Raw genomic sequence first — 144179 nt, 5'->3', positions numbered from 1 at the left:
AATGTTCATAATAACACTATTATACTATGCGGTATGGGCTTTGCTCATTGTTGAAAGCCGTATGGTGACCTATATTTGTTAATTTCTGTGTCATTTGGTCTCTTGTAAGAAGTTGTCTTATTGGTAATCATACCATATCTTCTTTTTCCTATACTAATTATACAAAAAAGTACAATTAAAGCAAAATCGAACGCCTGAAAATAATATATTCACAAGTTTATCAGCTAACAGTTAAGCCAAAGTTTTATAATCGTCTTAAGGTCCATCTTGTCATATGAATTCACATGGATTAGTTGTTGAACATGTTGGAATATGAAAATAAGAAGATCTGGTGATTCCAAATGATATATCAAAAATAACGTGCAAGGTCAGCAACATTTCGAGCATGCATATCAACAATGTTCGTTTCGTTTGCAGTCAAAAAGCTTCTCCTGTCATATATATTTTTCATTTGTATGTATACACTATGAAGTCGTCACATCATCAAATACTTACTCAGTTATTGAACACCAAAAAAACGTTCATCTTGTTCATAAATTAAATATCATAAAAAGGAACAGAAACTGAGACGAAACACAAAAATAAAAAGATTAAATGAAATTAGTCTCTGTGTAAACTTATACAGAAAGCAAAATTGAATAATTATCCATTAATAACCAGAATGTTGATTAAGGACAAAATGTCTGATCATATGTTCGCCTAATTCCCAGAGATTGTCCCACAACGATCTGTATATATTGTGGTATGATACATTGAATGTGAAATGTCTAATACAAGTAGTTTTTGCGACATTTGCTGTTGTAGAATAGATATTGTTCAAGCATTGTGCATTTACTGGTGACGTATGTATTTTTAATTACCCAATACAAGTTACTGATTAGCATCTTATTGTGCGTGTTACAAAATTAGCATGTTACATCTTTGAATTAAACCATCAAGATTTAGACAAATGGACAAGTGTAATATTAATGCAACTGTAAAAAAAAATTGCAACTTTATTATTTTTTCATTTGATGCCTTGAAAGCTTTTATCAAATGTTTTAATTGACGTAAAGTTACGTATTCAATAAGTTAAGTTGTTTATTTTTAATATTTACTCTTTCAACTTGATACCTATAATTCATTGAAATCCGCACAGCTTGAATGATTATTTTTGCAATTTTCTTTATAGCTCTTATAACTATATTAAGGCGGGGTAATATGAATTTAAAAGTACAAGTATATACATTCAGAATAATGGGATCGTACAATGAAATGATCAGACTGAAGAAAAATACTAAGTGACTTTTCACATTAGAAAAAAAAAAAGCCGATAAGAAGCCATATTCGATATACATTGTATAAAAGGGATACATTTAGGTAAACACATATTTAGTATTTATTATTTGTCAACAAACTATATTACATCAGGACAGTGTAATTTATGACATTACTAAACAGTTTGTAATATGCATGAAAATAATAATAAAAGGATGTTGATGAAGAAGTCATTGACACAAAACCTCTCTACACAAGAGATGCAAATATATATTTACCATAGAAAAAAACCCCAGCACAGGTAACACCTTCTAGTAAATGTTTTATGTACGACTAATAAAAAAAACCTAATATCGTAAAAAAACACAATATTATTTTATTCAGTATGTTCATGGCATTGCACTAGTGTCATCCTGTACTATTAGTTCAGACACCTATATTGCATTATAAATCGTAAAAACTTACCATCAGCAGGTTTTAAACTATGATCTTGATTTTGATAACTTCGATCTTTTTGTTACTTATATTTTTGCTTAAACTTATTTTAGACTTGCAGGTGTCTTTCATGTACCGATTTCATTGTCTGTTCTGTTCTAAACATTTTGTTACTCCACTTGGTTGTCTTTTCATTTCTAAACATTTTGTATGAGTACAGAATTTATTGCTGATGACAGATGAGTCAAATGTTCAAAATTGGGTTCAACGATATAGGAATTGCTTAAATGCTTTAGGAATATATATATATATATATATTGAGAAAAAAAACCAGCTCTGGCACAGTAATATTTAAGAAAAAACTACAATATTTGAGATAACCATATTATTGTGGAGAGTTGTCTCATTGGCAGTCATACCGCATCTTCTTGTTTATATCATCAGGAAAAAATGTTTTTTCTAACCCAAACAAAAGCAGAAAGCAATAGAAAACCATAAGTCGAGGAAGAATAAACAACACTAATATTTCTCGAAAAAGAAGCACAACAAGTTAGCGTATACCGACCGTGAACATATATATTCGATTTTCCCCACCGTGAAATGAAATTAAAGTGTTTCCTTCTTTATCAAAGATTCAACAAATATGGAAGAAAAAATATATATCTATAATTGAAGAACGTCTGAATTGTCTGGTAAAGGCGTTTTTGATGCGCATGGATTCTAAACTTAATATATATTCTTCTTACAGGATAGTACTGCATGCGGGTACTCCTAGATCGGCACTTTTATCATTTTGTCTTTATGTTTTTATGGGTTTTGTGTGTGGGTGGTTCGTTTCGATCTGATGAGTCCAACCATTTCAAACTGGTTTTCTTTACAACTTGTGATTGTTGTGTTGTGCTATAACACGACTGTTCTATGTTATGGGGAGGGTTTATTAAAAATTTGAATTTTAAGCAGTATATCAGTGTCAGGTATAACTATTGCTACATGTTCAACATTTCCAGAACCAGTCTTGTTGTTTCAACCAACATAATTTGCAAAAGGGAGGATGAGCATTCAGAAATTGTATACCATGACTATAATAGTTCTGTATCGGAAGGGAGGGATTGATTGTCAAATTCTTTTGGTTGTAATGAGAACACAAATTGTTTGAAACCTTAAAACTATATAACACTGTTCTGTTCCTAAACCGCTTGAATGGACAGATACTACATGTCAGTAGGCTTCTACATACAAATATTTAAACATGCTTTCTATGTCAGTGTAATGCATATTACCAAAATTATATATTTGGCCTTTTTAATGTTTTTGATTCGAGAGACACTGATGAGTCTTTTGTAGACAAAACGTCGTTATAGGCGTACACAATTTTAAGCCTGGCATATATGGTGAGTTTGTAAAACGGTCAACTAGACATCACCAACTAACAACGGACTCTTCTACGACAAAAAAAAATAGACGGAGAAAACAAACAAAAATTAACAACACATCGTCCAAATAGATTAGAACAAGCACTAAATGAATTGGGTAAAGCTAAACAAGTTTTAATTGCGTTTAATCTTTTTGCCTATATAGACCAGATATCGGAAATTTAAATGCACATTAAAACAACATGCATATATAGCAAGATATCCCAGTTGTTACAAACAGCATGGTCAATAACTTGCATGTATTGAGCACTGCTGTTACACATCATAATGCACTAAAACAGATTTATGGAAAGTTTGGTCACATTCTAAGCTAGGAGCACCATGATAAGTAAAAGTTTAATAGGTTAGCTTTGCTCGCTCAGGGACTCTTCTTAACCATTCAAAATTTACATACTATACTCTCTGACTATAGGAGTTCAGTATAAGTGGATCTAGGATTTACAACACTGAGAATGTCCAAAAAGGAGCAAAGGGGATAAGACGACCTAAACTTTTACTTATAATTCCGTTTTATGAAACTGAGAACCTGATTTTTAAAAAGGTGGGGACTGTAAAATATCTTTAAAAGTAAACCACTGCGTTTTGTCTAATATAGAAACTATACGAGTTCTCAAGTTGGAGTATATAGATGCGTTAATAAATTCTTAAAAGTTTTTACCATAAATACAGAAAGAAAATATTGATAAACGCAGAGACCTGTTCAAAAAGTTCGTATAAATGGAAAAAAGGAAAAACCACAAAAATACTGAACTCCTAATCAAATGGCAAAATCAAATTTTAAAACACATCAAACGAATGGAAAACAACTGTCATACTAGTATTCCTGACTTGGTACAGACACATTTTCAAATGTAGAGCCCTTGCACGTTGCATGTATATATATGGTGTTTCTTTTGAAAATCTATTAAATTTCAACCATAAAAACGGGTTCCGCTTTATGAATTGTTTCACAGTGTATGTTTTACTTGTTAATTTGGGAATAGTAGTATACCTTGCGGTTTTTAGTAACTAGGAAGATTAAAACTGGCAAAAAACGTGCAATAATGAATGTCTTTGGTAATTGCAGACATTTGACCATAACTGAAATGGCTCGAAATAGATGAATGATAATTTATATGTAGAAACATTTTTTTTTATCTCGACAATTAGAAATAAAATAATTTAATTATTACTTATCAAAACAATACATGTAAGTTCGTTTGTCTTTTATCCATGCACCTGTGTGCATTGGTCAGTGTTAATCAAGAATATTGTGCGATAGGCGGCGGATGCAAGTTCGATAAATGTCCCATAGAACTGAAGGCAGAATGTTCGTTTTCGTTTCTCAAATTAGCAAGTCCGTGATTTGATCCTTGGTAAACGTACCAATCATTGATATTCGTTTGATGGGACTGTCCTAAACTTACATTGTCATTTCGATGAATGTCGACAGACGAAGCATTTGATAATGGTGAAGTCGTAGTCTCCTGACTTCCTGTCACTTGTTCAATCTTCACTTCCTTCGAGGAGGGCGGTGAGCTTGCTGTAATGTCACCTTCAGACGGACTTGTTTCTTCATCTGAATCTTTCAATTCGGTACTAGGTGAAATGTTCCCATGTATTTTCATATGTTTCCTGAGTGAACTTGGGTGAGTATACGTCTTGTCGCAACCTCTAATTTTACATACATAGGGCTTATCACTGGTATGAACATGTGAATGTTTCTTTCTGTCAGAACTATTTGCAAATCGCCTGTCACATCCCTCGAATTCACAACGGAACGGCTTTTCTCCTGTAAAAAATAATAAACGATATGTTAAATCATTTCCTTTGCATAAAATCTCTAATCGGAAACAAAAAAAACGAAAAATGCAACACTATATCAATACATCATTTAAAAAATGTATTTCCCAAGACAATATATGTAACCCTAAAAGGGGAAAAGCATTCTATTTTTTCAAATATTTTTTGTTTGGTCTAAAAATGTATTTGTTGTTTGAACCACAGCTCTGTTCCATCTGAATGTTATGCAATTTTATTCTATAGGGTTTAATCCAGTAAAAGCTAGCCTTCTGTTGTCGAACATGGAGTGAAGTCAGCTTGAATAACAAACAATTTGAAAGATATTAGAAGTGATGAAAAATAACAGTCGGTAAATGCTAAGAAATCTCATATATATTTTTTTTATGGTTTTTTTTACCAACTTTTTCATTTTCTTAAAGTAATCAAAACAGAGATCATATTGTTTTTGTAAAATTAATTTCCATTTACATAAACAGAGACATATTAATATTGATGTAATAATTATCAACCCTGAATAAATGTCGTGGCATTAATGTGATTATTTTTCAAAATTACAAATATGAAAATCCCCAGTATTAAATGGCACCATTCTTTCATGATGTTTTAATAGAATCCGACTATGGTTAGTGACGACATCTCACGAGAGTTAAAGAAACAATGAGATATGCTTGCAGCTCGTAGTCATTATCCTGAAGTGGCAGACAGGCAAATACAATAGGAGTGCTGTATCTGACAGCTTACTGATAAATGTTTAATCCACTATAATGACCAAAACCTGATAATATAGATTTGTCTTGAAATAATAATAATTAATTATGCTTCGTCTTTCATTTCGCTCGTTTGTTATTTTTGCAGCTATCAGGAGAGCTGTATTATATATATTGAAACATATGCCAAATTAATTTATGAACTGTTAAATTATCCCATCGTCAGGGTTGCCATATTGCACAAAATTTGGGGCATTAGTGTTTGCCATTAACATGATGATAAATAATGGAATTTATTTCTTGATTTGATTTTTGTTTTGTTTTTGTTCGTGTACCTGATACTTGTCGTTGGATCTATGTATTTGAAAGCTTGTATTATTCAATTTACTTCGTTTCTAATATATCTGCTCCTGTAAATCTCCCGACTGGTTTGTATAAGTTGGAGAGTTTAACTTTGTGTCAATAATAATACCCCCCCCCCCCCAAAAAAAAAAAAAAAACGATCTGAAAACTCCAGATTTTACATAATCTTTTGCAAATAAAGAGGGTTATTTAAAATTTATATATAAAGTCTTGTATTGCAGAGGACAAAAACGGTTTGCTTTCCGACTTTAAAAGGATCCATAATCAAACTATGTATTTTTACATAAGCATACAGTTTGCATTGTAATTTATTTTTACAGTCGCATGCATATATTGAGGTCAATGTAAAGCAACATAGATTGGGGCTTTTATTTGTTTACTTTTCTTTATTTTTAAAAGACAAAGTGTTAACAGTTTTAAAATAAATCTATTTATTGTTAATAAAAGTTTCCTATCTTTCAAATTGTGTATTTGTTATGCGGCGGAATCATTCGATTTTATAATAGATCTTAAAATTGTAGTGGTTACACAAAATAAACGATTATTTATACTTGAAATTACAATTTATAAATACTAACTTAGTTTAGTACATGACAATTGTTTATTCCTAGATATAACAATTGTTGTTAATGTCTAGAATGCATATTTTTTAAAGTAAAAATTCTACAAACAAGAAAATACATATTTCTCCAATTATTATAAGTTTATCTTTGAAAATTATAAGAGAGTAACAATAAGTGATTATTATTTTTAATGTAGAAATTGTCCATGCAGAGCATGTTGTTAGCTGCACAGATGTCGATATTTCCTATTGTCATGCATCTGTCACGTGAAGGGCATTATTATTTGATATATTTTAAGACTTCTTTGTATATTTTAAAACCTTATTTTGTAAAAAATGTCCAAAAATACATCGGAAGTTAAAATTATTCATAATAACATATTTAACTGCATATACATTCAATGATATATCTTATTTTGCAAATGAAATAAACCAAATTACCCTTGTTAAGTCGGAGTTATATGACAACTTATTCACAAAGCTTCACGATTATGCGCTTTTGGTAACTAAATAAGTTTTAAAAAAACCAAATATATTGACTTTAATTATTCCAAATACGGAGGAACAAGTGACAATCTTATTTTATAAAAATAATATCCAGAGCATAGTATCTAAAATTTCCAAATGTTTGACAATGAGAGTCATGTCCTAAAATTGATCTTGATATTAATTGCTTTTTTACTGTATTGTATGCCCGAAACACTGTTACAGTATACATATTGTAACAATGTATTTATATTATAAATTATATAATGTGACAATGTATTTATTTTGTACAGTAAATATTGTAACAATGTATTTATGTTTGTTCAGTAGATATTGTAATTTTTTTTAACAATGTATTTATAGTGTTCAGTAGATTACTAGATATCTAAACATTTGTATTTATATTGTACAATAGATATTGTAACATTGTATTTATATTGCACAGTATATAATATTACTATGTATTCATATTGTACAGTGGATATTATGACAATATTCGTGTGTCCCTTGTGGGTCTTTACTTGATAATAAAGTGTTATTGTTGTTCTTCTTTATAAGTTCGTATATTAATAACTTAAATTAATAGATGATATTAAGTGAAAAATAAAAGTCCGGAAGTTGAAAAGCATGTCGGTAGTGGAACTCTCTCCATATCTGTTAATCTTGTTTTCTTTTTATTGATGAAGATATGGCATTTGACAGACTGTCAAACTCAAATCGATCAATGTTTGTGTATTTACTTCAGGATTAATTCTACTTGTAATCCAATACTCTACAAGTGTTTATTGTATGTTGCTTCCAGTAAAACAAAATTACTATTTGTATTAATTATTTGTAGAGGAATGAAGGATGCTTCAAAGCTTTCAATTTGTTCATCAGTTGTTAATATTATTTCATTGAATTCAAAATGATGAAAATAACTTTTTTTAGTAAAAAAAGATGATTGATTATATATAAGTTTCTTCAGGAAATAAAAGTATATTTGAAAATTCTATTGAAAGAAAAAATGACATAATATTTGTAAGAAAGAATTATTATATACATATATAACACTCATTGTACTGTAATTTCGAAGTTTACTTGCAAGCTGTCTCTCAAAATACGACAACATAAAACTAAATTCGCAACAGGTTGTCATAAAATAGTGTACGTATGTGTGTTTACAACTTTACAAACTGCTATTTCAACTTTTATATATTCTAATAAATATTGAAAATATTATGATAATAAATAAGATTTCCAGCTGTTCTGAATTACTACTACTAGCAGGAAGCAATCTTAAGAAAAATGCACTTTCACCAATCTACTACAGAAGTGTAATTTGACATTCTAAATGATGGTTGTTTTCAATAGTCGGATAACTTGTCTGTCAAGAGCACAAATTAAGCATAAGAACTTATGAATGGTACCGAGTAAAAACAAACAAAAGTGGTGAGAAAATCTTCTGTTAGGGATCAAATAGGTTACTTTTCAAAACCTACAACGTCGACAAAATGTTTGTATCCTTGGATACGCATATTTTATCACCGTGCAGATAGAAATTTTGTAATTTTTATTTTAGTAAACACACGTGAAATATTTGAAGGCAATTCGAGATATTTCATTTTCGTTTAAAAACTATTAAATTAAGACCGATTTCAAACCTCGGACTAAAACATTTTACAGTAAGAGAGTTTATTTTTTTAAGTGTCCGCGGTATACATATTTCAATTCAGTTTTAAAATACTTTAAATAGGTTCTGACCTGCTGAAGATCATATTTAAAATGCGTTACTTAAATTTAAACAGTGGTATTTGAATTTTTAACATGTCAAATAAAAGAGGGAAAATGTTTTGTTTATCATTTCTTCTACACGACAGGAGGGACTTTAGACTCCTACATAGTCGGTACGGTACATTGGAGAGTTTGATTCAAGATTTATCTACATTTTTGTACAATGAAAAACATGTCTAATTTTCCTTCTCCCCAACCCTGCTGTAAAACGAATTAGCCTGGATATATAAAACTTGATATGTATATTACAAAATTCCTGTAATAAATGAAAATTATAACACCCTGTTGATTCATCATACGGTAATAAAAATAAGATTTTGGTGAAAATAAGTATGGTTTACTTATCAAAACAAGTAAGGGGCGTGAAGACATAATACTCAAAGAGCGTTCTCAAAGACATCTGGAAAGAAATTTAGTTCCGACTTGTCCCCCATAACTAAAGTTTATGACCATAATTACTGTCAGACTGAAATATTAAGACGCAATGTAAAAACAAGATGTGCTCTCCTCTCTTTCTGAAGCATATGACAAAACCACATTGTTCCGTCATGATTTATATCAAGATGGGTTCGATTAATTGGCCTATTAATTAGTCGTTAGTGTAGCTGTTAACTTGCCACATGGAAACAGTGGGTGCAAATTTGTAGTTATGTAAAAGTTGTAAATTGGACCTCGTTCTGTCCGCCATTCCACGTGACCGAATTATCAGAACTTTTATTTTTAATTTTTTAATAATAAATAATGATAAACTTTGTTATAATGTTTCACAAAAAAATCTTTTGAAGATATCATGAAGATAATAGTGCAGAACATACATCATAGTCGCCAAAATATGACGATGACTAACTCTTTATAAATTCTTCATATGTTCGCACCCACATTAATTATTTTCTTTCATTTCAAAGACCTAATGAAATTACAGTACATTTTCCCAATGAAACAGGAACAAAATGCCCAGAAAAAGTAGAATTATAATTAAATATTGTAACACTTATCGTATTATGACATCTTTACATTTGAATTTAAAGGATAATATTTTAATACATGTGAAAAATCATGACAAAAGCATTGCATTCCAAAATCAATTCCGACCACTTTTTGTCAGTTTAGGTGATAAGACAATCGAAAACCAATAATCCTAGCTGATTATCAGTTTTGAAATGACACCTTTTCAAGTCCTATTAGCCACAAGTGGACAATCCGATAATATTTCTGTAAAAATTCGATTTCTCTCCCATAGAATTATCATGGAATTGATTTTAAGTATTGAATTTTGCGCCAAAATTGACAACTGCCTCGTAGCTTCAGTTGTTGAAATAATCACCAAAACTGTTATTTACAAATAAATGTTACAAATTAACTTTAGAAACTCTCAATTATCCCCTTAAAGTCTTCAGGCTAAATTGAATAAAAATTGGTTTTTATTTTTATTGTTGCACTTGTTATATTTGACAGTTTCTTTATAGTATTCTAAAATAGAGATTGAAATTTTAAAGAATTCTTTTTTTAAAGTTCAAAGACCTGTTAATAAGTGTACATGTTTTTGCGACCCAAAGGCTATTCGTAAATAAGTTACAAATTTTTTGTGTTTAAAATCAATTTAGTTTCATGGGTTATTCAATAGTTTATAACCCAGCAAAAAGTTTATTGATTCTACAAATACTCTACTCAAAACGAAACTTATTTAGTTTAATTGTAAATAAAAAAAACTCTTTCACTATAACTTAAATATGAATTTAAATATTTTAAGGGGCGTATATGTAAATATGTAATTACATAATGTTTTAATGAACTTTTTGTCAATCAGTCTGTTCTAAATAAATAATATTCTGTATCTTTTATTTGTTCAATTTTCATTTTTAATAAGAAGAGTTAAAAATCATTTAAAAAGTTTTAAGGGGAATCTTGTTTTGAACAGATATTTATACTTTGAATATTCAAAAAATGCGCTTATCTTGGTCAATATCCAAATAAACTGGACATATCATATCAAATTAAATTTAAATCATATGTATTTATGTGTCAAAATATTATCACGAACAAGGAATCAAATTCTGATCGTTTAAATTTAAATTCAACAAAATTATAAGTTTACATGTTATTCCAATAAGATTTGTTCAAACAATTGATAATTCTATGAATCATTGAAGATTAAAATTTATGCGATTTTAAAATTTTCCCACAATGTTAAAAAATGTAAACTAAGAGAGTTTTTTTACTTGCTCTTTTCAATAATTCCTTTAAAAAATAAATAGTAAACAAATGTGTTCGGCGTATTCGTATAATTGCGAAAACTATATCATAATCAATCATTTGTAAATATTTAAAGAAAATACTATTTTCTAAAATATTTACTAAGAATGTGGCGGAAATTCATCATACCTGTATGTGTTCTTTTGTGGATCTTGAGATTTTCAGACCTAGCAAAGACTTTTCCACATCCCGGAAACGGACAAGGAAATGGCTTTTCTCCGGTGTGTACTCTTATGTGATTGACCAGTTTATATTTTGCTTTAAAAGGTCTCTGTTCCCGAGCACATTCCTGCCAAAAACAAGTATGATTTGTTTGTTCTGGACCTCCGACATGATCCACAGTAATATGAGTCACTATTTCGTGCATTGTATTAAAAACTTTATTGCAAGGCTTTTTTGGCTCTGGTTGTTCAATGTCTGTCCATAAACACGTGTGCTCCTGTTTGATCTGTGGTCTCATGTAACGAAAAAATGCTCCTGGTCCATGTGGTCCCATGTTCATATGATTTAAAGAGTTAATAGGACCCATGTTATAATGTTGTGCGTAATGGTCCGCTCGTGGTGGAAACTGTCCAAACTGATCCGTCCTGGGATACACATCCGGTGGTGTTGGAAGTCCAAAACGGACTTGATTGTTCAAATGATGAGATGGTGCTTGGTGTGAAGCATCGTGTATACCTGGGAACAGTAGGTGACTAGAATTTGTCTCCGGGTGATGATGTGAATGGAAACCAGCAGATGTAGCAAACATTCCTCCATGATGTCCGGTTCCGCTTGTTTCATGACTTGGTAGACCAATATCAGGCCTTCTGAACAAAAAGTCTCTTGCAGCATAACTTCCTAAGTGCGAATGTGTGGTTCCATAGCCATTTGCCTGAGAAGGGTACTGTGGTGGACTCGATTGATTGTGTAATCCTTCATTCATGTGATGTGGGGGACTCAACTTCAATGCTCCCGGGGGCAAAGTCGTATGTGGATTGTCCATGTACGGATTAATCATATTGGTGTACTATTTTAGTATATCATCAAGAGTTAATGATGTTATTTTTTTCACGATAACCCAGTTGGTGCACAGTGGCAAACAATCCTGATACGGCACAAGCGATGAGACTAACGTTACAGCAGAAACAGTCAACAGATAGGCCCTGCTGGGACTTGATAAAGTCGGTCCTGATTGTTGGTAGGTTCCCGTCACTCGCACCACAGTAGCTCTCTAATATAAATTCTATCTTGTCGAAAATGAAGGGATGATATGAAGACCACTACAGAGTCAAAGAAAATATTCAGTCCTGTTTAATTTTCCGACAGAAATCAAATTGATACTTTTTCTGTACAATCCTCCTCTCAGTTGGCGTATCACAAATTTTGATTGGCAAATGGTAACACCTTAGTTATTTCTGATTGGCCATTTACTTTAGGGGCGTAAACAACTTCAATAAAGGCGGTGTTAAGAATAACAATATTTAAACAAATATCAATTGATTGGAATTAATTTTAAATACAATAATATTATTATTATCTTTCCCCTCTTCCCTGACATATTAGAGAATTAAATTGAATATCGTCAAGCTTTTTTGTTTATTCTTTATAAAAAATCAAATTACTGTTTTAGTTAAATGAGTTCCGATTTCTCTCTTTTGAAAATTTTAATATTTTTTCAGATCTTAATAAAATAAAAATATTATTAAAAAAAACTTATTCATATTATTATGAATTCTAAACAAGACTTGGTTCTGCTTTCACTATTAGCTGATACTTTCTTCTTTTGTTCGTGCACATTTAAAAAAAAAATATAATCCACTCTTTTATTAAGTTATTTAACCATATATATTGTTGTCTTCGTATTCACTGTACTCTATATTTACTATTGAAATTTATATATTAATTCCAGCTATTTTAAAAAACCACTAAACACAAAACTTTTTAAGATACAATAATTAATCACTTAAAATTAGAAAATGTTTTTATTGATATATGTAATTTATAAACAAAAACAAAAAGGGTCGCCATTAAATATTTATTCATTTGCAAAACACCTGTAGCAAAAATGAGTGCAAAATAAGTTGATGGTTCTAACAGATGTGGGAACATAGTTATGTGACTAGTTATATACTTCAAGTACGCTAGGAGTATATCTTATTATAACTAGAAAAACAAGCATTGCTGATGTGCTCTTCATTAGTATTTACTCCGTGGGAAACCTTATCATTCTGTTTTGTGGGAAAATCTATGACGAAAGGGAATAGTGCTTATTGAAGTATAATGTTTATTATGAAAGAAAATGTAATTATTTTATAACTATTTTATGTGAGGAAAAACAGCATTTCCCCTTTTATATTGTTTTCTCTTAAATATGATTCGTAGATCAAATTTTACACTTAGAATATTAAAAGTTAACTATTTTAAGACAACATACTATTGTTTAAAATGTTCTAGTCAACAAAAGAAACGATACATTGAATGCATTTTCAATATATATGAAATATTTTGTTTAATTAGTTTAATTCTTTTAAGCAACTTTAATAGTTAAATATTGTAGTAGTATTTTTATTATTTAGTTTATGTCATATTTGTTGTTTTTATTTCGTTTTCGGACATCGTTACTTTTATGACTATCATAAGACACCTATTTAATATCCAAACTCAGTTAGGAACAAATTTAGGACTTATCTTATTTTAGGAGACTTTCGTTAACCTGACTTAGGACTAAAACGTGTCCTAAGACCATCCTAAGACATGTCCTAGTCCTAGGACAGCTTCGTTGACACGGCCATCTAGATAAGGGTAAAAAGCTTCAAAATGCTCCTTTGGCGCAATGTCTAATGTTGTTTTCGTATCAAAGACATTGCGTTAAGGCAAAAACGATTATTTTTTTTATTTTTTGTAGCAACTTTAACAAGTGGCCTGTTTACAGTTTTTAATACATTCGTAAATATAATAATATTTAATATTCTTATCTTCCAAATTGAGCATCGATTTCTGTCTTCATTTTCTTTTGGGAAAAATAATGTCCAACAACATAACATTTTCTCACTTATTATAAACCTGCTCAGACTTTTGAATCATTAAAAACATCTTGCATTTGTTATGCAAATTAATATTTTTAATTTAACTTTTTCTAATTTCTTTTTTTATGATAAATTAGAGTTCAAACTTGTGTATTGTATTTTTATTAGTTTTATCAGAGACATAAAATACAAATTATTTTTGATTGTATAGCATTGTCTGACAGAAAACTGTAGTTGGACAAATTACAAACGTACATGTATTCTCACACGTAAAAATTACAAACGTACATGTATTCTCACACGTAAAAATTGAAAACGTTTGATTAAATTAGCACACTTGCTATCCATAGAAGAGTTTGTTAACAAGCTGTAAAAGTTGTAAAAGGAAGAAATTAACACCCATTGTTCAAACTAGGTTACTTATCTATGTTGTCTAAAAATATATTTCTTTGAGGTATTCCTGACCTTTGATTATTAATTTACATAATTCACAGAGGGTCAAACAAAATTGTCTACGTAAGACAAATTGTCGGGCTTATGCGAGAAACTGAAGACAAAAATGTATTTCCCACAGTAAGAAATAACATATCTATATATATCTAAAACATTGGCATTTTCTTAGACAAAATAACATTGACAACTAAAAATAAATAAAAAGTAGACCCCTCAAAGAGAAAGTGAATAGAAACAGCACAACTAACATTTCTACGGAGGCGTATTCCGATATTAAGGACATATAGTAAAAATGAAAATTGCATTGAACCTTTTAGAAAACATCAACATTTTTACTTTGATAAAAAAAAAATGGCATTGAACATTTTAAATAATATAAAAAAATGACTTTGATATAAAAAAAAAGAGTCCAATTTCAATATTATTTTGCGTTCAAAATAAGCTTCCGTAAATTTCCAAAAGTAAAATAGCAAATCAATAATTACATGCACATCTAAGAATTCTAGACTGACCTTTGATATCATAATACTTCATTTACAGACAATAATTAAACGGTCAACAGGAATAATTAGGTACTTTATGAAAATTATTAGATTAAATGAGTTCGTAGGAAACGAGCTGCCACCAATAACTATAATGTTGGCACTTATGAAAATCCCGATTAAGATGTTTAAGTGTCAAATTTTCTTTCAACAAAATCATCTTATACAAGATAAATCCCCAGTAAATTAATTCCAACCATCGATGTATATTTCACAACATGAAATGGATTAATAATTTCGTTGACACAAATTGCATGATGATGCTTAGAATTAAAAAGCTGAGGCATAAAATTGACTCGGCTTTATAGCAAATTGAAATACAGATAAGAACATTTGTTCAAGGACCATTTTTTGTGTGCTGAAACTATACCACCCAAGAAAAAGTTTCAAACTTCTAAAATATTAAAATGTAAATACATTTTATTACGTGTTTAATATTTAATTTGAATAACATTTTTTAAACTGTGACTGTCGCTGCATTTTTCCTTGTATGATTTGTAAATGCTGAAAAGGAGACCTTGTTAAAATTCTGTCATTTCGTTAAATTTAGAGAAGGTTCACAAAGGGTTAAAATTGGCCCTACATTTTTGACGTTTTTTAAATCGGGACAAAAATTACAAATTTTGCATAGAAATACTTGTGATAATACTATTAAGACAAAAAAAAATAAATCTGCACCTTCCTTTAAAATTTATGAAGTTTTGACCTCATTATTTGTATTTAAGGTCAATTTAGGTCAATTTTTTCCATAAGTTTAATTGTTTTTGGCATAATTAAACTTGGCCTCCATCCACGATCCAAAAAGTTTTTGTATTGATGAATTCTATATATCAAAATTGGAATCTTTTGGTTACAAAACATTTTGGAGGTGGCGGCCAAGGTTTTCTTAAAGATTTTAGATAAAAAAATTGCACAAAATCAAGAAATTTTAACAAAATTTTCAAACTGGCCTACTTTGGCTATTATGTACTTTTATGAAAAGAACTGGGTTTTTTTTTCTGGCGTTAAGGCTTTTGAAATATACCCATTTACGAATCAAATCATGACCTCTTTAGTGTTTGATATTTTATGCCATTTTGTGCCATAAGTGAACCTTGTCCTTTGTTTTGAATTACACAAGAAAATATTTATGTCGTTTCTAATTTGAAATTTTATCTTATATTTTGGATTTCTTTTCTAATGCACAAAAAACAACAATAATCAGTTAACTTTCAAAATAATTTCCTATGTAAAGAAAGCTTCTTATCTTGTTTACTTTTCGTCTTTAATCCTAATAAAACATCAATGATTATTTCTTTTGTCCAGTTTAACAAGGACATAATAAATTTCTGGTTCTTAGTGTCTAATCATAATAGATCATTAACACATATATACTTATCGGTTACCTATCATTTCTTCTTTTGAAATATACCCGTTCCCCGCTGTCCTAACTTTTGTCAATGTTGTGTAAAACTTTAAAATTGACCTAGTCATGGCGGGATACAGTAATTAAGCATGCGCTAATCACTTTATCAACTGGGATGTCATCACCTTACAGTATTAGATTTTAAACTAAGTTGAAAATTTCTGAACAAGTCCGAAAATGTTTTGGTGCATTTTCAATAACCTAAATTTAATATTTCGGAACATGTCCAGATTTTTTTCTTGAAAGTTTTGGGTTTAGTGGAATTTTTCGAGAAATATCTTCAGTTAGTAAACTAAATTGTCATACTTTTGAAATATATGCCCAACACATTAGTTTCATAATATTACATTACATTTTATATATATTGTTAACAAACTAAAAAGAGAATATTATAGCTGTAAAATTCTTATGTTAAATCAACCTGAGGGATGCTGATAGTACACAAATGGTTTCCAGCTAGTTAGCTTGCTAGTAAGGTCATCACACACAGCAAATTAATGCTCTAAGTTGAACGGAAATATTTTCTAACCCAACGAAAAGGACATTTCAGTTCATCAGAGATGATAAAAAAAGCAAAATGTTTTCACAATACTAAAGCTGAGTACTTAACTATAAAACTGACCCGAGAAAAATATGAGTATCACGTTAGATAACACGAAAATTATTTCAACTTATAATCTCCATCGTTTATGTTAATATTCATTTTGTTGATGTTGGTTTAAAAGAATAACAAATAAAAAAAGGCAAACGAAAATGAATGATTAATCCTATCTTTTTATTTCTAATAATATTGGAAATTTGATCCTGTATACAGAATTCCATTACATTATAATTGGCTTTTATAGATAAAATAAATCACAACACGAATTAATATTAACCATATAAAGTGACTTGCAGTACCGCGCACGATGGACCCCGCAGTGAAGCTGGTCTTTATTAACTTTGAATAAGCTCCACATTCAAATCATCTTGTTTTTATAATAACATTCTGGATGTGAAAATGAGATGTCATACCCAGAAAAGGCGGATAATGTTATCAAAAAGAAGAGTCGGATCATTATTTTTATAAATATAATTCAACCATCCTTGTCTAATCTTTAAATTTGATGTATTAAATATTAACTTGAAAATGAAGATATGTTTCAAACCGCAAAGGAAAACTACTTTGTCATTTGACGCCAAAACTAATTTCAATTTTATTTGAATGTTGGTCGAGAAAATATGTAAAGCGTTTTACTATACATCAATAGATGTTTTCAACATAGATCTAAATATCTCAAGCAGATGATATTAATGTTTTGGATAAACTTAAATGTGTATCAGGTTACACTGCATTCTCTCCAGACCTTTTTAAATGACAAACTTGTCTTTTTCAAAGCGGGGTGCTTTTAGCCTTTATTCATTACGCTGTTCAAGATCTAAAGGCATATGTCAAATTTTACCCTCTTTTTACTACTTTCTGTAGAAAACTTCAAATATTCTTATCAAACCCACAACCTATTAAAACGCCTCAGCCATGGTAAAATAATGCTTCTGTGAATTATGGATAAGTGCTAGAAAATTTCAAGCAAAGTGCAATTGTAATAGCAAATGACAACACTTGTCAGATAATAACTTGTTCAAAATGCTGCACATCGTTTGTACTGCAATAAAATAATTGCTCTGCAGACAATTAAGCAATGAGAACTATGAACTATCTCCTTGAAGCTTGAAAACTTTCTTGCGAAAGTCAAGTACGTCTTTAAGGAGTTTTTGACTTGGGTTTTACTCGGCGTTTAAAAACATAAAAAACACTTCACAATTCAAATAATGATTTAAAAGTTGTAACAAAAGAAAAAAAGTCAATAAGGAGACCTCTGCTCCTCAAAATAATCTGAAATCATGTCTTTGTTTTGTTTTTCATAGAAAAATCTGTCGGTCTAATATTTTACAACAAAAAAGACAAGAGGCCACAAGACACCCAGGCGGTCTTACTTAAAACATTGACAAAAATAAAAATTCATTCACAACTACATGTATCGTAAGGGGAACAACTCTATGTTAAAACATAACCCCAAAAAAAAACCAAACGCAAAACTGTAAATATCAATTCACCAACCGTATCCATAATGATTTTTTAATTTAACTGAAAGAATATAAATGAAGAAAATGACTGATGAAATAGGCCAATTGTTTATTTTATTTTCTCGGGACAATGTTTAAATAAATTAAATATTATTAAAATGATAAATTTAATAAATTTATTTTTTGGAACATATTTTTCTGTATAATATTTAAAAAAAAACATAGGAGAGGGAGTAGACCTCAGTCATAAAAATCTCTCTTTTAAAATACAAAGACTCCATTATTTTCTTGAATCTGATATCAAACTATTCGTGTTTTCACAAAAAATGTAATTTCTAAACCCTGTATATATTAGCGTAACATTATTGCAAAATATACACCGACACTTTTAAGCGGCTATAGCTTTTACGATGATATAAGTTTATTTTCTAGATAATAAAAGGTTTTAGTTTCAAAGTGATGTCAAATGCAAACGAATCTGTAATAATTATATCTCGTGGCGGAGGTGTTAATTTAGAGACAGAAGAAACCTAGAAGGAACCATAACTCATAAATTCACATTATACTCCATTTATTTCAGCATCTGTAGATTACACTAGCATTTCTATAACCCTATTAATTGTCGCTCAACCCAGTCATATTATAATAAACATTACTTGATGAACATCAAGTGACTTATGCCAAAATAGTCCGGCGCCCGTTTTGATAAGCTCCCACAGCTTTTATACCTAGTTCCCGCAGTGAATAAAACCACGACGCAGCGAAAAGCAGTTGAAATGTATGTACTGCCATTAATCATGAAACGGAATATCAACATCTATAATATATTAGTAACTTAAGTTTTTATCAAGAAATATTTGCCTTGGTCGCTTGGCTCTCCAGGGAGTCTGATGATTTTTTATCTAGTTAATGAAATTTTAATAGACAAACCCTCAACATTTAGATATTTTCTTCAAAATGTTATTAAGACATTATAAATAATCGGGATAATATTTAACGAAAAACTATAATATATGAATTTTTGTGTTTCTTGTTATGCTGTTTCAATTTATTTTTTGGGCATATGGCAAATTTCGAAAATAAAATCTGTCCTATGTAGAAATAAAGCTAATTTCTGTGCGTTTTAATTGGATTTTATGTTCTTTAAGAAGGTTCCTTTAGTACTTTGATAACTGCTGATTTCTGTATGACTCAAAAAAGTTATAATTGTGTGAGAAAAGATGAAATGTCATGATTTTTGAAGACAAAAGAAATGATTAAAAATAAATCTCCATCCACATTGAACTAAAAAGAGCGTGGATTATTATGGCTGAATATAAAAATGGTTGAATATAAAAACTAAAATGGTTTATCTTTTATGAAACAGTTTATACGCTTTGCTTACGCAAAGTCTATAGCTACAAAAATATGAACAACAGCAACACAATTTCCTCCGAATTTCTAGCGGAAATATCTCGAACTTCACGTATTTAATTAAAAAAACCAACAATTTCATTGGAACAGTCTCATACAGCATATTTTAATATTATAACAAATTGATACTGTTTATTGTTTGTCGTTTTGTTATTTAACTGACGAAGAGTAAAATAGTAACCCTAACATGTTCATGTCAGGAACCTCTTCAGTGGTTATCTTTTGTAAAAAAATATAATTAGTTGTTAAATAGAGAATTTGGGCTTGATGATAGATCTTTGGCTATCAATTATTTTTATAACTATTAAGACTCAGACGATTTAGAGCGACTTATTGTACAAGCACATGCTACTGTTTAAGACTGGTTTGTCGACCGTTAGACGTGTTTTAATATTTGAGATGTTGGATTGCTACATCTCAATGACGTAGTCACACACTATATTTATTTTAGTAACTTTCAATCTTTTGTTTGAAATTGAGGAAACTTATGTTTATGTGACCTACTGATAAAAAAGATTTTAGAACTCTACCGTAATTCGGGAGTAAAGATCTCTGTCGTTCTGAATATAGATATATAATAGACCATAATACATTGTAATATGAAACAAGGAGGTGTGTTATGATTGCATGCCAGTGAAACAAGTATATTCACCTATAATCAAAGGACAAGGATGCCAACAACTGAACAGAGTTTTACCCTCAACAATGAGGAAAACAAGTTACATGTAGTAAGATATAAAAGGAACATGCACCACAAAATGTAAACAAAACAGTTCAAAGGAGACAATATAGAGTTACTACAGAAATAAGTAAACACTAATAGAGCAAGCAAGCACCATCATACTATAGATCCTTTACATGGGCTAAACATAACAGAGCTAAACATACCAGAAATGTACCGGGGATCAAAAGTTTGTTAGCGCTTATTAACCATCGAATGAGCCAAGAACAACTGACATAAAAAACAAACTATAAAAATACGTTGGGAAGGATTTGACTCATCAGATCGATAATAAATAAATAAAAAGACTAACAAAGATAAAAGACACAAAGTATAACGGTCTTTTAGTACTTGTAGTTACTGAAAGCTTTAATACCTAACCAATTTCCACAAATAACATCATAACATCTCTTTATTTTTAATATTCTCGTTTTCCAAGACTGAAGTTTCAACTACTGCGCCTACAGATACAACACAGTTAGTGTAAACATTTAATAAGATTTTGATTATAAATGAGAAAAGCCTACATTTGTGCCACTTTAAAATGTAAGTGATATATAGGACCATGTATACGTGTCTATCAACTGCAGCTAGCAATAAAAGTTTATTATGTATTAAACTATTTAAAACGAAATCTATGTTAGAACCGATTAAGAAAAATATTTAAAGATAATACTACGATGTTGAATGTTGAAAAAAGTACGTTTATCTAAAGCACAACACTTTTACACATATAGTATCTTCAGCAACATCATCGTAAAAAATAGGTTGTGAAAAAAGATTCGATAGACAGACCAATATTTGTGAACCAAATCTGTCAATTTATAAACATGAAAACCGCATTCAAAGCGTTTTTTTGTAGTGAAGTAACAACCAAAATTGTTTTTAACCTATCTATATTGTTTTAGGAGATGTATCCGTCCGTTTTTGTTGCTATATCAATCCATCAGAGTAAATCTTTTGTCAATGAGAGTTGTTACTTACTTTGGTCGGAAAATGCAAGCACCGTCGAAATTTTGATTGCAATAATACCATTTGTTTGTTCGTAGAGTATTCAACGTTTTTTCTTCTTTCTGCTGCTCACAAATAAAATAAAACAATTAAAAAAAGTTTCCGCGTACTAGTATTTGAATTTTCCAAATGTCCAACTTGAGCTTAGGAGGTTGGAAAATTCAAGTACTAGGTCCTTAGCTCAAATTAAACGATTGGAAAATTCAAGCACTACTACTTGTACTATTTTGATTGTTCTATTTCATTTCTGTGCAACAGAAAGAAGAAAAAACAACGTTGAATACTCTACGAACAAACCTATTGTATATTATTGTATTATTGTATTATTTAAATGTTAACTATCTATGTTCAAAGCATCATAGTTTGGTCATGATGTTCTTGGCTACGTTAATAACTACATGTATCATACGAAATCTTATTATTATTTTTATAATCCGTGACGGATAAATTTTTAACATTCAGTCGAGATCTATTTTTCATAACGAGTGAAAAGTGTATACTTTATATTTAATTATCTTTGTACTCAAATCGCTGTTTATCCGTTCAGCGTTTACGCAGATAAATTGCTTCCTTAAAAATTAGAAGAAAGAAATATACTGTTGTCGTTTGTAAACAAATACAGATGATTTCTGTCTTCTAATGTACACACAATATATTTCTGATTTCGATTACTGAGATGTCTATAAATTTGTCATCAACTGCAGAAACCATCTAGGTACAGGGTTTCAGAGTTGTGTCGTATACAAAAAATGTACACAATGCTATTGTAATATCGTAGCTTCATATACAAGTATTTGCGTGTTGTTTCCTTTTAAGTGATTATGTACAACGCTAATATCTTTCGTGCATACTGCAGCAAACCCAAAAACAAAAAGTAAACTTACTGATCTTTTGTATACAACTGTTATATTGTATTACTACCCTGGCAACAGTGCATGAACACTTTTGGAAAAATTCATTGGAATATATATTTGATTATTTTTTTCAGCGTTGTATTGTTAATTTGAATTTTGATGCAGAAAACCGACCAGCAAATTCGAAAGTGTTGGTATATGAAAAGACAGTTGCTGAGAATTTCTAAATTAAACTGTTATAACGACTACATGTCCTACACTACAAGTATATATTCTAATGAATTGATTAAAGTTTTTTTCTCAATACAATGTTTCGTCGAGTTACGCATTAGTCTGTGATAGGAAAATAAAAAAAAAAAAAGTAAAATCACAAAAATACTGAATTCCGAGGAAAATTCAAATAGAAAAGTCCTTTATCAAATGGCAAAATCAAAAGCGCAAACACATCAAACAAATGGATAACAAATGCCATATTATTAATATTTATTGAAGCTTTAAAGGGAAAATTCTCATGCAAAATACAATTTTTTTGAAACATGAAATTTTCTTTTTTAGCTAAAATATCAACACTTAAGAAACGACATTCAAACGTCTCCCAATTTTTCAAATATCTGACTAAAACGCTGGTAAAAAGCTTTTTAAGTATTTTAAATAAATTCTGTGACAGGAATGCTATTTCCAAATTTTGTTTAAACTTAAAAAAATGGTATACAAACTATACAGTTATAATAACATAACGGTTCTTCTTCTGAAAATCTAATAAACGTCCAATATTGCACACAATATCTGTTATTTATTGCATTCCATCTCAATGGTCAACTGCAAACATATATACCTCTCTGTTGTAAACTGCAAATACAATCTCTGTTGTATTTATTTAATCCAACCTCTGTTCTATATTGCATTCTATCTCTGTTGTAAAAGCCATGCAATATGTTTTGGTGTATATTGTATTCATTCTCTGTTGTTTTTATATTGCATATATCTCTGTTGTGTATTGCATTCATTCTTTGGTGTAAATTGCATTCAACCTCTATTGTATATTGCATTCATTCTCTGTTGTAAACTACAAATTTAATCTCTGTTTTATATTACATTCCATCTCTGTTGTAAAAGCCATTCAATATGTTTTGGTGTATATTGTATTCATTCTCTATTTTTTTTTATTGCATACATCTCTGTTGTGAATTGCATTCATTCTCTGCTGTTTATTACATGCAACCTCTGTTGTATATAGTATTCATTCTCTGCTGTATATTGCATGCAACCTCTGTTGTATATAGTATTCATTCTCTAGTGTTTATATTGCACTCACACTAATTTTTTATTTTGCATTCCATGTCTGTTGTATATTGTATTCAACCTCTGTTGTGCATTGCATTCATTCTTTGCTGTAAATTGCACCCAACCTCCATCGTATATTGCATCCAATCTATGTTGGATATTGTATTTATTCTCTGTTGTTCATGTTGCAGTTAATCTGTGTTGTTTTATATAATGCATTTATTCTCTGTTGTATATATGTTGCATTTATTCTCTATTGTTTTATATTGCATTCAATTTTTGTTGTTTTTATATTGCATTCATTCTCTGTCGTAGATTACATTCATTATCTGTTGTTCATATTGCATTCTATCTTTGTTGTTTTTATATTGCATTCATTCTCTATTGTATAAGGTAAAATCACAAAAATACTGAACTCAGAGGAAAATCAAATTGGAAAGTCCATCATAACATGGCAAAATCAAATGACTAAACACATCAAAAACGAATGGACAACAACTATCATATTCCTGACTTGGTACAGGCATTTTCAAATGATGCGTGAACTTAACAGACATAATAAATAGACAAAATATGGGTACAGCAGCCGTCATCATATTATATTCATTCTCTGTTGTTTAATATTGCATTCATTCTTTGTTGTTTAATATTGCATTCAATCTCTGTTGTTTTATATTGCATTTCATCTGTGTTGTTTTTATTTTGCATTAAATCTTTGTTGTTTATATTGTACCAATCTCTTTTGTTTTAAAGTGCATTCGACCTCTGTTGTTTTATATTGCATTCATTCTCTGCTGTTTATTGCATTTAATCTCTGTTGTTGTTATTGCATTCATTCTTTGCTGTACATTGCATTCATCCTCTATTTTATATTGCATTCATTGCTGTCAATTGCATTCAGCCTCTATTTTATATTGCATCCATTCTTTGCTGTTTTTATATTGCATTCACTCTCTGTTGTTTTATATTGCATTCATTCTCTGCTGTTTATTGCATTCAATCTCTGATGTTTTTATTGCATTCATTCTTTGCCTTAAATTGCATTCAACCTCTATTTTATATTGCATTCATTCTTTGCTGTAAACTGCATTCAACCTCTATTGGATATTACATTCATTCTCTGTTGTAAACTACACATTAAAATAATCTTTATTATATTATATTCAATCTCTATTGAATATTGCATCCACTATAAGCTGTATTGTTTATCAAATGTCTGTTGTTTATAAATGCATTCGATATCTGTGGTTGTTAAATGCATTCAAATTGTGTTGTATATTGCATTCAAGCTCTTTTGTATATTACATTCAAGCTCTGTTGTATATTACATTCAAGCTCTGTTGTATATTACATTCAAGCTCTGTTGTATAGTGCATTCATTCTCTGTTGATCTCATTGCTTTTAATATCTGTTGTTTATATTGAATTCCATCTCTGTGGTTTCTTTTCTCTCTCTGTTGTTTTTCTCCATGTAGTTTTTTGCCTTCCACTAGTTCTTTTCCCGATGGCCATTGTAGTGTTACATAGCTGTTGTTGTCTCTTTCACACCTAATTATGTATCCTATCCATGTCCACCGTCTCCTTCTGATTTCAAAACTGCAGTTTCTGGTGTTAGCAATTTTATTAACTGTGTTGTTTGATGTTTTACTTTGCCATCTTATTTTTAGGATTCTTCTTAGTCATTGGTGTTGTACAGTATTACGTTCAATGTTTGTGAGTTTCCATGTTTCACATCCACACAGTAACATTGGTCTAATTAATGATTTATACAGATGTATGTTTGTTTTTCGGCCAATTCCTTTGGAATACCATATATTTCTTAGACGATGGAATGCCCCTCTTGCTTTCTGTATTCTGGTCTTGATGTCGCTACTTCCTCCTCTCTATTTGCCCCTGGTATGTGATCTTGTCTACATTTTCTACTTTCTTTTTATATATTGTTATCAGCTATTTACTCTTTGTATGCTTGGGTCTCAGAGTTAAACACTTTTTGGGGTTAAGTTTCATTCCTACTCTTTCAACTTCTGTTGTTGATTTCTGCGTTTTCTCATCAAGGTCGCTAAATTCCATTCAACCTCTGTTGTACATATTGCATTCATTCTGTTTTATGTTTCATTCAATCTGTGTTTTATACTAGTAAAATTGAGAATGGAAATGGGGAATGTGTCAAAGAGACAACAACCCGACCAAATAAAAAACATCAGCAGAGGGTCACCAACAGGTCTTCAATGTAGCGAGTAATTCCCGCACCCGGAGGCGTCCTTCAGCTTGCCCCTAAACAAATATATACTAGTCCAGTGATAATGAACGCCATACTAATTTCCAAATTGTACACAAGAAACTAAAATTAAAATAATACAAGACTAACAAAGGCCAGAGGCTCCTGACTTGGGACAGGCGCAAACATGCGGCGGGGTTAAACATGTTTGTGAGATCTCAACCCTCCCCTATACCTCTAACCAATGTAGAAAAGTAAACGCATAACAATACGCACATTAAAATTCAGTTCAAGAGAAGTCCGAGTCTGATGTCAGAAGATGTAACCAAAGAAAATAAACAAAATGACAATAATACATAAATAACAACAAACTACTAGCAGTTAACTGACATGCCAGCTCCAGACTTCAATTAAACTGACTGAAAGATTATGATTTCATCATATGAACATCAGGCACAATCCTTCCCGTTAGGGGTTTAGTATCATACCATCATAACATATATGAGAAGAACATAATCCGTGTCATGCCAACAACTGTTTTTAGAATAAATGTGTTTAGTTCCGATGCAAAGACCTTATTAGTGACTCAATATTAACGCCAAAATATGCAATCTTTAATGACTTGACAACAGTATCGTAATTATATCCCTTCTTAATAAGTCTATTCAAAGGTTTTGTAAGTTTCTGAGGTGAATACTGACACCTTTGTGCTTTTTAAAGAATATTTCCATAAAAAATTGGATGTGAAATACCTGAACGTATTAGAAGTCTGCATGTTGAGCTATATTTACGAATAATGTCTTTATACCGATGATAAAATTTAGTAAATGTTTTGACTAGTTTGTGATATTGAAAACCCTGGTGTAATAATTTTTCAGTTATACATAAATTTCTCTCGTTAAAATCTAAAACATTGTTACATACACGAGCGAATCGTACAAGTTGAGATATATAAACACCGTAAGATGGTGACAAGGGAACGTCACCATCTAAAAACGGATAATTAACGATAGGAAATGAAAAATCATCCCTTTTATCATAAATTTTAGTATTCAGCTTTCCATTAGTGATATAGATATCAAGATTGAGAAAAGGGCAGTGGTCATTGTTAGTATTAGCTTTATTTAAAGTAAGTTCAACAGGATAAATTTCATTAATATACATACTGAAGTCGTCATTATTGAGAGCCAAAATATCATCAAAATATCTAAAAGTATTATTAAATGTGTTTATCAGATGTTGTTTCGATGGGTCTTTGCTTATTTTTGTCATAGAATCATATTCAAAACAGTGTGGTCCTGGCCATTGATTGACGACCTAAATTATCCCATTGACTGGGACAGATTAGGTGAACGTTTGTCGGTAACGACCATTGCTCACTTCTTACTTATTATAGAATTTAAACTGTGGGGTCACCAAAGGTTCTTAACGCCTTTAATAATAAAATAATTCGAAAAATTATTCAGGAATAACCTTTATGTTTTGATTTATATTATTGATATAAATCAACACATCGTATTATTTCGGATTTGTTTTTCGAATTGCTTTATTTAGGTGTTGAGAACCTTTGGTGACCCCACATATTCAGTGTCGTTAACAAGTACATAGTGAGCAGTGATTGTTATCGACAAACGTTCACCTAATCTGTCCCAGTCAATGGGATAATTTAGGTTGTCAATCAATGGCCAGGACCACACTGTTTTGAATATGATTCTAAATTGTAACTCATAACAATACAAAAACAGGTCCGCAATAAGTGGTGCACAGTTAGTCCCTATTGGAATTCCGATAATCTGACAATATACGGAATCCCCAAAGCGAACAAAAATGTTATCTAGTAAAAATTCAAGGGCATATATAGTATCAAAGCATGTCCAATTAACATAGTTTTTTTGTTTATTGCTACTAAAAAATGACCTAAAAGAGTTTGAACATATATATTCACATTCTGATTTTTTGAAAATTAGGTGTGTGAATTTTTTCTTAATGAGAATGTGAGGCAATGTGGTATACAGGGTAGAAAAATCAAAACTTTGAACAGATTCAAAATCACCAATTAGACTATTTTTGTTTTTAATTACGGTGTCTTCATGCAATATTTCAACACAAAAAAGGAAGCTTTATAAGGAATCAAATTTTTGCAGTCATGTCTAAAACAAAAATCTGTGCATTCAGCTGTTTTTATCGTGGTTTTATGAAATTCAAAATCAACATCACTAAAAATTTAAAATTGAGTTTAAAGAAATAAAAAAAAACATATCTCCTGTTCGAACCCTCAACAGAACTAATGTTCTGTGTTATATTCAAACACAAAAATGTTCCCACTCCCTTACTTTAATCAGTAAGAACGATTATACTTTCATAGTTAAACAATGGGTCAAAATAAAGCTGCGTCGGATAGAAATCGACCTTATGCAAGTGCACATATACATAAACATGCAAGTGCACATATACATAACACGCATGTATTAGACTTTGCTTAATTTTGGAATTTTCAAATACGAAATGAAAAATGTATAATGGTCTGTTGGTAAGGTACTTATAACAAGTCAATTTGTAAACAGTTACAGACTCAAAATACATTTGTTTCAACCCAAAATAGGTTAACACATATATGTATTAATATTCATTTGTCAAAGGTGGATTTCTATCCGTCTATCTGACACAGCTCATTAATATCAAGTTTGGGCCTAAAATATTAAACAAGCTATTTCTATTCTAGATTTTGTTTTAAATTTAAGATAGATTCTCTTATAGGCTGTACTATTGGTTTAACGATGTTATGGCTACTTGATGAAAGTATTGCTTTTACATTATATCATAGAATTATTATATCGTCCTAATAATAAATAAAAGTCTCATAATCGTTACATAGAAAATAAATAAACAATAAAAAAAAATATATATCAAGAAACATTTGATTTCTGAAAATAAAAAAAAATATGGTAGCTTTACATTATGGTCAATTAAAGTATATTTAGGATTGGTGAATACATATAAATGTTATTAATAATATTGCAATTAATAATATTGCAATAATATAATAATTATAATAATAAAGCAGACACAAATATATACCCAAGCACAAAGTAAACCGTTTATTAAACAAAATTATTAGTTCTATCAGTGTATTAAATCTGTTATTTTCTGATGAATTACACAACTTTGCTTATTTTATCTTTTATCTTTTGTTTTTGTTTATCTTTTTGTCTTTTTAAAATAAATTATTATTTAGTGTTTTTGCTGTTATTTTTCAATTTGTTTCGAGTTGCCTCTTATCTTTACGATTGCAATGTTTGGGGTACCCAAACCAATAACCAGTTTTAGTTTTACGAAATGAAATCATAGATTTTAGAATATAAGCGCTTAGAGTCGTTTGGTATCAGGTGAACTTATGGTTAATTTTTTTGACGAATACTTTTTGAAATATCACAAAAATCAACCTACTTTGACAATTTTTACTCGTTTTTTAATCTATTGAATAATAATATGATATATGTTTTCTTATTGAAAATTTTCTTTTGGTAAATTTCTTTTAGGCACGATATTTCGATGATACGTTATACTGATATAAAAGCAACGAAGGGATATAAAATTACAAGAGGGTGATATTGATTGATGTTCTATATAAAATTCATTTTTGTCAGTGTTAAAACGACTTAAAATATATTTTTTATTCTGGAAAGGTATAGAAAAAAAAAGTAAAATCACAAAAATACTGAACTCAGAGGAAAATCAAATCGGAAAGTCCCTAATCAGATGGCAAAATCAAATAACAAAACACATCAAAAATGAATGGACAACAACTGTCATATTCATGACTTGGGACAGGCATTTTCAAATGTAGAAAATGGTGGATTAAACCTGGTGATATACTGTTTGTAGTATCGATTCTGGTGATGTAAACCTTACATGAACTCTTATTATTACCTCTTTAATTAACATCTGTTTCAAATGAATACATTGATAAATGATAATATTAAGAAGCTTTTAACAAATCAAATAATAATAAAATAAACATAAGAAAATAGCGACTTAATCCTAATGTAACGTCTAATTTCATGATATGTCATCGAGCGTCAAATCTATTATTGTTTATCATCAGAAAATATTCCCTTCTAGAACACTGCATTTTTGTATTTTATTTTAAGTAAGATATATTATTCTAGTAAAGATGAAACATCATCACTAAAGATATTTTTGAATCAATGATTTAGTTCTTATCCACTTTCGAAAATGATAATCATCATTACTTATGATAACAACATATCAGAAAACGTGAATAATACTAACTTACTGCATGTAGTTCGTTACCCTTCAAGAACCCATCTCCTCTCTTTAACCTTTACTTACAGTGATTAGGAACTTTCCGATTTTATTTTCCTCGGAGTTCAGTATTTTTGTGATTTTACTTTTTGTATACATATTTTATGTTTTTTTCTGCAAATATGATATTTTCCCCTGTTCCGATGTTTACAGCAAAACCTGCTTGTGAAAAGGTATGACAACAAGACCATAAAACAATGACTACCCTTTAAGGAGACAAAAAAGGTCTGCGCACCTGAGCGTTGTAAGGTAGGGAATTGACATCAATTGACAAGACACAGAATTAAAGTTACACACTTATTGCCGAATAGAAAAAATAGTAATAAATTCTTCATATTCTAGCCCAAACTTACCTTGTATGGAGAATGATACATTTTGTTCGTTAATCCAGAAAGGGGAAGAACATGTTTACCCTATAGTTTATTTGAGGAAATATCAAGAAAATCGTTTGGGTTGGAATTTTATTCTAAAATAGAGCTCTCTTTCTCTCTCCTGGCGCGAGATGTTTCAAAACTGACTGCTACCTTGCAGCGTTAACAGCAAGATTTCTATACAAACATTTATTTTTCTTTTTACAGAAAACTTTGAGAGAACACGCCGGGAACCAAGTTGTAAGCAGACGATAGCACTTCAATCTCGGAGATATGTCACTTGCAGGCGAGATCTTAGCGTGAATTCTATCAACTCTGAAATACGCGATTGAGATTATAATTTAGCAGACGTTATTGAAAATGCGTATGGGTTTGACGTTTCATTAATTTTGCATTCAATCTAATGGATACTAAAGCGATTTTCAAGATGGCGAATAAAATACAAATGTAAATTTAAAGATAATCTAAAACGGCTTAAAAGTAAATCAGTTTTATTTAGCAGGTACAAGGGATTGAAATCGTATTTATTTTGTGAACATTATTTATTTTCCATTTTGAATTTTGGACCCCCTGATGTAAAATTGATAACATATAACACATAAAATTTTAATCAGTTTCAGTTGGTTATTCTGGAATAACTTAATGGGCGTCCGTGGTTATATCTTTTTAAAACACCTCAAAATATGTTCATTGAATTTTGAAACACTCAAAAACAGTTACCTTTTCTGTACATGTTAATGCATATAAATGATGCTTTACAAAAAGTATATTGCTTTAAATAGTTTGTCTTTTTGAATTCAAAGTGATACAGCTATTAAAAGGATCGACTAAAGTCTCGACCCTCACAAATTTCACAGAAGTACATTACTAATACACGACTAAAAGAAAAACACAATATTGTAGATGATATATGTTGATTGTTAAAGTTTTATGGATTTTGACGCATAAATAAAAAAAATAAGTAAAAATTAGAATGCATGAAATAATGAGAAGTGGTTGACTAAATGAAAAGTCAATGCATAAATAATCTTGACATTTTTAGTGCATGTAGACGTGCAGATGTTAGGTAAAATGTAATCAAATTAACAGAATTCTGATCAATGCTATACTAGCCCATGAGAGTACTACTTTATTAATATAGAACTTCCATGACTAGACAAACAAGGAAAAAGGAAAATGCTTTTCATTCATGGTAATGTGGATTAATGGTTAATCCACATCGTTGAAAGCAAAATATAGAAACTGAAACTATATGTTGCAAGACAAAAATGTTTCAGCATGAAAGAATATATACATATTTCATGATCAGACTGAAACGTATGAACATTAGTAGATAAATAAAATCAAAAAACGATGTTATTAGGTAATCCATTTTTATATATTTTTTTAAAGTGCATGACAAAGTATGACCTAATTTATTTTTAGAACTCAATCGATACTGTATACAATGGACCATCGGTATTTACGTATTTGTACTTTACATGGGAAAGCATTTTCTTGCGGTTGACGGAAATTGGATTTTTAAAAATTCCTTTTCACAGCAGCCGTATGCATTGCAATTAACTCACACTACGTCTTGCATCATATCTCCAACAGAAGCAGTACCAGTACAAGGATTTCTAAAGGTTTTCTATCAAAGTCAAACTCCAAGTAACTTAGTATTTGCATGGTTCTAAAATGACAGTCAGCTGTAACCTTGTTTGTTTTACTAAACTCTTGAATTTCTCCTATAATCTGATGACTAACTATCAGGATAATTAATAGAAATATTTGTTAAACTTCAGTATCAGACAAGATGAAACGTGATCTTCTCTAATGTAACATCACAATTTTAGGTGTATCGACTTCAAATCTAGCGGCGAGTATAACATATATATAATTAAGACGACTAACTGTTCGTGTAATATAAAGATATCACGCTTTGTACTAGAGTAGATCAGTACTACAAGAAAGGTTTTGACATAGGTTTAAAACAATCGGATTTATTTACAAACATAAGAATTTCTGCACTCAATCTGCCGCATTGCTTGTTACAAAATCAAGCATCCGAATAAAATATATCGAAGACTGAAAAAGTAACAATATTCATTTGTTAAATGTTAATAAAACATGAATTTCATTTGCTTCTGCGATTTGAAAGTAAAAAACATGACAATCGCCAATCCAAACTCACATACTTTCTAGTTGAAACTTACAAACCTGACGAATGTGTTCATACCATGCAAATACTATATATGTTAATGTATTTTATCAAAGGTACCAGGATTATGATTTAATACGCCAGACGCGCGTTTCGTCTACACAAGAATCACGTGTGACGCACAGACCACAATAGTTATGAAGCCAAAAAAGTACAAAGTTGAAGAGCATTGAGGACCCAAAATTCCTATTTTTTTCTCTCGAAAAATTCAAAGTTTTGTCAATATGAAATTTATAAAAATGACCATATAATTGATATTCATGTCAACACCGAAGTGCTGACTACTTGGGTTGTGATATCATTTTCAATTAAAAAAGAAAAGACACCAAGATGGAAAAAAGGGGGGGGGGGGTGAGTCCAATAAAAAAAAGACAACACAGTGTCAAAAAAGAAAAACGACTAACATCACAAAACAGCTGAGGTAATCTACTTTGCTGCGAAAAGGAGATTACTTCATTCTCCACAAATGACACCCGTCATTATGCACATGGAATATTAAACATTTGCCGAAAAATCTCTTTTTGGGAATGTCCTGATCAAGGGTAGAGAACGGGATTATAGTTATCACTGGAACATAGCCATGGGCATCTGTAAAACAGATATTCAATAACGGTCAACCAAATCATTGATGACTCTCGTTAAAGTGTCAAAGTGATGACATCAACGTTCTCTCTTCGAACCCTAGATGCAATAGCTTCCACGTAAGCAGTTATACCTTCGATCAAAGAAATGATGCATGAAAACATTTTCACTGGAATATTGTATAAATATCAACTAGGAGAAACATTTTCTATATGCATGCACTGCTTGAATGTAACAACATAGAAAAAAAAGTAATTGCATAATTGGAAAAGAATTTATTTATTTCATTCGTTGTACAGTTTAGTTCTCAATAGTTATCAAAGGTACCAGGATTATAATTTAGTACGCCAGACGCGCGTTTCGTCTACATAAGACTCGTCAGTGACGCTCATATCAAAATATTTATTAAGCCAAACAAGTAAAAAGTTGAAGAGCATTGAGGATCCAAAATTCCAAAAAGTTGTGCCAAATACGGCTAAGGTAATCTATGCCTGGGATAAGAAAATCCTTAGTTTTCGAAAAATTCAAAGTTTTGTTAACAGGAAATTTATAAAAATGACCACATTATTGATATTCATGTCAACACCGAAGTGTTGACTACTGGGCTGGTGATACCCTCGGGGACGAAACTCCACCAGTAGTGGCATCGACCCAGTGGTGTAAATAGTTATCAAAGGTACCAGGATTATAATTTAGTACGCCAGACGCGCGTTCTGTCTACATAAGACTCATCAGTGACGTTCATATCAAAATATTTATTAAGCCAAACAAGTAAAAAGTTGAAGAGCATTGAGGATCCAAAATTCCAAAAAGTTGTGCCAAATACGGCTAAGGTAATCTATGCCTGGGATAAGAAAATCTTTAGTTTTCGAAAAATTCAAAGTTTTGTTAACAGGAAATTTATAAAAATGACCACATTATTGATATTCATGTCAACACCGAAGTGTTGACTACTGGGCAGGTGATACCCTCGGGGACGAAACTTCCACCAGCAGTGGCATCGACCCAGTGGTGTAAATAGTTATCAAAGGTACCAGGATTATAATTTAGTACGACAGACGCGCGTTTCGTCTACATAAGACTCATAAGCGACGCTCATATCAAAATATTTATTAAGCCAAACAAGTAAAAAGTTGAAGAGCATTGAGGATCCAAAATTCCAAAAAGTTGTGCCAAATACGGCTAAGGTAATCTATGCCTGGGATAAGAAAATCTTTAGTTTTCGAAAAATTCAAAGTTTTGTTAACAGGAAATTTATAAAAATGACCACATTATTGATATTCATGTCAACACCGCAGTGTTTACTACTGGGCAGGTGATACCCTCGGGGACGAAACGTCCACCAACAGTGGCATCGACCCAGTGGTGTAAATAGTTATCAAAGGTACCAGGATTATAATTTAGTACGACAGACGCGCGGTCGTCTACATAAGACTCATCAGTGACGCTCATATCAAAATATTTATTTAGCCAAACAAGTAAAAAGTTGAAGAGCATTGAGGATCCAAAATTCCAAAAAGTTGTGCCAAATACGGCTAAGGTAATCTATGCCTGGGATAAGAAAATCCTTAGTTTTCGAAAAATTAAAAGTTTTGTTAACAGGAAATTTATAAAAATGACCACATTATTGATATTCATGTCAACACCGAAGTGTTGACTACTGGGCTGGTGATACCCTCGGGGACGAAACGTCCACCAGCAGTGGCATCGACCCAGTGGTGTAAATAGTTATCAAAGGTACCAGGATTATAATTTAGTACGCACTGACCAGCATTGTCAATATATGAATAAAAGTCAATATATAAATCAAACTTTGGTGTATCTGTGGTCACTATTATTTCAAGAAATAGATACTCAACATTTATAGTCACCGAACTTTATTCAGTGGAAGGATATTATATATATATAAATTATCTGATCTGTAACCATAACATCTTCAAGCCTTATATATCATGTACTGCAGTACGCCGCTAGATTAAAACTGACGTGGAAAGGTAACACACGGCCAGCGAAAGCTCTATTATTTTGTAGAGCCCAGGTGGTCGTGTGGTCTAGCGGGACGGCTGCAGTGCACGATATCACAGTAGCATGGGTTCGAATCCCGGCGAGGGAAGAACAAAAAAAATGCGAAAGCAAATTTACAGATCTAACATTGTTTATATACAATTCGTCTAAACATCAACCCAACAATGTTAGATCTGTAAACGTGCTTTAAATTAGTCTAAACATCAACCCAACAATGTTAGATCTGTAAACTTGCTTTCGCATTTTTTTTGTTCTTCCCTTGACCATGTACCCCTGCCCAGCTGTCTGTAGCAACTTTCGGATCTTTAAGGCATCTACACCCGGTTTGTCGGTATTATGATTGTTTAAAACACATACGTCCACCCCTGTTTTGTGCGCTTAGTGTATCTCAAACGTTAGTTGTCTGTGTATAGTATTTTAGTTAGTCATTGTTTATCTTTTTGTCGATTTTCACTTATAGTCATATGCTGTTTTTTTTAGGCATAACAATTTTTAAACCCCTTGATACATGTCTCTCCACTTTCCAATTCTAGTATGATGAATAATAACAAAAAATTTCATTACAAAAAACTCTAGTGCTACCAAAGAGTAAAAAAGGGGGACTGAAAGATACCAGAGGGACAGTCAAACTCATAAATCGAAAATAAACTGACAACGCCATGGCTAAAAATGAAAAGGACAAACAGATAAACAATAGAACACATGACACAACATAGAAAAATAAAGAATAAACAACACGAACCCCACCAAAAACTAGGGGTGATCTCAGGTGCTCCGGAAGGGTAAGCAGATCCTGCTCCACATGTGGCACCCGTCGTGTTGTCATAAGATAACAAATCTGGTAAATAGTCTAATTCGGTAGGTCACATTCATGAAAGGGAAGGGGATTGTAGTAAGCTTCATACTTGATCAGCAGCTTTGGTGATTATTCAGAAACTAGTATACACTTCCTGTTTTTCAATACTATATCAGCAAATAAAGGACACCCAAACTTAATTAGAATATGTTTCTCACAAATAGACACCTGTCTATGTAATATGTCCTTTCTTGTAAAAGATACCAAAACCAAGTCATTCAAACCCAAGGCCTAAAATAAAATGACAACTCAGCAGTATACAAAACACAACATAGAAAACTAAAGGCAAAAATAAGAACCCAACCAAAAACCGGGGGTGATATCAAGTGCTCCGGAAGAGTTGTCAGATTCTTATCCAAATTTGACACAATTATATGATATAGATCATCAACGTATCAAAATAGTGGAGAAGAAATCTTTAAAAGTATCTACGAAATTTGTCTGTTCGTAAGTTTAGAACATGCATGCTCCCCATTCTACTTCGAGTATACAGGTCCATCTTTCCTTGATCTGTTTGATTTATGAAAGTTACGAAAGGTTATTGTGAAGCGCAAAAAATGCTACACATGCAGAGGAACAAGTGATCCGTATGCAGTTTCTTATTTGAAAAAAATATTTGTTGAATTTGGAGGTACACTTTTTCATCAAATTGTCCGAGGCGGCATTCCTATGGGAACCAAAATGGGTGCCTCTCATTGCCGACCTCTTCTTGTTATCATATGAGACGGAGTTCCTTCGGCCACTTTCCAAAAACAAGAAGACCAAAGAAGCCAGATAATTTTATTTCACATTCAGATGTATTGGCGATGTTCTATCCATTAACAATCCAAACTTTTCTGATTTGGTTCCATCATTAGTATATCCTCCAGAACTAGAAATGAAGGAAACAACAAACATGGCTTCCTCTGTCTCATACCTCGAATTTGACATAAGCGGCCATCTTAGTACCAGAATCAATGACAAACGAGACGATTTTGATTTGAAATCAATATACCTACTTCTCCTGCATATGGGATATACATGTAGCTACTAATCAGACTTTGTAAAACATCACCATTGTCTGAGCAGAAAGTTAATGAACGAGGGACATGTCAAAGAACGTATCGTACTTTTCTAAAAATGTTCATCGGAAGACCTTGTTCATAAATATTTCGTATCAACTTCACCAATTATAGACGATGGTCTTGAAGTAACGATTCTGGGTAATGACGTTGTTTATAATCTTAATAACGTGTTAATTTATTCTTTTATTTGTCTTTGTCAACTAGTACTTTTACTGTTAAGTCTATTGTTGGTAATATCAACTTGACAATGCTCAGTTCTGACATATCCCGTTATTGTGCTATGGTTTTTGTATTTTTGTCTTTCGTTTTTTGCTAATGTGCTTTGCCTTTTTTTTTTTTACATATTTGTTTGTCTTTATAGTTATTATTAAAGATTATAAAACAAATTTTGACTGCTGTACCCCTATATTTGACAGTTTTACTTATTTTATAAAGAGCAGACAACAGCCGATGGCTACCAATGAGTCATCAACGCAGCGAGAAATTCTCGCACCCAGAGGTGGTTCTCAGCTGGCCCATTAATAAAATTATGTACTAGTTCAGTGAAAATTGACTTCACACTTCAAACTCCAAAGCATACAAATGAATATAAAATACAAGACTAACAAAGGCCAGAGGCTCCTGACTAGGGACAGGCGCAAACATGCGGCGGGGTTCAACATGTTTTGTGATATTTTAACTTTCTCCCTGTACATCTAGCCAATATAGAATAAAGAAACACATAGCAATACGCACAGTAAAACTCAGATTAAGAGAACTGTTTGTTTAGTTCACAAATCGTAGTCAGTGGAGTTTTATGCGACTGTCATAAAAGTAAGAGATTTGGCTAGCTATATCCACCATTTTTTACATAAGAAAAATTCCGTACCAATTCAAAAATATGACGGCTATTATCCATACGTTTGATGAGTTTGTGTGCGATTTTGCCATTTGCTTAAGGACTTAAGATTTTTTTTCTGAGTTTGGTATTTTTGATATTTTACTTGTTCATATATGTAATTTTAAAACATTGTCAATTGCTTGGATCAATGAAATAGTTTCTCCAGATCCCGACCATTTATAAAGTTGTCGTTACGTGCTCTTTGTTCGGTTTAACAGGGTCAGTCCCAAATGCGCAATAACTGTTCGATATCATACGCAAAACCACTATCCACCGCAGGAAAAAAAGGGTGGAAGAAAATATAATAATGATCAGTAGAAAATCTATTGGTCTTTCCACCGAAAAGGGGAAAAATCTAAGAAGATGTCATTTTTATTGAGATAGACCGACACTGCTTAGATAAAAACAATCGAACTCAGTTTATACACACTTGTTACAATGCAGACATCATAGTCAGCAACCTAAGATTGTATGTCATGTAGTGCGTCTTGTTAATGCTGTGAAAATATCGTACTTACACAATCTTACATTAAACTGATTAAAATTTAAACTCAGTTTTAACTTTTAATTCTAAAGGTATACGAATTACTGTATATGTATCCTTAGTCGGCGCCATCCTAGTTTTAGTCCTGTTGTGCCTTACAAGATCATGGAGAGCAGAAGATCTGAAATTATGAAAAACTGGTAGGTAGAAGATAAAGGGCTTTTATCATTCAAAATCTTCATCAAATTATGATAAGTTCACTGTTAAACGGTGTTAACTTATAAACGTTTGTACAATAAAGCAACTAAAACAACACCCCATAAATGAGTTGCCCTCCCGAACTCACCACGAGACGGAACATTTTTGTCCCTTATGAAATAAATTTATACGTTATGGATTGTGGGAAGATTATACATATGCTATCACGAAATTCAATTTTGTTTATCAGATATGATTATTGTTTTAGAACACCATGTGGAGAAAAATGTTGCATGTTATGATTTATTAATCTTGCAGATATAACGAAGAAAATCCAATAAAATAAATTGTATTTAATGGATATTTTCTTGTTTATTTAAGTATTGCTTTTCAAGCAACGTACTCAAAGACATTTAAAAGTCTGTTTTGTCGTGTCGATATTATCTAAAAATAATAAAAATTAGAAGATTTGGTGTAAGTTTCCATACGATATGCAAAGTTTTCAAAACAAATATAAGAAAATGTTGTCAGTATGCCGCTTGGTTCAAAATATATATTCTGTGTGAATAAGTCAATGAAGCAAAAAAAAAAAATCATGAATTTGTTTATGAAAAAAAACTTGGTTAATTCAGAAGTCAATATATTTTCAAAATCAAAAGACCATGAATATAATAAAACAAGAGTTACTGTTTAATTCTTCATAAAACACAAAGTTCTGGTTTCTGTGGCCATTACCGCGAGGCAAGTAAAAGCAACGAAGTTGGCACTTGCTTATATTGCATCGCCTTCGATGAAATCACAAAGTTAATGATTTTCACTTAATGCTCTGCAATTTTACAGACAACAGATATATTTTTCTTACAATTATTTGTTGATAATCTTCGCTGACTGATCATTTGTAAATATTTGTAAAACACGTAAAGGATCATTAATTTGTTTTTGCACTGAGTAATTCGTTAATAATAAAGACGACCATATTAACCTAGACATATGTTTTTGCACTGTAAGTTTTAAGTAGAGGCCTCAAAATAAAACTTCTTGTCTTAAACATCCATTGTTACATAAAGGAATCAATGTAATATAGTGAAAAATTACTATTTTCTTATTTGATTATAGAAATTACAATACCGTGCATGTATGTGTTTGAAAAGAACAACACAATAAAGGAAATGCACGCATCCCTGTAAGAGCCCCACAGCGGTAAGTAAAATATGCATATCTGTGTCATTGCATTTGGTATGCATGTAGACAGAAAACACATCCACGATTCTTAATGTAAAATATAATGAATTCAATTAGCAAAAAATACGCGTCCCTCAGCAGATGGTTCAATTTTTGGAATTTCTTAATTTTGTTTACACAATCATATATCCATTAAAAGAAGGAAGACATTTTGACGGAAAGTAATAAAATCACTGTTATTTTAGAAGGTTATTTAGTTCTTCTCTTAATTTCCAAACCTCTAAATGTTACAAAGAATTCACCGAGTTCTAAATAAAGAGAAAAAAAAACCGATTCACGTATTAATGTTCTTATACAAATATATTATAAAGGCTAAAAATGCCGCAAAATGTTGTAGGAGAAATAGAAGTTTTCATTTAACTTATTTCTTTGTATTAAAATGAAAAATATAAATATCTCTTAAAACGTCTTTATTTCTTATACATATATGCAAGACCCACCAACCAAAAACCTCTTTTAATCCCATCGTATAAGTTTCAAATTCTGCTTGTCGTATTAGGCTTGACAGAATTGCGAATTGACAATTTGTACAAAGTTACTAAGCACCAATATATTTCAATACATATCTTATATTGATAACTCGAAACCGGTTTGGTCTTGATAAAACAACAGTCTATATATATTCTTACAAAACAAAAACGTCATAAAAACAAATTTGCATGCAGATTTAGGAGAACAATGTATTTGGTCTCTTTACGGTGAAATTGAACGAATATTTTTAGAATTGTGTATATAAGTTGCATTTAAGTTAATGATCGGTCGTGTGTTTTTCTGCGACCGGAACTCAAAGATCTTGCAGTTTTGGAGTTATCGAGTTCAAAATTGATTTGAAGCCCATTACTCAACCATTGAAATTTTATTTTATTTACTTCAACTATTACTTTGTGTTCTGAATATTGGCAGAGGTGGATCTTTGTTTTCTCCTCGATTTAACTGAACAACGCATATGATTGTAAAAAATGGGAAGTTGTATGCAATATCTGTGCAAGTAAAGCACTGCAACTATTCTTATATGGGCTGCATGCTTATGTGTTACTTTACCATAAGTGTTTTTGAAATCATATGTATTGTATGTACAATAAAGTTGAGAACAAAGAGGCAAGATTCAAAGCTGGTAATATATCAATATATAGCAAATATAAATTGCACAATACTGACATTTCGTTTGGAAATTTATAGAATAGATTAAGCGAAAAAAGAGGTTTTGGTTTTAAAGTTGCATTGATCTTTCCATTTCCGCTTTGAACAGCGGTATACTACTGTTGCCTTTATTTATAAGACCTGATGACGTTTTAAGAGATTTTTGTTTTTTGTTTTACATTTTGTTTTATAAACACTCCTAAAATCAGTTTGGTGTGAATAGTAGTAGTACATATATTATTTTCTCCGAAAGCAGAATCTGTTACGATATATAGATAAAGTTTCAAAATATTTGATGCGCGTGAGCAAATACCGCACATACAATTTTGAAAAGAAATTAGGTTGTGTAAAAACTGTAGAAATATTATATATTAAGAGTATATTTGCAAATTAACACCGGTTACTTGCAATTATTACGAAAGATGTAAAATTATCTACTATCCCGATTGCAATTCAAATCAATTGTTTTGCTATCGTGTGCAGGTGATTTTGTCTGCCGTTCCGATTGTCATTGCATTGCAATGGATTTGCAATCGTTTAAAGTCAATCAGTTTTGATCTGTATAACCTGTTGCATCTGTTGGACAGATATCCCGTAATGGGGTGTGAAGGTGATATATATATTTGAACGATGCAACTTGACCAGAAACAAAACTATCCTAGTAATGCATAACAATAGCGTCGCCTGCGTTGGAGTAATAAATAAGAAATGATGTTTGCCACAAAAAGAGGGGGCAAAAATCATATAACAACTCCAGGTCTTTCATTGTGATTTGGAATATCATTAAATAGGGTTTGTTTTGTTGCACTTCATTGTTTCTGTTGTTTCCATTTAATGGTTAAGGTGTTCCCCTCGGTTTTAGTTTGTAACCCGGATTTGGTATCTTTCAATCGATTTATGACTTTTGAACAGCGGTCATACTACTGATGCCTTTATTTCAAACCTAAATTAAAAATGGATGAAAATGTAGGAAAATAACTTGGTAAATATTTCATCACCTTTTGTTCCATTGCTCATGTAAATATAAATACAGAAATGTGAATAATAACAAAGCTCATCCATTATTTAAGAAAAAAATATTTGAAAAAGTAATGAATTCAATGTTTTATTGAATGAATGAAGCTCCTGAATGCATATATTTATACATTGCACATTGTATCAATCTGCATTACTCTGATATATACTTGAAATGATGGTTTTTTTAAAAATTTTTTTAAATTTTCTTTCAATTTAAAAAAAAAGAAGATAGGTTAAATTACAATAATGTAAAAAAAAAAGCATAATCACATATCTGAATTGGTAGGATAAAGAAAGCACATGTGTTTGCACAAATGGATAATAATACGTGGATTAAGTGCAAAATGTAATTTCTTTTCGTGATCAATTAGGTTTCCTTATTTGATGGCCGCTTCCATTGAGGTTTGGAATACCATTAAATAACGTCTATTTTGTTGCACTTCAGTGTTTCTGTTGTTCTGTTGTTTTTCTTTTATGGTTAAGGTGTACCCCTCGGTTTTAGTTTGTAACCCGGATTTGTTTTCTCTCAATCGATTTATGACTTTTGAACAGCGGTATACTACTGATGCCTTTATTTCAAACCTGAATTAGATATGATGAAAGTGTAGGAAAATAACTTGGTAAATATTTCATCACCTTTTGTTCCATTGCTCATGTAAATATAAATACAGAAATGTGCAAAGTAACAAAGCTTATCCATTATTCATGAAACAAATTATTGAAAAAGTAATGAATTCAATGTGTTAATGAATGAGTGAAGCTTTTGAATGCATATATTTATATATTACACATTGTGTCTATCTTCATTACACCGTTTGTTATATTATTGAAATATACATTTTTATTTATTTTATTTTTTTGTCAATTAAAATTAAAAAAAAATAGAGGTAAAATTGCAATAATATAAAACAAGCATAATATATCTTTATTGTTAGGATAAAGAAAGTACGTGTGTTTGCACAAATGGATAATCGTACGTTTATTAAAGGGAAACTTCGCAAAAAAATCAAAAATTGATATTATGTCCATTCTGTATAAAAATTCTCAAATTTATAGATATTAAAGTTTTATTCCGCTAGATAAGAGATCACCATCGATTTTAAATTTTGAGTATCAATTCTCTGCGTTCCGCCATTTTGTCATCTTCTACGATCAAAAATCACGATATGTCTATAAACCACAAAGGACCAAAACTACAGTAACCGATGTAGTCGTAATTGCGTGTCGATATCTTGTCAATCGTACGGTTGTTTTATCTGACTAACTAACTTGATACGGAAAATGTTCTTATTTTTTTTTAAATAACCATAGTCTGGTATTTTTAATCTGTTAATATTGGAATTAATTAAAAAGTCAAAGTTCAAATCATAAATAAGTGTTCCGTGAAAATTGTTTTCGAAAATGTAATTCGTTCATAATTCTTTAAAGTAATAAACTATTCAAATAAATTCGGATCTTCCCTCATCTGATCACCAGCATGGCTTAAGGTATTACTCCCAAAGGTATTGTGAGGGGTGTGAGGTGACACGTCCAGGTATTCAAGCGATTTCCTGTCGGGCTTGCAAGTTCATGCATCGTTTCACTTCTGTAGGTATTAATCGGTGTACACGGCCGATAACTTATAACTTTCCATTTTGAACTATCAGGTTTATAATATACATCTCTGTCTTGCGTGTCCGAAAGTGATATAATATACTAGTCATTACTTAACTCATACGCTTGTTTATAAATAACATTTCTGGTGTAAAGAATATTATTTATAAAAATATAAATAATACATAAAAAAAAGATTTGAAGAAATAAAAATCTATTTACATATTTTTTCCAAGGGTTAATTTAGAAAAATGTAATATAAACTCGTTGTCAATAGTAAAGGACACTGAGATTGGAACATACCAGAAATATTGATTTTAAAATGTACGCATTTGCCGACGATTCGTTTATACGCCTGGATAGAAAGTTACGGAACTAAAGCGCAATTTAAATTATATACATGTATACATTGAACATAAGAAAGAAACATACATTTTGTGTAAATTGGGGTATAAGTTTTGTAAATAGACTAGTCCACGTATGCCAACAGTATGTAATCAACGAATTCGATAGACTATTGTATACCAAAAGAAGAAGAAGAAGAACGAACGAACTATACAAATTAGTTGAAAAAAGCTTTAGTTAACTCATCAGATGGATAAAAATACAAATACTATAAATACATTATTGGAAGTTTTCGTTTTTGCAATTTGAGAGTAAATGATGTATCAAACGTTCAAGAATACGCATGTAATATGTGTCACTGGATAAAAAAAATCATCCTCAACACCCACTTCCGTATGGGACTTCCCCTTTCAGTGACCTGCAAATTTAACAGATGATACACTTTCTAAGATTTATATGTCCAACAACGACCACTGCTCTACATGTGTTACTAACAGCCTAAGATAGCAATTCTTTTGTTAGGTCAATTCTCTTTCGTACAATACCAGAAAACATGGAAAATAAGTTCTTTAAATTTTGACTCTGGAATTAATACCATTTTTTCGTGCGACAAACTTTATTTCTGGCGATGAGCAGACATGGGCGGAAAACAATAAAAAGATAGGTTTAATATTTGTTCATTCATTTAACATGTATAATATGAATATCATTCAGTACACTTCGGTCTATACAAATGCAGAATATACCATGATGGTTTGATTTCGTCAAAAGATATAAGAGATCTGACAAATAGGTTATCACTTCGATATTGCAAGACACCCATTTATAACTTTGCACTTTTGAATACCAAACTTTCGCAAAAAGATAAGTCATTTGATTAAATAAGAAGTTGTGGTTTGTTTACTTGGAAGACACTTACCCAGATGAACTGAACTTAAGCAGCTATATAAGTCACGGTATGGCCTTCAACAGTGAACAAAATTAAAAGTATATTGTATAATTCAACTAAATGTGAACATGGCTGTGAGTTAGGACGTCTGGAGCTCTCCCTCTATGGCGCTTGTACCTCGGAAAACTTGTACAGCTTGTTTCAAGAACAACCGGGTTCAGACAAACTGTTCTGAAATCAATATTGTCACTAATGCATTCACCCAATTCAATATTACCATCAAAGAGAGTAAATTCGGGGCAACAAAGACATTCCGTCAATAACGGCATAACTATGCGTTTAGTACACGAACACCAATCCGGCTGTGTTAAACTGGCGAGGGTTGCTAAGGATATCTTGATTTCGGGAACTTTCTGCAGCTTCCATTTTATCAACTCTTCTTCGGTATACTCTAGCTATAGTGCGTACCCAAATTGACCATACTCGTCAAAATCTGCCTCTCTTGACCGGACTGGAACCACTGTTAGTACTATCAACCTCCGAACAAGACATTTTTAGTTACGATTTTATGATTAATTTTGGGACAATATATACACTGTCCTATAGAAACAAGTACGCACAAATCATTAAAGAAATATATGTGAGTAAAAGTTAATTGAATTAGCAAAGTTAATATCCTTTGGTCTCGAATGTATTTTAACTAATTAATGTGTTTTTATAGGCTAGCTCAAATCCTCATCCAAATAATATAATCTATATGTAATAATCCCTTCCTACCACACCAAGATTTAATGCCGAGCGGTAGACATATTTAAGGTACTAATTAAGTATAATTAAATGAACAATAGATAACAATAATTAATCATAAATGTGCAAAGATTTAAAAACATTTTTTTTTCTTTATTCGTACAATTATATTCCGCTTCGGTAGAGTTATCTTCAGATAGTTTCTGATATTAATTAATACATGGGTTTCAAAAGATTAAATGTAAGTGTTCTCGTACATTTTTTTGCCTAATAAAGACAATCAAAATGATTTGGTAAAGCTATTTCTAATTTCTAAGTTCCCCTTTTTTATGAGACTTAAATCAAGGACAAGAGGTGTATATCATTTTATTCTGACACATGAATTAAGTTTCCCGTCTTTAACCGAAAACTGTTTATTTCTTAGTAAATTAATTTATTTGAATTCAAATAAATAATAGCACCAAATATAATTAAATAATTCCACGGCGATCTATTTTTATTTGTCACCTGTATTTTTAATGTGTGTATTAAAAAAATGCTCCCTTGTTTATAATCCACTGATCCGAATAGACAGTCACACCTGGCAAGGTGTGCCCTAGAGGCGTGGTTAAATACCGAAGTGCAAATAACAATTTACCTTTAAACAAGCCATCTACGAGTATTGCCACAGAACCGTGAATACACACGTCGTATAAACCTAGTCATAGCAGAGATAGTAAAAGGTCAATAAGAGTACACCAACATATTGTCTTTACAGATTATTGTACTTTAATTTGTTCACCTTATCAGTCCGAAAATGCATTAATTAAAAATAATTTTATAACTTTTTGTGTTGTCTAAAAAAATAATTCGAATATATATGTTTAACATAGAAAATTTATCTCATGAATGTGTACAATTGCACGTCTGTGCGTTTTATCTTCTTATTATCGGCTGGTTATTAGATAAAGCATAAGTCATCGGCGCGCTTACGATTACGTTAAAATATGATTAAAAACCAAGACTTTTAATGATTGTATTTTAAATCCCGGCATGCAAAAACCAGGAGAAAACGTCACGACCTACAGGAAGTAGTTAATATTTTTTCATTAATTATTGAATTTCTCCTTTATTACTGCACATTTAGCGATAAAACTTTGTGAATATATATATTATGTCATTATGAACATATTTAAACCATAAGAAAAAAATCGCGAATTTTCCCTTTAAGCGCAAAATGTAATCATTTCTTTTCGTATTGTATTGATGAGATCAATTAGGTTTCCTTATTTGATGGCCATTTTCAGATTGTCTTAGAAACCATTTCCCATGTATTACGGTTTTCTATATTAATCATAATTAGTAAGATCCTTTTTGCTGTAAAATTGTCTTCCAGTTATAAATATTTAACTTTACAGTAATGATCTTATTTACAAATTCTATTATCTGGTTAAGGAAAGTCAATGAATCAATGTATTATTTAGAAGTCGGTATTAAACAAGACTGCCGGCAAAGTTATTGTGTTCTCTTCCCAAATTAACCTTAAAAGATATAATTTCCTCCATTGCGACATATTTCATATGGTAATTTTCCTGAGCTGCAGGGGAGGAAATAAGCATGAAGACAGCACGGTGTGATACGATAATCAGCCTCGTTCGCGACTCTATACCTGTGCGATGGCATCTTGTTCGCGAAGTTAAAATGTCGAGTACATATGACACGAGAAATTATTTTACATTTTCTTTATAAATATTCCTAATAACGTCTGCATTTTTATTATAAAAAATATATTAATATTAATGAAACAGAATTACAGAACAGAAATGAGTCATGTGAATAAAAGAGAAGAAAGTAGGTTTTATAAGACATTAGTGTCATGCACTCGTTTGCTATTTTCTAATCGAATAATCACCATGTGTAGTATGTTTTAACATTCAAACATTCAATAAACTTGTCCATGACAGTTTGAAACAATTGATTCCCTAACCATATATAACTAGAAGGTAAGCACAATATTTGTACGGATTACTCTTCTTTAAGGTCATTTCAGTTTCTAATCCATTACAACAATATATTGAACCAGAAGGACACATAGTTGCTGTTTCAAAACAAGCACCACCTTATCATTTTATATAAAGATCTATCTGGATTTAACCTTGGATTATAGGAATTTCTAATCCTGATAAACAAAATTGTGAAATACCACTACCGCCATTGTTGACCATTCATGGCAACCTAGCTGAGTTTTTCCAAATGGACAGCTTTTTTGTTTTCTTTTTTGAAAAATGAATAACCAATGACCATATAATAGATCTGCTTAGGAAAGGGTTATCACAATCAGCTTTTCTCATCACTATCCATCCATCGTCGTCCTTCACCAATAACAAAAATCTTCTCCACTGAAACTAAAACTACTTGGCCTATCGGAATCAAACATAACCAAAATCACCATTAAAGATGTGTACGGTTATACACCTGTGAACCATTATGGCTAAAACTTGAACCCGGGGTGTTCGATGTTGACCAAAATTTTCGAGAAACTCCTTATAAGAGTAATCGACTTCAAATCACGATGTCTACTAATATTTCACTTTTTTGGCTATTATTTTTAAAACTATAAAAGAAAAAGTAAAACTTTAACGACAAAAATGACAAAAAGAACCAAAAGGACAATAAGAGAATATGAGTAATTGTCCTTCAAACATGAATATTCCTTATTTTTTAGTTTTTCATGGTAGCTATAGTGGATAGGGAAACAAGGTAAACAGAAAAAAACCAGCAGGACACGAAGTTACAAAACCAAAGTGACAAGTGTGAGGTTTAGCTAGCCACAACACCAGGTTCAACCCACCATTTTTTTTTAAAATGTCCTGTACAAAGTCAGGAAAATAGCCATTGCTATATTATATTTCGTTTCTGTATGTGTGGGTTGTATTTTAGTGTTGTGTTTCTATGTTGTCGTTGTCCTCCTCTTATATTTCATGCGTTTCCCTCATTTTTAATTTGTAACCCGGATTTATTTTTCTCACTCGACTTATGAATTTCGAATAGCGGTATACTACTGTTGCCTTTAGGCAAGTCAACCCCTTTAACTAAAAAAAAAGATGAAACCGTAGTTCCAATTCTTAGTGAAAATCAGAAAAAAATATGTATTGATCGAAAATTTAAACACAACAACCGTAAACACAACAGCAATATGTCATGCATACAACGACCAATAGTCGTTTAAATCAGCTTCATTTAACTTGGATATTTGTCTCATAGGCAAATATACTGCATCACCTTGTTTTATATCCAGTTTACTACATATACCCTTATACAGATTTAAAGTACGAGTCAGGTCAGGAGGTTTTGAGATGAAATTGAAAGATATGAAGTGTGTGACCAGAAGGACGAAATGTGCTGTCGTTCTTGCTAGATATACAAAAGGGGTTGACAAAAACTTAAATTTTGGAAAGACTGACAACATAATGGCAACAAAAAGAAAATGTTTTAAAACTACTAAAGAGCTACAGAAAGATCAGTAGTTTCTGCTATTATAGTGGCACCGATTGCGTTGTTCATATCAAACAAGTAAACATGTTTTGATAAATTGCATTTAGTTATGATACAAATAGCGAAAGTGTGACAAAGGACATTGTAATTGAAAGATATTTCCAAAAAGCGTCCTTTATTTTCACATTTCACTCCACTCCAGCAGTGCATGCTATTTTGCGCTCAGAGCCGACTCAATTGTACTCATTTGAGAGAAAATCATTCTGTGATTTCTGAACCTTTTTAGTTGGACCATAACTTGATCGTTTTCAGCATTCTTCAATAATTGATCAGTAAGAATCAATACATTCGCAAGCTTTTACCGGATTCTTTAGGTTAAGGATAATAAAATAAAATCGTTTACCGTGATTAAAATCATGTGCTATAACGTCATTTGTGAAAAATAACAGTATTCTAAAATTACACAAGGATGGTAATGAAGACATTCGTAATTACGTTTATAAAATTCTGGTATTATTACTAGGCTTACTTTGAATATACACGTGAGGCCATAGTTTTAACAGTGGAAAACAGAAGAATATCGTTAAAACCTGTGGAGAAGGATTTCAGACACACAGCCATTCTTCATAAATGATGAAACACCACATTCAACATAGCCTGACATGCGCAGCAGGAGTACAGCGCGACTTCCTTTTCTGTCGAGCCTAATGTACACTCTATCATTATATTCGATTAACAAAACTAATAATACACGTCCATTATACCAGATCGTCACAGTGCATTCAATCAGTTTCAATTAGAGTCACGACATTTTATAAGTCAGTGATTATTTTTATACATTTCCCTCATGATATTCTCATTTGACAAAAATATCTGTCTAAGCGAAATGTACCCCAATATCTGGAGAAAAAAAAATCATTTGACAATTTGGATTTTAGAACAGACTGAAATTTCTGATAGCTAGTAGCTACCAAGACCAATGAGTACATTACCAAAAACTCTTAGAACCAAGTTGGTATTTTATTTTGTAGATTTAAGTTGTAAAAAACTATTTCACATAAAGTTGACACTATAGAAATAGTTTCAATTCTAATAAAATTTTATCAAAAACGTAAGCAATTATCATGACTTAACCAACTACTTGTAATAAGTAAATATCGTATGCATATATAAATAATGTTCTCGATAGAAGATTCAGTGCTGATGAAAATGAAACGACAGATGTAAAAGGTTTCCAACAATTGAAATCACTTCAAAAATTCAAATTAGATTTGTTGTGGATTTTGGTCCTTCGTTTAAAGCTTGGTAGTTATAACAATATTTAACTTTGTGTGTTATTAAAGCATAGTATCATATGGAGCATAAGAACACCCAATCGTGTCTGTGTTATTTGCTTTGGAACTGTGTTCAATTTGTTTTGACTGAATTAAGTACTTTTTGTTATCTACGTACTGAAAATATTCAAACATTCTGGAACAGTTATGATTGATTTTTTTTGCTGCCTTATATTAGTAATACTAATCCAATACGTTTATTGAAGTATTTAAAGCGGTATTGTGCTGACCGCAATCTTATGATGCAAAGATATTTGTATACCTGAATTTATATATCAGTTTCAGTCATGCAGAGGGTAAAATTTAGGAAATGATTGAAAGCCACTGGAATTCAAATATTTATGTATAATGTACTTTAAAAGTAATGGAACATTTTACAAATTTCTAGATAGCAATGTTATGTATTTTTTTTATATGTATAAATACATGCGTACAGAAAAAAACCCACTTTTAAATACTTTGTGTTTGGTTTTAAGGTGGTACCTTACACTACAGGGAAATAACTCTGTAAAGTCAGCTAAACGTTTTAATTACTTGTGTTGTAAAGGGAATATTAAGCTTATCAGTGATCAAAGTTGGTGTTTGTGAAACTGCTATATAATCAGTGTAATTTTTCTGATAAAATGGTTGGTTCAAAATTTTTGAAATTTTTATAATTTTGTTAAAGGGTCAAAGTCATACTTTGTCAAAATTTTATGAAAATTAAACAAGCCAAATTAATTTTAGTGAAAGTGTTCGGTACCACCTTAAGCACGTCTTTCCTGTATTTTTAGATGGTAACTAAAATTGTAGTTTTGAATCATCTATAGACATTAAAAATTCGGTAACAAGGTGTTAACAAGCTCGGAGATGCACTAGAAATATTGTTGAAACCTCAAATTTCACATATGAATAAATGATATTGTGAATTTAAGTGAAAACTATCGGACATTTAGATAATGACCCTGGTGTTAAATTCGTTCAAAAGAATTTAGCCCTTCCTCTTTTTCACGAAAAACTCAACACCAAATTCGCCAAATGGAACGACTTTTGCCTTATTTGTATTTCAACTTGTTAATGTTCCACTTAATCATATATTGACCTGCACATTTTTCAGTCATCCGTTCACGAATAACATATCTTGAACCAATGATTTAGAAGTATACATTACCTTGATTGGTCCGGCAAAGTTTTGCTTACTCTGTAGTCGTGATAACTGTATAGAGCAGGGTTTAGAACACCATACTGAAACTGGTAATTTCCGCCCCAAAGATGTATCGTTCAAAAAATAAAACCCTGTTGCATTGGTTTTCCTATTTATATATTTGTTGAAGTCACTTTTTGACTCTACAATGGCTGATTTAGTGCTTGAGGTATGATTTAGACAGGTGTCTGTTGTTTAAGGCAATATGTTTTCTTTTTTTTTAAGTGTTGTTGTATTGTAGAGATGATATCTTATTGATGTATACTCTCTCGTTTCTGTATAGTGAGAAAACCGGTCCTGGAATCGCATACTCAATGGGGTTATACCCTTTATCTTTAGGTAAAGGGCTGTAAATATCGATCGTGGAAGACACATTTTAAGCATGGGACTTTGTGCTTTGTATTTCTTTTCATTCGACTGATAACGTTTGAAAAAAGTTCTTCGTTCTGCTCTCCTCAAACCGTATAAAATAGATAAGTTAAGGTGGATCCCTACAGATATAGCAAATTTTTTTTCACCATTGAATTTTTCTTAAAATTTGCATACATATACTATGCAATGGCCTCTATGAAAATTTGAGTTAAAAATAGTATGTCACCAGACTCGTTTCCATGGTAACGGTCACCAAAGTTGGTACATCACGTGTATGCATAAATACATACCTGATGTAGAAACTCTGGATTTTTTTCAAGCCTTTGAAAGTATTTTGAAGGGTTTGTTCTTCATTTATTACAAAATTATTATTTAAAATGTAAATAAAACACAAATAATGGCAGTTTTATTCATTTTCATTGATTTCGTCTCTAATTTCATCAACACTGCTCCACAAAAAAAAACACAGATTTTGTTAAAAATTTCTATTTTTCTTAAATTTCCAAAAAAATGGTCCAATGAATATTTTTTTAAATTTGACATAAGATGGTCATAACAATGAGCTTTAAAAAGAAATTAAAAAAAATATGGGTCACCAGACTATTTTTTGCACGAAAAATGTTTTTGTGACCCCTAACGAAACAGTGATCAACAGCAGTTTTTTGTATATCTTTCATCATCGGTGATCAAAGCGTGACATATGTTGTCATATCCTTTGTTAAACTAACACAAAATAATACAGTTTCACAAGGCAATCAAATGAGAACAATTTTTTGGTTTCTATGAACAACGGTTACCATGGCAACAGGACATGAAGTTGGAAAATTCAAGTTTTTGCATTGTTCTGATGTGCAAGATTAACAACCTAACAGACAATGGCAGATCAAATACCATGATTTCAGACCAACAACACATGGCTTCTATGTAAATGTAAACAAATATTATGATACATTGTAATGCAGCTTATATTAGCATTACTGTGGTCTTAAATGAGCAAAATAAATTACTCAGAAGTTAGCGAAAATCACCAAATATATTTTTTTTTAAATTATCGATTCATAGGTAACAGTCATGCAAGTAAATGGATTAAAAAAGACTTTGTCACCTTTTCCACAATTAATGATTTAAGTTTGATGAAGCATAATGATAATACATTATATATTTCAGTTGTCATAGTAACATAACCAAAAAATGATGAAATTATAACTTTTTCAAAGGTTTTTCAACTTTCTTTATTTTGAATGCCTCAATAATCAAGCAAACATATAACTGTTATATTTACAAATGTGTAAATAGTTTACTCCTCTGATTCAGTCAAGTACTTATTGATAGTCATATATAGCATTATTAGAGTTCACTGTGTTCTCAGTCAAAATTATCAATCCTTCCATATTGAATAGTACATGTTGCTCCCAGTCAGATATAGCATATTACTATTAGTGGCAATTCTTTTCTTTCAAAATCTTTGTTTTCTGGTTATCTGTTTGCCTCTCTAATTTCTTATTCATACTTTCCCAAATTTTCTACGTAAATTTTCCAGGGGAACATTCTGTTGCTGCATTTACCTGAAAGTTAAATTTATTTATTTGTAATGAAAAGGTGTAATATATGGGCACAGGACGTTTGCGCTTTTTTACCTGTAAAACGATAGGACATTTGCGCTTCAAATACTATGGACATTTGCGTTTTTAATTTTGATTCACCTGTATTAAATTGATCGGACATTTGCGCTTTTTACCTATAGTCGACTACCTGTAATCTTAATGAGAAGTTATCATTACGTAAAAAAATTTAACTTATATTTGTCATTAGTGAGTTCACATTTACACAGTCTTGATCATGGATTTTAAAGTTATGGAGACTTGACCGGGTTATGGTTGTTGTCAGAAATGTATTTCAATCAGCTCTCTTGAAGTGCTGCCGTTTCAATCTGTCCTTAGCCTGGTGGAGAAAAATTCAAGCACTAGGACTCTCTAAAGAATAGAGACAAACGTTCACCTAATCTGTCCCAGTCAATTGGATAATTTAGGTCGTCAATCAATGGCCAGGACCACGCTGTTTTGAATATGATTCTACAAGGAATGTACAACTCAAGTGGGAAGGAGAAACTCGATCATTTATTTGAGATGTGGGCTAAGTACCATTCAGGACAGATAACAAGAGCAAAATTTGTTCACTCATTGGGCTTCAAATATCAAGCTAAAACTGATCTGTAATTGTGATGACAGTACTTGATTTTATTTCTTAAGAATGTTTACTTTTAGCTGTACATAAACTTTTAAACACATATCAACAATGTGCCATGAAATGAATTTTAAACTGTTACAGCCCGGATAAAAGAGGAGGGAAGTCATAGATATATAAAAAAAAAAAAGCGCAAATGTCCTATGTAAAAAGCGCAAATGTCCATTTTTAAAAAGCGCAAATGTCCTATGTTTTGAAGCGCAAGTGTCCACAAAAAAAAGCGCAAATGTCCTATGAAAAAGCGCAAACGTCCCGTGCCGTAATATATACTAATAAACTACTAAATCTATATAATATTTCAGTGAGTGCAAAATTAATCCAATCATGCATTACAACATCAATTTAAAAAGATTATATTATACCTGACTAACAAAGGTACTCATTAAGAGTTTTATAATATGATATATGGCCAGGTTTTTGAAGTGATTGCAATAATTAGGTCAGCTGATGGGTATGCATTTTATATTGCTTTTGCATATGATGGCCATCCTTTTTAGTGGTTTTTGTTTTGTGAACAATGGCAATTTGGAATGCAATAATTGACAATATAAATGATATAGGGAGCATTATAGGGTCCAATGCAAATAAATTCAAGGTATACATGTATATTTAATAGGTGTGACCTTTACCATATATGTGTACCTTAAATCAAAACAGTTGAACTGTTCTTTTTGGTAAAAATTTACATATATACAGCATGTGACCAAGTTTGAAATAAACATAAGTTATCTACATCACATAGTTATCTTCATTGTCAGAATTGTGGCACATAAGAACCAGTGGCAGTCTTGATAATATACTTTGTATTTAAATTATAAAATAAAGTACAAATCAATAGTGTAAAATGTGGATCACTGTGACCTTCTTTTGCCTGGAAGCTGAGTTACTTACTGAGACTCTGAGAGTGTATATATAAGTTTGCATGATCTGACACCTTTTAGTTGCTGAGATATACATTTGTTGTATATGAAATTGGATGTTTAATGTAACCAAAGTCAGTGAAGTGGAAAATGTAGGTCAGTGACATCTGTGTACAAGTTTACATGATCCTACATTTTATAGTTGAGTCTACTAAATATATTGTCCAAAAAGAAATGTTATAAATGCCTGCAAAACACCATTATCAGATTAAAAAGTCTCAAATGGAACCTAAGTTTTTTTTCAAAGGTAACTACATGTAATTATCCTAAAATGTATGTATTTACCATTGACAGTCATTCTTCATTTTTCTACAAAACTGCTGCTAATAACCTGCTGTTAAATGATGACCATGAGACCTACAATTGATAACAAATATAACAAAAATTAAATAAGTAAATTAATATAATCAGATAATATATGATTCATAAAAAGTGAGAGTTTTATATTACTTTTTATCAATGTTGGTTGTTCAATATCAAAATAGTGAAAATAATGATAAAAAAAGCCATATTCCATATAATAACAAGAGCATTGCTAAGTATGGCATCCTCTCACCATAGAAGACTGTTGCTTTCACATGGGTGTTTAGAATCTACAATGTCCACTTTCACCTTGACATTTGGGAATATCTTTTCTATTAATAAAGTTAAAGTATAAATTCTTTAAATTTACCTGTATTACTTTCATAGTTTCAACCAGTACCAAACATTTGCAATTCTGCAACATAACTAGCTTCAACCTAATGAAAAAAAGTGATAACAAATATATATAAATGAAAGTGCATGCAGTGTTCAAATACTATAGCTAAAACATATTACATTTAAAATTAACTGGAAACTCAGGCTGTTAACAATGAAATTTGTAATAATAATATGTATAAAGGCTTTCAAAACCAAATAGGTTTCATTAAATTTGTTGAAATTATACATTAATATAGATTTCATTTAATAAATTATACATATGTAACTAATTCTAGTTCAATATTTTTGTTGAAACAAATTCTGTCATGTTCTATACATGAAAGTCTTCAAGTATATATAACAATGCTTTACCACAAAATTGATTTGAAATATTGACCCTAAACTTGAAATTATTACCAAGATCTGTTAATTCATTTTTATGACTACTTAAGTGCAAATATGAATATAATTATGGTCCTCATTATACTTTATATCTACTTAGAAAAATTTATGAATTATATGACTAAAGGTTTAATTACCTTCCAATTATTCTTTAAATTAACCATGTTTAAAACTGTTTCTTCTTTTGAATTTATTTACAGGATTCTTTTGCAACTGCAAATATTTTCTTTCCAGTTTAATTCTCCTTTTTCTTTAAGTATGGCTGATGAATTCACAGACAGTACATTCAATCCATTAAGGAAATTGTTGAAATGTGTGGCACAAATTCCTGCATGTATCATTCCTGAAAAATATGATATGAAATGTCAGTCTGCACATGTATTGGTTAATTAGATAAACTATAAACTATGTAGACTTGAGTTCATAATTTTATTTGGAATATACAATTGATTTTTTCAATTTATATTTATATAATATGATTGTGAATTCATGTTTACCTTTATTCTTATAGATCACAGACTCACATTTATTTCTAATAATGTGGAATGAGGGTGGGTGCCCCCCTTCTTAATTTTCTTTTTTGCCTTCATGCATTATCCTGCATTCTACACATCATTCTAAATGACTAAATATGTAAGGTTTCCGACGACTTGGTCTCTGATCACATGCAAAAGATGACTTAATATGAAAATTCTGATTATAAAATAAAGAAAACTAATATTTTGAGTTTGTAAAACATTATTTTTGTGAATGAATCATTGTGACTGCAATTGTTTACTTTTTCAATTCTAATTTTATTTATGGTTATATAATTGCTACCAAATAAGTATTTACAAAATAATCCTCTCCTTTTGGATGCAAAACTAAAAAGCCCCTTATGTATAGATGTCTTTGTGTACATTGCAAAAATGATAAATAACTTCCAGGGGCAAAATTCCAGAAAAATTACTAAGTCCAGCTTCATAAAAAATTTGGGCAGCACTTCCCCTCAAAATAAAGCTTTTTACCCTCAAACCACATAAACCCCAGACCATAATAGAGGGGAATTAAAGAAAGAAAAAGAGAGGTGTGGGGCAGGTTCATTTATTCAAGACATGAAACCATACACCTTCTCCAACCAGTAAAATGTGTAAAGTCTAAAGAGAATATATAATAAAGAGAAAATTGAACTCTCTTACCATGTCCAGCTTTTGAATTGATAACAAATCCACCAGTCCCATTTTCCCCTCGTTTCTACACTGTCACACATTATATGCAGGTTACATGCACTGCAGCTACAACGATATGGTATGGACAAAATGCTCCACGGCCTCCACCTCCTGGTCCAAGCCTTGAAGGTCGTATTTCCGTTCACAGACAGTATCCGCAGGGGACAGTTTTGCATCTTAACGAACATATTCTGCGCTAGGTGATCATCAGAGCTAGCCGTCGACCTTCTTTCCAGGTTCCGTCAAACGAAACATCACTGTCTGTGATCGGACGCCGAATTTCTCCAACTCTCAAAAACTTATATCATATGATATTATAAGTTGAGAATCATTTAAGACTGTGTGAACTTTCAGGCTGAAGCTATTCATATTCTTTATTTTTAAAGAACGCATGCATTTATCCTTTATGATAAACCTTCCTTTCTTCTGAGCGATGAGCTGTAACTTGGAAGTTGTTTACACACGTTGACAACAGACGACATCGGAACTGTTACCGTGACCTAGATATACAGGCGATATATCCTAAATTTTTAAACGGGAACCAGTTTTACATCAGTAAAATGTTGTTATCTCCCTTAGTATCGGAAGTCACCTTAAAGTACAAGAATTTTCATTAACACGGATTTAAGTATTTAACATGTATATCATATTTACATGTAAAAACTCCTAAGCTAGCTTCGTTTTCAACGTTTCACTCTAATTATTGTAGTTATAAGAGAAAATATATCAAGATTCAAAACAAGAAACCTTAACATATTTACATGTAAGAACTCCTTAGCTTGCTCTTAAATGTTTCACTGTATAATTATTGTAGTTAATAGAGTAAATTAATAGATGATGGTTTGTCTAGTATTTGAAGAGCTACTCTATAGCAGGTGGTATACATCTGATAGTCACACCTGCTGATGGTAATATTCAATTTATCTTCACCCATCAATTAACGAAGGCTTTGAAACAAGTCGTTCAATTTAATCACAGTCAAAATGTTAAAATAACAAGACTTTCTTTCAGTTTCAAATTTATTTCAGAAGTTTTAATGCATTGAAAATATTTAAAGCTAATTTGATATGAAACCTGAACAAAAATGTAATAATAGACTTATATGTCACTGTTAAATTCCATTAGTCAAAACAAGAAATAACATTATTTAAAAGTCTGATGAAAACACAAGTTTGATAGCAAGACGTGTAGCTTATCTTTTCTTTCATACAGTGTAAAAGCTAGTATTACATATTTAGGACTTAAATAAAGATAGATCAAGAAAAATAATCCATTTCAATTTATATGTTAATGATCATTTAAAACTTGGACAGATTTATTATAAAATGTCAAAATATATGTGCTATCAGAATGTGTTGCAGACACATTTTTGTAAAACGCAACACGTTTAAGTAACAGTGCTCAATAACTGTATACATTAAACGCATATGTACATATCTATCTCTTTATCAAGTCAAAGCTTGGAATCTTCAACGATGACATCCGCATGATGTAGGTTTTTCAAATATTGATTTTTTCTATATAACAGTGGAAAATATTACAGGGCAATTCATCACGATAATTTGAAACAAATTATCAAACATTCATAGGCACATATTTACAGATTGACAATAATTTGTATTTCTTTAACTGACCTAACATTGGCGGAATCATACAAAGAAAAAACAGCTCAAATATTGATTATAACATGACTGAATGATGCAACCATATAATCTATTATGTTACGTGTTCGTTGACCATGCACAAGAAGCAGCAACATATCCGTTAAAAATAAGCTTTTATGAGTTAAAGAAAGAGGGACGAAAGATACCAAAGGGACAGTCAAACTCATAAATCTAAAACAAACTGACAAAGCCATGGCTAAAAAAGAAAAAGACAAACAGAAAAACAAGAGTATACATGACACAACATAGAAAACTAAAGAATAAACAACACGAACCCCACCAAAAACTAGGGGTGATCTCAGGTGCTCCGGAAGGGTAAGCAGATCCTGCTCCACATGTGGCACCCGTCGTGTTGCTTATGTGATTACAAATCCGGTAAATAGTCTAATTCGGTAGGTCACATTCATGAAAGGGAAGGAGATTGTAGTTACGACGTAAGGAACATATCCGATATCATTTGTGAAACGGTTATTCCATAACGGTCAAACAACTCGTGATGGCGTCCGTAAAATTTACGAAGGGATGATTTCAACTTCACCATTTGGAACTCTTGGTTTAATAGCTTCCTTGTAAGCAGCAACCCTCTATCAAGAAAATCATGATAGGAAATGCAAGCACGGGAATATCGTATCCATTGGGAGATATATACCCCGTATGCAGGTGCTGCTGGAATGTTGCTACTTAGAAACGGAAAGTTCACAATTGGAAAGCTGAAATCAGCTCTTTTGTCGTGAAGTTTTGTTTTCAACCGACCCTCATTGTCAATTTCTAGATGTAAGTCAAGATATGAAGCCGACTTAACTGTATCTGTAGTATCCTTTATCTCTAGTTCGATGGGATAGATGTGTTCCACATAGTCACCAAATTTTGAATTGTTTAGTGAAAGAACATCATCTATATAGCGGAAAGTAGAGTTAAAGGATATTGCTAACTTCTTATCTTTCTTCTTAAGAAGTTCCTGCATGACGTCAGCCTCATAATAATAAAGAAACAAGTCGGCAAGTAGAGGGGCACAGTTTGTTCCCATTGGAATGCCGACAGTCTGTTGAAAAACACGTCCTCCGAAATTACAAATATGTTGTCAATCAAGAAATCAAGCATCTTGATAATATCAGTTTCAGAGAATTTTTTGTTTGAATCAGAGTGATTCTTTACAAAGTAGGATTTATCCCTCCCTAAGACAAGATACTTGTATCTACGTTGGCCATTCTTTTTTATGAAGCAAAGTAATACCAACTCTTTCAATTTGTCTTTTAGTTTGGAATGTGGAATACTTGTGTACAGAGTAGAAAAGTCAAATGTTTTAATACTGTTACAAGATGAAAGAGAGTTAGATTGTATATACTCTAAAAGATCTTTGGAATTTTTAAGTATCCACATCTGATTCACGCCACCTCTAGAATAGGCAGTTTCACAATAACTTTGAAGCCCGTCTTTGATTGCTGATAAAATAGATGTTAATAATTTAGAAAGAGGTTTCGTGGAGCACTTGGAAGCCCCAGCAATATACCGTTGTTTGTAAGCACACTTATGTAGTTTAGGTATCCAATACAGTGATGGAAGATCCAGTTCTTCATCTTTGGTTGAAATTCCAAAGGAACATAGAACAGACCTATGATTATCCAGGATTTCATCTTTGGTAATTTTTAAACCCTCTTCGTGGCTGGTGAAGATGAACAAATTTTATAGTTATCTAAATGCGGGAGTAACCACGAGCATCTGATTAAAGGACACTCAGCCACAAAAACAACTTAAAAATGAATATTCAAGCTTTTAACAAAGTTCAAAACTTTATTATCTTTCCCTCCTCGTGGCTGATACACTATGGTAGTAATGCTAAATGTACCAAGGGCAGGTGCTCAAAGGATATTCTAATATGTTATGTAAAAATTTACTGCATATATTTTAGAAAAAATTACTTTGTAAGACCCGCATGGTAGGGAAAATTATTAATTTTCAAACGACAATATTCAGTGAAATAATAGCAACCTGTTACTTAAGTTGATGTAGGCATAGCATAACTAGTCTATGTACTGGACCTTTTTTTTTGAGAATATATCAGCCACGTAAAAATGAGTGGGTCGGTACAGGATGACGAAAAAAAATGAAAAATTGTAATCATGGCAATAATAACATTGAATTTCATACATATACTAGTACTTTATATTTTATACTTATGAATTTACCATTGAACGACGATTTACAATAAACACTAAACCTCTGTTATTGTCGGGGGCATCGGGGACCAAGTGGTCTAAGTAGTTCTACTACTGTAATCACTAGCCAGTCAATCTTTTAAAATTGACTAGGATTGTCAGTTTTCCTATCGAAGGTTTGTTGATTTCTCCGGGCACTCCGGCTTCTTAAAAGGGTAAAAGACTGTATTATAATAATTTACGGGAAATTGACTTTTGGATTTTCTGTGGTGTTTGATCGTTTGGTTGTTGGATACCTTGATAATGATATTGATTATACTGATTTGTGAACGTTTCGCTTGCTTAATATTTTTTTAACGGCATGCAATTATTTTTTTGTGAATTATAATTGTTCAAATATCGCAAATCAACTTCTAGTTCAACTATTTTTAAAGATTGACAGAGTCTTAAATTATATAATACTATATAACTATGCGTAACATGAAAATTAATTCTATAATTATACAGAGAATCTTATTGTCCAAATATTAGCAATAACAACATTCACAAGAGCCAATCAAACGTTGTTTGAAGTACTGACAAGTCTATCAGCATCGTGTTCACTTTTCAGCTTTTTGTTTGGTAAAGTGTTTCATCTGACGTTAGAATAATGGATTTCAAGTAAATTACCCGGTCGTACATTTCCTTTCAAATATCCGGAGTTTGGCTCAAAAGCCATCATTCTCACAGATTAATTGTGTTGTAGCTCGTGTTACTGGTCTATAAAGGACGGTAAATGAAAACAACAAAGTGAATAAAAAAGACTAACGAAAACATAATGATCAATCTGCAAAGCTTTGATAAATTTATACCTTATAAATCAAATTTATTGTTAGTCGTTTGCAAGACATTCAAATCTGCACACAATGAAAACAGTTAATTCACCCATAAAAGTAGCGATATAGTGGTTAACATTAAGGCCAATAGTAATTTGATATATTTAGTTGAAAAGGCAAATATTTCGTCATTGTAAACGTTTTATTGACAATAAATGTTGCTACTGCAAGATGATTGATTTTAGGTCATTTACTTTCAATCTGCCCGATGTCATTAGGACCGGGATAAAGAAATAAACGTATCAGTTCTAATTGGTTGTTGACACCTCATATGTTTTCCAATTTGGGAAATGAAAAATAATTGAAAAAGGCGTATAAAGGTTTTGATCTTAAAGTTCTTCATCTCATAAAATAAACTATGTTTCGAAAATTACATCAAAAGTCACCAAATAATTTTGTTATTTTTTTTGGGGGGGGGGGGGGGGGGGGGGATGAGAAATAAATTGTAATTAATATTTTTAATAATTAGTCGTTACCGACGAAGTAATATCATAACGTTTACAGACAATACTTTTTTTCATATTTAAATAAATCCTGTATATAAGTACAGTGTCGTGTTGGTATATGCCAATAAGATGAGAACCCAACGCTCACAACAATCTTTAGACATTTGGAGTCCTACAACAAATTTATCAATGTTTATCAAATATTTCAATGCTATCTAGTATACAAACATATGTCAACAATCCAAACAGTGACTATAAACGATCGGATTTCAAAAAATAAATTATATAGGGCCACTTACGATGATCCCAACTTGGGACGTTCACAGAATTTTATCAGGAACGCATATAAAGAGCTTCAAGTTTTGGCAAACATCGCATAAACATATGGACAACGGAAATAACAAAAAGACCGTTCGAAAATATCAAATTCATCTAAGGTTAACTTTTCCAACTTTTAACATTCGTTGTCAAACAATCCAGTCGAGGAATCGTTTCATTCTCGAAATAATTTTCTGTGTTTCCTGAATTATAACAATTCTTAACTAAAGACAATTAAAAATCACGATAGAAATTTTTTTTCTGGTTAGGGAAGCAAATAAAAAAAAAAGTCAGGAGCCTCTGGCCTTTGTTAGTCTTGTATTATTTTAATTTTAGTTTCTTGTGTACAATTTGGAAATTAGTATGGCGTTCATTATCACTGGACTAGTATATATTTGTTTAGGGGCAAGCTGAAGGACGCCTACAGGTGCGGGAATTTCTCGCTACATTGAAGACCTGTTGGTGATCCTCTGCTGTTGTTTTTTATTTGGTCGGGTTGTTGTCTCTTTGACACATTCCCCATTTCCATTCTCAATTTTATTGTTTGTCTATAGTTCTAAAAACAATTTGGAATTATTCCGTAATAATTTTTCTTTGCCTTTAAATCTATTAATTTTCTGATCTTTCATCACCATTAAGTGTAGTGTTTGTGTGCACGAACCTCACAAGATACACACTTTTGCCGTCTAAAAATGATCTTTGGCTTCCAGAATAGTCGTCTGATCTGTAAATTACCGATTGCTCCTTTTCGATTTGTGACGTTAATGATAAGTGTGGACACACATGTGTGATGCATGTATAGCAGTAGACCCTTACCTTACCTTACCTTGACTTAACTTTGACTTTATCAACTTTCGTCCTAAGGGGGACATAAGGCAACTGTAGTTTCTCTTCCTTTCTTCCTGTCAATGGATTTTCGTTTTGTTTCTTTCCATGTCTTCCAAATTTTGCTCAGCTCAGTTGTTCGTCTCCTTTAGGGCTTGCTTTGTAATGTTTGTGTCTTTTTTTCTGAGGGTATGTTCGATACACTTTCACTTTCTTGTTCTTATTATCTGAGTTGTTGGACCCGTAACTTATCGTCACATATAACCGCACTCCGTTTGGAGTGTTTGCGATTACAACATAAATATCATTTTGTAACATTGACCTGTATATATTTAATGAATTTATGAGATTTAAACAATGGTTAACTTCTTTGAAATTCTTGAAGACAAATTTGTCTTACGAATATCATAAGCGTTATAATAATTATAAGTTTAAGGAAAGATAACACACTCGTATATATGTATGTACAGTTGTTTTTTTGTGATATACACCTTTTGTGCGGGAAAAGTATGACTGCAACGCTTAGAATTTGTCCGATCAGTCGATCAGAAAATAAATGGGTTCCAATAGATTCTGAAACTATAAGTTAAATATTTTAACACACGAAGAGGAATAACTCTAATTTGTATATCCTGGATTTTTAGGAAATTTTGCAAGTGAGTTACGTATCAATTCGAAAATAATGTATGCAAGTTTTTTGGTGTTTTTTCATATATATAAGACCGTTGGTTTTCCCGTTTGAATGGTTTTACACTTGTAATTTTGGGGTCCTTTATAGCTTATTGTTCGGTGTGAGCCAAGGCTCCGTGTTGAAGGCCGTACATTGACCTATAATGGTTTACGTTTATAAATTGTTATATGGATGGAGAGTTGTCTCATTGGCACTCATACCACATCTTCTTATATCTAAGTAATACTCATCGAAATTAAGCAAATTGGATAAACAGATAATTGAAGTACAAATGAATAGAATTAAAGTAAATATCGCACAAAACAGTTCAGCAATTTTTTCTTTGTAGAAATTAATATATCTCAAAACTCTGTTCTGAGAATTTCTTTATAGAATGATACAGTATAGCTTCTGAAATTTCCGTTTAATTAAGATGAAGTTATCGGCAGTCACCAAATAAGTTATGAGAGTTTTATTAGCTGAATCGTCTTCACGACTTGAAAAAATTAAACAAACGAAACAGCAAAAGTAAGGGTGACATCGTGACTACATTTTGCATAGACACCTTAGTTTTCGTTAAAGCCTACTCATTTGAACTCATCATTACAATGATTATGCATAATAATGATAGTTGCGCACTACCAATAATTGGATTTTTTAGGGGAATGGCGTCTACTTTTCCGTACTTGGAAGCTTACGGCTTTTTTGTTCCTATTTTTAATTTTGTATGATAATTCCTGTCTCCGTTCTGAAGTCACAAAAAAATAGAACAAAGGGTCGCAATTTTGTAATAAAAAATTATTAGATAACGAAATAAATTTGATTGTATATATACATTATCATACGGTGGCCGGATTTCGACTTTTCGCGTTTTCGTGTTTTCTCCTTTCACTTTGCAAACGCGATATCGGGAAATCGAGAAATCGAGAAAGCGAAATCGATTTTTCGATTTCCCGACTTCCCGATTTCCCGATTTCTTACTTTCTCGATTTCGCTTTCTCGAATTCTCGATTTCCCTATTTCGCATTGGAAAAGTGAGAGGAGAAAACGCAAAAACACGAAAAGCAGAAATGGCCACCATATTATCAACATGTTTCTACGTTTGTTTTTACAGTTTGCATCTCTCAGGATAAGAGATATTCAAGACCTATCTGTAATGCATGGTTGAGGGAGTGATTGCATATCATTATTATGTGCACCTTACTCTGTTGAGGCAAAATAAAACGTATATGTCTTCCCTTATTAATACGGAAAAGGTGAAATATAGATAAAAAGATATAGAAAGTTTGTAACAAGATTTCTTCTGCCTTGAAGAAGGAGATACTTTTGGAGTGTATGATTTATAAATCCGAAGCCATGTCCTGGTCCGAGTACACAGTTATCGTCCTTTGATTCCTGAGTGTGGACAGTGTGTTACTTGCCAATTTTTGTTATACCCCTTCCAAATTTATTTCTCCATGTTTTATGCCTCATATAGCAAGTTGGGGGAGAAATGACACTGTAAAATAATTTGGGTTATAAATATTAATGTAAAGTAGTGATAAGGTCCGGCTGAAAAAGGTAAAAAATTAGCACTTCGGAAGCTGTCAAAAGATTTCAAGACCCCCTTAACATACAATTGTCCATATTTTGAGTTAGAGCTGATGAAATTTTCTATAATTTTGATATAATTTGTCCCAAAAGTAGTACAACACACTGTAAAAATATTATTGAGAAAGCGCAGGTGGGATTTTTTTAATTTTCATTTATTGTCTAAAAGAAATGCACTACGAAATAACTGTGTACTCGGACCTCCTGTCTGAATTGGACGTTAAATCTGATTTGTTGCTCTCTGCACGTTAATAAAAGGTCTAGCATGCAACAAAACTTTGAGGGAACAGTACGTTGTCAGTTGTAAGGATAATTACTTTTCGTATCCAATTCAGACTTTTACTCCATTGGCAGTTAAATGTTGTCGCTCATCAATTTTGTTGACCTTCTTTGCAGAAAGTATCATTATATATATACATTTGTATGTTGTGTACCAATTGTAATGTTGAACAAATTATAATTTGTACAGATTTTGTGTATCAGTGTTTTATGAACCGCTTACCACAAATTAATGATGCAAGCATATAACAAATATAATTAAAATCGTTGTTATTTAATTTTTTTATATGACTTTTCCGTATGTGGTCATGGATTTTATATTAGCAAGTTGCTAGTGAAGATAAACATATTGGTGCCAATGTAAATAGTTTATAATTAAGAGAGGACTGGCAATACCAAAAAAAATAAATTCAATATAACAAAGAAAAAGTTATTAAAAATGTCTATATCCACTAGCCGAGAAAGATTAATACTTTGTTGCGAAAATCTGAAGAAAAAAAGACATACATTATGCCATCTTTCATTTTTTTTGTTACAGATATTATCTTTTATGCAATGGCACTTAGTATTCATTTGAAATCATATCCACACTTTACAACAGCATGGTCTATAGTTAAAAAACCAACGTCAATATTTCACCAAGCTACACATACGCGACGCCATTCACGCTGGACAGATTTACGACTAGAACGTTACTACTTGCCAAAGGCGGAGCCCCCCCCCCCCTTTTCGTAGTTAAAATTGGTTAATTATATAGGGAATCACTGAAGCATGACTGGAGCGGGCTCCCCCTTAGGTCAGTCAGCGCCCCCCTTTTAGGAAAAGTTTTAGATCCGCCACTGCTGAGTTGCCAAGTCGACGGGTGTCATGACAGATATATTGACGCCAAAAATATTTTCCATGAACTAAAATTCCACAGAATCCACTATAGAAACAATTTGAAAGCTTACAGTTCGAACCTTCATAATTGATAAACAGACTGGAATGAGCGAGACAGAAGACTAATCAGCAGGGATAATTGAACCCACCCCCCTTTACACAGAACTGGTCGACTTCTCGGTAAGTCGTCGGTTATTGGAAGGCATTGCCTTCAATGTGTTGGACAAATATATTACTTCCTGTCGAAAATTGATGATTCTCTTCCGTTACTCTGACTTCCTTCGCAAATAAAAAAACACGATAGAGCCAATAGTTCTGCAAGTGGCGCTAAACACCAACAATCGATCCGTCAATTATTATTATGAAAGAAAAAGAAAGATTTTCAGTACACATGATCTAAACAGTTATATTATTTGGCACACTTAAATACAATGTAAGTATAAATCTGGATAAGACTAGGTCAGAACTTAAATTAATCTACTTACACAAATCTACTGGGACGTTACTCGGACATATTCGTTTGACCTTTTGACTTAAATATATAATTCATCACCTATCAAGACGACCTCGGGCAAACTGACTGAAATATCAAAGATTATAATGCATTATATTTATTGATTCAGTTCCTAAGTTTAACTTTTAATTTTTTCCTGAAATTTATACAGTAATGATATATTTTTCTCGGAAGAATCGGAAGTATCGGAAGTTCCGAGTAGATTGGTTTAAATTATATACTGTGTATTCATTTATTTTCGTGCGTTCCAATTTTCGTGGTCCCAAAAAACTTGCCTTTTCGAAATACAAAAAAGAAAATGTGGTATGATTGCCAATGAGACAACTCTTTACACGACCAAAATGACACAGAAATTAACAACTATTGATCACCGTATGGCCTTCAACAATCAGCAAAACCCATGCCGCATAGTCAGCTATAAAAGGCCCCGAAATGACAAATGTAAAACAATTCAAACGAGAAAACTAACGGTCTAATTTATGTACAAAAGTCTGCATATAACCTGATTGAAAATTTGATGTTCGCTGAACATTTAACTTCGTGCTTCACCTGTTCCTACAACGACCACGAAAGTTGGTATCCCACGAATAATGACGATTCTAGTAGAAGTAGAAATAAGGAAATCACTAATGCTTATGAAAAAGACAATCAACATGAATGCACAAAAGAAAAATCCAACTTATTATCTGTGCAGTTGTCTTTTCATCAGTTTTAAGAAAAGTTGTTACAAGCAATTAATGAATTTTGCTTGCTTATTGATAAAACCTTAAACAAAGTCGAAAAAACGGAATTAAAGCGTACTGTTTCCGGTTTCGTCGGCGTCAACAATGCATCAGTATATGCAATTATATGAACATTGGCACTTTTCATTTCCATTGAGATCATTTGGCCAAGGCCCCTCAGTCAGGGTCTATTGACTTTGATACTTTGACTTACTAGTAGTTTATATACACGCATTCAAGTTTTGGTTTGACTAAAAGGAACCACTTATGATAAGTGATCATAAGTCAATGATGTTTGTAGTTGTAGTTGCATTGCCTTTTTCGAGGGAGGTTATAATTTGACCGTACACATTTAGTCATTTTCGATACTATCAAAATATCATTAAGGCGAGACATATTTTTGTGTCAACAGTATATTCCTGTTTGTATTATAAAGTGATAATATATTTTTTTATAATAGAAGTGTTTTGATTCTTAAAATTATTTTATAAAGGTCATTTAACATCGAATGTGTGGTACAAAAGAAATCTACTGCTCATTTACACTGGAACAAATCTGTATTATCGATATCAATTTATGAAATATATTCGGATACATTTATTTCTTTTAACTTTCAAATCCCAAACGATTTAAAAATTAATACTTAATGTAAATTAAACATTACGATGTAATTAGGTTTAAATTGATTTGTAATTCTATATTGGAATAATCTTCATTTTTGATTTGGATGTAGTGTATAATACAAGATTAATTCTAAAGTTGTAATATGAGATATCACATAGTTTTACTCGTTTTTATTTTGAATTTAGGCATATCTTTATGCCAGACAGGAACAAATTTAAACGATCTTTTGACGCAATTATTCACAACAAACAGTTATAATGTAAACGCGAGGCCGAGCAATGACCAGACAGTTTCAACACTTGTGTCGGTGGAGTATTATCTTGCTGGAATTACCAGTTTAGATGAGATAGCGGAGAAATTTACTACAACAGGATATCTATCAATAACCTGGACAGATGATTATCTTACTTGGACACCGGGATCGTATGGTAACATACAGGAATTTTATTATCCGCAAGGTAATGTTTGGAAACCAGATATTTCTGTACAAAATGGATTTTCTAAAATGCACGAACTTGGCTCTAGTTTTGTGGTTGTTAATGTCCAGTCTACGGGTACCGTATTGTGGGAACCGTTTGAGTTATTCGAAACTAGATGTACTGTGGACACGACTTTCTTTCCATTTGACAAACAGACATGTGATCTAATTTTTGTATGTTGGAGTTATAAGTCAACTGATGTGAATATGACGGTCGGAAGTAATGGGGTACAGTTGTATGAAGATTTCACTTCCAACGGTGAATGGTCAGTAAAGACAACCTCTTATAACGTAGACCATGATGGATTTGAAGTGAAAATCACCTTTTCAATCACAGTACAACGTAAACCACAATACTTTGTTCTAAATATCATGATACCTGTTGTAATGGTATCACTACTTAATCTGTTAACATTTGTTATTCCATGTGAAAGTGGAGAGCGACTCGGTTATGCAATTACAGTGTGGCTGACATTTGCTGTATTCCTAACAATTGTTAGTGGTAGCCTTCCTAAAAGTGGGGACTCAACTTCAATTATTGCAATCTATCTTATGTTAATGCTGAGTATTGCTACATTAGTTGTCACGATAAGTGCTATTCAAATTCGTGCAGGTTTCTACTCAGAAGAGGAGAAGAAAATACCAAATATTATAAAAAGAATAGTTTCATATATAAACAAAAAGAAAAATCAGGTTGAAGAAATTAAAGGGCCTGGATCTACCGAAGAGAAACTGGAACATACCGTTACTTGGAAAGAAGTTATTACAGCATTCGACTTCATTTTCTTTTGGAGTGGTTTTATTTTGATTTTCTTGATAACATTAATATGTTTTTGCTATGTAGCTGCAAATTAAAACACACCCTTTTCACTTTACTAATAAAGAAAATGATGCCATCAACACCAGCAACGTTCTTCATCACAAAGAGGTATCTTCAATTACAATTTATTTTCAAAAATCAGTTTGTTCCTATTTTTATCCTGTACAGTTACACCAAAATCATTGCACCTAAAGTACTTAAATATAAGCTAGCATGGCATGACCTTGATTTAGATAATATCGTGTTGCTTAGTCTTTAGTTTCTATGTTGTGTCTTGTGTACTATTATTTGTCTGTTTGTCTTTTTATTTTTTAGCCACATGTGGCGTTGTCAGTTAATTTTTGTCCAGATATGTATATGATAGTTGCCGACGTTATACACAAATCCATTATCATTATCACCATGTAAATAGGATTGAAAGGTTTATATGTCATAAAATAGACAGTGATAATGTTTGTTTTCATTAATGATTACTCATTATTGGACTATGGCAATATTTGGATTTCTTTGAATGTTCATCATTTAAAAAAATAATCAGTAATATTCATGTTTGTTTTCATTTAACGTTAATAATTAATGTAAGAGGAGACAAAAATGATAAAACCAACTAAGTAGAATTATGAATCCGTGTTTTTATCGAACGGAATGATCGAAGGATTTTCAAAGAACCTTTCATTCCTTATCTTTGAGATCAAATATTCAGTTGAATTTTTACTTTGTGTAGAGGATAATAAAAATTTGCGTTTGAAAGGATAGTCATGGACAACTTGTGTAAGTTGTAGGTGAAACAGTGTACCCGTTAAACAATGAAATAAACTCATATTTTTATTGACATCAAGTAAAAGATGCAGTCATCCGCATTCATTATAAACCATACTCATAATACTTCTTTAATGCTGCCAATTTCACAATTTTGTCCGGGTAAAAGTTAAAACTTGTCAAAGAAAGCATGAATAAGTACAATGAAAACAAGAAATAATTGTAACATGATGCTGTTTCGAGGTCTCCCAAACAAAGCTCCCATAATTCGTCATTTCTATTTCTATCTTCCATCACTGTATTGGATACCCAAACTACACAAGTGTCCTTACAAACAACGGTATATTGCTGGGTCTTCAAATTGCTCCACGAAACCTCTTTCTAAATTATAAACATCTATTTTATCAGCAATCAAAGACGGGCTTCAAAGTAATTGTTAAACTGCCTATTCTAGAGGTGGCGTGAATCAGATGTGGCTACTTAAAAAATCCAAACAAAGCTCCCATAACTCGTCATTTTTATTTCTATCTTCCATCACTGTATTGGATACCTAAACTACATAAGTGTCCTTACAAACAACGGTATACTGCTGGGTCTTCAAAGTGCTCCATGAAACCTCTTTCTAAATTATTAACATCTATTTTATCAGCAATCAAAGACGGGCTTCAAAGTTATTGTGAAACTGCCTATTCTAGAGGTGCTGTGAATCAGATGTGGATACTTAAAAATTCCAAAGATCTTTTAGAGTACATACAATGTAACTCTCTTTCATCTTGTAACAGTATTAAAACATTTGACTTTTCTACTATTTACACAAGTATTCCACATTCCAAACTAAAAGACAAATTGATAGAGTTGGTATTGCTTTGCTTCATAAAAAATAATGACCAACGTAGATACAAGTATCTTGTCTTAGGGAGGGATAAATCCTACTTTTTAAGGATTCAAACAAAAAATTCTCTGAAACTGATATTATCAAGATGCTTGACTTCTTGATTGACAACATATTTGTTACGTTCGGAGGTCGTGTTTTTCAACAGACTGTCGGCATTCCAATGGGAACAAACTGTGCCCCTCTACTTGCCGACTTGTTTCTTTATTATTATGAGGCTGACTTCATGCAGGAACTTCTTAGGAAGAAAGACAAGAAGTTAGCAATATCATTTAACGCTACTTTCCGCTGATAGATTTATAGATGATGTTCTTTCACTAAATAATTCAAAATTTGGTGACTATGTGGAACGCGTCTATCCAATCGAACTAGAGATAAAGGATACTACAGATACAGTTAAGTCGGCCTCAAATCTTGACTTACATCTAGAAATTGACAATAAGGGTCGGTTGAAAACAAAACTTTACGACAAAAGAGATGATTTCAGCTTTCCAATTGTGAACTTTCCATTTCTAAGTAGCAACATTCCAGCAGCACCTGCATACGGGGTATATATCTCCCAATTGATACGATATTCCCGTGCTTGCATTTCCTATCATGATTTTTTTGATGGAGGGTTGCTGCTCACAAGAAAGCTATTAAACCAAGAGTTTCAAATGGTGAAGTTGAAATCATCCCTTCGTAAATTTTACGGACGACATCACGAGTTGGTTGACCGTTATGGAATAACCGTTTCACAAATGATATCGGATATGTTCCTTACGTCGTAACTACAATCCCCTTCCCTTTCATGAATGTGACATACCGAATTAGACTATTTACCGGATTTGTTATTACATAAGCAACACGACGGGTGCCACATGTGGAGCAGGATCTGCTTACCCTTCCAGAGCACCTGAGATCACCCCTAGTTTTGGTGGGGTTCGTGTTGTTTATTCTTTAGTTTTCTATGTTGTGTCATATGTACTATTGTTTGTGTTTGTCTTTTTCATTTTTAGCCATGGTGTTGACAGTTTATTTTAGATTGATGAGTTTGACTGTCCCTTTGGTATCTTTCGTCCCTCTTTTCTATGGCTAACATTGGGCAAAGTACAGTACACAATGGTTTGATCTAGTAAAGTGATATTTATAAGTGACACCAAGAGATTAACCCTGAATGTCATTCAAATGTTCTTGAAATGACGAACAGGAATATATATGACTTAGGGGTGGATATCTCGACCATTTACAACTTCTCAAAAAAAGGGGGGGGGGTCCCGGGGACTTCCCCAATATTTCATTTGATTTGTTTTATTGTCTCATACAAGTATATAGAATAAGAGGAGGAGATAAGGTCTCTGCTCAATGCTAGGCGGTGTTGTCGTAGAAGTTAGAAATACAAAGTACAGGTTCCAGCCCCGGGGGCCGGGGAGGAAGTTACGAATCAAATCTACTCTAACATCGTTAGGTTGATTTTCTAGGCACTTTATATATATATATATATATATATATATGGTGTAGGAGTGGGGATCTCGACTTTTTGGTAATGCAAATGTTGAAATAAAATTGCATGTAAGTTATGCAAATATTCAAAAATCGATGAATCCTGATTAAGGGTACATGGCTTAAGTCTAGCCTATACAGTCTCCATAAAAATGAGATGTGCCAATGCTAAAACAACTGCATAACAAATACCATTGACTTTGTAAAAGTTTCAAAGTCAATGAATCATGACAAGGGGTTAGGGCTATATAATCTATAAAAACAATACGTGCAATTGCCAATATAGTTGCATACCAAATATTATTGACTTAACACCATCAGTTCATTGTTTAATTGAACTTATCACAAACTAATACATGTTAACTAAGCAAAATGTTAAAAGTTGACAGACTATGACCGAGGGGGCATGGCTGAAGAATCTCCATTGAAATGAGATGAGCCAATGGTTATACAACTGCATACCAAATATCATTGACCTATCACTTGTGGTTCACCATAAACTAAACCTAATCACAAACTAATAAATTGTTGACGATGCCGCCGCCGCCGACGCCGTACACAGCATATCTATGTATAGCTTTTAACTCCGCCAAGGCGAGACAATAAAACCACATGTTTTGTCCATTGCCTTTTTACTGCTAACTACATTCATTAATGTAAGATTTTAACAAACAACATATTCAGAAAAAAAATATTTGTCGGTCATACGTATTTCTCTTTCTGTTTCAGGAAGTATGACTGTGTTAGGCTGTCGAGTTCTTTAGTTTTTATCCGACGTAGAATTCCAATAAGTTAGGTAATTTTTTATCGTCTTTGACAGTTTCTGCATCGTAATACCGTTGTAATATTGTTTCTTATAAGAGAAGACAAAGCGATTAAAAATATTTTTATTCTGACACATACATATTTTACTGCATAATCTACAACCTTTACCACTATTAACAAATATCTGTTTGTCTTTAACGTATCATATCAAAGTTAATAATTTCAAATTGACATTCTTCGAAATTTTCTACAGGCATCAACATCTCTACTGGTGTATGCTTTTTCAATTTCAACTTGTTGCTCAAAGGACTAGGCCAACTCAGATAATAGTCTAAATTGTAAAGAAAATAATGTGTTATTATGCCAATCAATAAAAAGCGTTTTGACAAAATTATCATTAAGATATATAAAAAAAATGGACTAAAAATACTTAGAAAAGTTGTAACGGCTGTCATAAATCACAGGTTCTCATAATAGCAGTTGTGACCGGTTATTTTTAGTTTGTGTGTATATTGTGTACATTGATGTACAAATGCCGGCCAAAGATACAGAAGACCCCTATGCGAGCCAGATATTTCATACCCCTTTCCAAAAAAAAAAGCGAAGAGTTTATTATAATAACATGCTGGCAAGGCTACTAATGTAAAATTATACAATAAGAACAATTCATTCACATGTACAAGTATCGATGCCCTGGTTATAAACTGGAACGTAAACCACTAAAGGATAATAATTTCAATTATTCGCGTCGTATTAATTTTTTTATCATGATAGGATTAAACACACTTTTCTAGAGGCATTTTAGTGTTTTTAAGTGGTTCGATTTATTTGCATACTTATTATGTAAAGTTTTAGAGTCAGCTACCCCAATAACATATAGTCAAAATTATTTATTTAGTATTAATCTCAACATAAATGTTTATTTCGGCTTTTAATTTCTACTTTATTGCAGCCCCAGGATTCCATTTATATGTATTGTGATACCACATTGAGATTGACAAAATGTTTACATAGTTCCATAGTTACAAAAGAAGTTTTGGAAGCATGCTTTATTGATATCTTATAGTGTGTCTTTCTATGTTGTGATGTTACACTATTGTTTCGGATTAGTTGGTACCTATAAAAACGAGTAAACCCGCTGCTTTTGATATCACAGTCCGGAACCAGATGTTCAGTGGTTGTAGTTTGTTGATATGGTTTATCAGTGTTTCTCGTTTTGTATATATATATATATATAAGAAAATTATTAAAAGATAAAAACGGTTTCAATGCATCACTTTTTTACTAGTACTTTCACTGCTTCCGCAGATCTTCAGGTAATGTGACTTGTATATAAATAAAACAATTGATTGACGTTAACAATAGTATGACGTTAACAAATACAAGGGAGACTACTAATGTCATTTTAAGACTTTAAAATGTTACGTTAAAATTAGAATATCATTTATCATTTAATCCCGAGTTGAGAATGTTTATGAATAATTCTTCCTTCTTCCTTTATATATATTAAGACTGGTTTTACTGTTTGAATGGTTTTACACTAGTCAATTTTTGGGTTCTTGATAGCTTGCTGTTCGGTGTGAGCCAATGCCCCGTTTTAAAGACCGCACTTTGACATATAATGGTTTACTTTAACAAATAGTGACTTGGATGGAGAGCTGTCTCATTGGCTCTCATACCACATCATATTATATCTAGCAAGTATTTAAAGACATGCAAATCACAAACGAATTCTAGAAATATACTTACATCTATCATCCATATACATGTATATATTACTTTGACGAAAAAACAGTCGTCTTGTTTGCTACTTTATGGTGTACGATGCAGTTTAATGAAGTTTTTCATTTCTCGTAAGAATATTATAAATGAATATCATAATAGTTTGCTTTGAAAGATTCATCTTGCAATTATTTTAATCGCCAAAAAAAAAAGAGGTTTGACAATTGTTTGTGTCTACATAATAAAACTACCGGTTAACGAAAAACGGTTTGGGTAATTTGTTCACCAAACTAAGGTGTATCCTGAAACATTAAACTTGCCTTTATAAATAAGAGACTCAAAAAGATGTTTTCCATTTGAAGTTTTCGTAACTCTGAAAAAACGGGGGTCTGCTCTTGCAGTCTTTTGAACGTCCAATTCTAAAGTTGGGAAAATCTAAAAGAAGTATAACATTTTGAGCTTAAAATACATCTCAAATATTTTGGATAGAAATGATATACAAATCAAGTATTTGAAGTCTTAACCATTCATACGTGTGTGATTTTCTTAAAATGTAAAGTCTCACCCATCATTTGTTCTTTAAATGCCCTGAACCAAGTCAGCAAATGGCAGTTGTTATCAAAAAGATCGTTTCTATGTATGTCGGCGATTGTTTTTGTTGCACTTAAGTTTTCCTGATGTTCGTCTGTTTTCCACTTACAGTTGATGTGTTTGCCTTGGTATTAGTTTGTAACCCGGATTTGTTTTCTCGCAATCGATTTATGACTTCAGAATACCGGTTACTACTGTTGTCTTTATTTTTATAGATTTAAATCTTGAACTCAAGTTTATAATTTATCAATCTATGAATGACAAAGTTAGTGTGTACAAAATACAATACTGAATTTCCCCCAAAGCGAATCGTGGATAAGGTAATAATATCGCTGGTCCATTAGAAGTTAGATCAGATTTTTCCAGTGATTTTTTCAGATAGTTATTTTTATATTTTGAATTTTTTCACCTATTCCTTCATATATATATATATATATTACTTCGTACTTTATTTGGCCTTTTTAACTATTTGGATTCGAGCGTCACTGATGAGTCTTTTGTAGACGAAACGCATGTCTGGCGTATATACTAAATTTAGTCCTGGTATCTATGAGTTTATTTACCAGATATTCCCAATTTACAACACGTTTGTAATGATACGAAAACCAGCAAATGATGTATTTTACAGCAAAAGTATGTTCATTTATAAAAATAAAATTTGCAGATCGTGTTTTGCTGAACATTTTTGCTATCTAAATGTATCTTTCTATTTTTTTAGTTTTCAAGACAGTGACTGCAATGATAGAACGAATCTAGATTTTTGCAAGCTTATTTTGATTTATTTGTAGATCTTGTTTTGCTGGTTATTCATGCTATTTAACGTTCAAGTATCTATTAGAACTTTCAAAATAAAAAACAAATAATTTAAAATAATGGTTGTAAACTGTGTCATTTTATGGCAATACAATAATGTACGAAGTCGTATAACAAATGCGATTTGAAATAGACGACGCTTGACCACTTTTTCTATTTTCATCCATGCCGTCGATTTCGGCTGCTTAGCTTAGTCACATTAATTGAGATTATAACACAATGGTGAAGCTGTACCCATATTTTTTGACATTTTTACCTATATGTCTGTTTGTTTTGTTCGCACATCGTTGTCAATATAATTGAATTTGATGCGACTGTCATACAAGTCAGAGGTTTAGCGAACTTGAAAACATGGTTTAATCCACCTACATAGGAAAATGCCATGCCTGTGCCAAGTAAGGTATATGCTAGTTGGTATCCATACGTTTGATGTGTTTGAACTTTTGATTTTGCCATTTGATAAGGGACTTTCCTTTTTGAATTTCCTCGGATTTCAGTATTTTTTTAATTCTTTTTCTCCGCTGGACACAGTTGTAAAACCAGTTGTTTCAGCGGAGAAGATTTTTGTAAAAGCTAACGGATGACAGATGCCAAGTGATGAACACATCTCGCTTAGCCCTATTAGCTAGGTGAGCTAAACAATTGACTAACATTAAAACAAATTCAACAACTGGATAGCTATGAAAATATTGCATAAAAACAACATTTTTTTATCATGATCAACTTTAGAAATTGTAAAACTAAACTTATAAAAGCTTTTAGAAACTTTTAAACCAAACGAGGAGATCATTAGGTAAACGTTATACCTTTTTATAAGTATTAGTATAATTCAATTATATCTACTGTAATACTATAAAATTAGAAAACGAAAAAAATTGCATATATCTATATAACATTGAAGCATTTGTCCATCTGTTTAGAATAAAACAAATTTTTACAACTAACATTGGAAACGAATTAATTGTGCTTGGAGACGATCTCAAATCCAAAACGATTTTATTTGATAGATTTGCAATACTTTGATTTCCGAACTCAAAATCATAATATCATACTTTCGTATTGTTGAAAAGGAAAACAGTCAATATTTTCTTACCATGACTCCAACATTTGCACAATTTTTCGCCATAATGTATGGTTTGTGATAATCGAACTGGTGACATGATCTCAGCACACAGATGAACATTGTCGTTGGAATTTCATCAGGTGATACGCACATTTTGAGACATTTGAAAATGTAACAGTCGAAGTTCCCTGTGGAAAAAGAAGTATTCATTTAAAAGTCAATCAATATAAAATTCAGTATAACAGGACGTTTGAAATGTTTGATCATCATGCTTTATAAAAATGGGAAAAATATGTTTGGGTATTTATTATACATAGTATTTCTATGTTTCAAAAATGACCATTCTAAATCTGAGCAAATCTAAAAACAACTCTGAGAATTTCATTATTCATTCGTAAATATACTGGCGTGTTCTCTTGATGTAAGGTATAGATAAAGGCGACTGTAATTTACCGACGTTAAAACCTCGTAAATCGATTAGGAAGAGACAAATCAGGCCATCAAACAAAATCTAAAGGAATCGCATGAATTTCAACAGGAACTATACCTGATGCATTAACAACACAAGCGTCTCCTATCTGCTTTTACGTTCCATCCCGGCATGCGAATTAATACTCAGTCAATATGTCAAAATCAGAAATGGGACATAATTAGTAAATTATGGATCAGTTGATTATACATGGATCTACAGATCTGAGATCGTGAAATACATAAGTTGAAACACCGACACATCGTATCGGTCGACTAAATGACCGTGAAACGTATAAAGTGTAGATTTAAGTCATTCTGTCTCATATCTCTGTTGGAGTAGTTAAGGTGTAAAGAACACATCCTTGTTGATGAATATCGTAACGAGCATAACGTATTAACTGAGATAGTCAAACTCCGTACGATGAAGAAGATGATATGTTACTGTTGAAAAACGAGAAGTTGACAATAGAAGATCTAGTGTTTGATCCCGCTTTTCGCTTTTCGTTGTTCACAAATATAGTTCTCTTTAATTATAGTGTATTTGTCTTTCCCTTTCTCATACATTTCTTAGTTTTTCTGAGGTGGAAATGAAAGAAGAGAGATGAAATAAACTTTTGAATGTTTTATTTTAACTGATTTTGATATGGAAAGAGTGATTAGGTCAGGTGCAAAAGGTAATATTTTCACTTTTCGAAACATCTCTTGACTTGCCTATAGAGGTATGGATGTGTATTGAACAAATTGGTATGATGTATATGTGCAATTTTTCTGACAATTGAATACGTTTTTGGACTTGTACTATACATTACACACACACAAAATTAGACAAAAAACACAGGATATTTTTTAATGCGACTAAACGTTATAAAGAACTGATAGAGGAATTAATTGTGGTCTCGGGTCAGAAGTTGTTTTAATGTGGTGATTGAAAAAGTGGTATCACGTGACATTTTCCTATGCATAACCCTAGTTATATGCAAATATTTATACATTGGGTATTTGTGGATCGGAAGATTGACTGCTTATTAACTGATGGTGTTTCATTCTTTATGTTTAATCTGAGTATCTTACAAACATTCTGCGAAAAAATTCCAGACCGTGATCATTGAGAACCAAGTTGCCCTAAATGTAGGCAAAAGTTATTTACTGACGTTTAATTCGCAATAATCAATTAAGAAGACTGCTCAAGCTAGCTAAAAAAAAACCAAAGGAAATAGAAGAAAAAACCAATACGGGTGAGATTTGATGCAACGACAATGTAATCTCCTACTATGCATGAATCCCATCCATGCGAATACACACTAAGTCAACATGTTACCATCGGAAATATATGGCACAACTGATAAACTTGCAACTTTTCAAATATCTTAATATCCAATACTGCAAAAATATGTTGCTAAGTAGTTGGTACACATACATATCTTATATTTTAACAAATTCGTGGTAGTATCCTCAAATTTATCTGCAAGAAACCCACGCCTGCGTCAAGCTGACATATAATGTTTTGTTATAGTACAGTACTAGCTTTGTAAAATACTCTTAAATAATTAGAAAAATTATTTCTGTCTCAATTTTGATTTTCTTTTCAAAACAGCTGAATAAAATCAAACTTAAACTTGATCAATAAATAATTAATTTGTCGTTAAAACACTTATATTTTTTCTCGAGGTAACTGGTCAGTTAGAATATTTGGAAAGTTATGTATTTAATTACTAGGAATGATACATACAGAAATCTTGTTTTTCACTGGTTAAATGTTCCATTGATAGATGTTGTTCTTGGTCAACTTTAAGGTAATTGTTTGTCCTATATCCATGTCTGATTCTACACTGATAGAGATTTTTGAACTTCACACATTTAACCCGAGGTATGTAGGTTATTCTTTTTATAAAGCTTTTTACTTCAATAAACGCACCACCTAAAATATTTAAAGACCGGTATTAGTCTATATGATATGTGTTTGTATCCCAATACTGAAAAAGAAATCTACAGAAATTGAATTCTGATCATCATATATAAAGTCCTTTACAAACAGCACGATTTATGTAATATTGTAAACCCTAATACAAATTTTCCCTACGGCTCTTGATAATGAAATGATGAATGTTATGGTAATAACCTTTATAAGATGTCATCTGTCTTTAGTTCCAACCCAAAACCACTAAAAGGGTAAAATAAATCGTACTTTATGACCAAATGACTCTTAAAACTGACAAATGACAATGTCATCATTTTTAAAAAAAAACTTTTTGCAGACTTCTGTAATATTTTTAATATAAAAGGCCAAAACCACAAAAACAAAATGATAAAAACAATCATTTAAAGGCAATGATTGTGAGGGGTGACTATCAAATTCAACCATGAGATCTTGTCTCTATTATTATTATTGCTATTCTATCTATCAATTTTAGTTTTCAAGAAAAAGACAAAAACAACAATAACAAAATTTGTATTTTATCGGTAATCACTACAGTAAGATGTCAACAGAAAATTTTGTGCTATGTTGAATTCCTTATTAATCTATAAAAAATCGTGCTACAGATTCGTTATAATGCGTCCGTAAGATGTGCTTTAAAAGGGCACTAGCTACGAGAAATATAAAAAATCTAGTATATTTATTTTTGCTCAATCATTAAGGAAATGCAAATAATGATATAATAATTCGCTTTTAGCAACCAGTATTAGTTAATTTTGTCAAAATAGGCTAAAAACATTTATTATAAAGTAATCACTTGCAAGTGAATAATTCGACCTCATTGAATCCGTATTCGTGTGAACTTCTATTTAACCCCTACGCTTGAAATGAATAACACGTGAATTGTATGTGTAAAGTTATTGAAAGGAAAAGAATGTCAACATGAAAGTGAAACAAAGGTAAATCATTTGATTGACTGATTCGATCCACAAAAAATATTCTTATACAGGTAAAAACGATGATAAACATTTATTTTTCGTATATAATATGAAATTAAATAGATCTAGAATAATCCAACAGCACGAGTTTGCTTAATCTATTCATATCTATATTTATGTTTACATCGCTTATATGGTCATCAGATGACTTTAGAGGTCAGCTCGATAGTTAATTAGATGGCGTCTAGACTAAATTACACACGAAACGAAGCTACGTATTGTTGTGCACGAGCCCTGTTAATTATTTATTTTAGACTTAAAATAGGTTGGATAAATGTTTTACATTTTAATAAATCAAATATGATAATTTGATTAAAATCGGTGAACATGTATTTGACAGCTAGTGCCCCTTTAGAATATATGTAATGATATGTCATTAGACATCTAGTGACCCTGTCAGACGAGTATACACTCACTAGACCAAATTAACTCCCTTTCGTTCAGGGCTGGTGGAACTGACTTAAACATGCAAGTTAGTTGATAATTGAATTATACAAAAAGGATCAAAAGCTTGTGATCCCTGTTAGAAAAATAGGAATACTAACCATAGATGAGTCTTATCACCAGATTTTTAATTGCTTAAGCAAAACAACAAATGACACATTTAGAGCAATAGTTGTGTCTTTAGAAGCACCAGTTTTGAGTGGGGTTCGTGTGTCTTTATACTTAGTTTTCGAGGCAGTTTGTAGTGGATTTTTTGAAATGGCGTTGTCAGTTTCCTTCGATTTATGAATTTTGAACGTTTCCTTTGTATCTTACGCCTTTTTTATAGTTGAACATGTATACCTTAAAACAAATTCCAGATACAAAGAGGAAATACAAAATTCATTATGTCGTAGAAAAGCTGTAACAGAACATGACCAGAAAAGTGAACAACGAAAAGGCAAATAGCAATTTACAAAACACTAAACAGGAATGTGCAAAACCAACCACACGGTTGAAATAAATAGTAAATACAGGCATTATCTGCGGTTGGAATAGATATGAATTACCATTTTCAATACACTTAGTATGAAATTCAAAACAGTGTAGCTGTGGCCATTGATTGACACATTAAAATCATTCATTGACTGGGACAATTTAGGTGAACGTTTGTATGTAACGACCAATGCTCACTATGTACTTTTTAAAGACACTTAAACTATGGGGTCACCAAAGGTTCTCAACACCTAAATAAAGTAATTCGAAAAATTAATCAGAAATAACACGATATTTTGATTTATATCAATTATATAAATCAAAACACAAAGGTTATTCCTGATTAATTTTTCGAATTATTTTATAATTAAAGGCGTTAAGAAACCTTTGTTGACCCCACAGTTTAAATGTCTATCGTAGGTACGTCATGAACAGTGGTTGTTACAGACAAACGTTCACGTAAATTGTCCCAGTCAATGGATGATTTTGATGGGTCAATCAATGGCCACAGCTACACTATTTTGAATTTCATACTATAACAAACGAAGACAACATCTTCATAAATGTTAAATGTTAAAGCTGAAACAAAAGTTATTTAAGCTAAATATGTTTGTTGAATACATAATCAGACAGTAAAGTGTTAACATTCGTATAGTGTTTCGATTATAGATTATTAATGTTTTATATTTTAAATGGGCTTATAATACGCTCACACAACACACACTTACAATTAAATGAACTGGTTTTTTACTTTCCAAATGGTTTGATCGATTTTAAATCGAAAGGTTCACCAATACATCTGAAATGTCAATGTACGACTTAAACAAGGGCCCAGTCAGATTAGTTAAAAAATCCTTACGGGCGTTCCACGAAAATTAAACGTGCATATCGATAATCCTAGATTTGAGGTGTTTTGTACAAATTTATTGCAAATCCACAATTTTGTTTTGACATGCACTCGTCACATAAATAGGCACAGTCGCAACATACTATGTGATATCATATCAGGTAGAATGCAACTAAGCAAGATCCTGTTTGACTGCGACAACATGTAATACATAGAAATAAAATTTCAGAGTGATATTTCTTTAAACCCTGGCCGAGGCTAGGAAAATATATATTAATCATCGTTTTTACCTGTAAAAGAATGAGTTTTTGTTGATATAATCAGTCAACCTAATGGCTTACTTTTGTTTCACTTTCTATAAAAAAATAATTCTTTTCCTTTTAATAGTTAAACACGCATAGTTCCTGCGCTTACAATCTATAACTAAGGGGTAAAATTGAAGGCCACACGAATACGGATTCAATGAAGTCGACTTATTCACTTGTTAATGAATAATTCATCAGCGAAGTGTTTTTTTTTTTAGCTAATTGAAATTGCAATAAACTGGTTGCTAAAAGCGAAATATTATTTCACTATTTCACTTTCATTAAACACAAAACTCATACTTGTTTTATATGTCATAAATAATGGCATTCCAGATCAATTTTTCTATAACAAATTAAGACATAGAACTTATATTTCTCATAATTATATATAAACTATATTAGAATCAAAATAAAGAAGGAATATGTCAGAGACAAACAACTGACCAAATAGCATAAAACAGTCCAACGACACCAAGGGCCTTTAACCCAGCGAGAAGATCCCACCAAAAATGTAATAAGTTAAATTTCAACATATATATTTTGACTATTGTTGGTTTGTAAAAGAGGGGCGAAAGATACTACAGGGACAGTCAACTTGTAAGGTATACATATCAGTCTAGAGTGTTATCTGTTTGTTTGATTTTTAATCTCTTTTTACGTTTTAAGGATGTAATTAGGTGAGGTTAGGTGAAAATTAATAAATTAAGAATTGAAAATTGATACTATAAGCTGGTAGAGCATCAATTAAGGATAAAAATAAGCTAAAAATATTGATAGGTCATGGACCTCCTTTTCGAGATATTTGAGATTTAAAATATGGCGGGAAGAGGCTACCTCGGACTTTTACCTTATATTTGCATTGGTATTATTTGGGTCTCAAAACAAAAGAAAGAAAATCAAGAATCTTCTAAAATTTATGGAAATGACCTTTCATAAGCTATTAAGTCTTATATGAAAAAATAAATGGGTGTTATGGGGCAAAATATTTTACATTGTATTGTATGGAAAAACACCAAGGAGTCCGATTATTTGACACAAATTCCAAAACCTCACCTAAGTACATCCTTAAGGATAAACGTTATTTTTACGCAAACTTGCAGCCAAAGGCTTTCAAAATTATTTTTCAGTTAAAGTCAATAAAGCAGACAGAACATTGCAGAAAAGCTCATCACGTTTAAATATAATCTAACATTATAAAGTGTGCTTATATATGGAGCTAGGATTAAGATACTAAACAAGCAAAATAACTTACCAAGATCGATTTCGATATCAGAATCATCTGAAAGCCGACGAAATTAACGGAAAAAAATTTGATATATATTGTGTCCTTTGACCATTTAGCATAACCCAATACAGTTAAATAAGATACATTTATGTCGGTTTGAAAAAGGTGCAAACATTTTATTTAATATGAATATGAGGCAGGCATTACCTGTATATGGGGACGAAGTCTGTATGAATTATTTTTTTGTAACTTAAATATTTGTTTAAAAAAATAGAAACGGAAATACCGTAACGTTTCCGATTTTGGTTCTGTTGTTAGGGATTTAGTTGTGACGTTATTTAAATTATGACGTCATATGCAATATAAACAAAGAAACGCTATCATCAGGTAACGTTTTTTCATATCAAGGAATTATTAAAAATGAAATTGGTATTGCGCGTTCCTTCCTATTTTATACTAGACTGATAAATATATATTTTACTCAAAGTTTCATACAAACGAGACCGGAAAAAGGAAGTACATTGTACATTTCTGAGCAGGTCCGGGATTTTAAAACACGACAAACAAAAATTGAACGATCGATGCCACTGCTGGTGGACGTTTCGCCAGCCCAGTAGTCAACACTTCGGTGTTGACATGAATATCAATAATATGGTCATTTTAATAAATTTCCTGTTACAAAACTTAGAATTTTTCGAAAAACTAAGGATTTTCTTATCTCAGGCATAGATTACCTTAGCCGGGTTTGGCACAACTTTTTGGAATTTTGGATCCTCAATGCTCTTCAACTTTTTACTTGTTTGGCTTTATAAATATTTTGATATGAGCGTCACTGATGAGTCTTATGTAGACGAAACGCGCGTCTGGCGTACTAAATTATAATCCTGGTACCTTTGATAACTATTTACACCACTGGGTCGATGCCACTGCTGGTGGACGTTTCGTCCCCGAGGGTATCACCAGCCCAGTAGTCAACACTTCGGTGTTGACATGAATATCAATAATGTGGTCATTTTAATAAATTTCCTGTTACAAAACTTAGAATTTTTCGAAAAACTAAGGATTTTCTTATCCCAGGCATAGATTACCTTAGCCTGGTTTGGCACAACTTTTTGGAATTTTGGATTCTCAATGCTCTTCAACTTTTTACTTGTTTGGCTTTATAAATATTTTGATATGAGCGTCACTGATGAGTCTTATGTAGACGAAACGCGCGTCTGGCGTACTAAATTATAATCCTGGTACCTTTGATAAATATTGAGTTCATTAGTACAATGAAAAATTCGGGAAATTTTCCCGTATTTTTTTTTTATTGAATTTTCTACTGTTATTGGGGACTCCGTCCCCATATAATGCTACTTTTTGGTTCCTTGAATTTTAATATAAAAAGTAGTATAAATCTTTTTATTAACATCCATCAGATGGTACTACAGGTAAACAATAAGTTTCTGACTCGACCCGAGTCCGACTATATTATACACAGCCAATTTTGCATAGGTACTATGTCTGTACCAAAAATCTGTAGTACTGGAAATCTACTTTTCATATTCAGTACTATTTTGTTACTCTAAAAGTATTGTACTATTTAGGTACTTGTATTTTACAGTACTTGATTTGTACTTGAAAATTTAAGTACTACATATTTTTGGCTACAACGTTACATTTTAAGTATTTTGATAGCATGTCTACTTCAAATCTCTTAATATTATAATTTTTAAATATGGAATATTGTGATCGCTTTTGGTATTATTTCTGTACCAAAATTAAGTACTGTAAAATACAGGTACGTAAATAGTACAATAATTTTAAAGTAAAAATAGTACTCAATATCAAAAGTAATTTTTCAGTACTACAGATTTTAAGTACAAAAATAGTACCTATGCAAAATTGGCTGTGTACGAGTTATGGTTAAACGGTTTAAATGACAAGAGTAAAAAAAATCAATTTAATGAGGTTTTTTTCACATTGCAACGCTAATATTTAACACGGTAAAAATGATAAGGGTACCAAGTATTTTGAGATCACCTGTATGATTTGTAGTATTATTTGTACTCGGAGTCCGACATTTATTGTAAATCTCTAATAAGACATATGTCTGTCAAACATATTTTTAAAATAATGGCATAAGGGCTTCAAACTGCCTGAATTAAGAGCAAAACAGCAAAATCTGCCACAAAAAGCCTCATATTAAGAACTTGTCATTAACATGTTGTTTTGTTTATTTCTATGTACGCAATCAAGCAACACCCTATGCGCAAAAACTGTGAATAAATAAAGGAAACATTTGTATACCGCTGTTCAAAAGTCATACATCGATTAAGAAAAATTACTGAAACCGTTGAAGAGCTATGTGCCAAAATTACCTAAAATAAATAGCCAAATTCATCTAAAGTCAACTTTGCCTGAGGGAGTTGAAACCTTAGTTTCTTAATAATTTCAAAATTTATAAACGGACAATTTTAGTAAAGTTTGTTAATTTATATCAGTACTGAAGTACTGACTACTGAGCTGATGATATCCTCGGGGTCTTATAGTCCACCAGCAGAGTTGTAAGTTGAGCAAAAAAGTAGTCCAGTAAGCATATTCTTTGAAAAAACAACTTTTATATAAAAAATAACACTTTATAGTAGTGGACTCTTGATAAGGATTTTTTTTTCATGGGAAGTACAAAAAGCTTCCTGAAATTTGCTATCAGTCCTCAAGTCAGCATGCTTTAATGTATGAAACAGTTTCAGATTCATTGCTCACCAACTTCCTGTTTTCTTTGTGTTTCTTTTTGGGAACTACACATATGAGCTTCCTGATTTGTCGTCAGGTTTTATGTGTTATAGGCTTTACTTCTTATAAAATGTGGTTTAGATTCATTTCACATCTACTTCCCGTTGACTAAAAACTTTAAGCGATGGGTATCGATAGTGAGCAATAGTTCATGGTTCATCTCGGTAATTTGTATAAAAAGGAAGGCGAACGAATAGAAAAGGATATTTTAACTGATATGTCTTATTCGATGATAACAATTCAAGGAAAAGAGGACGGGATTGTGATTACAACAATTAGAACATAACCGTCGTCATCTGTGTGATAGATAATAAGATATCAGTTCGTGATGGCGTCCGCCAGTTAGAGTCCGATAAATACCCGTAGGACAGAGAGGCAAAATGCTTTTTATCACCAACCACTATTTTTTTCGAATTATATTTTACTTATTACTGATAAATAATTCTTACCTCTAGTTCTCAAGACTGTTATGCAGATTTCATATATAGCAGTGTCTCCGTCACTATCTTGGCGGTCTACGATCTATTAATAAAAGGATGTCTACGATCTATTAATAAAATGATTAAGAAATGCATTGGATGGTTGATGTTTTACCAAAATATGTAGAGATTCTTTCGGATGAACGTTCAAACTAATTTCACCACACCTCACCTGTCCTCTTCGTGCCGGCTGGTATTTAGGGCCCTCACACTAATTTACTCGAAGAATGACGAAACGTATTCGTAAGTCAACTATTAGCATCAGACAAAACACTGTTTGTTTTATTTAGTTTTTGTCTACAACACTTTTAAAAGAGATTGACAAGAGTGAGAAAAGAACCAACTGCGTGATACAAAAATCGAAGAAATCCAGACATCATTATTGTTTACTATTAAAAATAAACCCAATGAAAACTAAACAAGAGTAAACGCACTGACACGTTCATTTTATGTTTTGTAAAAGTAAAGAATCACAAAACCACGAAGCCTGTAAAGAACAGCTCCATCTTAGGCCCTTTAGAAATTGTAATGGGTTTGGGTTGGACTAAAAGAGTAAGGCAGCAACCATTTGATTTTCTGGGGGGGGGGGGGGGGGGGAGGGGGCTATGGTTTTTTTTGGAAAAAAAAGTTTGTTTCCAGTTTTTGGAGAAAAAAATAATTTGTTTCTGATTCTGAGAAAAAAAATAATGTTTGTTTCACCCTCAGCTGCCACTATATATGTAATGCTAAAATTGAAAGAAAAAAATTGTTTTCGACTTGTCACGAAAAAAATAGAGGCGAAAAAAAAATTTGTCCAGAAAAAAAACCCCATAGCCCCCCCCCCCCCCCCCCGCCCCCCCCCCCAGAAAATCAAATGGTTGCTGCCTAAGAATACCTTCAATCGTTTGAGAGAGTATGACATACTCTTTTTAAAAGTCGGTAAATGTGTTACTGTTGACTTAAATGTTGATATTGTGGAGTCGACCTTTGGATTTCTTGTCTGGTTTGTATGGTGTTTGTTTGTTGTCTTGATGACTTGTATACCGCAGTCTCCTTTAAATATTATTTACTTACAAGAGAAAGGTCATCTTCAGTATTTGACGTACGCAGTAGGTATTTCAAAGTCTCTAACACTAGCCAATGGTTCCAGTATATAACTAACTGTCTGTTGATTGCCAGCAGTCGATCCATATTTCTGTATATTTTTTAAAAGAATAACAGTTCCAGTCGTTTTATCATGAATCATTAAAGATTGTAACTGGACCGGTCATCACTTAATTTATTGATAACTATAGTCTATATGTTATTTGATGTTTGCATACTTCAATTTATCTTTATTGAATTTGTAATAATCTGCATAGTCATCTGTGGAAATCTAATTAAAACCTTCAACAAAGCAGGAGGCCATATAAAAAATAAGATAAGGCACCAACCTCTAGTATCCACAAAATTAAAGAAATCCGTAAATAATTCCCTTTTGAATTGTAACTAAAAAATTTATCACGCTTTCATTTATATATATATATATATTGTTCTGTAAGGTATGAATTATCTCATTGTTGAGGGCCGTTTTGGTGACCAGTAAGTGTTTCCATCCTTGATACTTATGGCGAGTTTATATATAAATATATATAAATATGTATTCTTCTTTTATGATTGGATTTACCAAGCTATGGTACGTTTATAAAGTACATACCTTAGTTTAATGTCAAGAGGACTTCTTTCACTATCAGGTTTCTCAATAAAGTGACCTTTTGCTGTTGTATGGAGAGAAATTTCCAGTGGGTATTCGATGGTATTTGATGGTTCAATAAAAAATTGTGATTTGATGTCTTCTATAATGTCAGGACTTTGTGAACAATGTTCCTCCTATTAAAAAGTTTAAAACGAAGTCATTTTTATTCGTTTAAAATTAAAACAATACAACAAGTTTTAATTATGCTTACACATCATTGAAAATAAATTATTGCAATTAAGACAACCACACATTTATTCGAATTTTAAACTGGTTTATAATTCTTGGTAAGTACAATAATTATTATAGTGTGTATTGCTTTCTTGCATACCAGGAAACTATAAATAGTAAAACTCGTTATTTCCTACCACAACAGAACTTATCTTTACGACAGAAGTATCCTCTCTAAACAAGAATTGATGAAAAACCGTTTACATTTTATTACAACCTGGTAAAGTGTAAAAAGTTTAAGTAGGTTCTTGTTCGAAAGTTAAACACTACCAGTGATTCTTTTCCCAACCATATGCATCTTAGGAATGAAAAATACCTCTTTAAGTTATAAACACTGGGCACTTTTAATTTGCAAATAACTCATTTGCAAATCTGCCGCCGCCCTTTCTTAAAGATACGGGGTCGTGTAAATAACCAAAAATGTGCAGAATAATATGGGATTTATAAAATACCAAATCGTAAAGCTGTAGACTACAAAGTTGATATTTTTATAAGTTTTTCCAAAGCTAGTCATATCTTGATGTCTTTCTCCTACAAGGAACTTTCGTTGGTTGGTCAAAACTCTACTTTACTCTGGGCAATTTTAAGCCCTTACATTTTTTAAATAACCGAAAATCACATGACAACCTCTAAATACATGACTCGACAAATAGATTTATTGACCTTGTGCATAGTTGGTACTTTCTTTTCGAGTTTATTTTAATCTTCTGTTTTGCTTCTATAAAATTGACCCTAGTACCATTTCTGATCATATCAGCAGCGCCGGTAATACAGTTTAGTAGCCAGTATTTCATATATGCGGTATTGGCTTTTCTCATTGTTGAAAGCCGTACGGTGACATATAGTTGTTATTTTTGTTTCATTTGATCTCTTGTGAAGAGTTGTCATACAGGCAAACATACCACGTCTTTTTTATGAATAAGATCAGTTCGCAGTTGTTTATTTGAATAATACGTTCCATTGATAAACAGCTTTACATTTTAAGAAATAAGCAACATAATTACCGCTGATGAAGTCAGGTCACCATTTGGATTCTGTTCACCAAAACAGTCTAGCTCGTCACTGTCGCTCATGATTACTTTTTCTGTTTAAAACTAAATATATTAGATATTAGTATATTAGTATGATTTATCATTAAATATACTAGAAAAGAGAATGGAAACATAGAATGTGTCAAAGAGGTAACAACCCGATCAAAGAGCAGTTTTAATAATATATAGATTTATTGATTGTTTGGTTAATGTTTAACGCCACTTTCAGCACTAATGTGCTGTTACGTGGCGTTCAGTTTAAATTGGTGGCGAAAGTCATAGTGCCCGGATCTTCGGTAGGAAAACTGACAATCCTAAGGTTGAAATCGAACGCACCTACCAATGCAGAAATCACAACCTCATTGTTGGCAGCTGTGCGACAGTAGTTAGACTACTTATACCACTAAGCCACCGAGCAGCTGGCTAGTGCGACAGTAGTTAGACTACTTATACCACTAACCCACCGAGCAGCTGGCTAGTGCGACAGTAGTTAGACTACTTATACCACTAACCCACCGAGGCCCTTAAAAACAGAAAACAGCCTGAGGCTACCAATAGGTCTTAAACACTGCGAGTCGGGATTCAACTGGCCTATAAACAATAATAGTATGAAATTCAAAACAGTGTAGCTGTGGCCATTGATTGACACATTAAAATCATTCATTGACTGGGACAATTTAGGTGAACGTTTGTATGTAACGACCAATGCTCACTATGTACTTTTTAAAGACACTTAAACTATGGGGTCACCAAAGGTTCTCAACACCTAAATAAAGTAGTTCGAAAAATTAATCAGAAATAACACGATATTTTGATTTATATCAATTATATAAATCAAAACACAAAGGTTATTCCTGATTAATTTTTCGAATTATTTTATAATTAAAGGCGTTAAGAAACCTTTGTTGACCCCACAGTTTAAATGTCTATCGTAGGTACGTCATGAACAGTGGTTGTTGCAGACAAACGTTCACGTAAATTGTCCCAGTTAATGGATGATTTTGATGGGTCAATCAATGGCCACAGCTACACTGTTTTGAATTTCATACTATATCTTATTTCAGCAAAATAGACGCCTAACTACCTTCCGAAGAATACGAATGAACCAAAATAAAGTAAAAGAAAACCACACACACACACAGGAGACTAAAAAGGGTAGATGTTCCTGACTTGTGATAGCCGCAAAAATGCGGAGCCTGGGTTAAACAGGTTTTGTGAGATCTCAAGCCTCTTCTATACAAAATCAATACGGAATAAACAAACACACAGCAAAACGCACAGTGAAACTCGGTTCACTTGTCTGAATGAGTTGAACTTATTTTGTTCTTTTTTAAAGGTTTAATTAGTTTTGTGTGCAACTTTGTTACGACAAATAAAGCAAATCAAAATTAAGATAAAGGGCTTTTTCTTTTACTTTTTCCTTTTTTTAACCCAAAACGCTGTTAACTTTATTATAAATGAATAGGTCCGTCCAAGCTTTTAAACGTTTAAGTTGCTTAGATTTTCCTGTACCAAGTTAAAACAGGAACGTTTCTAAAATTGGTTAAGATGAATATTCTTCCAAAATTATAAAATAAAAATGGGCGAGTAGAATTTCGCAGCCACTTACAGTCAGACTTGGGACGGGAAAACTGATGTCTGGAACAGAGAAAGTACACCGATCTCTGCATATTTGAAAAGGTTCAGTAATTATTTGATGGTTCGTAGATGGCCTGTTACAACACAAAATGTCTGCTTTTATACCATACTAGTGTCAGTTTTAATTTCTCGTCCGTCATTCCCGTCTACCTATCTTGCGAAATTTACCTTTCCGTTTATTGGTAAATAGTTTGATCTCCTGCACAAGTAGGAAATAATTGTCACAACACAAATCAATCAAACAAAATTTTAGGTTTAGGTAAAAAAATATTCTGAAAAGAATCTGTAACTATGGAAATATTGTAAAGTTACTCACTGATATGCGTTAATGTCAACCTTTCAACATCATCAACTAGAGACCTCGTATGTTGTTTATACGAGGAAATAATAAATACTTTACCTGGTTTTTTTAAACCTTAATTAAAGCGGAAATATTTAGCAATTTAGCTACTGTTACTTCCGGGTATTTAAAAGGAGATAACAAATAATTTGAACATAATTCAAATGGTCAGTTAATAGATAATCATGAGCGGGTTAACCACATTGAAAGTCCGTTTAATTTGTTTTTCTATTTACTACTTTTCATGGTCATTACGTATTTTTGTTTTTATTTACGTTATCCCTGGTTTTTGGTTAATATCATCAAAGCAGGAGAAGAAGTGCTCATATGTTTATATTGAGGACTTCCTTTAGAAGGACTTGACATTCTTCTCTGGAGAAAATTCAAATCTATAGTAATTACTGGAAACACATTGGTTCAGGTGAAAAGTTTACCACCAACATCAGATTCAGGGCAATTTCATAGCCTTCAAGTGTATTATCAGAAGAAGTTGACATAGATCCTACAGACCATGCAGACTATGGTTGGGAAATCAAACATGGAAAACTTTCTCCAATTTAATGGAACTTCCACCTGCTCCTGATAAGCTTCTTAACATTTAAATATTAGATGCAACTGTAAACAAACTGTGACACCAAATGGTGTGTCTGTTGAAAAAATGGTTTCTGAAAAATATAAATAACTTTTTCCAGTTTTTTACACCTAAAATCAGTTATTTTACTATTGTTTTACAATAAATTTTGTTTGATCTGATTATAATTATATTAAGATTTCCGTTTTTCTCTTTTGGAGTGATTCAAAAACAGTTAAAACTCCAAATTGGTGTTTTTCCAGTTTTTAACGATTTTTGATTGATTTTACTATATTTTACCCAAAATCATCATTTACCCAATAAGGAATTGCTGTAAAGTTTATGAATGATTAAAATAAAGGTTTTTGTCGTTTTTAAAGAATAAAATGAACTTCTATTATCATTTTTTATATTTTCCTGTCTGTTTTGGTAATCAATTCACACTATGTGAATCTCAAATTCCAACAAAAATTGGACGTTTTCACCTAAAATTTCATGTTGATAAAAAAAAAACCTATTTTTTTGTTATTTCATTTCATAAACACTGTATAAACTGTTGTAAAACTTTTGATTTGAAATAATTATCATCAAAAATGAATGTTTTACAAGCTTTTCCCAGTTTTTCGCTATTTTTGACAAATTTTGCTATTTTTCACCCAAAAAGATCCATGTTCCCACTCAGATATCTTGGTAGACTTTTGGTATGTTATAAAGAAAGTCATTTTGAATAGAAAAATACAAAAACAAATTCTGTTGCAATTTTTTTGAGGTCAAATGCTATTTTGACTAGACTATAAGATCTACACGACTTTTTACAATGATATTTGATAAATTGTTGTATTGAAAGAAGGGATGACCGTCCCTAGCAATTTTCTTCTGTAAATATATTCATATTCGGATTGCAGTGTGCAATATCGCTGTATATATTATGTTCGAACAAAAAAATATAATTCTGACAACGTCAAAATATTAGGTTGTGTGGTAGTTTTTTAGTATTTGCATTCCTTGATTACTGAACAAATCACGCATATGCTGAAATTGAACTCAGTTCCTTGTGTTTGGTTCTTCTTGTGAACTGATACACAGAGTAAACAATCCAACGAAGAACTTTATAAGACCTCGATTTTACGTTAACACGTACATAGACAATTACTGTTTATCAGCTGTATTTGAACGTTGCCAAGAAACAGGTGGAATGCGAGCTTCGGCGAGTTACAACCTGGCGATAACTTTGATTTTCGAAACGTACATATATATAGATGTTGTCAAGAACAAACATTGCCAGCTGTTATCATCTCATTACAGTCTCGGTTTAGTGTAAATAGCATAATATATTTTTGCATTCCAATAGAAGACTATGTATGAATGGCAGTACATAAATTTGCAATCAAATACCATAATTTTCAACCCTGGTAGACCCATTGTATCCGCAAACGGCCACCCGACTGAGAAAATCTGGGAATTCGTAGACTTTCATTTAAGATCTCATGTAGAAAACTTCCCTTCTCACATTCAGACACTACAGATTACCTTCGTAAAATGGAATTCATGAACTCTCTTCCTCCGGAAACTCTCATTGCCACTTTAGATGTCACCGCATTGTATACCAGCATACCTCATGATGACGGAATACAACCGCGTAAGGAAATATGGGACTCGCGCAACATTTTAGAACCACCTACCGAATGTTAAGTCCAGCTGCTTACTCTGGTTCTGAAATGCAACAATTTCACCTTTAAGGGGCGAACAGTACCTTCAGATAAACGTACAGCGATGGGAACAAAAATGGCACCGTCTTACGCCAATATTTTCATGGGCAAATTAGAGAAACAAATCATTTCAATATCTTTATCGAAACCTCTGTCTTGGTTCCGTTTCATCGATGATGTGACCTGGAATGGATTGAATCTCAACAAAAATTGGATTACTTTATAAAACATGCATGCAAACAACGCCCACTCGTCAATTAAATTTACATCAGAAATTTCCGACTCTAAAATATTTTTTTTTAGACAAAACTGCATCTATAAAGGACGGTGTCATATCAACAGACCTCTACTTCTACTATAAACCTACAATTAAACTTCAGTACTATTCTCCCCAAAGCTATCACCCCAAACACTGTTCAAAAAGTATCCCGTACAGCCAAGGTCCCAGAGTAAAGCGGATTTGCTCCCTGAAGAGGCTGTCACTAAACAGTTACAGGAACTTCGCGGATTTTTGACCAAACGAGGTTATAAGAAATGGGACATAGATGAGGGGTAAACACGTGCTAACAATAGCAGCCGCACTGACCTATTACAGTAGACATAGAAGAGGCGCAGCAAAATAGTTCCGTTTGTTTTGACATACAATCCCGCCTTTACTAACCTTTCACGTTTGATCCGTGTCAATTGACAACCTTTGCCAAGCACCCAAAATTATTCAAAATCTTTACCAAACCTCCTATCTTAGCTTTTCGGAGACCAACAAGTCTGAAAGACTGACATATTTGTGAGAGCTGACGTCTCCTGCAATGAAAGCTGTTTAATTGCAGGATGTTGCAAGTCATGTGGTAACAGACGATGTCTGACTTGCCAACAAATACTGAATACTCAAACATTTACTTGCCACTCTACTGGGTCTGTGTACACTATATTTTGAAATGTAACTTTCAAAACCCAGAATGTTGTATACATTTTTTAGTGTCGATGTGGCATGCAGTATGTTGGCGAGACATAACAGCTATTCAACAAACGCATGAATGGTCATCGAAGTGACTACACCTGCGAGTCCGACCTTCCCGTAAGTCTTCATTTGAAATCACCTAGGCACACACAAGCTGATCTAAAAAAAAATTGCCATCACAATCATAGACTACAACGAGGGTTGATCAAGGGGACGACAGATTTGCACGGGAAAGGTTTTGGATAAGAAAGCTGAGGACTGTTTCCCAAGAGAGCACAAATGAAAAAAAACAGAATGAGTCACTCATTTTCCCTACCATCACTCATTTTTCTATTATCACTTGTTTCAAATAACGTAGGCTTCCGTACTGGAATCTTACAGTTTTAAGGAATTTTTGAATGATACCTGTTTAAATTACAGGGTTCTATTCATTTGGGGGGAATGTACGCAGTCACATTCAACTATTCAACCTTAATCATTATCAAACTGCTATTTATTTGGGATGATTAGATACGCAGCCTATATTATAATATACTCTACCGTTGTCAATTTTGAAATATTATTCAAGCTTAGATCGGTCAGTGCTGTTTATTTTGAATGTTTATTGACGCAATCGCCCTTGTAACATAACTGTCGTCTCCTTTTAAATATTATAATTGTACCAGTTCATAACGCACATTACTATATTTATTTAAGGATGTTCGCTACTCTGTTAAAAAATAACAAGCTTTTTTAAAGACTGTTATAAATTGAAAGTACATAAATAAAGAAACTAACAAGAGGCTCTCAAGAGCCTGAATCGCTCACCTTAATTTTTTTGGTTAAATCTCTCATCAATGATTATTTTGGCTTTTCAATTTATTTAAATGTTCTTTGAATCGTCCTATTTTCTTCAAAAGCAAAAAAAAAAAATCATTTTCTCCTATGTTCTATTTTAGCCATAGGAGCTATGTTTCTTGACATACAAGGAAATAAAATATAAAATTTATACTAGATACTCTGAAACTCATTTAGACTAAGTTTGGCTGAAATTGATACAGCAGTTTCAAAGGAGAAGATTTTTAAAAGTAAGTCAACATGATTAACAAATTGTGAAAAAAAGTCTTTAAAGGGCAATAAGTCCTTAAGGGGTCAATTGACAATTTTGGTCAAATTGACTTATTTGTAGATCTTACTTTGCTTAACATTTTTGCTATTAACAGTTTATCTGTATCTATAATAATATTCAAGATAATAACCAAAAACTGCAAAATTTCTTTAAAATCATCAATTCAGGGGCATTATACCTGAAAAACCAGTTACCCAATTCGGCTGAAAATTTCAGGACAGATAGACCTTGACCTAATAAATACTTTAACTTCTTGTCTTATTTGCTCTAAATGCTGGAGTTTTTGAGATATAAGCCAAAAACTGCATTTTACCCTGTGTTCTAATTTTAGCCATGACGGCCATGTTTTTTGACGAAATAAAAAAATAAAACACAAACTTTATTTTATACACCCTACTGATCATTCAGTTTAAGTTTGGTTGAATTTGGTTGAGTAGTTTTAGAGGAGAAGATTTTTTAAAGTTAGCAAATATGATGAACAAATTGTGAAAAATTGTCATTAAAGGACAATAACACCTTAAGGGGTCGATTGACAATTTTGGTCATATTAACTTATTTGTAGATCTTACTTTGCTGATCATTTTTGCTGTTTACAGTTTATCTTTATCTATAATAATATTCAAGATAATGACCAAAAACTGCAAAATTTCCTTAAAATTACCAATTAAGTGGCAGCAACCCAACAATGGGTTGTTTGATTCATCTGAAAATTTCATGGCTGATAGATCTTGACCTATTAAACATTTTTACCCCATGTCAGATTTGCTCTAAATGCTTTCGTTTTTGAGATATAAGCCAAAAACTGCATTTTACCCCCATTTTTAGCCATGGCGGTCATGTTTTTTTTCTCACAAAATGGAAAATAAAACACAATCTTTATTCTAGATACCCTAAGGATAATTCAGCTAAAGTTTGGTTGTAATTGGTTCAGTAGTTTCAGAGAAGATCTTTGAAATAGTTTACGACGACGACGACGACGGACGGACGACGAAAGGTGAGCTAAAAAAGCAGAAAAAAATGGAGGGTCCGTGTGCATAAGGCATATATCTTTGCAGACTCTGATGTCAATAGCTATATAACCTACGTAGTTTTTACAAAATTTAGAATTGTACAATAAACTCATCATAGATACCAGGATTAAAAAAATTTTTTTTTTACAAGCGTCTCTATGATGTTCGGGTTTAATGTTTATTGTATAAATTTCAAGATTTTAAGTGTTATGTTTTTGGAATTAAACTCTCCGATAAAGACGACTGCTGTTTTGTGTTGTTCTTACACATTTCTAAAATGTCTATTCACCAATACATAAAGTTGAATAACTTACCTCAAATATAATGGAGAAGAATGTGACAAAATACACCCATAGATGTATAAACCCATACATCTATTATATACTTTATTTTCCTTTCTATACAATATAAACAATTCTCTTTGAATGTCCCATACATATCCGTTCCCACACAAATAAACAGCCATGACCTTAAACAATTACATAATAAGGAAATATTTCCTCATTTTAAAATAGATTTATATTATATAATATATAAAGAAAAGTGGAAAACCAATTTCATCGGAAGACGTTAGTCACTTAATACTTTCAAAACATAGGAAGTATTTTAACTTATATCTTTAAACTTTAAATGGACCTTCCCATAAAATTTTGAAATGTTTTTTGACTAGGTAGATTTGAGCAGGAACATATATATTATACTGTTCCCAGATTTGAGAGATGCAGTTTGAAAGACGATCAAAGACTGAGTTGAAAGAAATAATCATAGAATAAGATAATTATAGTGTCGATATGATGTTGTGTTAAGATTATTTATAAATGCATGGTTCATAGCAAAATAATGAAGTTTTTATCCATCTAACAGTTTAACTAATTAAAAAAAAAAACGAAAACTGAGTGATTTTGTGTTAAGAATCATTAGTTTTTTTTCCGTCTTTTAAGACATTTCCTTCTTGAAATAATTAACATAGTATATTTATAGACAATATTTTTCTAGTAATAATCTCCATGCTCTGAAATCAGGTATTCTGTCTTTGTCAGCTAGGAAAAATTTAGTCATTGCAAGATACTAGGATTAAAAGATGCGCGCATAGTCTACCAAGACTCCGGCATTAGTGATCCTCTAATAAAAAGAGTTAACCCATAAGACCAAACAAAGTACAAATTTGAAATGCACTGAGGATCCCACAAATTTTTCCTTTTAGAATAAACGTTGTCTTATTTCTAAAATATCGATTTTAGTTGAAATGATAGATTTTTTGTAGTGGAATCTCATTTTTGTCTACTGATTGTAGCTTAAAAACGACAACAGTTCATGGGAAAGCCAGTGCTGTTGTCAGTTTATTTTCGACAAGAATGAGTTTGAATGTGCCTCTGGCATCTTTTACCCCTCTTTAGATAGATCTATCGATGGTTGCTGCTTGCCAGTGACCAATGTTTCATGCATAATCAGGAGTCATGCATTGAAAAGAGGAGATGTAATGTGTGTACGACTTCAGAAGATAGATTTGACTTATACTCACCATGGTACATCTGGAATCGTGTCATATAATGACGTCATAGTTTACGTCATTTATCTATATATATTATAGACGGCACTGGCAGAAAATATAAATCAACAAGGATTTGATACGGTTTTTAATGAAAATACATTACAGATTTTGTTATGTTAAAAGAAAACTAACCTGGCTTCTATAACTTTACCGTTTTTCTATTTTTCTATCTAACGTAAGGGTACCCAAATTGCACCTATTTAGAAAAAATAGCAACGGAAATCTTACAAGATTTCCTAGAGACAAAACAATTTGTATTTTTATGATTTGATACTATGCACGTCTTTTAACATAGGTAAACATATTTGAATATACACAAAACGTTCGCAGTATTTATCAACAGATGGCCTGTTTTCTGAAAAAGCAAAATGTACGAAAACGTCACCATGCGACGTCATCAAAACGTCATCTTTTTAAAATTAGCAAATACAATATATTATAAGTATCCATTTCGTAAAATATGAAGAGTAAGCATAGACTAATATCCAATTGTTCAAAATATTTGAAGAAATTAAACAAAAGCTCGGTTATTAGACTTTTGACGATGTGAATTTAAGCATGGGTGCAATTTGGGTACTCCTCATTACAGAATCATGGATAGTTTGAAGGTTGATTCAAACCCATTTTTTATGACTCAATATGGATCAAAAATAAAATTGGTGTATCTATACAATGAAGAAGGATAGGGCTACAAAATAAACACAGTATGGACATCTTTCTCTTGGTCATAAAAAAATGTAGATGAAAAAACTGTCAAAATAGGTGCAATTTGGGTACCGTCACGTCAATTTCGGCTAACAGTCAGAACAGCTCAACTACATTTCAACGAAACAAATACTTCTTGAGCAGTGGCGTAGCCAGGGTTGAAATATTTTTTTTGCCCTTTTATACAGAAAATTATTTTTTATTTAAGCACATGTACTCCCCCAGAATCCGACACTAGTAAAATTTTTGTTTAAATCCAAAATACTCACCAATTCATAAATTTATATTTTTAACCAAATTTTGTTGTTTCCTCGAAAGTACCATCATTCAATTCATAAATATTTGATGTAAAGTTTCCCACCCAATCTTATTTTTGACATATCAAAAACGGACCCCATTACAGCGGCACTTCTCTATAATTTAGGAAAATTGGAATAGAGGAACTGAAATGACTTCTCTTTCCAGGAATTTGAGTCTACAACCTTGGGTTTTTGATTATTGATTACTGAGCTAAACGCGTTATAAAAATACCGGGCGTCCGATCGTCCGGTCTTGTGTACAATTCTTGTCAGATTAAGTGCAACTCGTATCATAAGCAATGTCTTTGGCAATTTGGAAAATAAGTCGTAATCAAATATTTTTAACCAGTTATGACCCTTTGAAATATGAATTGTATTATGGAAATCTTTTATTTCTCTTAAGATATTGAAAATAAAAAAGAAAAAGAACAAAAGTGTTTGTTTTAGTTATTCCTTTGTTCCTTGTCCTTTGATAGATAAAATATGACATGCAATGTGCATGGCGGGGAACATTGGATCTTTGTTCGTTACTGATTTAAAATAAAATTAGTATTTGAACCTAGATAGAAACGGGAATTCATAAGCCTATGAATTATCACGATCTATTACAAATTAAGTTTTTTGTCACGTCGTTTTACCATGTCGCAAGAAACGATATCAGGATATGGTGTTTTAGTTGTTTGTTGCTATAGTCTAATGAGAAGCCATCACTCCACTAGGTTCAATTTCAGATGAAACATGTCCACGGTCTTCGTACCAGTCCTCTCTGTTTGCCTTAGCCGATGACGTAGATTTTTTTTTACGGAAAAAGTTAACTTGAAACACTATTCTGCGATTGAACTATCTTGTTAAAATAAACTTAATTATCCTAAATGAAAGACCAGACATACTGCTTCGAAAATGACTGGACGTTATCCTCATATCGTCAGCCTTGTTACCTTTGGATACTTCCGAGTTGAACTGCTTCTATTTTTTTTTGTCAAAATGATGTGGATGCTTGAGCATCTGAGCATACATGCAAGCTACGCCACTGTAATGAGGAATGTAATAAACTAAGTGTCCAGTGTTTTTGTTACGCTTACGTTTTCTGGGGGGAAATGCCGACGTCGTAAATGATTTCAGTTATTTGAAGACGTTACGTTTGTGGACTCAGATTTATGCACGCCGTCACATCATATGAAACAATGCCAAACTAATAGTTCTGCAGGTATTAGTATCTCTTGAAATACACGAAATTTTCTATGTTCAATAGTACACTAATATGGAAAAGCTTTAAGAATTAAGTACTCATGACATTTAGAGATAAAGATAACTTTAACCTGATTAAACCTATATATAATAATCTTACATTCGATACATACATGTAAGAGCACTGAATTGGTTACAAACATGATACAATTGCTGTTATTCTTTTGGGTCTCAAAATGTAAGTACGCAAGATTTAAAAATAATATTATCACTAGCTTACAAAAATTATTTTTATTTTTTAAAAAGTGTTTTCTTGCATGTGAAGTTAACAATTGACATATAACTTACAGCTGCATTCTATAAGAGTGTTTGGATATTGTATTTTTAACGTGGAGTGTTGAAAAAAATGTATGGTATTTATAGTTGTAATCCTAAATCCTAAATTTGCAACTGTTGTTATTGTGCTGTGTAATCGTGTCACGAACCAAGACACAAGCGTGAATATTTTCATTTCAAGATAACAGATTATTTCAATGAAATCCCCGATACACTTGGTATGATGGACACAAAAATGTTCGCCTTACGAATTGATGTGGATGAGCGCAACTGGCAGATTTCACTTCTGCTGCCTTTAAATAAAATTGTAATTAATGATTGAAAAAATGATCTTCTACTTAAGGATTGCAATAAAACTTTGAAAACAAATATATCTATATATTAAACATTCAAAAATACTGTATATAGATTTGCATAATGTATCATTATATCAGGGAATGTATCGAAATTTATATTTTTTTTAATTCAATTTTGAAAAAGGCCGTGGAAACGAAATCCTTTACGTGGTTTATTTCGATATTGTTTAGTGTTATTCGTATTATTTTTAGTTTGCTGGTTTATTCTTGTATTATATATATATTGATTGATTGATTGTTGGTTGCTTAACGTCCAGTGGCAAATATATCATGCATATTCAGGACGAGAACAAGTTAACAATAAATACAATAGGTAGGTTGTTGTAATAGAGGCCATCTAGGATGATGGTCGGAGAAATTTGGACTGCCACTGGAAAATGGGGGTATATTGGATAGGGACAGAAATTTTGCCTAGCAACAGGCCACCTACGGACCCCTCAAAGAGTTGTTGCAAGGGTTCTTAACGTGCAAAGAGCGTGGCACTCTCTTTACACGAGGCATCGGATGTAACGTCCCCCTTCTGACCGGACGTGACTGCAAACTTGATACATCCTGCACAGCCAAACGGACGACCCACTTCAGCAAGCGTTTTACTGCCGGTCGGGAGAAGACAAAGTGACCATATTTCTATACCCCAGTCACCCTTGGGGTTTATTATATATATAAAACATTTATTTATTTAAACGTTTCTTTTTCAGTATCATGGATGTTAGTAAGTGCTTCCTACCAAGATTGTATCGACGCCATAGATACTGGATGTAGACAAGGAGTTACCGACCTTAACAAATATTGTTTGACTGACGGCAGGATTATAAATGGCAGGTGAGAACTTTAATCTTCTATTTGTTAATATAAGCTTTATCAAAATGAAATTCAACTATACATGTAGAAATCAAATTAAAAGTTAATTTTCAAATATAAATTATTAAGACATCGTTTTATCAACAAAAAGTAAAATCACAAAAATACTGAACTCCGAGGAAAATTCAATCAGAAAGTCCCTAATCACATGGCAAAATCAAATGACAAAACACATGAAACGAATGGACAACAACTGTCATATTCCTGACTTTGTACAGGCATTTTCAAATGTAGAAAACGGTGGATTGAACCTGTTTTTATATCGCTAAACCTCTCACTTGTACGACAGTGTCATCAAGTTCCGTTATATTCACAACGATGCGTGAACAAAACAGACATAATAAATAAAATAGTCAAAATAAGGGTACAGCAGTCATCACTGTGTAACAATCTTAAAACAAACAATTTTACAAAAAAGCTCAAAAGCATCTATCAAATTAAAAACACCTTCATTGCTACGCGTGTCAGAAAATTTTATACGTCACATAGGAAGAAATTTTTGCCGTTTTAGTTAGTGTCTACAAAATATTGCCAGAGAAGCTAAAGGGTAATTAAAATGCAAATGTTCACTGCTATATATATACACATGTTCCACAAACATATTAGGTCTGTAAGAAGACCCCTAACGAGTTAGTTGACCGTCATTTAATATCTGTTTCGCAGATGAAGACGACGAATATGTTTCATTTATCGTAACTGCAATCCCGTCCAATTTCCCTCGAATGCGACCTAACGAATTAGGCTTAAAACGTTTTTGGTAGGGTTGTTGATGCTCAGTCTTTAGTTTTTACTATGTTGTGTTTTGTGTATTGATGTTTGTCTCGTTTGATCATTTTCTTTTTATCTTATTTTCGACTGTGTCTTGGGTAATTTTTTTTACTCTCTTCTACAGACAGAAAGCAAAAGGTTATATGTCCTATGACCATTTATATGTTTATTTAACTGACATGTTATCGTTATTATCTTCTTTTTTTTCAGTTGCAATTTCCACAAGGAATTTTGTCTTCAGACATATTTCCATAATGAGACGATTGAGCTTCAAAGTCACGGCACTCATTGTCAGTACCATGATCATAATACATGGTATAACCCGAACATTACAACTGGATCAGTAAATCTATTCTCAAATATAATTCATGGTATAGACGATCGTCTAAAGGCAGTAGAGGTTGCAGGACATACTCCGAAAGAAGCTATCAAAATATTCTCAAAACAGGATCATACTCATAAAATATACATCAGAAATACTAACTGCTGGGCATACGGACTAGATTTATCATGTATATCTCCATGGAATAGCTACGGCAACAATAGGAAAGCGGGCACACTTCTGTCACCTCGTCATGCTGTGTGGGCTAGGCATTACAGTATCAAAGTAAATTCAACTCTCCGATTCGTTGATCAAAACAATAATGTATTCGATCGAAAAATAATCAAAACTAGAGCTATACCCGTCAGAACAAATTCCACGAACCACCGGGCATATCTTTCTGGCTTCGATATGGTTATTGGTCTTTTGGATAGCGACGTTCCTTCAAATATAAGTTTTGCAAAAGTACTTCCAAAATATTTTCAAGAATTCCATCCATTGCGTATGTATGTAAGGCTACCAACACTGTGTACGGATTTTGAAGAAAAGGCACTGATTGACGACTTTTCAATTCAGACACACAACATGGCTCGCTTAACAGTTCCGTTCCGGAATACAACACGTCACCAGTATTATGAGCCTAAGATAAGTGGAGATAGCGGCAATCCATGTTTCTTTGTCGTCGAAAATGAACTTGTATTTCTTTTCGTATTTACCTTTGGTGGAGCGGGTTCTGGCACTTCCATTCAGTATCACCATGATGATGTTAACCAAATTATGCATAGCCTTGGGGGAGGATATCAGCTTACAGAGGTTGATCTGTCTAAATACCTTGGGAATCATGACATAAATAGCCTATTTGGGTAAAAACTTGGCTTACTTGTTGCCTTTTATTCAAACTTTCCTCTTATTTTTTTTTGGCATCCATAGTTAGCTTTATTAAAGATGAAAAATTATTTCCATTGATAAAACAACTTTGGATATTCTTGTGTCTGGTGCGCTTTCCCGGATTTACCTTCATCAGTATCGTATGGTCTTTTCACTATGTTTTTAATTGGTCCTATAGCTGTTTATGTATTTAGGCGTATTGTACTCGGGGACTGTTTACTCTTTTTATGGAGGTAAGACTGTTGCAAAACAAATTCTGGTTCCTTCAAGATCGATATAGCATGTTTGTTGATTAATTTGTTTGCCCCACTTACGATTGTAGGGCATTAATGTTGCCCGGATTTTGGCGTCCGTACGACCATTCTTTGGTTAAAGTTTGTTGTTAAAGGTGATTTAATATGAAGTTGTGGTAACATCAGCTTAAAATTTATTACATATAGTGATATATAACTTTGTAAGATAATATATAGAAAATTAGTTTTTTAACAAGATCTCGAGATTCCTTAATCATTTAAAAGTGATAGTACGTGCGATGCATGGTATCATATGGACACTAACCTCATAGAGTGGAGATTACTTCTATCCTCTCATTGGAAGTTGCTGTCAGAATAATCTGTCATAGAACTGTTTTAAACTGTCCTAGAAAAGTTCTACCTAAATCAGTTCTACCATAGAAGTGTTCTAAGTCAGGAATATGACAGTTCTTGTCCATTCGTTTTTGATGCGTTTTGTATTTTAATTTTGCCATGTCATTATGGACTTTCCGAATTGATTTTCCTCTAAGTTCAGTATTTTTGTGATTTTACTTCTTTCTAAATAGAACTGTCAGAATCAGTTCTAGGCAGAACTGATCAAATCAGATCTAGGAAGAACTGTCAGGATCAGTTCTAGGGTAGAACTGTTTAAAACTGTTCTGGTAGAACTGTCCAAATCAGTTCTAATCGTATAACTGTCAGCAAAATTGACCAAATCAGTTCTTACCGTAGAACTGTCGGCAGAACTGACTAAATAAGTTCTAACCGTATAATCGTCTGCAGAACTGAGCAAACCTGTCAGATAATTTGTATGCCCCATTTATTGGCATTATGTTTTCTGGTCTCTGCGTCCGTTCGTTTGTCCGTTCTTCCGTTCGTCCGTCTGTCCCGCTTCAGGTCAAAGATTTTGGTCGAGGTAGTTTTTGATGAAGTTGAAATACAATCAACTTGAAACTTAATATATATCATATTCATTTGACTTTTTTTTGTTTTTGTATTTTTAAGACAAAGAGTTCTTAAAACTGTTCTAGGGTAGAACTGTCAGGACCAGTTCTAAGTAGAACTGACCAAATTAGTTCTAGGTTAGAACGGTTCCAGCTAGAATTGTCTAAAAAGTGTCAGGATGACAGTTCTACATACTGCCCTAGAACAGTTCTCCTGACAGATTCTGAGATTTGATGAGATGTTAGAAGTGATCTCCACTGTATGTTTATGTTCGCCAATATCTGCTATTTGATTTATGCTTAAAAAATTTGTTAGTTTTATTTAGCATTTTATTCCAGAATATTTCATAATTCTATATAAGATTATTCAAAATAAATATATTTGTATTTGGCAAAAACTTTCGGATCTGTTGTTCCTCCATGGTCTTCAACTTTGTACTTTATTTGAAATTTTAACGGTTTCGAGCGTCCCTGATGAGTTTTTTGTTGACGAATGGGTGCCTGGCGTACACAATTATAAACCTGGTAACTTTGATGAGTTTATTTATCATTTGAATCATACTTCAGAGAACACAAAGTTCAAAAAGGTCGAACTAATATTTCTATTGAAAATCCTGGGTAAAATCTCGTTTTAACATTTTATGAAGGATGCTTTATCCACTAAAGGAAATGACTGATGACAACGCCTATCTACAATGTATATGACGAACTAAATCCAAGTTATAAATATTCTATAGAATGTTTCACTAATATTCCTCCATCTTTTTCTACTTCGTATCTTGTCTATTCATTTCTTCTTGTTTTATAAGGAAATTACAAGATGTAAAAACACTTCACATGTGATGTAGACTATAACCACTTTTTATGTTTGATAAAGTAAGGTAACAAGTGTTGACTAAACTTATAAAGATTGAATTTTAAATAATGAACTTGTACTGTACAATGTAAAGCATTTGTCACCCAAGTTAGTTTCCAATAAAACTATGATTTGTAATGTTAAATTTGCAGTCATTGTTTAGTTCTCCACAGTGTTGTTCTTCACATGACAGATGTTTGAGCCGTATACCTTTTCTGGTCCATGACAAATATTTCCCTAAAAAAACAAAAATAATATTACATAATTGAAATATTTTTTATACACAGAAGAATTAAGTAAAAGTGGTCATCACATATTCTTTACAATTATTTAAGATAACTCATAGCCAGAAATTAGTAGTGGTTTTGCTAATTAATATTCATAATATGTAAATGAGAATTGTACCACGTGATAGTAGTTTGAACTGGACTGGCTTGATAGGCTTGATATCATTAAAATCTTTAAAACACGGATATTATAAGTTGCCCGTCACAGAGTCCTTATTTACAATCACTTTGATATTTCCGTAAAGTTGTCAGGCGGTCAAAATCAAAACATTGAACGCGAATTTAGTGAATTTTCCGTGCTTTCGTGAGTTTATTCTTCTTGAAATAGTGACATTTTAATTTTACGTGGGAACCTAAAGTTCAACGACTACACATACAAGGTTTGGACTTGCTTATTCTTTGGAAATTCAAGTTTCAAATTTCACCCCGGCAACCTGTTTTTGTAAAGACATTGTAAGCCAATTTTCAACACGAAGTTTGCAAATTTGACGTTTCAGCCATTTTAGCCTGTATTTTACACTGCAATGTTTACGGAAGCGTATTAGGGACATAGAAAAAATAAAATTGGCAGTGAACTTTTTTTTCAAAGTCGAAATTTTGACTTTTCAAATCTCGAAATTTTGACTTTAACTTGAAATTTTGACTTTTCAAATCCCGAAATTTTGACATAAACTTGAAATTTTGACTTTCAAAAATCTTGAAATTTCGACTTTTTGAAAAGTCGAAATATTGACTTTTTTGAAACTCGAAATTTCGACTTGTGAAAAGTCGAAATTTTCACTTTAAACTCGAAATTTCGACTTTTTTAAACTCAAAATTTCGACTTTCATAAAACTCAAAATTTCGACTTATTTTAAACTCGAAATTTCAACTTATTCTAAATTCAAAATTTCGACTTTTTGTAAACTCAAAATTTCGACTTTTTTAAAACTCGAAATTTTGACTTAATTTAAAGTCGAAATTTCAACTTATTTTAAACTCAAAATTTCGACTTTTGGTAAACTCAAAATTTCGACTTTTGGTAAACTCAAAATTTCGATTTTTTTTTTACAATCGAAATTTCGACTTTGATCTCTTTTAAAACTTTGATGTTAGTATTCAAACACAGTTATTACAATTTTAGAAGGAGTAGACATGGGCGCAAATTATTAAAGCGTCATCAACACATTTTGGCAATTTATATTTTGAAATAGGTTTTGTTCCATGTTTTAGTTCCCACGACACTGTCATACAATCGTCATATCTGAGAACATATAGCATCGCAGTTTCAAAGGCCTGTTTGGTTTCCCAATAGCAAGTCACTGACTTTGCCTTGTTTAAACAATGGTAAATCAAGAGGCCAAAAATGCCATGCATATTCAGGGCGACAAATGAGCTGCTCGGTTTTCTAGTTTTGGAATTTTGAAATAAATAAATGGTTCTTTTTTCTGGAATATTGATTCAACTCTACAAGTTGACATTCTTATTACACAACTATTAACCATTGTCTTTATATATCAGACTGTTGAATAAAAGTATGTCGTAATTAACATGGGTGTATCGGAGTAACGGGGTTGTCTTGATACACATATCTGAAGTCCAGACTTGAAATATGTATTTGAACGTGAAACATGTTTTATTTATTCTTCGGCAAGAACAAGATTTTCTATCTAAAATAACCTCTTTAAAATGGTTTAGTTTATTAAAATGTGCTTATTAAGTTTATGATGTATATGGCTCTCCGCTTGCTGATATAAATGACTGTGAATGTGGTAATCGCAAACGTATAAATATTTAGGAAAATTCGAAATTTTGAGTTCAAAACAAGTCGAAATTTTGAGTTAAAAAGAAGTCGGAATTTCGAGTTTAGAAAAAAACGAAATTTCCAGTTTTAAAAAAGTCGAAATTTTGAGTTAAAGTCGAAATTTCGACTTCTAAAAGAGTCAAAATTTCGACTCTTTGAAAAGTCGAAATTTCAAGATTTTAGAAAGTCAAAATTTCAAGATAAGAAAAGTTAAAATTTCGAGTTAAAGTCGAAATTTTAAGATTTGAAATGTCAAAATTTCGACTTTGAAAAAAAAGTTCACTACTACTTTTATTTTTTCTATGTCCCTAATACGCTTCCGTAAATGTTAAAGGCCTCTCGCTTCGATTTTTAAAATATCTCAGGAACCTGTATTTTTGAAACAACAGTCATTATGTTTCGTTTAAATGGTGTATATTGTTGTGTATATTCATTTTCTGCCCCGGCAACCTGTCTATCACTTAAATTAAATTTAAAACAGATATTTTTTCAAAATTCCCTATCATTTTAATGTAATTTCCGTGACCCGTATCCGATTTCTTTAGTATAATATTCAAATAAGCAAAGTGGCGTTGATTTCTGGATATGTGATGAGGCCACTAGTAATTAATTCGACTTTAGATCCCAAGATTAAAAGAAAATCTTCCGAAGATTGAACTTTGAAGAGTGTTAAAAGTATATTTGTAACAGAAACTACATTCAACATCAGACTTAACAATCACCGGTCGTTCTATACAAAAGGAAGAAACTGTCCAATTACGAGACACCTCTTAAGAACAGGACATACTTTTGATAATATCACCTTTCAAATAATTGAGGTAAATCAAAATTGGGACTCCGAAAGGAGAAAACAGAGAGAAAGGTTCTGGATGCATCAGCTACGTACTCTTGAACCTGATGGACTTAATGAGAGGGATGAAAAACAGTTCTACCCAAAACCAAAGGAATAAATCATGAATTTCATTCTATTTAACTAAAACAACTATTTGTTTAGATTTAAAAATTGTTATGTACAATAAACGGCAAAAATATGTTTTATATACCCCATCAATCAATATGTTAAACTTTTACACAAATTTTGTGTAGCCGTCAAGCTACAAAGATATTTTTTGTCATGCATCCGATTTCACCTAGATAGATGCACACGCCCGATGAAGCTAATTTGTCTAGCGAAATATTGCGTGAATAATATATAAAATATAACAACTAATTTTATAACACTCATTAGTGTGTTAAAGTTACATTCTTAGACACTTATATAAATATAATTATTTTCTGTGACTGTATCTTACATTCATTTGTAGGATCCTTTACTATAGATAATTTAGCTGATCTGTAACAATAACATCTTCATGCCTTATATATCATGTACTGTAGTACGCCGCTAGATTAAAACTGACGTGGAAAGGTAACACACGGCCAGCGAAAGCTCTTTTTTTTTGAGAGCCCAGGTGGTAGTGTTGTCTAGCGGGACGGCTGCAGTGCAGGCGATTTGGTGTCACGATATCACAGTAGCATGGGTTCGAATCCCGGCGAGGGAAGAACCAAAAATTTGCGACGCAAATTTACAGATCTAACATTGTTGGGTTGATGTTTAGACGAGTTGTATATAATTTTTGGTTCAACCCAACAATGTTAGATCTGTAAATTTGCTTTCGCAAATTTTTGGTTCTTCCCTCGCCGGGATTCGAACCCATGCTACTGTGATATCGTGACACCAAATCGCCTGCACTGCAGCCGTCCCGCTAGACCACACGACCACCTGGGCTCTCAAAAAAGAGCTTTCGCTGGCCGTGTGTTACCTTTCCTCGTCAGTTTTAATCTAGCGGCGTACTTCAGTACATGATATATAAGGCATGAAGATGTTATTGTTTACCGATCAGCTAAATTATCTATAGTAAAGGATCCTACAAATTAATGTAATATACAGTCACAGAAAATAATTATATTTTTAAGTACGTCTGAGTCAGTGACAACTCTACAACAGATGTATCCATCGGATCGCCATCAATGATGGTGATACATGGCTGTGTACATAATGTATATACAACTCGTCTAAACATCAACCCAACAATGTTAGATCTGTAAATTTGCTTTCGCAAATTTTTGGTTCTTCCCTCGCCGGGATTCGAACCCATGCTACTGTGATATCGTGACACCAAATCGCCTGCACTGCAGCCGTCCCGCTAGACAACACGACCACCTGGGCTATAATACAAACAATTCTAAACAAGTGACAAACCATACAATATACCTGTCCACTGGATCTAAGAGTGATATAGATACAAGGTTAATGCAAATATTTATATAAGTCTGAAAATTACACCAAACAGTGTTAGAGTTAGATTTTCTACTGACAAATTTTTTGTCCGTCCCTCAGCGGGATTCGAACTCACACCTTTGATACACTACAGCACCAATCGCTTAGCCTCGTGTCCAGCGCTCTAGACCACTCGACCACATCCGCTATATCTTCCAACCGGCAGTGAACTTGTTGTCATACTTAGGGGTTTGTATGAATGTGCGGGATGAACAAGTATGCAACCACGTTTGGTCAGAATGGGGACGTTAAAGCCGATGACTCTTGTAGAGAGATTGCCACGCTTACTGCACGCTAAAAAATTTGGAACAACCCTTTGAAAGGTCCGTAGGTGGCCTGTTGCAATGCTTTCTGTTCCCATTCAATAAAGTTTACCGTCATTTCTAGTGGCAGTCTTAATTTCCATAAATTGCATTGCGAACGGCATCTATTAAAGGACCTACTTATTGTTTTATAGTTATTTGTTCTTGTCCTGAACATGCATGAAATATTTGCCATTGGACGTTAAGCAACCAACAATCATTCAAAAATGGCTGTTGAGCAAAAAATAAAATGAAAATGAATAAATAAATACCTTCATAAGCCATCGATTCAAACATTTCTTTTCCATTAGGAGTTTTTTTAAGTATAAAAAATCTCGAATCTGCTTTTTCTAAATCGACATCTCTGTCAGGATGCGGAAATTCCTAAAAAAAAATATTTATGATGCATGCATGGCTTATTTTTATAAAAAAAAATATTGACCACAATGTCATTTAAGAATTACAGAACAAGGTAGAATATCATGGTACAAAGTTTGAAAAATTTGTTTGCATACTAGTTATATGTTTTTCATGTCAGTGTTTTTTTTTAAGTAGACTATACGGTTTTGGGTTGTTGAAGGCCTTGCGATTACCAATAATTGCCCTTTGTGGATAGTATGCTCTTTTGGCAATTATACCACATCTCCTTTTTTATTTTACAAATTTCAGAAAAGAACAGATATTAGCGATCAGTACATGAACCTAGTTTTTTGTGAGGTTCGTGTTGTTTTGTTCTTTAGTTTTCTATGTTGTGTCATGTGTGTGTTGTTTGTTTGTCTTTTTCATTTTTAGCCATGGTGATGTCAGTTTGTTTTATATTTATGATTATCTTTCGTCCCTCTTTTATAGTATAACTCTATAATAATGGTTTGATAATTAACAAATCAAAGCTCATGCAAAACAAAAATATAGCTTTGAAGAACACTCGCAGTTACTAAAAGCAAACTCGATGCACTCTTAATCTGTTTTTTTTAAATCATTTAATCCCTATGAAAGTTTGTTTGTTTGTTATAATGTCACGAAAATAAAAAAAAAGCACATGCAGTTTCTTCTATAAAGCTATAAATATGATTATTGGTATCCAATTTACCGCTTTCCAACTAAAATGGTTTACTCCAGGAATTCGCCTGCCCCCCCCCCCCCCCTAATTTATTTACTAAAAAGGAAATAACTCAATTTACTTGCATTCATCTAACATACTACATAGTGTGTTTCTTTTGTATGCATGGATTAAAAAAAGATACCAGTGCGTAAATTGAAGGATAGACAATTTGCCTTCGAAATATCTGCATATCAAATAAAAAATGCAAACAAAATGCAGTGTTCGAAAAAAAATACTTAAGACTAAATTTATTAAGCTATATTTACCTCTGCCTGTACGTCTTTTTCATTCTTGACTGTAATATATAGTCCTTTCTCGGGATTTCCCTCCTCTCCAAGCCTCTTGACGGCACGTATAATACATACATACGTGTTATTCAGATGATTTTGTCCTCCACTTAAAACTAAATAATTTTGACAGGCGAAGGTAAAGCCACCTATAAAACATTGTGAAATCAGAACAGATAGCGTTGGAATTGATTTCAAATACTATCAGTATGGATGATATCTTTAAGCAACACTTTCTATATTGATATGCATGTTCTATTATTACGACCTGCTATAATGTATTGTCTACTAAATACAGTCTGTAATTTATATATTGTCAACTGAATGCACCCTGGTCTCAAAATGAGATTATTTTGGCAGTGTTCGAAGTCTGCAAGGAATTTATAAATATATAATTATATATTTCACATGGTTTTTTTTTTCTGACAACAAAGACGAAATAGAAACGGGAACGTGTCAGAGAGACGACAACCCTATAACAGAGCAGAAATAAACGAAGGCCACCAATTAACGCAGCGAGAAAATCCAATCCATGGAGGGTGGGGAACTCTGCTTGTCGCTAAAAAGTAATGTATGATAGTTCAGTGAAATGGACGCCCCACTAAACTCCAAAACATACAAATGAACAAAAATTGATTAAAAGCAGTATCAGTTTGACAGCAGATTATAATTTAGCTACCTACCGAATTAGACTATTTACCGGATTTGTTATAACATTTGCAACATGACGGATGCCACATGTGGAGCAGGATCTGCTTACCCTTCCGGAGCACCTGAGATCACCCCTAGGTTTTGGCGGGGTTCGTATTGCTTATTCTTTAGTTTTCTATGTTGTGTTATGTGCACTATTGTTTGTCTGTTTGTCTTTTTCATTTTTTGCCATGGCGGTGTCAGTTTATTTTCGATTTATGAGTTTGACTGTCCCTCTGTTATATATCGTCCCTCTTTTAGCTCTGATTTATTGACTTTACGTACCTCTTTCTTTGACATCACGTGGTAATGATTCCATGACTAGTTTGTTTTCAGCTGTACATTTGGCATATTTTGCACTATTACTTTCGGATATATAACAGTCATATGAATGTATGTACTTGACATTGTATACATATGGTTGAATATTCAGGAATAATTGTTTAATTACATATCTAAAATTGAAACCTGAAATTGAACAGGAATATTACTATAGTAAGATTCTCGGCAGTTGTTTTCAAATTGGACCGTTTGTTATATATACCATCCTGTACCAAACAATATAATAATCTAGATGTGTTAAACACAACTGTCCCGTCTGCTGTTATGACATAAATCATGCTTCTGTGATAAGAAGGTCATACGAAATCAAGTGAAACGCAAATTCTAACAAATGACGTCCTTATTTTGCTTTTAAACAAAGCTGTGTTCTAATTATCACAAATATGTTTGACACATGCGCACAAACTTACTGTTTACATTCTCGTTATTTGCCTTCTTTACCTGATAAATTATATATATTTTAACTGCTTACATTAATGCCCGCGTCAGACTGTCCCGATTTTTATATACGATGGACACCCGAATGCGAAAATTGTAAGTTCGTACGAAGTTGGTCCCGATCTCGTTAAAATACCAAAAAGTGACCGAAGCACGTACGATGAATAACGAAGTCTATACGATGGTGCCGAAACTATATACGATAGCAAAAGATGGACATACGAAGGTTAACCGAAGACGGGTATTTAAGCTTCATATTTCCGCCGAAGCCTACACGATGGATCACGAAGGCTACACGATGGATTACGAAGGCTACACGATGGATTACGATGATGGCGCGATGGATATACGATGTCTAAAAAACGTAGTGTACAGCTTACCATGCATTTAAATTATATACCGAAGGCATCACGCGTTTTAAATTGTAAGTACATGTATGTACATAATACAAGTGTACAATGTACAAACGATCTAAAAATGCGTTCTACCAGGCTGTTTTGAACTTTTTTATGATACGAACAGAATTTCGAAAACATATCGTTTCTGTACAAGTCTGCCATGCATAGCGGGAAATCGATCTTTTTGTCTAATTCTTATAAAACTTAGTTTATTATCCCCTCGCCTACTACATGTAAGTTGCGTGTAGATAAAATTGTTATGGACACTCTAGAACCAAAATGCTCAAAACTTGGTATGGTGTTACTCGTTAAGAATATATTAAGTGCTATTGACTTTAAAGTTCAAAGGTCAAGGTCACAGTGGCACTTGTAATACAAGGCAATATCACCCTTGTAGACACTCTAAAACCAATATGCTTCAAAAGATTTTAACCACATTTGGTTTATTGTTCCTCCTTGTAATGATCTGACATTTTTTACGTTCAAGGCGAAAGGTCAAGGTCATGCAGATGGACTTGTTTTTTCTCCTTGAAATAGCATAATACACAGGAAATCGGTTGCTCATTTTTTACCTGCTGGTTCTAAAGACAATATTAAAGGTATTTCCAGTTACTGAATGTTTTGGTTAATTTAAAAAAAAAAAAATTTATGTATCAAATATGCATATTCAATTTACCATTTTCTGCATGTGTCATATACAAATAAAGTGTCCATATTTGTCCCCAATATGTTACATACGAGGGGATGCCACGCTCGGCATTGCCTTGTTTGAACTGTAAAATGTGTGCACTAGTCTGAATAATCACCCATAATTATGCCCATGTTTACTGATCTATCTTAAAGATAAAGTAATGGGTTCGTTGATCCCTTTTATTCAAAAAGTAATAATATAGACAAAAGGAAGGATGTGGGGAAAGCAACAAATGCGTCAAAATATGACATATAGAAAACAAAATGGTTATGGAGTAAACATTCGTGTGACAACAACTAAGACGATACATAAAAAACCAGAATAATGAAGAAAAAGTTGGTTTCCCTATATACGTGTACCTGCAGTGTTGGTGTACGAGGCGCGTTTATGATTCATTATGTTACTTGATATGAAAAATTGACAAAAAAATAATATTTTACTTGTAAAAGTAAATCCTGAGCCTGTAATAGCTGCTCTTCTTGTTCCATTTGAATTAATAGAAACAACGCTGTCGCCTTTCTTGTTCTCATAGAATCATATGACATGAGCTCCATGTTTTGTGAACGTCTTCCTTAACTGTCGTATTAGACTGACCAGTGCATATCGCGCATGGCACTTTAAATGTATTTTAGCGCAAAAATTAACTTACATTTAGCTGGATTTATTGCCGTCGTAGTTCCATCTTGTCGCCTTCGTACTTTTATTCGATGGCAACACGACGGGATTACGCGGTCTTCACGAAGTCGTGTTGCCATCGTAAGACCTTCGGGTAGCTTCGTGATTCATTCGTGTAGACATCGTAATGTCAAAACTGCCCGAAGGAAACGATGGAAACACGAATGCAATACGATGTTCAAAGATGCATTTCCGGTGACATTACGATGGTGAGGATGGTGATACGAACTCAATACGAACCCTCAACATCGGACGCACCTTCGGGGATTTTTTAACATGTTAAAAAAATTAGAACCCTTCCCGAAGTTGTCCCCGAAGGCTAGAAAAAGTGGCCGATGGTTCTACGATGGTTAAAGATGGCACTACGAATAGCCCGATCTGGATACGATCAGTCCCGATTTTGAAAATTTCCATAATCGTGTTGCCATCGTCGTAAAAATCGGGACAGTGTGACGCGGGCATTAAGGATATTAAATATTGTTATTAAATCATCATAATTATGTTTTCCCTGCTATTTGTTTTTAAACTAATTAAGTATGAAAATGAAATGTACATAATTCACGGGGAGGAAATGGGAACAGCCAAATAGACCTCGTCCTTTAAAAATACAGTATGTGTCCTTTTAGAATCGAAATAATTCCTCCATGTCATGCTCTATGTTCATTTTAAGTTAACATGGTTTGGCATTAAATTTGACCATATTTTACATCTGGCTAACGCTCAGTGTAAAATATCGACAAAGGTTAAGCCTACCCATGTTAAAATGAGCATAGAGCATGCCACGAAGGAATTATTTCTTAGTTCGATCTATAACCAAATACTTGACACTTATAAACCAAATAACCGGATCATAGTTTACAGCCATAAAAAAAAGACGGTAAAACCGTTATGTTGTGAGGTACAATCAGTGGCGTTGTAACGGAATAGGTTCGTTAGAAATGTTGCTCCATTTTTGGAAATTGTCGTGTTCTCTTTTAACCTTTGCAACAAATCTTTAAGAGATCTGTTATTGCAGGTTGCCTGTGGATTGCCATGCCATCAAGTCTTTCCTTTATATACTTTAAATTAGCCGTTTGAGTGAAGTTTTTTTCAACTAAATATTGTCAATAAAAATATCCGTTTTAACCTATGTCATACAACTCAAAGAGTAAGATACAATTATATACATCAATACGAACCTGCATCTATGTCAATATCTGGAATAAAAAAATACTTTCAGTATACATTTCGGTCTGTTTCTTTACTTAAATAATTCGTTTCCTTCACATAAGTTTTTTTCAGCTTGACTTATAAGCTCACACCCTTGTCATAAGACTGATACCCTTTTTGAAGTCTTTGTGAAGATCCGTCTTTTATTAGTTTTTTGTGTAGCGGTTTATTATTGTTTATTGTCTTTTCGTATATTTCTTTTTCGCAATAGTCTTTTTATTGAAATTATTATTTGGTATTTTCTTTATCTTATAGGTTAATTGGACTGGAAATTATATATAATTTACGAAGTCAAAAAATTTATCATTTCATTTTGTTATAAATACAATATTGGATCAAGCATATTTACTAAAATTAAAAACAAAACAATACATTTTTCAATGGATACACATGACTTTCGAAAATCATTACTTTTTTTTATGTAACAGAAGACCATGTTTCTAGATTATGTCTCTTAGGATATGGACTAAGTTTGAATTCTGATACAGTATCGTGTTTAAAATGCACATAACATATATCATACTTGCCTGTAGGTGGGTATATCAATAGTTTAATTGCAATCATTCTTAAATCTCCGTCTTGTTCTTCCCTATCTATAATCTACATATTAAACAATAAGTTTATATACAAATATGTCCAGAACAGCTCGTATAAACGAGTAGTTTTATACATGAATCAAAAGAAATGTTGGATATACCGCAATGCGACTCCAGTCCAACAACACAAACATATAGATGCAGAACAAACGATAAATCTGTATTAACTGTACTATATGAACATGGGCCTACATACATGTATACTATAAATGGCCTGTATTTGCTATTTATTATCAATTCCAAGTTTACTTTCTACTTTATAAGTGACCCATTGGAGAGTAAACTTGATAGTAAATTTCAATACTAGCTATTTCTAGTATATAAAATTGAGAATGGAAATGGGGAATGTGTCAAAGAGACAACAACCCGACCAAATAAAAAACAACAGCAGAGGGTCACCAACAGGTCTTCAATGTAGCGAGTGATTCCCGCACCCGGAGGCGTCCCTCAGCTGGCCCCTTTACACATATATACTAGTCCAGTGATAATGAACGCCATACTAATTTCCAAATTGTACACAAGAAACTAAAATTAAATTAATACAAGACTAACAAAGGCCAGAGGCTCCTGACTTGGAACAGGCGCAAAAATGCGGCGGGGTTATACATGTTTGTGATATCTCAACCCTCCCCCTATACATCTAACCAATGTAGAAAAGTAAACGTATAACAATACGCACATTAAAATTCCGAGTCTGATGTCAGAAGATGTAACCAAAGAAAATAAACAAAATGACAATAATACATAAATAACAACAGACTACTAGCAGTTAACTGACATGCCAGCTCCAGATTTCAATTAAACTGACTGAAAGATTATGATTTCATCATATGAACATCAGGCACAATCCTTCCTGTTAGGGTTTAGTATCATACCATCATAACATATATATGAGAAGAACATAACCCGTGTCATGCCAACAACTGTAGAATAAATGTGTTTAGTTCCGATGCAAAGACCTTATCAGTGACTCAATATTAACGCCAAAATATGCAATCTTTAATGACTTGACAACAGTATCGTAATTATACCCCTTCTTAATAAGTCTATTCAAAGGTTTTGTAAGTTTCTGAGGTGAATACTGACACCTTTGTTTTTTATAAAGAATATTTCCATAAAAAATTGGATGTGAAATACCTGAACATATTAAAAGTCTGCATGTTGAGCTATATTTACGAATGATGTCTTTATACCGATGATAAAATTTAGTAAATGTTTTGACTAGTTTGTGATATCGAAAACCCTGGTGTAATAATTTTTCAGTAATACATAAGTTTCTCTCGTTAAAATCTAAAACATTGTTACATACACGAGCGAATCGTACAAGTTGAGGTATATAAACACCGTAAGATGGTGACAAGGGAACGTCACCATCTAAAAACGGATAATTAACGATAGGAAATGAAAAATCATCCCTTTTATCATAAATTTTAGTATTCAGCTTTCCAATAGTGATATAGATATCAAGATCGAGAAAAGGGCAGTGGTCATTGTTAGTATTAGCTTTATTTAAAGTAAGTTCAACAGGATAAATTTCATTAATATACATACTGAAGTCGTCATTATTGAGAGCCAAAATATCATCCAAATATCTAAAAGTATTATTAAATTTGTTTATCAGATGTTGTTTCGATGGGTCTTTGCTTATTTTTGTCATAAATTGTAACTCATAACAATACAAAAACAGGTCCGCAATAAGTGGTGCACAGTTAGTCCCCGTTGCAATTCCCATAATCTGACGATATACGGAATCCCCAAAGCGAACAAAAATGTTATCTAGTAAAAATTCAAGGGCATATATAGTATCAAAGCATGTCCAATTAACACAGTTTTTTTGTTTATTGCTACTAAAAAATGACCTAAAAGAGTTTGAACATATATATTCACATTCTGATTTTTTGAATGCCCATTTAACTAGGTGTGTGAATTTTTTCTTAATGAGGATGTGAGGCAATGTGGTATACAGGGTAGAAAAATCAAAACTTTGAACAGATTCAAAATCACCAATATAAGCATGCAATTTATCAAGTACTTCCAACGAGTTCTTGACACTCCAAAAGTAATTTATTCCACTATTTTCGAAGGCCTTATTTGAACAATTTATTATCAGGTTTTTAATTGTACCAAGTGTGCTGGTAAGAAGAATAGACAATTTAGTAGTTGAACAATGGCTTGAAGACGAAATAAATCTATATTTGAAAGGGGTTTTGTGTAGCTTCGGAAGCCAATACATAGTTGGGACTTTCATTGTATTTGGCTCTGCTTGTAAAGCGGTGGCTAAAAGTTTATGTTTGTTACAGATTTCGTTTTCTGAAAATGGAGTCAGTTGGAATGTTGGTGAATTGGTGATTTCCTTTTTCAGAACCTTAATGTAAAATTTACGTCAAACAATAATAATAGAATGAAATTCAAAACAGTGTGGCTGTGGCCATTGATTGACACATTAAATGCATCCATTGACTGGGACAATTTACGTGAACGTTTGTCTGTAACGACCATTGTTCACGACGTACCTACGATAGACATTTAAACTATGGGGTCACCAAAGGTTTCTTAACGCCTTTAATTATAAAATAATTCGAAAAATAAATCAGGAATAACCTTTATGTTTTGATTTATATAATTGATATAAATCAAAACATCGTGTTATTTCTGATTAATTTTTCGAATTACTTTATTAAGGTGTTGAGAACCTTTGGTGACCCCATAGTTTAAGTGTCTTTAAAAAGTACATAGTGAGCACTGGTCGTTACATACAAACGTTCACCTAAATTTTCCCAGTCAATGGATGAATTTAATGTGTCAATCAATGGCCACGGCCACACTGTTTTGAATTTCATTCTATTATTAGCAGCTTTATCGGCCGGGACAAAAACAAATTCCTTGGCTAGTTCTTTTAGTTTATGTTTGATACGAGAAATAGGTTTATTGTGGTTATTGTTAATAGTAAAATGTTCTTTAAAATGTTGAATACGTATATCAACTATCTTCATTACTGAATTAAAAAAAGAGTCCACAGATTTTTTGTCAGCTTTTTCCCGTTTTATCCATTTCATACAGTAAGTATGGAGGGAGTCGTGGATGATATTACGACACTCATTCCAATTAATGATTGACGGGAGACGATATTTAGGTCCTTTACTGAGGAATGATTTTAACTCTTGGTCTTGAACGATGTTAAGATCTCCTGTTATAACATGGGAAATAGGTCCATAAATAAATTCGGAATTACTGCAATTACATGAAGTATGTGTATTTTCATGTATGTACATATATACAGAAAAAATGAAAATGTTGTTTATGGAGAAAAAAATTGTCCTGTCCCAAAGTACCTATGAAAATCGCCACTGTCTAGTCATGTAGAGAAAATATATAGAAATTGATGACGATGTTTCTTGCTAGGGCAGGAACACTAAAAGGCACTGTATTAAACTATTGGGATGTGAATGTGATATTTTTAATTCAATGTTTACTCATAAAAGTATGTAGATTGTAACATGTGTTATGGTGGCAGGTACCAGTTTTGGTGTACCAGAACATGTGTCCCACGCAGAAATTTTGTTATAGTTAAGTATTGAGGTATATAATTGCATCATGTGGACTGAAAAAATAAATGAATGTAAATTCTAGGCTATTGTACTACACAAGTAAGTAGTTGCATACACAGGTTGGGGATTTCCTTCACATATAGGTCCAATCAGATGTCAAAATTGTGGTCTCCTCACTTGACGGCATCCAATCAAAGTGGGGGAAAAATTCAGTTTTATGTAAACAAAAATATCTTGAGATTTTGATGGTAAGGATAGGTTCGGACAAGGCTCTAATTCACTGAATATCCTTTCTCTCTTGAATTTTGGCTAAAATTCTTGTCGGCTTTTAGCAGGATTTTGCAGGTGAGGATTAGATTGGTATCAGAGCATCACATTTTGTGCCTTATTTGCAATGCATTTATAAAGGAGAAGGTCCGGTAAGGACTCATTTTGGCCTCAAATTTCAGTTTCATCTGAAGAAAGATTTTGACCACTTAAACACTTAAGTGTCTATTTCACTTGATTCAATTAGTTTATGTGAATGATTTTAACTGATTAAGTCATTAAAAACGATCCGATTGAAGCTCAAATATGAAAAATCTCTCAAATATGTCAAAAAACGTCACTTTTCAGATTGTTTTTGTCAAAAATGAAAGTGGCCGCATCCGTGTTCATCCACAACCTTTATATATGTTATGTATTATCATAAAATACAACTTACATTGCAATATTAAGGATGAACACGAATGCGGCCACTTTCGTTTTACACGGAAACCGTCTAAAATTTAACTAAAATGATAGAATTTTGAAGATTTCAGTAATTTAGCATGACTTAATGGTGCTACAACCCGATATATGTGCATTGTATTGTCAAAAACAGCCCATATTTATGTAGAGAAGCATTCAACTGTCCAATAAATAACTAAAAGTTTACATTTTAACAATTTTGTAAAACTGTTATATTTTTGGGCCAAAAAGGGGCCTTACCGGATCTACTCCTTTTAAAATCTCCATGCTAGACAGACACCCAAATTTAAAGGTTTTCTATATATTTACATAAGCACGCACACATCTTAGTTCCTTGAAACCATACATTTTATTTGTATATAAGCTTGAATGAATTTTCAAGAAAATAAAATCATAAATCCATGAAATTCTAAAGATTTATTGTAAAATAACTGGTTTCTGCCACCTATCAACTTCCAAAATCTAAAAATATCAGAGTTATCTCCCCTAAACTATAAATCTGAACTTTTGGGAACAGATACCGGATGTTTTCATTTTTTTACTACAAAACTTTGAAGATTTCAGTTAAACATAAAAACCATTTCAATAGAACGTCCGTTGAGGGCACGATTGTAAACCTTTATTACATATATTAGTGAAAATGCAAATAAGAGAGAGAGGGAAAGATTTTGAATTTACTTACCAATGTTATACATCTGTCTTCCTCGGAAAAATCTAACACTTCTTTTATTATTTCAACAATAGTAACATGATCAAAATGGTTTATTGACTGTCCATTTAAAGCAATGAGTCGGTCATCGTCTCTAAAATGTAGGAAAAACATTATATGCAATCTAGTATTTGTTCATATGGACAACACCATATGGGTAATGGAAGTAAGACAGGGGTTAACTGACCACAATTGTATACATAAAGATAAACGTACAATGATATTAATAGACACACACGTGAAAATAGAAAGCTATGGGCTGCTTCGTTCTATCATAATTTAAAGAAATGTGTGTGCATGTGGTATTAAAAAACAAAACAAAACATTCACAAATAGACACGACTCTGGCCTTGAAGTCATAAAACTTTCGAGTCCGTTTTTTGTACTCATACTCCACAATCAACCAATCAAAATGCTTGATTTCATGTTACGAGCATCAGCCTCTTATTTTGGATAAAATATGATAAAATATTTGTAAAATAATATTGAAACGTAGTTAATGATAACATTGGCATTAAAACAAACAAAAAATGTATGAAAAAAAATGTTTTATCGAACCAAAATTTTTATTACAAAATGAAGTGTTTTTTTGTACAAAAAAATGCATTTTACAACTTTTACTGATGTCGAACTTTACAATGTCAGACATTTCAAAATTAATCTATAGATGATTGTTCACATCATGGTTGATCGTTATTGGCCAAATAATTAGTACTTTATGCGCAGCCTCCATTCAAACGGATAACCGCATCTTAACGTCCTCTGATACCTGCCACAAGTCGACTAATTTGTTGCTTAGGTAGCAGCAACCATTCCTAACAAAGGGTATTGTTTATTTCATGACGTGTTTGAACTGGGGTGTCCTTTCGTGCACTTGACGCCCAATAATGTCCCATATATGCTCGATATGATTCAAATTCGGGCTGCGATCGGGCCAAGGAATATACGATGCTAATTTCTAACAGTGGAGAGCTCTGCACTATATTGGATACGGGCAACTGTGTGTCTGTTCGTAGGCAAAGGTCCCCGAAATGGTCATATCGCACGATAACCAGTAGCGATGAGCCGATCCCGAACAGTTTTTGTTTTAAGGCTCCTGTATGGTTATCACGCTCTTTGTAGGATTGTATTGTTTGCATCGGGTTTCCTTCTGACCAACCTTCATTATGCTTGATTTTCCCTAGCAGATGTTAAAGGGGGTCTTCTTGATCTCGGAAGGTCTTTAACATCGTTTGTTGCCTGATTTGTATTCTCAAAACAACTTAAAGTGGAATGGTGATGACCAACAATACGTGCAATTGTCACAGCGACATATCTGCTTCTCTCATGCTGATTATCTGCCATCTTGCTGCAGTTATGAGTTGTTGATGACCTATTACAAGGTGTCAATCACATAATTTTATAAACTTGGTTATTTAAAGTGTTGAAAACAATGAGGATACAAACATCTGTTTTTCTGTTTACGAGTACAGTAGCTGCATGTGCAGATAAGAACTTATCGAGTCGACATTTATTGATTAAACTCAGGTGATATTAAAATTATGTTTAACTAGTTCTATTTCAACAAATTATATCACAAAACAATAAAGAGTGTTTTTTTTATTTGAATTTCAATTTGGTGTTGCAATACTTTTTTCCATGTGTATATAACAACCCACAACTCATTCGACGATTGACAATAATAAATACGAACAAGCATAAGTGATATTTTCATTGCGCATTACCTGAAGTTTTCCTCGTCATCGTTCAATATGTTGAGCTTTCTTATAAAATGTTCTCCATTTGTAGAAAATATACTGAATAGATGTGCGTCTGTCTCCATTGATCTACTCCGAAACAGAACTTTCGATTCCTAGACAAAAAAGAAAATAGTTTCATTTTCATAACAACGTTGAGAACCGCAATACTTAATATGTTGATAATGAATAATGAATCATTTACATGTACCTTTTTAAAAACTAGGTTGTCATCGGCTATCCATGACTGTCACAGTGAATTAACACTCACCCAGTCTGTCAGAAGCCTTCCAATGGGGATTTAGATAGAACAAACAATAAAGCACATGCAGTTGCACGAGAAGAAAATATAGAAAGTTTTGGTATTCAAATTAAAATCAACACACAAGGTTAAGTCCTCTACTATTTATTCGTAATACACAAATTTGAACCAGGCGTTGAGAACCTTTGGCGACCAAACAGTTTAAATTTCTATAACATGTACGATACGACGAATGCGCGTTACAGACGAACGTTCACCTAATCTGAAACCTATGGTGGCCGGTTAAGGCCATTTCGCGTTTTCGCGTTTTTCGCCTTTCATATTCTATAGGGCGAAAATGCGAAATCGCGAAGTTGAAAACGCGAAGTCGAAAACGGGAAATCGCGAAAAGGCGAAGTCGAAAACGCGAAATCGATTTTGAGGCCATTTCGCGTTTTCGCCTTTCATATTCTATACGGCGAAAACGCGAAATGGCGTTAACCGGCCACCATAGAAACAAGTACATGAATAACCTGAGCGCGCCAAGAAATTGATCTTAGTGCGTTTTTATTGTTAAAGTGAAAGATTTAAGTTAGGTAATACGAAGGAGATAATCTGCTCTATAACCATCTTAGCTTGTGAGATTATTTCACAACTGTCTATACGCGAAAGAAGTCCAAGTATTGGTGTATAATTTCTTAACTTATAGTCACCATTTAAGTGTGTTCATGAGTCGTGATTTAAAATGAGAATTAAATTAAATTAAATTAATGAATGTCTCACTATAAGTACAATATGATAATAAATTACCTGTTTTTCCATATTTAGTTACTAAAGGTATAACTAATATTATGTAAATATTCCGGCTTCTTTTAGTGTACTTGTTAAAGGTAAACTATATTTATATATCAATTTAAGGAAAACATTTCTGGGAAGTTGTTGTTTTGAAACACCGTGAAGCAACAGTTAATCAAGGAAACTACCGTAGGGAAGTTGTTAGCTATACCCAGATAATTTTTCTTAAATCTACATAACAGTATAAGGTTACTGCGTACCTTCACTACAATAGTTTCCGCGTAAAGCGTGATGAAATTACTCCTATAAATCAAAGTACACACTATACTAATATATAGCACAAAATATATCAAACACAATTTACAATTGCTGATCGCCCACAAGACTAGAAGGACACTGTATTTTATTATAATCTATCATAACATACATAATATTTTATGCAAATAATATCTATTTATAAAAGTAATGCTTTCGATACGAATTGAAAACATTGACTCTGTCATAAACGAACCCGCCAGCTAGGAAAAAACCAACAACCAAGTTACCTTAGTCGATATAGAAACCTGTGTCCAAACCCTAATGCTCGGAAGATCGTCTCGAGAGGTGTACATTGGACAATACTGAAAATTAGCTTATGTTTTTAATTACATAAACAAAATATGATATATCATTAAAATATGTATAAGAAAACAAAATACCAATTATTTTATTTATTATATATAGTAAAAAAACAAGAAAAAATCAAACAATAATTAACCAACATTAAATCTGATCATGACCAGTTCGAAGTTGGCGAGAGAATAGTCTAATGGGGAAATTAACCCGCGAAAAATTACCATTCACGTGATACACAACTTTTAAGAACAAATTAATTCATTTTTATAAGTTTCCTGTTTACAATACTTTTGAAATTTCAAAAAAATAAGAACTTTCTTATCCAAGGCCGCACTTGGCACAACTTTTTTTGAATTTTGGATCCTCATGCAATGCTCTCCAACTTTGTATTTGTTTGGCCTTCTAACTTTAAAGCTTACAAAAATTATGAATATAAGCTCAAACGTAGTTACAAACGGCAGGAAGGCTATATGTTGTGTAACCTTAAGAAAGACAATCCAAGAAATTTTTATTCGTTATTTAGGGGAAAAAATCAGAGGAAATGTGATTTAAACATTACCGACTTTTTTGAATATTTCAAAGAACTTGTATCAAATGTGCCGAATAGCAATACGAGGCCCGAAGTGATTAATAATGACTGTGTTTTTGAGGAGTTTGATGCAGAAACTACTGCTGGTGAGAATATAAAGGCAATTTATGAACTTAAAATGGACAAAAGCCATGGTCCAGTCTGTTTGCTGAATGATTTTTTTTTATTGAATACAAGGATTTTATTATACCACATTTATGTACTATTTTTAACGCAGTTTTGAATAGTGGATATTTCCCGTCATCATGGTCAGATGCTATACTGGTACCAATTTTCAAATCTGGTGATGCCAATGATGCAGCAAACTATCGTGGCATAAGCCTTGTCAGCAATCTAGGTAAACTTTTCACCACAATACTCAATAAAAGATTTAAATTGGGATTTTATCTGATGCACAGTTTGGTTTTCGAAACGGTTATAGTACAGGTGATGCTGTTTCTTGTTTATATAAAAAAAGAAGATGTGGTATGATTGCCAATGAGACAACTATCCACACAAGACCAAAATGACATATACTCTGTTATTCAAAATACACTCTGTAAAAATAGAAGATTATGTTGTTGCTTTGTAGACTATTAAAAGCTTTTGATTCAACTTGCCAAATAAGGTATATTAACTGTTTTAAAATCTATGTATAATAATGTTAGAACCTGTATTAGATTCAATGGTCTAAACTCTGATTACTTTTATAACAACCTTGGTTTAATGCAAGGGGAAGTTCTTTCTCCAATTTTATTTTATTTTTATGTAAATGATTTTGAAAATGAATTTATTGCTAATGGCAATTGTGCCGTAGAGTTTCAAGATATAACATTATTTTTGTTAATGTTTGCTGCTGACATGATTTTGATGTCTGAAACAGTAGAAGGTTTACAGGAAATGTTGAATACTTTGTCAATTTACACAGAAAAATGGGGCTTGTTAGTTAATACAAAGAAAACAAAAATTGTTGTATTCAGGAAGGGCCTAATGAAACATGGGTCTATAATGGTCAAACAATGGATATTGTGGAACAATTTTGTTATTTAGGTATTAATACCCTATAATTGTAAATTTCTTACTACACAGAAACATTGTACAGAACAAGGTAGAAAAGCTATGTTCGGTATGAGGAGAACTACATCATCATTATGTTTAAATGTATTTACAATGCTTATTCTATTTGATACTTATGTTAGTAGTATATAAATGTATGAGTGTGAGATATGGGGAGTACACAAGTATCCTATGGTAGAAAAGGTCCATTTGGATAACTGCAAAATGTTATTAACGACCTCGAATGTGGTGGTCTATTTTGAGTTAGGTAGATTTCTACTGCAGAATGAGCGTAATTATAGAATACTTAAATTTTGGTTCAATATTTTAATTAGTGACAACTGTATATCAAGGTCTTATTAAAAAGAGCTTGTGTTAAATTGTTCAAAATGTATGAATTGGGCAACATATGTAAAAAGATTGATATATAGTCTGACATCAGACTCGGATTTCTCTTGAACTGAATTTCAATGTGCGTTTTGTTATGCGTTTACTTTACTACATTGGTTAGAGGTATAGGGGGAGGGTTGAGATCTCACAAACATGTTTAACCCCGCCGCATTTATGCGCCTGTCCCAAGTCAGGAGCCTCTGGCCTTTGTTAGTCTTGTATTATTTTAATTTTAGTTTCTTGTGTACAATTTGGAAATTAGTATGGCGTTCATTATCAATGGACTAGTATATATTTGTTTATGGGCCAGCTGAGGGACGCCTCCGGGTGCGGGAATTTCTCGCTACATTGAAGACCTGTTGGTGACCCTCTGCTGTTGTTTTTTATTTGGTCGGGTTGTTGTCTCTTTGACACATTCCCCATTTCCATTCTCAATTTTATTGGTATGAATAAGCTGTGGGTTGTTAAATGTAGACAGCTCATATTTACCTTTGATAAGGCAGCGTTTGTTTGATCCCTCTGCAAAGTGTAGATTATATAAGTATGTGGTAACAAATGTAATTTTGCAATTTTATTTACAGAAATGCATTCCTGTACTTTTTCGTAAATGTATAACAAGGATTCGTTTGTCTTCACATAATCTTTGTATTGAAATTTGACGTTATGTTGGAACTAATAGAAATGAAAGAAATTGTACTTTTTTGTGATTTAGGGGTATGATGAATTTATGATGAATTTCATTTCATCCTCCAATGTAGTATATATACTGATTTGCGAAAAAAAATATATAAAAACATATAACTGGTCTAGGCCAACTTTTAAATTATTGTCAGGTGAAAACACAAAACATCTTTGTAACTTAGGAAAGTATATACATTTCTCTTTTAAATTAAGAATCAGTTTATTGTAATAAAAGATATTTTGTATTGATTAAACTTCTGACGTCACCTATTGTTTATTATGCATATTGTTTATATTGTATGCAATATGCCATATGTATACACTGTACATGTACTTGTTTATACTGATGAGCCGTAAGGCTCAAAGTTAATAAAGCATTTGAATTTGATATTAGAGTCACTGATGTGTCTTATATAGACGAAACGTGCGTCTGGTGTGATAGATCATGGTCCTGGTAACTTTGATAACTAATTATAAAGTCCTTACTTATCAGATTGAAGCTAGAAAATGAAGACAAAACCACTGACAGTTAATGAAAGCTTCAGTATAAAGCTAATTACAGCTAATAATTAAATCATGTTGCCCGGATTATAATATCAATAAAAAACCGCCTAATGGTTTAAGTGTAAAAAAGTTCTAAACAGTATGAAGAAACTTGACGTGCAATGTCAAATATATGTATCGACAGGTTGAAGGACCGTGAGTACGGACCCATGTTAGTTCAGCGCATTATCATGAAAGTCTAACGATATAAAGTCCAACGCTGTATATACATTTTATCTAGCGATGGTTTATTTATACAAATTACGTCTGGGATGGACAGTTGTCTCATCGGCACCTATACCCCATATTCTTACACTCATATACAGTTCTTGTCGAGAAAACATCTTCAGCCCTCTTTTTTACTGCATCGGACAAAACTTCTCAAGAAATGCAATCGTATAATAAAGTATATTTTGTGTACAAGTTGTAATGTAGTACAAATTATTATAATTTGTTCAGAATTTTTGTACAAGTTATCAGAGTATTATGAACCGCTTAACACGAATGAATGATGCAAGCACACAGTTTTTTGTTTTGTATATTTCTGTCATATTTCTACAACTACATGATTTAGCCTAATACTGATAATTGATACAAAAATATTATAAGAACACAGACAGACTTTTAATTGATATGATGTTGGTATAGGAAGAAAAATAAAATTAGAATATAAACCATTCAGGTATCCTCATTTCCAGTTTGAGGACAAAGAGAATAGCACTAAATGTTAGGTTGAAGTATATAGATTTGAATTTAAGACATTAAACTGATACATTTTAGAAGATAAACTTGTATCATCTGGTGCAAGAAGGTATGTGTCAAAAAACTTATAACTTGTACATAAACCCTATACAAATTATAATTTGTACAAACTTACATCTTGTACACAACGTATATACCAGAAGCACATAACAGTCTCCGGGACAAGTTTGCAATTCCGCTGAGTGCAAAAGTTGTCACCTTAATTTTTGGAGTTAAGTCAAAATGAAGTTGATAACTTGGTTGGTATTGGTTCCCTGATATTTGTCCTAAAATGTTTTGGCTCTAGCACCACTGTTGAAAACGTTATGAGACTGTTACATATCTGCCTATGTGTATAGGTAGCGACAACTTGTCCATCGGAATTCTTCTGACTCAAGTGCTTGATTTTAGATGTACAGTGCTAGATTTCACATCCCTAGCGCTTGACTTTTAAAGAATACATCTCCCCTTTTACATCACCGGGACCCATAGGGCCTCGTATGAGCTTATGCCAGCACTTGGCGTCCGTCGTCGTCCGTCGTATGTCGTCGTAAACTGTTTCAAAAATCTTCTCCTCTGAAACTACTGGGCTAAATTCCTACAAACTTCAACTAAATGTTCCTTAAGATAATTATTTTATAAATTGTATCCGAAGTTTCGATCCATCGACAAACATGGCCGCCATGACTTAAAATAGAACATAAGGGTTATATGCAGTTTTTGGCTTATATCTCTCAAAAACTAAAGCTTTAAGAGCAAATCTGACATGAGTTCAAATTGTTTACTTGGTCAAGATTTATCAGCCCTGACATTTAATTAATATATACACATGGAAAAAAGTATTGCAACACCAAATTGAAATTCAAATTAAAAAAAACACTCTTTATTTTTTTGTGATATAATTTGTTGAAATAGAACTAGTTAAACATTATTTAAATATCACCTGAGTTTAATCAATAAATATCGACTCGATTAGATCTTATCTGCACATGCAGCTACTGTACTCGTAAACAATAAAACAGATGTTTTTATTCTCATTGTTTTCAACAGTTTAAATAACCAAGTTTATAAAGTTATGTGACTGACACCTTGTTATTGGTCATCCACAACTACAACAAGATGGCAGATAATCAGCATGAGAGAAGCAGGTATGTCGCTGTGACAATTGCACGTATTGTTGGTCATCACCATTCCACTATAAGTTGTTTTGAGAATAAAAATCATGCAACAAACGATGTTAAAGACCTTCCAAGATCAAGAAGACCCTCTATAACATCTGCTAGGAAAAATCAAGCATAATAAAGGTTGGTCAGAAGGAAACCCGATGGAAACAATACAATCCTACAAAGAGCGTGATGACCACACAGGAGCCTTAAAACAAAAACTGTTCGAGATCGGCTCATCGCTACTGGTTATCGTGCGATAAGACCATTTCGGGGACCTTTGCCTACGAACAGACATACAGTTGCCCGTATCCAATATAGTGCAGAGCTCTCCACTGTTAGAAATTAGCATCGTATCTTCCTTGTCCCGATCGCAGCCCGAATTTGAATCATATCGAGCATATATGGGACATAATTGGGCGTCAAGTGCACGAAAGGACACCCCAGTTCAAACACGTCATGAAATAAACAATACCCTTCGTCAGGAATGGTTGCTGCTACCTTAGCAACAAATTAGTCGACTTATGGCAGGAATCAGAAGACGTTAAGATGCGGTTATCCGTTTGAATGGAGGCTGCACACAAAGTACTAATTCTTTGGCGTATAACGATCAACTATGATGCGAACAATCATATAAAGATTAATTTTGAAATGTCTGACATTGTAAAGTTCGACTACAGTAAAAGTTGTAAAATGCATTTTCTGGTACAAAAAACACTTCATTTTGTTATAAACATTTTGGTTAGACAAATCATTTTTTATCATAAAATTGAGAAAGGAAATGGGGAATGTGTCTAAGCGACAACAACCCGAACATAGAGCAGACAACAGCCGAAGGCCACCAATGGGTCCTTCATGTAGCGAGAATTCCTGCACCCGTAGGTGTCCTTCAGCTGGCCCCTAAAAATATGTATACTAGTACAGTGATAATGAACATCATACTAAACTCCGAATTATACACAAGAAACTAAAATTAAAAATCATACAAGACAAACAAAGGCCAGAGGCTCCTGACTTGGGACAGGCGCAAAATTGCGGCGGGGTTAAACATGTTTATGAGATTTCAACCCTCCCCCTATACCTCTAGCCAATGTAGAAAAGTAAACGCATAACAATACGCACATTAAAATTCAGTTCAAGAGAAGTCCGAGTCCGATGTCAAAAGATGTAACAAAAGAAAATAAATAAAATGACAATAATACGTAAATAACAACAGACTACTAGCAGTTAACTGACATGCCAGCTCCAGACCTCAATTAAACTGATTGAAAGATTATGTCTTCATCATATATATATATCAGGCACAATCCCTCCCGTTAGGGGTTTAGTATCATACTATCATAAAATATATAAGAAGAACATAACCCGTGTCCTGCAAATAACTGTTTTTAAAAAATATAAATGTGTTTAGTTCCGATGCAAAGACCCTATAAGTGAATCAATATTAAGGCAAAATATGCAATCTTTAATGACCTGACAACAGTATCTTAACTATACCCTTTCTTAATACGTCTGTTTAAAGGTTTTGTAAGCTTTTGGTGTGAATATTGACATTTTTGTGCTTTGTAAAGAATATTACCATAAAAGATTGGATGTGAAATACCTGAACGTATAAGATGTCTGCATGTTGAGTTATATTTACGAATTATTTCCTTATACCGGTGATAAAATTTAGTAAATGTTTTGACCAGTTTGTGATATCGAAAACTCTGGTATAATAATTTTTCAGTAATACATTAATTTTTCTCGTTAAAATCTAATACGTTGTTACATACACGAGAGAATCGTACAAGTTGAGATATATAAACACCATAAGATGGTGACAAGGGAACGTCACCATCTAAAAACGGATAATTAACGATAGGAAATGAAAAATCATCTCTTTTATCATAAATTTTTGTATTAAGCTTCCCGTTAATGATATAGATATCAAGATCGCGGAAAGGCCAGTGGTCATTGTTAGTATTTGCTTTATTTAAAGTAAGTTTAACAGGATAAATTTCTTTAGTATACATACTGAAGTCGTCATTATTGAGAGCCAATATATCATCCAAATATCTAAAAGTATTGTTAAATTTTTTATCAAATGTTGTTTCGATGGGTTTTTGTTAATTTTAGTCATAAATTGTAACTCATAACAATACAAAAACAGGTCCGCAATAAGTGGTGCACAGTTAGTCCCCATTGGAATTCCAATAACTTGACGATATACGGAGTCTCCAAAGCGAACAAAAATGTTATCAAGTAAAAATTCAAGCGCATATATAGTATCAAAGCATGTCCAATTGACATAGTTCTTTTGTTTATTGCTACTAAAAAATGACCTAAAAGAGTTTGAACATATATACTAGCATTCTGACTTTTTAAATGCCCAGTTAATAAGGGATGTGAATTTTTTCTTAATAAGAATAAGAGGCAAAGTGGTATAAAGGGTAGAAAAATCAAAACTTTGAACAGATTCAAAATCACCAATATATGCATGCAATTTATCAAGTACTTCCAACGAGTTTTTGACACTCCAAAAGTAATTAATTCAACTATTTTCAAAGGCTTTATTTGAACAATTTATTATCAGGTTTTTTATTGTACCAAGTGTACTAGTAAGTAAAACAGACAATTTAGTAGTGGAACAATGGCTTGAAGATGAAATAAATCTATATTTGTAAGGTTTTTTGTGTAGCTTCGGAAGTCAGTTCATAGTTGGGACTTTCATTGTAATTGGTTCTGCTTGTAAATAAGTAGCTAAAAGTTTGTGTTTGTTACAGATGTCGTTTTCTGAAAATGAAGTCAGTTGGAATGTTGGTAAATTCGTGATTTCCTTTTGAAGAACCTCTATATAAAATTTACGTCAAACAATAATGATATTATTAGCAGCTTTATCATCCGGGACAAAAACAAATTCCTTGGCTAGTTCTTTTAGTTTATGTTTAATACGCGAAATAGGGTTTTTATGGTTGTTGTTAAGAGTAAAATGTTCTTTAAAATGTTGTATTCGAATATCAACTATCTTCATTATTGAATTTAAAAAAGAGTCAAAAGATTTTTTGTCAGCTTTTTCCCGTTTTACCTATTTCGAACAGTAAGTACGGAGTGAGTCGTGGATGATATTACGACACTCATTCCAATTAATAATTGACGGGGGACGATATTTAGGTCCTTTACTGAGGAAAGATTTTAACTTTCGGTCGCGAACGATGTTAAGGTCTCCTGTTATGACATGGGAAATGGGGCCACAGGTGTATTCGGAATTTCTGCAATTACACGACGTAGGTGTATTTTCAATGATATTTATATCTTTACACAATTGGCTATAATTAAACACATATTTCCTGGTAGATTTCTTGTAAATATAACAAATAAGAGGGAGTTCAGTATTATCAAAATATCCAGGAATTTGGTCTTTAACAGTCGTTAAAAATACCGGCAATATTTACAAAATCAAAACCTTTATTGACATACTTTATTTTAATAAAATGTTTTTTATGATCTTCAGGGCGGTCAATTTTTGGTAACAATTTAGAATAACAATATGCCATTATAATTTGAACAATTTCATACTTAGGACTGTAATATGAAATTGTGCTGCAATCCTCTAAAATTTAATTTAATTTATTTATAGGTAAAGAACAAAGCTTTGTTAACAGATAATGTCTGTTGTTGTTTTTTGAAATAGAAATTAGGTCCGAAATATTAGTATGGTTGGTCCGAAATTTTCCTTGATTGCGATTTTTTCTGCGTCCATGAGAACGATTTTTACGAACAGTTTTAGAAACTATATCCAAAATGTTAACAGTATCGGTTCTTGATATATTGCCAATTCCCATGATATTATCATTAAGACCGAGAGGGTAGACTGTCTGTAATTTTTTAATCCAATTTAATTCAATTATTTTCCGTGATCGTACAAACTTTGAATGAGATTCACCAGGCTGCTTATTTACTACTTCTAAAGGTTGAACTGTTACATATTTAATAGGATGATTGTGCTTCTTAAGATGTTGATAAATGCGGATACTTTTGAATTTATTGGGTCTTTTAAAACGATACAGGTGTTCTTGCGTGTGCTTAGATAAATATCGCCCAGTTTCACCTACGTACTGAATACCGCATCCCGGGTTGTTTCATGTGAGTAAATAAATAATACTGTTTGTTTTTCAAGTAATATCAGTTTCAAAATTTAAAGAAAATGTGCGACCATGCATTAAACGTGGACCTTACCGTATTGTTGGTGGAAAGACGGGGACATGTAAGTCATTTTTTGGCAAGACACTCATCGATAGAAGGGTAACCACGATTTTTATTGTTAAAAATGTTAGCGATGGTAGTATTTACATTTTTTGTTCGTTCTAAAGCCAATGTTATCATTAACTACATTTCAATATTATTTTACAAATATTTTATCAAATTCCATCCAAAATAAGAGGCTGATTTTTCATGTTTTAAAAAATCAAGGTGTTGCAGTACTTTTTTCTAAGTGTATATATTGAAAAGCAAAAATAATCATTGATGAAAGATTTAAGAAAAACAAATAACAAGTGAGCGATTCAGGCTCTTGAGAGCCTCTTGTTTTGCATGATACCAACATGCTTCGTATTTATAAATTTATTTGCTAATGTATGTTCATGTAACAATCTGAAAGAAAACCAGGAAGTGTTTTCTTAGTTTCATCAGCAACCATAAGATGACTTGATAAGTTCGGGACAAACTTATCAACGTCGGTTCAAACATTATGACGTCTCTGATATGTCCGGGTCGGAGTTTATAAGGCCGGGGTTGAGTTCAATATCGTAGCAGCTACGTAGCTGCTATCAATATTTATGTAACAACTAGTATATAGCTACACGTTCAATAGTGAAAATCTACGTAGCACTACGTAGCTGCTACGATATTGAACGCAGCCCGGGTCAACGTATTTGACGTCACTGAGCCGTGATATGCAATTTTACCATGAGCTGAGCTGATTGATATAGACAAGGAGTGACCGATAGTGCTTAATATTTATTTATTACGTCCAATGGTTAAAGTGAGTTCAAATATTTTTCATATTATACGGTACAGGAGAAAATGTTAGAAGTTTGTGGTTAATTTTGTGTCTTTTTTCCTTTTGCTATTTTGTTGTTGTTGCAAATGCATTTAGGAGATTGATTGTCGGTATGACAAAAAAAAGGACTTATTATTAAAGATTCATATAAGAAAAGGGAATACAATGAACTAATAATTTCGAATGAGGTGTTATCATTCCCTATAGAGGATTTTCAATTAAGAAAGCAATTATCAAATAAATAAATTATAAAGTGAAGACTGCTAGAAAAATACCGGCGTATAGTTTTCCTGCTTTGAAAAAGTACACGTTTCAACATTAAAACGGAAGTATCTCAATAAATAAAATATCTGTCTCGCATGTCCAAGTTGATTACATAAAATTAAGGAAACACTAGTAATGATTCCCCTTGTATGTTTTTTTTAGTGAAACCTGTACTAACGAAATGGAATATAATGAGACAACCAAAATAAGGAGCTGTGGAATAGAGACAACCGTCAACCAATTTCTAAATATTTGACGTGGATGCAAGTAACTATATAAAGAAGCACCTCAAAAAACATAAGGAATAAAAGACTTTTTGAATGTTAATATATATATTTACTTTCCTTGCTACAATTTGTTTCATCATCACTTAACACGCTATAAAGTTTTCCATGGATTTTCTCAACAGTAAAAGAAAAGGTTTGTTACCACTAGGCATTGCAGGAAAACAACAATTGTTGTAACATTTTTGTAGGAAAATACTAAATTCATTGGTAGCCGCTACGAAACAGGAGAAAGGCTCGACGAGTTCAACTTTCTCTATTTCTATAAAGCTCGTACAAATAAATTTAATAATTTCCTACATTTAACGAATATTCTAGGATTTGTTTACTATACTTATCTTTGGGATATTGTAAATTCATTTCTTATTGAATGTTATTTGTAAAATAAAACAACATGTTTTTCTCATTGTTGACGGCCGTACGGTTGCCTGAAAGAAAATTAAAGTTTTACTTCTGACAGTTAAGGTACCACAGGTGGCAATGGCAAAAGTGTACAATCATAATTCATTTAGACAAACAAAAAGGTACAAGAAAACAATGTATTATATAAATTACAGTCTGGTAATAACAAAAACAATATCACAATAGTTTTCTGCAATGAGGATGTTTGCTGCAGTGCGAAAAAAGGGGGCTGTATATAGTTGGAGGAAACACGGGTATTGCCTCAGAATCGTATGAACATTTATCTTCCCTTTGTTTAAAACAATCAAATCAAGTAATACGGAATACATTAATACAGACCTTAAATATGATTGCTCAACTAGATGCTACACCAGATGGCGGTGCTTAAGAATGGTATGATTATGATTCTCCTATGACAAATCCAGTTAAGCAAGCATGGTAAACAAATATGAGTTTAACGAAAAATTAATTACATGACGGAGATATGTTTTAACATTTTTTCGCTCCTCTTTGAATTTGATACAGTAAAGTACAAAGTGTATCTCATCCTCTACCTCGACCGAACCACTCTGCTCGAGAAAAGGTGTAGATGCATACTTTATATAAATGGACACATAAAATATAAGATGTTAAAAAGCATGGGAGTATGTTTTGTTTATTTTTCGAATCAAGCAATAAAAGTCCATACATAAAGTATTCTATTTTACGTATGCAAGTTGATTCTCGGATCATTTGATTTTTGTTTTAAAAAAATAAAAGTTTAATTAGCAATTTGATAATTTTAGCGGCTAGATCAATGTTTATAAAAGCTAGTGTACTAAAGGTGAATATAACATCGAGAACAATTATGATACATGGCAAAATCCGTATCATATCCCGTATCATCCCGAGATTTAAATATCAGCCAGGGTGATACAGCATGTGATACGGATTTTGTCATGTTTAAACACTTTATCATATATTTAAACAGGAAAGTACTAGTATATAGGAGCTAATTTCTGATCCCTAGCTTCTGGGATACCTTCAGATTTACTTTTTTTGCCTTGTTTTAAAAGCTTTAAAAGAACTACTTAATTATTCATCCGAAGCACCTGAGTTACCTTACAATTTGCCTTTTGTTGTTCATAGAAATATTTCGTTTATTGTCATTGAGTCCTTTTTTATGGTGAATAAAATTGAGAAAGGAAATGGGGACTGTGTCAAAGCGACAACAACCCATTTTTGCATTTTTTTGCGCCAGAAAAATATAAAAGTTCGACGTATGACTTCATTCGATAAATGAAATCACGTCCTAATGACCGTGTCTTTTTGGACCCGTTGAGGAAAAATATTTAAGAAGCCTCTTACACATCTAGGAGTGAGACAATCTAATTAAAAACCGATCTCTCATCGCTCCCGTTTTCTGATATGTCGCGTGGGAGATCGGTTTTTAACTATATTGGGAGTGAGATAAAGGGTGCGCAGCAAATTTGAGCGATACGGATTAAACTTATATTCAAAACTACAGTATAAATACAAATATCAGGCCTACCTATGAATGGAAAGGAAGTTATTGAAGTTATGTATTAATATTTATGAATGAGTAATATTACTATACAAATCCTTGGATTAAGATATCAAAATTACAATCTGAACTTAACTGATCTGTCATTTTCATAAACTAAACATCAACTTGCAGAGCGGCTTACGGGTACCAAGGTGTATCGACTTGTTAACAGGGTAATCGAGTGTAAAGTGGAGATTTTTGTACAGATAGTTAACAAAGAAGTTAGGGAAGTAATAGAAGAAATTCCGTTTGAAAATTTGTGACGAACGTGTTACTTTTGTTGTACAAAATGAATTGAAATACAAAACCGGATCATAGGCATAAGTTTTTAATGCAAACTATACAACAAAGAAGCACCTAAAACAAACACTATACACATCCACGTTAATTTGTTATGTATAAATTAAAGATAATCGTATCTTGTTTATTTTTATTATATCGAAGGATATTTTTATTTATTATTCTTTTTCAGTAAACACATTTTTTTGTTCATTTTGATGGATCGACGTTACTGTAAAAGAGAAGGTCTGTTCTAAGTTTTAAATAGCTTTTTGATATTCTGACAAAACAATTTTTAATGAAAATACAGACAATACAGACACGATATAAGGTCCGAGACCATAATTAATTCGTAGTGCATTTCTTTTAGAACATAAATGAAAATTGAAAAAATCCCACCTGCGCTTTCTCAATGATTTTTTTACAGTGTGTTGTACTACTTTTGGGACAAATTATATCAAAATTATAGAAAACTTCATCGGCTCTAACTCAAAATATGGACAATTTTATGTGTAGGGCGTCTTGAAATCTTTTGACAGCTTCTGAAGTGCTTATTTTTAACCCTTTTTCAGCTGGACCAAATCACTACTTTCCTTTAAAATTCTGGACCCAAATTTTTTTACAGTGTAATTTCACCCCCTACTTGCAATTTGAGGGATAAAACATGGAGAAATAAATTTTGAAGGGGTATAAAAAATATTGGCAAGTAACCCACTGTCAACACTAGGGACTATATTTGTGGACAATGAAAATCAAATGACGACAATTGTGGTCTCGGACCATAAAGTCTGAAACATAAACGTGAATGATAAAAGATCATGATGAAATATTATTAATGTGATAAAGGAAAAATTATATACATCGCAATAATAAAAGTTTTATCGTGAAAACAGTTTTACAAAATATCAAAATATGGCTACCATAAACCTGTAAAAGAAGACAATTTTGATGGTATTGACAATATTACCATCAGAGGATTACCAACACAAAATTACCACTATATGTATGAGCAAAGCAACAGCAAGAGATATACGTGTCAAGTAAAAATAACAAAGTTACAAACTAGAATTTATTTTCACGATCATTTTGAATTTAGCTCGGAGCTTAGTATTTTTGTGATTTTACTTTTTAATAACATTTTTGATATATTACTCGCTGTCCGCAGTTTGGTATAGCCCTAAGAATTCTACAATAAATTACATTGCGACAGGATCAGTATTATGAAACAATCTACTTGCCATTATCTTCTCAAGACAGAAAGTGTTAAGTTTTTTTTTTTTTTTTTTTAACGAAATATTGAGAATGGAAATGGGAATGTGTCAAAGAGACATTAAACCCGATTAAAGACTTCAAGTAAAAGTAAGTTGATCGTGTGTTTAGACAAGTTTTGTAGATATGTAAATGTAGTTACCCCGATAGTTTGAAAACATTGACTTGTCTGCATTCCCTTTGCATATATGGCATTTGAATTGATTGTCAGTTTTTAGATGGTGACGTTCCCTTGTCACCGCATCTTATGGTGTTTACATATCTCAACTTGTACGATTCGCTCGTGTATGTAACTATGTATTAGATTTTAGCGAGAGAACTTTATATGTATTACTGAAAAATTATTACACCAGTGTTTTCGATATCACTAACTAGTCAAAACATTTACTAAATTTTATCATCGGTATAAGGAAATCATTCGTAAATATGGCTCAACATACAGACATCTTATACGTTCAGGTATTTCACATCCAATCTTTTATGGTAATATTATTTACAAAGCACAAAGATATCAGTATTCACCTCAAAAGCTAACAAAACCTTTAAACAGACTTTTTAAGAAGGGATATAGTTACGATACTGTTGTCAGGTCATTATAAAGATTGCATTTTTGGCTTTAATATTGATTCACTCGTAGGGTCTTTGCATCGGAATAACACACATTTATTCTAAAACCAGGTGTTGGCATGTCACGGGTTATATATTTCATGATTGTATAATACTAAACCCCTTACAGGAGGAATTGTGCCTGATATTCATATGATGAAGACATAATCTTTCTATCAGTTTAATTGAGGTCTAAGGCTGGCATGTCAGTAACTGCTAGTAATCTGTTGCTATTTATGTATTATTGTTATTTTGTTTATTTTCTTTTGTTTCATATTCTGACATCGGACTCAGACTTTTCTTAAACTGAGTTTTACTGTGCGTATTGTTGTGCGTATGTTTTTTCAGCATTGGCTAGAGGTATAGGGGGAGCGTTGAGATCTAGAAAAAAACATGTTTAACCCCGCCGCAATTTTGCGCCTGTCCCATGTCAGGAGCCTCTGGCCTTTGTTAGTCTTGTATGATTTTTAATTTTAGTTTCTTGTGTATAATTCGGAGTCTAGTATGATATCAATTATCACTGAACTAGTATACATATTTGTTTAGGGGCTAGCTTGAGGACGCCTCCAGGTGCGGGAGTTTCTCGCTGCATTGAAGACCTATTGCATTGGTGGCCTTCGGCTGTTGTCTGCTCTATTGTGGGGTTGTTGTCTCTTTAAAGTAATACACACAAGAGAAGTTATTTTAATAATAACGACAACATAACTGTATGACATTCATATCAGTTTTTGAACAAGAAATACTTTTTTCCATTTAGGTAGATTGTTAACTTGTGATGGTGAAAGAGTTTGTCTCAAGTCTTATAAAAGATTAGACAAATAAACATGACTGATGATGTTTCTAATTTTGAGATAATTCGTTGTGAAAGAAACTAATGTAGATTTCCTGTAATAAATATCAAACATTTTATATACGAACTTATACAGATGAGATTGTTCTGATGTTATTTACGATATTGCTATCTTTGACGGTATACTATATTTTTTTTAGAACTTTGAATATTTGAAACTATCCCGTCACATCGTCATTTCACTGCAATTATATGAGGTTGTATGTACATACTTTGTTATGAAGACACATATGTGTCAGTAATCAGCCGGCGCATGCCCAAGTTGTAAAGGGGTTACTTCTTAATAAACTATATTATATATAATGATGTTGATGTAATTCAAATGTGTACCTATAGTTTATATAAACTTTGGTAATACAGATATATTAATATGAAATATGTTTTGAATTTCTTTCTCCTGGTTACAAGGAATGTTCATGCGGCAACCAGCAACAATTCAGACAATGTTTAGCAGAAACACCGTAACCGTTATGCAGAATTTTACAAAAGTACGTGACGCTATCCATATAATGTTTTATTCTTAAATTACACATGGTAGCTAGCTTATTACTGCATACAAGAGGTTTCACCAGTACACAAAGCTAATTGATATGACTGTTAATCCCTCGTTAATGAAATGTTAATATATTCAATACACTCGGTTTTTCTGCCATCTATGCATTTTGGGTCTCTAGCTAGATT

The 144179-nt window shown here is 32.3% G+C and overlaps 6 protein-coding genes and 1 long non-coding RNA gene across 12 annotated transcripts in view; 2 read left to right on the top strand and 5 right to left on the bottom strand.

Moving 5' to 3' along the window:
- Positions 1 to 4235: 4235 nt before the first annotated feature.
- Positions 4236 to 12424, bottom strand: LOC139517185 (zinc finger protein ZIC 4-like). The gene is made up of 2 exons (XM_071307911.1): positions 11181 to 12424; positions 4236 to 4896 (listed from the first exon to the last, which is right to left on the bottom strand). Exons 1-2 carry the CDS (start codon positions 12049 to 12051, stop codon positions 4367 to 4369), a joined length of 1401 nt encoding a protein of 466 aa, XP_071164012.1. The 5' UTR covers positions 12052 to 12424; the 3' UTR covers positions 4236 to 4366.
- Positions 12425 to 53044: 40620 nt separating this feature from the next.
- Positions 53045 to 58398, bottom strand: LOC139517184 (uncharacterized). The gene is made up of 5 exons (XR_011663102.1): positions 57771 to 58398; positions 56730 to 56935; positions 56183 to 56249; positions 55795 to 55866; positions 53045 to 53910 (listed from the first exon to the last, which is right to left on the bottom strand). It is a non-coding gene; the product is annotated as an uncharacterized lncRNA (long non-coding RNA).
- Positions 58399 to 69504: 11106 nt separating this feature from the next.
- LOC139515397 (acetylcholine receptor subunit beta-like) lies at positions 69505 to 70695 on the top strand. The gene has a single exon (XM_071304967.1). The coding sequence runs from the start codon at positions 69505 to 69507 to the stop codon at positions 70693 to 70695; it is 1191 nt and encodes a 396-aa protein (XP_071161068.1).
- Positions 70696 to 74664: 3969 nt separating this feature from the next.
- Positions 74665 to 100536, bottom strand: LOC139517182 (uncharacterized). Of its 6 annotated transcripts, none has more exons than XM_071307906.1 (10): positions 100516 to 100536; positions 91633 to 91722; positions 90359 to 90531; positions 89737 to 89857; positions 88654 to 88726; positions 85454 to 85480; positions 80948 to 81136; positions 78778 to 78935; positions 76601 to 76715; positions 74665 to 74889 (listed from the first exon to the last, which is right to left on the bottom strand). In XM_071307906.1, exons 2-10 carry the CDS (start codon positions 91699 to 91701, stop codon positions 74753 to 74755), a joined length of 1062 nt encoding a protein of 353 aa, XP_071164007.1. In that variant the 5' UTR covers positions 91702 to 91722; positions 100516 to 100536; the 3' UTR covers positions 74665 to 74752. The 6 variants fall into 6 exon arrangements, with proteins under 6 accessions (XP_071164007.1, XP_071164005.1, XP_071164008.1 ...); XM_071307904.1 differs by lacking the exon at positions 100516 to 100536 and adding an exon at positions 99308 to 99448; XM_071307907.1 differs by lacking the exon at positions 100516 to 100536 and adding an exon at positions 99308 to 99368 and having other exon boundaries at positions 91633 to 91712.
- Positions 100537 to 102892: 2356 nt separating this feature from the next.
- On the top strand, positions 102893 to 106254 carry LOC139517179 (uncharacterized). Its single transcript, XM_071307900.1, has 3 exons — positions 102893 to 102975; positions 104128 to 104251; positions 105269 to 106254. The coding sequence occupies exons 1-3, from the start codon at positions 102939 to 102941 to the stop codon at positions 106245 to 106247; spliced, it is 1140 nt and encodes a 379-aa protein (XP_071164001.1). The 5' UTR covers positions 102893 to 102938; the 3' UTR covers positions 106248 to 106254.
- A 1565-nt stretch (positions 106255 to 107819) lies between these two features.
- Positions 107820 to 127356, bottom strand: LOC139517180 (uncharacterized). Its single transcript, XM_071307901.1, has 9 exons — positions 127216 to 127356; positions 126153 to 126280; positions 124402 to 124522; positions 119374 to 119446; positions 118816 to 118833; positions 115379 to 115561; positions 114383 to 114552; positions 113287 to 113398; positions 107820 to 108559 (listed from the first exon to the last, which is right to left on the bottom strand). The coding sequence occupies exons 1-9, from the start codon at positions 127225 to 127227 to the stop codon at positions 108432 to 108434; spliced, it is 945 nt and encodes a 314-aa protein (XP_071164002.1). The 5' UTR covers positions 127228 to 127356; the 3' UTR covers positions 107820 to 108431.
- A 16131-nt stretch (positions 127357 to 143487) lies between these two features.
- LOC139517178 (ADP-ribosyl cyclase/cyclic ADP-ribose hydrolase-like) overlaps positions 143488 to 144179 on the bottom strand; it is a 14851-nt gene continuing 14159 nt past the window's right edge. The window contains exon 8 of the mRNA XM_071307899.1: positions 143488 to 144179. This exon is cut by the window's right edge and continues 502 nt beyond it. The gene's annotated coding sequence lies outside the window, so the exon portion shown is untranslated.

Source organism: Mytilus edulis, chromosome 3 (assembly GCF_963676685.1).
Source record: "Mytilus edulis chromosome 3, xbMytEdul2.2, whole genome shotgun sequence".
Classification (NCBI taxonomy): Eukaryota; Metazoa; Mollusca; class Bivalvia; order Mytilida; family Mytilidae; genus Mytilus; species Mytilus edulis.
This window is presented reverse-complemented; position numbering and strand designations above follow the sequence as displayed.

Bases quoted from the DNA above. Each gene is read 5' to 3' on its own strand.
- LOC139517179 (XM_071307900.1), top strand. From the start codon at position 102,939: ATGATACAATTGCTGTTATTCTTTTGGGTCTCAAAAT. The intron at 102,976-104,127 runs GTAAGTACGCAA...TTTCTTTTTCAG, and splicing joins ATTCTTTTGGGTCTCAAAAT to TATCATGGATGTTAGTAAGT. The intron at 104,252-105,268 runs GTGAGAACTTTA...CTTTTTTTTCAG, and splicing joins GGCAGGATTATAAATGGCAG to TTGCAATTTCCACAAGGAAT.
- LOC139517180 (XM_071307901.1), bottom strand. The intron at 119,447-124,401 runs GTAAGTAAATTC...TTTAATATGTAG, and splicing joins AAGACAGATGTATAACATTG to ATTATAGATAGGGAAGAACA. The intron at 108,560-113,286 runs GTATTTATTTAT...TTGTTTTTTTAG, and splicing joins TGAATCGATGGCTTATGAAG to GGAAATATTTGTCATGGACC.
- LOC139515397 (XM_071304967.1), top strand. From the start codon at position 69,505: ATGAGATATCACATAGTTTTACTCGTTTTTATTTTGAATTTAGGCATA.
- LOC139517185 (XM_071307911.1), bottom strand. From the start codon at position 12,051: ATGATTAATCCGTACATGGACAATCCACATACGACTTTGCCCCCGGGA. The intron at 4,897-11,180 runs GTATGATGAATT...TATTTTTTACAG, and splicing joins CCACAAAAGAACACATACAG to GAGAAAAGCCGTTCCGTTGT.
- LOC139517182 (XM_071307906.1), bottom strand. From the start codon at position 91,701: ATGAGCGACAGTGACGAGCTAGACTGTTTTGGTGAACAGAATCCAAAT. The intron at 81,137-85,453 runs GTAAGTTATTTT...TAAATATTTTAG, and splicing joins TGATATCGAAATCGATCTTG to GTGGTGCGTTTATTGAAGTA. The intron at 76,716-78,777 runs GTAAGAAAATAT...TACTTCTTTTAG, and splicing joins GTGCAAATGTTGGAGTCATG to ATTTTCCCAACTTTAGAATT.